Source organism: Ipomoea nil, unplaced genomic scaffold, assembly GCF_001879475.1.
Source record: "Ipomoea nil cultivar Tokyo-kokei standard unplaced genomic scaffold, Asagao_1.1 scaffold2279, whole genome shotgun sequence".
NCBI lineage: Eukaryota > Viridiplantae > Streptophyta > Magnoliopsida > Solanales > Convolvulaceae > Ipomoea > Ipomoea nil.
The window spans coordinates 86,974-208,869 of NW_017618707.1; the positions used below are offsets into that span (position 1 = coordinate 86,974).

A 121,896-nucleotide genomic window follows, 5' to 3' on the forward strand; every position below is an offset into this window, starting at 1 on the left:
ACACGGTTCCATGACATAACGATTGTCATTTCTCAATGCCCATCGTCATGTTGACTTTTGTTCTTTTCTCCCTTGGGCTAGTAAATTATGCGCCTCCCAAAGGCCTAGTCCTAGTCTCTGCAATCATTATATCGTGGACCAGGGTCCTTATATAATATATATAATTTAACTTCATAATGTACAGAATTCATATGCAAATGTACATAATTTATATTCATAATACACACACATAAATATGATATAATGAACATGAATTCTGTGCACATAAAAAAAAAAACATAAATTCTGTACATTATTAAATCAAATTATGTGTATAGACCAAAGTCCACAGTGCATTGTAAATTTTGGTCCTCGATATAAATTGCCTAGTCTCTGTGTATATCTCCATGGTTTAATTTAGACCTTTAGGCTTTAGTCCTTTTCCTATTCCCTGCAAGGTACTCGTATTTTATTCTCATGATTCTCTTGGGCTTCTCATCAGGAGGTCCATCTCCCCAACGAACTCTCCGTCCTGCCTTCGTTCTATGACAAATTATTGGACTCGAATCCACCTTATAATGAAAATTCAGATTAAAAATATACAATTTACATACTGAATGTTCACAATTAAAAATAATTATGAACATTCAGTATGTAAATTGCGTATTTTAAACTAGATCCATTTTGTAAGTAGACTCGAATCCATGGTATAACTGTTGTTGTTCTACCTCACCGAGTTCTTGATATGCGATTCTTGGACTGATCTCTACCTTTGTTTAGATAAGCTAAATGAGCTAGCTTTCTAAAGTCATTACTTTAATGTAATATAATGCTTACAAACATTAAGTTTTATTTTTATGAACATATTTAATAAACATTATAAGCATACTATAAAGTAAATGAAAATATATATAATGTGCTTTTGGTTTAGCGTTTATGGACATATAAAATAAATATTATGAACGTAGTATAAAATAAATGTTATTAAACATGATAGTTGAAGTATAATATATATATATATATATATATATATATATATATATATATATATATATATATATATATATATATGTACAGTAGGCTTTATTTTTATGAACACTAGTATTTTCACCCGTGCGATGCACGAAATGAATTTACTATAATATTTTAAGAATATTTGGAACGATATATTGATGGATTATATGAACCCGGGGGTCCAGATTATACAACCCGAATATATGATCGAATTATGACAAGTATAAGATTATATATATAATTATATAAATTATAGCATCAAATATTATATAGTGTTATTATTATTAACACTTAATTACTTTTAGATATTATTATTACCACTTATATTATTATTATTATTATTAGTTTCTTTTCAAGTATTGTTAGTATATAATGGTCGTGAGGCACAATAATAATATAACCATAATTAAATATTCTTGTATTGTATTCCGGAGTTAATGCCATTTTTGGTCCTAGACTTATTGAGGCATTGACACTTTTCATCCAGCATAATAAAAATTGCCACTTAGTAGACACTGTTATTGGTCGTTGGACAGTTTGATCCTCCGTCAATGAAGTCGTTTGTTGACCGTGAATTAGAAGGGCTTTTCTGTCTTTTTATGTCTTATTCTTCTAATCTTGTTTAGACAAGCGCTGATGTGACTCCTGTGAGGCGAGATGGCGAGACTTGGCGGCTAAGTAGTAACCGTCAGTAGTGAGTAGCAGTGAGGTTCTTCTCCGGCGAGTTGTGGGTACGGCAGCGAGCATACGAGGCAGTAACTCCTTCCCGCGACGGATCAGTAAGGCAGATCTGGCGGTGCAGCAACAGATCCGGCGAGGTTGGGGCCTTCACCGGTGGTTTTTGGTTCCGGCAAAGCAGAGAGGGCAGCAGGTCGGCGAACCCTCCTATGGTAAATAGCAGTTGTAGATGGCGTGATGTAAAATTTGCACTTGTAAGTCCTCCCTTCCATATTGACCACAAATATCCTTCCCATCTCTCTCTCTCTCTCTCTCTCTCTGACCACAACTACTTGGTGCACAACTTCAAAAACTCTGTTATTCTACCTGAAATTCATTGAAGTTTCAAGCTGAAAATGTGGAATCCGCCGCTCCCCAAAAATCGCATTGTTTGAGGTGTTGGAATGGTCGGTGTTGACTTCCTGGCTGCTGTAGCTTCATTCCCCAACCTGGATGATAAAATTCGGAGCACCAGCTTTGAGGTTCAAGGAGGTGGTACCACTGGCAATGCTTTGATAAAACTCGGATGATAAAATTCGTCTTGGTCTTAATCCAAGGATCATATCTAAGGTTGCTGATGACTCGCATGGCGAAAGAATACTTGATGAGCTTGAAAGGGATGGTGTTGATACATCTTTTATGGTGGTGTCCAAAGGAGGAAACTCACCATTCACATATGTCATTGTTGACAACCAAAAAAAAAAAAAAAAAAAAAACTCGTATGTGCATTTTCACTCCAGGATATCCACCCATGATATATGAGGGTTTACATACCCAAATCAAAATTGTCTTCAGCGCTTGGAGTAAATATTGTCTACTTAGATGGAAGGCTGCATGAGACTGCTTTGATTATAGTGCAGGAGGCAAAGAGTAGGGGCATACCTATTATAGTTGATGCAGAAAGGTTAAGGGAGGGGTTGGGTGATATTCCTGACTTTGCTAGTTATGTTGTATGCTCGACAAAATTTCCACAGGCATGGACTAATGCCCTTTCTATTCCAACTGCACTTGTTTCCATTATCTTGAGATTGATGTCAAATGTAAAATTCGTGATTGTTAGTTGGGTGAAGATGGTTTCTTAATGTTAGAAAGGACTGAAGCGGATAACCTCAGTTTGAAGAAATGGATGTAGCAGTGACCAATGGATGGAGAATACAAGGATTAGAACATAAAAAGATAGAAAAGCCCTTCTAATTCACGGTCAACAAACGGCGTCATTGACGGAGGATCAAAACTGTCCAACGATCAATAACAGTGGCTACTAAGTGGCAATTTTTATTATGGAGGATGAAAAGTGTCAATGTCCCAATAAGTCTAGGACCAAAAATGGCATTACTTGTATTCCATGAGTCACAATAATAATATAACAATAATTAAATATTGTTCAATTCTATATTCTTTTAGGATTTCTATTACCATCATTAATTATTCTCAAATTTACCATAATTAAATAATTTGACCAATTATAAAGAAAGATTATTAAATAATGCACGGGACAATTGTTTAATTAAAAATTTTAAAAATTCATTAATAAAACAAAAGGTTCTCATAGTTTTTTCTTAGAAACTCTTTAATAAAGTATTTTTTTTTTAGAAATTGGTGGGCCAAATCGCCTACGGCAGTTTGCGGTTGATAGATCTCGAAAAAATACGCGATTTCAAAAAAACATTTGTCCAAAACGGACAACGGAGTCAAAAGTTATGCCTTGCCAATCTTTGGACACTTTACAACTTAAAAAATAAAATAAAAAATTAAAGGCCGGTTCAGCCGGCGAGGCGGCCGCTGAGGAGGCCGATTCCGGCCTTCTTCGCCGCGGCCAGCGACACGATTTTTGCAACACTGATATATATAGAATAGATATAGATTAGAATAGGAATAGTATTACACAATTTTATAATATTACAATAAAATTTTAACCTAGAATTATTGTAGAAATCAATATATTTTATTTGGAAGAGAGATTTTTTAGGAATTGGGAGGGAAGTTAAAATTTCAGGATTTTATTTTTATATATAGTATAGATTGTATTACACTATTTTATAATATTAGAATAGAATTTTAACGCATAATTATTGTACGAATGGAAAAGTAGAAATCAATATATTTTATTAGGAAGAGAGATTTTTTAGGAATTGGGCGGAAAGTTAAAATTTTAAGATTTTGTTTTTATATATAGTATAGATAGAAGTAAAGATTGTATTACACTATTTTATAATATTAGAATAGAATTTTAACGTAGAATTATTGTACGAATGGGAAAGTAGAAATCAATATATTTTATTAGGGAAAGTAGAAATCAATATATTTTATTAGGAAGAGAGATTTTTTAGGAATTAGGCGGGAAGTTAAAATTTCAGGATTTTGTTTTTATATATAGTATAGATTGTATTACACTATTTTATAATATTAGAATAGAATTTTAACGCAGAATTATTGTACGAATGGGAAAGTAGAAATCAATATATTTTATTAGGAAGAGAGATTTTTTAGGAATTGGGCGGGAAGTTAAAATTTCAAGATTTTGTTTTTATATATAGTATAGATTAAGAACCTACTATATACTGAATTGAAATACATATAATGTACATTAGGTTAAAGTTTATGAAAATTAAGGTTTAAATTTATGGATATATAAAACAAATATTATGAATATAATACATCATGAATGTTACTCCGTATTAAATAGGGGAGCATAATGAACTTGTTGGAAAAATAGCATTAAAATAACATTTTGAGTGATTATTTTGTGGTACAAATATATGTGGGATTCACTTCCGATTTGGGTCGGGTCAATGTGGATTCGGGTTCTTCGTAGTGAGACGAAGAATTTGATATAATGTACGCTCAAAATGGATAATAGGTGAATGAGAAATTGATTCTCAAAAGTGAACCTATTTGAGAGAAGTCAAAAACTTAAGTTTAGATGCTAATTAAAATTAACATTCTAATAACATTCCTTGCACTGCACGAAAGTTGATGCTTAAGTGGATTAAGCTTTGAAAGCTTAATTATAAAGTTTTGGAATTGGGATGCACCGTTCGTGGCTTAATGATGCATGGACGAAAGGTGCATGCACGAAAGTTCCTCTCTTTTGAAAGCTTAATTAAGCTTTGGAATTGGGAATATAGCAATATGCATGGACTTGAAAGCTTAATTTTGTGCCCCTTTCGTGCTCATGTGTGAGCTCCTTTCGTGGCTTTTAGATTCGGTGAGCACGAGTCAGTGTTATATGCACTGATTCGTGTTGCACCGTTTCGGTGCTTACGGATCACTCGGGTGTGGTTTCCGGTCTCAATTCGTTTAACTTTCGCGTTTGTACGGACTTCTCGGTCACTCAGATAATTTTGAAACGGGTCATTATGGTCTGTACGAATTAATCGGATATTAAGTTTGTGACCGTTGATATTATTTCGATAATAAGTACAACTGTTTCAAACGTTATAATTCAATTTTTAAATTGAATTTATGTTGGTTAATGTGTCATGATGATGCTATTTAGTAGTGGTGGCCACGGGCCGGTTCAAGGTCGAACCAACCCTGAATCGACCCGGAAAAGGTGGGCCTGGGCATTACTGGGCCTGGGGCGGACTTAGCTCGAACCTGAACCGAGTTGTTAAGGACCGGTTCAGGTCCCTTAAAAAAAAAATTCGGGACCCGGCACGGAACCGGCCCAGAGCCCAGGCCCAGGCACAGCCCTGGCCCCTAACCGGCCCAGGCCCAGGCCCGGGCCTAGGACCGGGAAAACGGAACCATGGAAGATTGGAAGCAAAGCATGGCAGCTTTGCTGCCAATCTCCCATGGCTAATGCCTAATGCTATATAAAAAAATAAATAAATAAACTACTTTTGGCCAGCAGCTGGCCAAAAATACATTTAGATTAGCTAGCTAGCTGCAACGTGCAACGGCCAAATATTTGGCTGTTGCACGTTGCATCACATCAATATTCAGTAGTCTCGCCAGAGGCTAGGCTAGGCCTGCAGGCCTCCGGCAGACTACTTCCTCAGTGCAACGGCCAAATTTTTGGCCGTTGCACTGGATGAAGTTTTTTTTTTTTTTTTTTTTTTAAATTATTATTATTCAACTAATAAATTCTATAAATACCCTTACTCAATTCATTTCTATCACACCAAAATTCTCAATCCTACACTCTCTTACTTCTACTCACAACAATTCTCCATATATTCTCTTAATCTTTACAAATTTTATTACTCTTAATACTAGTATTTGCGCCCGTGCGATGCACGGAATAGATTTGTTGTAATATATTAAGAATATTTGGATTGATATATAATTATTTAAATTAGAGCATCAAATATTATATAGTGCAATTGAATATGTGATTTGAATCATTTATGTGTTTTGATGTTATCATTGCTTGAATTTGAGCAAATAATTGCTCAAATTAATAGCTAATGTGTAGATGTACGCATGCGGTGCTGCAATTTTGGAAATTATATTTATCATCATTTAATATTTTTTTATAAATTAGGAAAATGTGCTCGTTCTCCAGCAACTAATTTATATGAAAAAATTGCTATCTTAATTCATTTGTATATATGGAAGATATATTTTTTTTGTCTAGATATATAGAAATTTTGTCATTTAAAAAAATATATATAATATCAACTATTGTATTTACACATTATTGAAATCTCTTTGTAGACGAATTGGTAGTAGCAACACAATCTCGTCCATCTTCGTCTAGAGCTAACACCTTTAGTCCATTTGGATGGGTGACTCTTGTGAAAATATATAATGGTAGAATATTAGTCAGTGATCCTTTTATATTTTCAGTCAATTAGTAATATCATATTCATTTTCAATCAATTATTCTTTTTTATTTTCAATCAATTAGTCAATTAGAATATTAGATGAAGTGATATTTTTACCTAATTTTCGTTCCATTTTTAATTGATGATGTATAATATTTTTATTGAAATATTTTCGTTATATTTTTAATTTACCTTTATATTGTTTAAAATATGCATTTACTATTGATGATGTAGAATATTATTATTGAAATATTTTCATCTAATTTTTAATTTTTGTTTCATTTTTAATTAAAATACAATGATATGCCAGTTTCTTTTTTTCATTTTAGTCAATTAGTCAATTACTCAATTAGAAGTATTATTGTTACCAAATAAGCTTTATTAATTTTTTACTAATTAATTAATATTCATATTAATTTGGGCGGGAATGTTGAAAAGGAGGATTTTACTTTTATTAATAGTATAGATAGATTAATTTCATTTTGAAATCATTGGTTCACATATTTGAATTATTTTTTTTTTCTTAATTATTCGCATTGTAAACATAAATGATATTGCAATAATTAATTTATGATATTTATCAAGTTGTATCTTTTTTAAAATATAAAATTTTCACATGTTTATGGGTTTTTTTAATTTTAAAATTATTTTTATTTTTAAAATTTTTTCCAGCAACACAAACACTCCCTTAGTCTCCCATCAAAAACTGATAAAGAAAAATCATTTTATTAAGGAAATTAAAACTAATTAAATTAAATCTAATCATGCTATATTTATTTGTAACTGTATATTAATTTCATTTTAAAATCATTGGTTCACATATTTGAATTATTTATTTTTTCTTTAATTATTCTCATTGTAAACATAAATGATATTGCAATAATTAATTTATGATATTTATCAAATTGTATCTTTTTTTAAAATATTAAATTTTCTCATGTTTAGGGGTTAAATAATATTTTAAAATTATTTTTATTAGTAATTATTTTTATTTTTAAAAGATGTTCCAGCAACCTAAACACTCCCTTAGTCACCCATCAAAAATTGATAAAGAAAAAAATCATTTCATTAAGAAAATTAAATCTAATCATGCTATACCAGGACTATATGGTCTAATGGTACCCGGGTTGTTACTTCCATTTGGAAGGTTGTAAGTTCAAGTACTGAGGCATTATTAGCTCTTTGTGTTTCAGTAGGTTGAGAAAGTATATGAACAGATACTACAATGTAATAGAGCTAGTAGCATTCATGCTATATTTATTTGTAACTGTATATTAATTTCATTTTGAAATCATTGGTTAACATATTTGAATTACTTATTTTTTCTTTAATTAATTATTATAAACAGAAATGATATTGTACTAATTAATTTATGATATTTATCAAATTGTTTCCAAAAAAAAAATTATAAGATCTGCACATGTTATGAGGGGTTAAAAAATATTTTAAAATTATTTTTTATTAGTAAGTATTTTTATTTTTAAAATATTTTCCAGCAACTCACACCGTCTCCCTTCAAAAAGTGATAAAGAAAAGTCATTTCATTAATAAAATTAAAACTAATTAAAGTATATCTAATCATACTATATTTATTTGAAACTATATATTAATTTCATTTTGAAATCATTGGTTCACATATTTAAATTATTTATTTTTTTCTTTAATTATTATAAACAGAAATGATATTGTACTAATTAATTTTTGATATTTATCAAATTGTATTTTTTAAAAATATAGTGTTTTACCCGTGCGTTCTACGAATCGTTTTTGTTATTATGAATTTAAAACAAAAAATATTTAAAAAAAAATGAAAAGATGTTAAAATGTACAATATAATAATATAGTTGGACTATTATATATTTGGTCAAATATCTATTTTCATAACATACAAAATTAAAATTAAAATCTTGTATGTATAATATAATCTCTAATCATTTACATATTTAGATAATATATAGAAAAAATTCACATAATTAAGTTGATTTATTTCTAATTATATTTCATATATTATAATTCTAAAGATATGAATAATAAATTAATAACTAAGAGAATTGTACTTAGACTTCAATAAAAAAAAATGTAAATTCCAAATTTTGAATGAATAAATTTAAACCCTAATTCAACGCATTTCCTTATATGATTGTATAATTTATTGTATATACACACAATATTTATTAATATGTATATATGAAAGTTCTATAATATAATTTCATTAATTATAATTTATAATTAAAAAATTACATTTAAAAGTTTAAAAAGTAACATTTAAATTTTGTATGATTATTATAATGCATAAGTGTATGTATGTATATTTTAAAAATTAGAAATATTCATGTTTTGTTAATTTTATAATTTCATTTCTTTAATTATAATTCATATTTTATTAATTGTAATTTAATGAAATTGCCACAAATATTTGTATGGAAGAAATCTTATATTTCTCAATTTCATTAATTATATTAATTATAATTACCAAATATTGTGGCAATTACCATAATAATTTCATTAATTATATTAATTATAATATTTTTTCTAATCTCTTCCAATATTTAAATACATTACCATAATAATTACACAAAAGAATGAAAGAAAAATTATCAGAATAGTTACCTTTAATAAAAATAAGAAAATTATATTAAAAATTAATTATATATTAAGGTAAGTATAATTTATTTCATGCCAATAATATTATACATTAAGTATAAAAAAATATATATGTATATAAATTACCATAATAATTACATCAAAAAAGGTAACAATACATAATTATTAATATTATACATTAAGTGTGTGTGTGTACTTTTAATTTTATATTGATAACTATAGTCTATGTATATACTTTAAGAAAATATTCATTATTAAAAAAGAATATAATTTTAAAAAATAAATTATTAATTAGATTACCTAATATAATTGTTTTACTAATTGATTCTATGCTACTATGTATAATTCATATATTTGAAAACTTTTTAAAGCTAGATACCTATTAATTGCTTTAATAATTAATATAATTGTTAGTCAAATCAATATCCAATAGTACTAAAAGTATTATTTCAAATTTTTATACATAAGATATAAAATTATTAAACCGAAATAATTAAAAATAATGTGTCCATATTACAAAAGATTTTATAATAGTAATTTTTATTGCCTAATAGAATTTTTCAATTATTAAATATTATTTATGATAATTATTGTATGACATTTAAATTATTAGGTAGAATTTTTATAATTAAGGTATAATATTATTAAATCAAAATTATTAAAAATAATGTATCCACAATATAAAATAAATTATACTTGTCTTAATAATCAATTTTTTAATGCTACTAACTCTATTACATTGCATTAATATAAATTTATAATAATTATTTATTAATATAAATTTACAATTATAAATTTGTATAAGGAAAACATAGAAACTTCTAGGAATAAATAAATAAATAAATAAATAAATAAAATCTCTCCATTTCATTTTTCTCTTTTGTCACTGTCACATTCTCACTCTCTTTAGAAAAAGACAAAGTAGGATGAGAAATGGCATCTATCTACAACGTCCTCACCCCTCAATTCAATTTAGCTGTTGCTTGATTGCTGTTTTGCCCAATGAACCACGTAAACTCTTAACGCTGCTTATTAAAAAAAAATATAGAAACTTGAATGACATGTACAAATTTCAAAGTCAACATACTAACTCTAAGTTTCATAAAATATTACAAAATTATCAAAATCACTGTCATTATCATCCTCGATCGCATCTCTGCGCTCTTCCATAAAAACTAAACCATTAGGGTTCTGTTACCAAGCATCTTCCTCCTCAATTTCCTTTTGCTGAAGCAAAGCCTCCTTAAGTATCTTAAAGTTCATACCAGACGATATAAACTGCAAAACATATTGAAGTACGGGGGAATATAGTTAGAAAAAGGTAGAAAATTAATACGAAAAGAAAGAAATGATGAGATGGAGAACTTTTAATGCTTTGAATTTTATTTTGGTTTTTAGTGTATTATTATCATGCTTCCCTTTGTATCTGTTTACATATACAGAGAATCCGTCCCTCTTCAAATTTTATCCACTTGATGAGCAAGGAACTCTATTACTTCCCGATCAATCTTTATAGATCCGTATCTTCTCCACAAAAACAAACAAACAAACAAACAAAAATATATCAACATTTTGTCTTAGGAACCACTTTTCTTATTTAAAAATCGGAAAATACAAAGAATAAAAAAAACCAAAAAGAAAGAAAGAAAAATGAAACTAAGATAATGAAAACCTCACCAGTGCAAATCACGTATCAACCTCAACTGTGGAAGATCACAGGATAATTAGCAAAAGTCAATAAAATAATTAAGTTTAGTTGGGATTGTAGGTGAAGTTGATGGATTGTATATGATCATGTAAGGTGTATTTATACACAATAAATAAGATCAAAAGAACTTAGTATTGAAATTATAAAATGGTAAGAGATTTGAAGAAAGGTAAAAACTTTTAATTTCACACGGCATTCCATATACATATACTACACAGTAATTAGCACGGCATTCCATATGTACATATACTACACACTAATTAGCTTAATTAACAATAATCACCTTAATTACTACCTATTATATGAGTAACCTATACGTTAAGTACACTGTTCTAACCATCATTTCCCCTAATTATTTAATTAATAATATATTACTAATATAATTATTATTCCTAATGTATTTATTTGGAATTGTGTGTACCCAAGCTCAATACAATAAAATGGGTTAGGAAGATATCAGGTCAAACTTGTAGCTTAAAGAATATAATATAAATTAGGCAAAATAATTTATTTATTTAAGGTAGAAAATACTAATTTGTATTTATAGGTAGAAAATATTAATTCAAAAGGAAAGGATAAAAATTTATTTATTTAAGGTAATAACATTATTATTATTATTATTATTATTATTATTATTATTATTATTATTATATTACAGAAATACCCCTAAGTTTTGGGGGGAAAATTTGGCTAGGAGGATTTTAGTTTTATATATATATAGATTATTATTATTATTATTATTATTATATTACAGAAATACCCCTAAGTTTTGGGGGGAAAATTTGGCTAGGAGGATTTTAGTTTTATATATATATAGATTATTATTATATTACAGAAATATCCCTAAGTTTTGGGGGGAAAATTTGGCTAGGAGGATTTTAGTTTTATATATATATAGATAGATATAGATATAGATTTATTTTTCATTCTTTAATTTCTTCCAACCTCTCAAATTTCAATACTTCAAATTTTCAATTTCAATTTATATATTTTTAATTTCTTATAATATCCTATATTTTTAATTCTTATAATCTTATATTAGTCCTATATTTTTGTGTGTTCAAAATAAAATTTAGTCTTATATTTTTTTGTTCAAAAAAAAAATATTTGTCCTATATTTTTAATTCTTATACTCCTAATATCATATGGTTTATAGTGGCAATCCCGGTAAGATGCCAATTGATTTTTCTAATTAGGAGGAGATTCACAAGAAATTGATCAACATCAATTTGTTTCTACTCAAGGTGACAGCAATCTTCCTCCTATTCCTCCAACGGAAGGGGGGAAGAAACAAACATCATGGGTTTGGCAACACTATGAAAAAACACTCATTGAAGGATCCTCCAATCGATATACAGTAAGTTGTAAAATATGTGCAAATATGAAGAGGACTCAAAAACCATTTTCTTGGCAATCCGGATCAAGTGGCACCGGAACTCTTAGTAGGCACTTGACTTCTTGCCACAATTTGAGAAATGATGAAGGACAACGTGAGAGAGGACAAACACAAATTTCTGGGTATGCTACCCCCGGCGGAGGTATTTTTACTTATTCACGAGAAACAGTGATTGATGAATTTGGTAGATTTATAATTAGTGATGAATTACCTTTTAGTCAATCCGAAAGTACTCATTTTGAAAGATTTGTTAAAAAAACTTTACAACCACAATATAAAAAAGTACCAAGAAATACTTTAAAACGTGCTATCTATAAAAGTTTTCATATGTCAAAAGTTATGTTAATTAATTATTTTGCAAATTTTAATGGTCGTGTTGATTTAACTAGTGATACTTGGACAACTCCTCAAGGTGAACCATATATTTGTGTTACTTGTCATTGGATAGATAATAATTGGATACTCCAAAAAAGAATTATCGGTTTTGAATTAATGGAAGAATCTCATACTGCTTTTAATTTAAAAGAAAGAATAATAAATGTTTTGGATGAGTTTGAATTAAGAAATAAAGTTTTTTCAATTTCTTTAGATAATGCTTCTTCTAATACTAGATCTATAGATTATTTACTTCAAAGCTTATCTTTACCTGTTAGTGGTAAATTATTGCATATTAGATGTTGTGCTCATGTTTTAAATTTATGTGTTCAAGAAGGACTAAATAGCTTGAGTGGTTTAGTTGAAACGATTAGAAAATGTGTTAAATTGCTTAGATACAATAAAAACAAAAAAAAAAAATGAATTTAAAGTATTGTGTGAACAACATGGTTTTAAAAAAAAAGACATTTTAGTTTGGATACACCTACTAGATGGAATTCTACATATAAATTGTTATGTGAAACTGCTCCATATCATGAGGTAATAACTATTTTGTATAATAGTAATCAAAGTAGTGATGCTTGCGTAATTACACCTCAACATTGGGAAGTAGCTAGTAATGTTTGTGCAATTCTTCAATCATTTGATAGTGCTACAAAATCATTTTCTTTAGTTTATGAGCCTAACGTTCATTTAGTTGTAACTGAATGCATTACAATTGTTAGTACTCTTACTTCTTTTATTGTAGATCCTATTTTGTCTGATTTAGTTAAAAATATGATAAATAAATTTGTATCATATTTTAGTGGTATTCCTTATATCTATGGTTTAGCTGCTATTCTTGATCCAAATGTGGGTTTAAATGGATTAAATAGTTTATTAGATTTTTATTATAACTCTTTGAATTTTCCAAACTATGTTGAACGTGTTCAAACGTATATTAATGATTGTTCTTATTTGTTGAAAAATTTATATGAAGAATATTATTCGATTTATGCACCACAATCTGTTGATCCCGTTGTTGTCCGTAAGAGTAAGTGGCATAATCCTATTGTTTCAACAATATTTAAAAAATCAAAGGGTAGTGGTAGTGGTAATTCTTCTGAAATAGATACATATTTGTCTTGTAATTTTGAAATAAATGATGATTTTCATATACAAACATTTTGGAAAGGAAACGAAACAAAATTTTCTATTTTGTCAAAAATTACAAAGGATATTTTTGCATGTCTTGCTTCAACAGTTGCATCCGAGTCTGCTTTTAGTGCCGGCAAGAGAGTATTAGACGATAAAAGATCAAGTTTGGCACCGAATTCCATCAAAATTTGTGTCATGAAGAAGGATTGGGACGCTGCCGAAGAACGCACTCAAGATCAACTTGCACTAATGGAAGAAGATGACATAGATGAATGGTTGGCCATGAATACATCATGTGAAGCCACGCCTAATGCTAGTTCTCGTGCAACCTCCGCCGGTACTTCCGATCAAGAATGAAAATGAGCTAATCAAATGAGGTACGTACCAAGAACTACGAGGGCTTTGATTCCTCTAAATTATTGAGGATACGTAGGCATCTTAATTTTTTACAATATTAAGAGCAAGCCCACTTATTTTTCTAAATGATTATAAAAATAAAGAACTACGTGGGTTTTGATTCCTCTAAATTATTGAGGATACGTAGGCATCTTAATGTTTCTCAATATTAAGAGCAAACCCAATTTAGAGGTCTTTTATTAATTTTTGATATTAAGTCTTATATAAATTGGATACTAGTACAAGACTACAAGTTTAAATGATATTAAAGTCACTTATAAAATTTAATTTAGTAGAAAATTATGTTAATTTTTAATTTTGAGATTAATAAACTTAATTGGAAAGAACTTAAATTAAGAGCAAACTTAATTTAAAAGTCTTTTATAAATTTTAATTTATCAACAAAATTTAGTGAGTAAAAAATCAAATGAAATTTATAAACTATAATACATTTTATAATACTTATAAGTTATCAAATAATATTAAGTCTTATATAAATTGGATACTAGTACAAGACTACAAGTTTAAATGATACTAAAGTCATTTATAAAATTTAATTTAGTAGGAAATTGTGTTAATTTTTAATTTTGAGATTAATAAACTTAATTGGAAAGAACTTAAATTAAGAGCAAACTTAATTTAAAAGTCTTTTATAAATTTTAATTTATCAACAAAATTTAGTGAGTAAAAAATCAAATGAAATTTATAAACTATAATACATTTTATAATGCTTATAAGTTATCAAATAATATTAAGTCTTATATAAATTGGATAGTAGTACAAGACTACAAGTTTAAATGATATTAAAGTCATTTATAAAATTTAATTTAGTAGAAAATTGTGTTAATTTTTAATTTTGAGATTAATAAACTTAATTGGAAAGAACTTAAATTAAGAGCAAACTTAATTTAAAAGTCTTTTATAAATTTTAATTTATCAATCTAACAAAATTTAGTGAGTAAAAAATCAAATGAAAATTATAAACTATAATACATTTTATAATACTTATATGTTATCAAATAATATTAAGTCTTATATAAATTGGATATTAGTACAAGACTACAAGTTTAAATGATACTAAAGTCATTTATAAAATTTAATTTAGTAGGAAATTGTGTTAATTTTTAATTTTGAGATTAATAAACTTAATTGGAAAGAACTTAAATTAAGAGCAAACTTAATTTAAAAGTCTTTTATAAATTTTAATTTATCAACAAAATTTAGTGAGTAAAAAATCAAATGAAATTTATAAACTATAATACATTTTATAATGCTTATAAGTTATCAAATAATATTAAGTCTTATATAAATTGGATAGTAGTACAAGACTACAAGTTTAAATGATATTAAAGTCATTTATAAAATTTAATTTAGTAGAAAATTGTGTTAATTTTTAATTTTGAGATTAATAAACTTAATTGGAAAGAACTTAAATTAAGAGCAAACTTAATTTAAAAGTCTTTTATAAATTTTAATTTATCAATCTAACAAAATTTAGTGAGTAAAAAATCAAATGAAAATTATAAACTATAATACATTTTATAATACTTATATGTTATCAAATAATATTAAGTCTTATATAAATTGGATATTAGTACAAGACTACAAGTTTAAATGATACTAAAGTCATTTATAAAATTTAATTTAGTAGAAAATTGTGTTAATTTTTAATTTTGAGATTAATAAACTTAATTGGAAAGAACTTAAATTAAGAGCAAACTTAATTTAAAAGTCTTTTATAAATTTTAATTTATCAATCTAACAAAATTTAGTGAGTAAAAAATCAAATGAAAATTATAAACTATAATATATTTTATAATATTTATAAGTTATCAAATAATATTAAGTCTTATATAAATTGAATACTAGATTTCTAGTACAAGACTACAAGTTTAAATGATATTAAAGTATTAACAATTATTAATGAATCAAGAGGTTGAATTAGCTTAATTAGAAAAAACTTAATTTGACAACATTAAGGTTGAGGGTTCAAATCTCATTTTAAACAAAAATATTTTGATTTATAAAAATTATATATTTAAAAAAAAAAAAAATCCGGACCTAGCCCGGGATCTGCCCACAAGAGGCCCGGGACCGGCCCTGAACATTATGGGCCAGTCCCGAGCAATGCTAACCAAGGCCCAGGCACGGGACTGGCCCAGGCCCGGGTTTTGGCCACTTACTATTTGGTACCAATCTCCTATATAAATATGTTGTGGGAGCAACCTTTTGATATAGTGATAGAAAGAAAGTGAGAAACAACACAAGAACACACACAAAGAAATTCTCTTTTCCTCTCAAAATTCTGCTCCTACTCCATTCTTGAAGCTGTGTTTTGCCTGTGCTCTTGTTCGCCGGGTTCGTTCGTTTGGGTGCTCAAACGTCGAACCGTTGTACGTTTTATCCTGAAAAACCTAGGCCACAACGCACCTAGCACTTTTGGAATGTGGCAAATAAGGTTTTAAGGAAAGACAGACACTTTGCCTAACTCGTACTTTTCTATCTTCCTCCTCCTTCTTTCTTGTTTTGGATTATGCTCTAACCAAAAATCCGTTCTTTCTTGTTGATTTGGAATTATAATCTAAGGATTATATTTTCCATTTTTTGGTTGATATATATTGGTATATCTTTTTTGTAGATATACATGTATATATAACCGTTGGGTCCGTTTTATATATATTTGTGTGTGTATATATATATATATATATATATATATATATATATATACATATATATATATATATATATATATATATATATATATATTTCGGATATATATCAAATAATATTTTATATATATTTCGTGTGTATATATATAAATATTATTTTACGGATATTAAATCGATTTTGATTCATTTTCACCAACAGTACTAATTGACATTCAATATAAAATAACGTCGTTTTGGACCAAAATGCACGACGGTGAATGTTCACTATATAATTTGCCCCTTCAGATTTACCCATTATATTGGATCTTCATTCTACAACATAAATACGACAACCCAAATAAACAAAGGGTAAAGGTTTAATCTGTACTCCGTATATTAGAATGCATATAAAACAAAACTTTTCACAGTGCACAGTGAATCTTTGTGCATGGTATATTAGAATGCATATAAAATGTGTACATATTTTATGTTGTGAGTTTTTATATCTTGTGTTATGAAATTTTGTATTTTAAAGTATGAATTTTGTATATGAAATAAATTAATAATTGTGTCACCTTATGTTATAATTTCTGCGTCTTGTGTTGGGAAAGTTTGTGCCTATAAATACAAATTATATACCTAAATCATATTTGAAAAATAAGTAAATATATAACATGTATATGTGTCTTGTGTTGTGATTTTTTGTGTCTTTTGTTATGAAATTATATACCTTACGAGTATGAATTTTGTACTTCATTGTTTCGATACAGAGTTCATAATGCTACGTAGACCTTGATCCATGATATAAATTGTCAATATTTTGTTAAAGCATACAACTACATGACAATCATTATTGTGTGGATAATGGTCCACACAAGCTGTGTGAACTACATTTTGTATGTTATAAAATAATGTACATTTAGTATATTAATAATGTACATTGTATTCAAGAAAAATATATTATTTGAGTATTGAAAGTACATTATTTTATATAATATACATTCAATATACAAATAATGAATATTTAGTATATTAAAAATGTATTTTTTATTATGGTCCACCCAGCATTTAGTCCACATAATAATTTGCCACTACACGAAGTATAAAACATGTCTTCTAGCCCAATACAATAATCAATCAAAAAGCTCAAACAAGCCCAAAACAAAATATACTTCAAGGCCCAAAGGAAAGGCAAATTATATCGTACACCAGGGCGCATAATGCACAAAACGACATTATTTTTTGTTTCTGACGTTAACTTTTAAAAAAAATTATTTGTTTTGGATGTACAGAATTATATAGTAGAATACACATAAATTCCTAACATAATATACATAATCCAACATAATACATAATACATATAAACTCTTAACGTAATACACATAAACTCTTAACATAATACGCAGAAACTCTTAACAGAATATACATAAACTCTTAATATAATACACAGAAACTCTTAACAGAATACACATAAACTCTTAACAGGATACACATATACACAAGTGTTAAAAAAAAAAAAAAAAAAAAGTGTTAACGGGATTGAACGGACGGAACGGTGTCCATCGTGTCAACTCACCACACAACTTATAAAAACGACGTCATTTTCGGCCAGGCCGCACAATACATTTTGCGCAGGATGGTGCACGATATAACGATTGCAAAGGAAATCATTTGACAAATTATATCATTAAATTAAACAAGTCCAACTTACATTATAGACCTTAGTTTAAAATAATATTTAGATTATGTATGTATAGTTAACCTATTATGTGCATTGCGTTAACAGATTATGTGTAAATAAATTGAAGACATAATATGTGAATTGCATGTATATAATATGTCGTTAACCTATTATGTGATTTTAATTTATTTACAGACATATAATTTATTAACTGAATAAGTTAACTACAAACACATACTCCCTCAGTCCCTTTTATCTGTCCTACTTACTATTCATTGGTCAGACCAACTCTTTCTTCTTTGCTTATTTTTTTTTTAGTATTTCTTAATTATTTTAAAATTTAATTTTTGTGTTTAATAGTACTTTTAATGTAGTTTCTAAATATATAAATTTTGTATACTAATACTAAACTTAATAGGATAAAAAATTAAACTAAAAACAACATCAATCAAGTCTCGTTAATCGAACCAGATACATAAAATGAGACGGAAGGAGTAATTTGTAGAATACATTGCCCAATATAAGGTGGACTTGAAATCATCTCTGAAATCCTAGCTCATATATATCACTCTATACAGCCACTGGCTGCCACAACCACCATCCCCAATCTTCTTCTCCCTTAGAAAACCAAACTCCCATCCACCACCAAACCTCGTCACCAACCTTCATCATCCTCCCTCAAGTTAACAAACCCATTTCACTCCCCAACTCCTGAAAACCGCTATCCTCTATTCTCCGGCTATTTATATGGTCCATATAGTATTATAAACTCTAAATCGAAACGACGAGTTACAAAATCCATACTCGTAAGTTACAAAATTGTATAACACTAAATATAAAAATTCACAATACAAGACGTACACATACTCAAGTTATATATTTGCTTATTTTTCAAATATGATTTAGGTATGTACATAATTTGTGTTCATAGGCATAAAATTTCACAACACAATAAGACACATACATTCATAACATAAAGACACAATTACTAATTTGTTTCAGGTATAAAATTTATACTCTTAAGGTATAAAATTTAGACACAAAAACTCAGAGCATAAGACACATATACATGCACCAAGGTCCACAGTGCACTGTGTATCTTGGTTCAAAATATAAATTAAGAATTTAAATTACGTGAATGTTTGGTTGGAAGGAAGGAATTAGAGGGAAAGGAATTGATCAAATACTTCATATCTAAACACCATATCAATCTACCTCTACAGCCTTCTCTATAATTGCAAGGATGGTGAAGTGCAAATGTGATCATTTCAAGAATGCAAATAATCTTATACCTTATCTCTACTTAACTAATAACTCCAAATAGAATCAGTTAATTCATAGATGGTTAATGAATCTAATAAAGTATAACATTACAATTAACTGCGTTATATGGTAAAATTTTCAGTGTATTTAGGCACAAGTTTTTAATATAATATTCCCTTCAGTTTTTTTTTTTTTTTTTTTTTTTTTTTAACATCTAAAACCAATAAAACTATAAAAATCACTAGAAATCGCATCTAATAAAAAAAATTAGGGAACTCTCCAGGTGAGAGGTCATAAGATCGAGCATCAGTGGAGGCGTTGTTGACTCTTTGTGCTTCATTAGGTTGAGAAAGTATGTTTGAACAGATACTATAATATAATAGGGTCAGTAACATTCAAAAAAAAAAAAAAAATAGGGATAGAATATAGTCAAATTAATATTGAAGATTAGATTTGGAAATATTATCGTAATCAATGACAACATAAAAGAATTAATTCATTAAAAATAATATTAAAAAATCACCAATGTAGGTGGACCAATAATACTCCCGAAGTTGGAGCCATGAGTTTTTTTTTTTATAAATATTCTTTTATATTATTTTAAGATTCATAATATAATCTTGTTTTAGTTTTCTTAGGGATTACAATTAAAGAATCAAAAGATTATGAAATCTTTAAAAGATCTCAACAACTTTGTATAGAGATTAGCGACTTAGACGATGTGTGTCCATCATTAATTATTGAAGCACATGCATGCAACAGCATGGTAAGTAATTTTGTTGTCACTATAAAAAGAAAACGATTACAATATAAAATACAAAAATAATAAAAATATTCTCAAAAAAATAACTCTTACCACACGTATCTACATCTCAAAACATGATAAGTCTCAATTCAAATTATAGGCTTGATTTATGTTCGCTTTTTTTTTTTTTTTTTTTTTTTTTTTTTGTTAATTTTTTTATACATTATGCTATAAGAGTTATACTATATAATTTTTTGGATAAAAAGATCCTTACCATTATAACTTTAGTTATCTTTTCCCATTATTATTACCATGTAAATGCATACACAATATCTTATATATATATATATATATATATATATATATATATATATATATATATATATATATATATATATATATATTCTTTAATGGTAATAATATGCGTCGATATTATATATTGGAGTAATATAAAAAATAATTTTAGGGCTTGATTTCATTTAACTTTTAATTAAATATTACCATAATTATATTATATTTAGTAATTTATCATTTTTAAAATTTTTTCTTTAATAATATTAATCGTATCGTAATTAATTGTTTTTCAATGATCATATAATATGCTAACTTTATCAACTATGAATTCTATAACTATAAATATTTTAAAAAATTGTATACTCTTACTTAATAAAATATTTTAATATAATTAAGATTTTAATATTGAGTATTAATATTGGACATCTAATATTGAACACCTAATGTAGTCGCTCTTAAGACAATAAAGATTTATGTGTATGACATGACAAAATGTGTGATGTGGTGATGATTTTTTTTTTTTATAGGTGTACCTAGGATTTTCACCGTCGGACACAGTGACTAATCCCCTCGCTGAATTGTAGGCACATCTTTAAGGTGGAATAACTGGCCTGCAGATTTAAGGATATTCCATTCCCAAAGCCAAGGATCAAATCCTTGACCTTTGGTTAAGGATGGATGAGTACGTCCCTTCCATTCAACCATACCCTCCAGGTTTGTGATGTGGTGATGATAAAACAGTGTTGATATGACAAAAAGTATTATATACAAGCTACCTCAACCTCCTTTTTTTTTTTTTTTTTTTTACTTTCCAAGTAGAAAGCTAGAAAATAAAAAATGACAATAAAGGAAAATTTTATTTATTTATTTCTCTTTTTGAACATCTTCCAAACATCAATGTGGATATAAATACTATAAACGTAAAAATAATAATTTGACTAAGAACTTCATAACATTCTCTTTTTTTATTGTTTTTTTAATTATTTTTTTTATGTAATACTGAATTACTGAGTATGTTACAGAGTTAACGCCACACTAAAATTCAAACCCATGACTTCCAATTTGGAAGAGTAACTTCATGCCACTAGACCACAAGATCAATATTACTCGACCACAAGATCATTAACTATCAGAATACATTTAATTCTACTAATTTAGAATTAAACTACTTTTTATATCTCATTTGGAGAGAATTTTTTTTTAACACCTATTAAAGCATTCATAATTCAATAATTTAATAAAAATGAACCATACTTCCGCCACTTGAATCTCATATATAGTTATTACTATTAATATATTCTACCTACTGATAATATTTTTCCCTATTGTTGCCTTGTGTAACACTGCTTCATTCATTTCTAGTTAACTATCAACCATTAAGGAATTCTCTCCTTTTTTTTTTTTTTTTTTTTTTTTTTTTTTTTTTTTTAAGCTTAGCTTAGCTTATCTATGTGCTGAACCATGAAAGAACGGAAAATGGCAAGCGAAAATAAAATCAATTATTTCTCTTTATATTTTGCTTATGCATAAACAGTTAATTTTACTTTTTAATCTTTAATAATAATAATAATAATAATAATAATAATAATAATAATAATAATAATAATAATAATAATAATAATAATAATAATAATAATAATAATAATAATAATTTTAAATTAACTTAAACGACTTTTTTTTTTTTTTTTTTTTTTTATTGAAGCAAGATTTAAACATCTGCTTATTATAGTAATCAGTTATCAAAACAAAACACACTTCCCACTCTCGTAGTTGAGGTTATAGAGATACGAGGTGATGCCATCATATTTGAATAACGCAAAATGGATAGATTTCTATAAATAAAAAAAAAAAATCAAGTCGGACGTATTAATTGTAACACATTTTATAATTTGAAGCAATTACTAAATGAGTTGTTAATAACAATTACTAAATGAGTTGTTAATGCCACAAATTAAACTATGGACTATATATACCCAGACTATGTGGTTTAATAGTACTCGGGTTGGACTTCTATTTGGAAGGTTACGAGTTCGAGCCTCAGTGGAGGCGTTATTGATTTTTTGTGTCTCAGTAGGTTGAGAAAGTATATGAACAGATACTACAATGTAATAGGACCAGTAACATCCAAAACTATGGACTATATATAAATATTTATTTTTAATATACATACACTATTTAAGTACTGAATTAATACTCAAATAATGTACCTTCAAAAAATGAATCTTTAATATATTAAAAATATACCTTTTGATATATATATATATATATATATATATATATATATATATATATATATATATATATATATCAGTGATCCATCTAGTCTATGGTATAATGATTGTAATGGGTCAAGTTCACGTGTGGTCACTCACCATTGGATATGTATAAATACACCACAGAGTGTTAAAAAATGCACCATTAGGTGTATTACATTTTTTGGTGTGCGGTGCATTTGTTCATTTTATTCTGGTGCATATTTACTCGTTTCATTTTGGTACTGCAATGCATTTAATGCATACCTAATGGTGCAATCCGCTATAACCGCACGAGAGTACATTTTTAAACACAGTATAGTATATTTATGCATACCTAATAGTACAATCTGCATTGACTGAGAAGCCCTGTCAGCACATGAGCTGATATTACCATGCCGACCAGACCGGGCATATATTTATATATACAACTCAAAGGCCAAAAATAAAAGAGGCAAATACCAAAGCAATCATCACACTCATAATAAACTTGATTTATTCATAATTAAAACTAGATGAACAGACAACAACCACCATAATAATAACTAGTTTTATTACATCTGCAGTTTTTTGGACATAAAATGCTAAGAAACTAAGAAAGAGTGGTTGAATAGGGCAGTTTATCTAAGCAACGAATGCCAGCAAAAATGGGGGTTTGGTTATAAAAAACAACCCGAACGCTGGTTGTCATGGCAGAAGAAACAGATCTATCTTTCAGCCATGGCCAAAGCTCCCCAGAAACATAGCATCACACCTCACAACTGCCTAAACCAACCACAAGGATGGATCAATCAAGCCCAGACCCAACCAACACATGAAGAACCCTCCCGTTCGACTAACTGCAGACTCAAGACTCGATACTCAACTAACTCCAGACTCGATATTCAACTAACTCCAGACTCAAGACTCGATACTCAACTAACTCTAGACTCGATATTCAACTAACTGCAGACTCAAGACTCGATATTCAACTAACTCCAGACTCAAGACACGGTATTCAACTAAATGCAGACTCGATATAATGGAAAATGAACATATACTTGTTGAGACTAGATTTTTTTTTTTTTTTTTTTTTTTTTTTTTTTTTTTTTGCTTTTAGGTGAAAATAAAGTAATTACTAGACCATAGAAGAGTCTTCTTCGGATCCAATACCCGGGACGGATCTGTATGTTCAGAGTTCAGAAGTACGACCAGGATGAAACCCGCCAAGTTACCGCAGGGCAAAAACTCTTGCAACAGCTAACTTCTTCAGAAGCTGGAAAAAGGAATCGAACCGGCCATTCTCACTGGAAAAGGAGTCCAAAGTGTTGGACCAGGAAGACCCGCTATGGAGCTAAGACCTACTGTACTGCTACGAATATATATATTAACTTTACTGATGGGGTTGGTTTTTCGAAAGCTAGCTATCCTCAAGAAAGAACATCGTACCTCCAAAGCTTCTCTCCAAGCGAATCGACGCCACTAGAACTGATTCCGGGGCAATTCTGGATGTTCAAACCGACAAGGCTACTGCCCAGCTTAAGCAAGAGAGGCAAGGTCTTGTTTGACACCATTGCACATCCCGACAGAGAAAGGACGTGCAAAGAAAGCTGAACTGCCTCGGTGAGTGCCACAATGCCAGAATCGGTGATTCTGGACTTGGAAACATCGAGCTCACACAGCACGGAGCAATGGTCAGCAATTGCCACTAAACTCACATCGGTAACATAGCCACAGCCATCGAGGTTGAGTGTCTCGAGGGTCTCACCATGTTGCTTTGCTATGGCGGAAACTGCAAGATCTCCAACGTTAACACATCCGTTTAGGTTCACCTTGACTAAACCCTCCTCGCAGCTCAGAACAAGATTGAGAACCCCATCGTCTGTTATACAATGAAGCCCGGTAAAGTCCACATGCACCAGTTTGGGGCAAAGTTTACTCAGAACACCCAAGCTAGCATTGCCAAATCCAGGGCAGTTGCGAATCCACAAAGATCTCATAGAATTACAAGGAGACAACAGGGGGCATTCAAACGCTAAGTCCTTGATTCCAATGCAGTTTTCTAAACCGAGAGTCTTCAACTTCCCGCCACAATGCACTAGAATACCAAATAACCCAGCCTGGGTGATCCTGTGGCAGTTCTCCAACTGAAGGCTTTCAAGTGACCCGGCAGCTTTAGCAAAAGCAACCAATCCATTGTCCGATGGAAAAGTGCAACTTCGGAGGCTAAACTGCTTCAGGTTTGGGCAACCTTTACCCATAGCTTCAATCCCCAAGTCGGTAACACCAGAGCAATCTATTATCGAAAGGCACCTCAGCTTCTGTAGACCCTTACCATTTCCCATGACCCATAAACCTCTCTCAGTTAGATTCTTGAGACCTGCGAGAGCTAGGTCAGTCAATGCAACACCGTAGTATCCAATAACAGCAAGACACATATCGCTTATGTTCAATGACTGGAGCTTAACCTTCATGAGAACCTCACCAGCTGTCGAGAAAAGACTTCCGATTCCTTGATCCCCAACAAGAGGGCAGTTCTTCAATGCAACAAATTTCAAGTTAGGACAGCATGCACCAACAGCTTTCAGGCTTTCATTCCCGATTTTTGAGCAAGATTCGATAGTTAGAGAGGTCAAATTGGGACAACTCTTTGCAATTGCCATCAAGGACTTGTCGGTTATTGATGGACAATGGCAAAGATCAAGCTTCTCTAACAGATGGCACTCATTTGCAATCTCGCATAAACCTTCATCTGTAATAGAAGATATGTTCCACAGAGAAAGGGCCTTTAGAGAAGGACAACCTCGAGCAATAGCTTTTAAGCCAGAATCAGTGACACCACGAACGGAGTTGTTTCCTCTAATAGAAAGCTTGCCCAGTCCTCCATGGCTTCCAGTTCCAACAGCAATAGCAGCAAGTCTGACATCTGTAGCTTTCTTTCCATCAAGGCACCTCGAAAGATAACCTTCATCCTTGGCATCTTGATATGCAGCCTTGCTTTCAGCAACAGGAGATTGAACAAGCCCATCCTTATCCGACTTGATGTCAGCTTTCATACCGGAATCAGACATTTCCTTGGGCTCCGAAGGCTGAATGCTTTTGTTGCTAAAGATCTCATCCCTGCGGAGAGAGCTTAAAAGCATGAGCCAACGCTTGGACGTACAAGCACAGGCACTTCTTTCTTTGCCATCATGAACACGTCTGAATACCTCAAAGAGGCATTCATCTGGAAGGACTTCAATTGTAGGCTTCTTCTTCGGCTCAAGTCCTTCACATGCAACAACAGGGGTACCGACTCGAGCCCTCTTGCAAGGAGGAAAATACCCATCCACACGAGGATGAAGGGACAAAAAGGAACCCGAGTCCTTGGAACTGGGGTACATAGGCCCCCCTGGGAAAAACTCATTGTGACCTGAAACCATAAACGAAATGGGCTTTACAGATATCCAAGAATTAAAAGAAAAAACTCCCAAAATAGACAGTACCAGCTTCCCAAGCTCAGATCTTAAACTCAATATGATATACACCCAAATTATTTAGGTTCACCACACTTATTGAGTTACCTAATAGAGCTTAGGAACCAGAAGACTATACAGTAAAGACAGTATAATACATGATTGCTTTGTACCTAGCTGAGGGCCAATCATACAAATTCAGCTAGTAAAAGGACAGAGTCCTTGTATTCATGAGAACATACATGAAGTTTCACAATCAACACAGCTTATCAAGACCTCCAATCAACAAAGCTTTCCATATAATCATAGATTTAAAGCCTTAAAATTAAGCATGGTTGCAAAGATAGCAACTGACTTGTAAAGTAAACAAATAAATACAACCGCAACTTCTACTAAGAAATCATTAGAAACATGTTTAAACAAAGAAAGACACTTGTTACACATAAATATCAAGAATATCACAGAATTTCAGAAATAGAAAAGCATGAACCAAAACAAAACCCATTCAAGATTCGAGGCCATACCACTGAATTCAAAGATTTTAGACATGGGTATTGGTGGAAGATCCGGGGCGGGTTAAATCCGAAAGTTGTGAGCCTAAAAAACCCTCCACAAAGAGCAAAAATTGAAAGAACAAGCAAGAACAGGAGTATGATCAATAGAGGTTCAAGAACAGGATGCATCAGATGATAGAAGGTGTGAGAGATAATCACAAGAAAACCCTATTGAATAGGGCAAAAATAGAGAGGAAAATCAAAGCTGGGAGGAGGGGCGTTGGGGCAATGACAGGCCGAGTGCGTATGAAGATGCATATGTACAATGTACGTGTGAGTTGAGAACACTCAACTCGGGCAGGTGGGGGCGTCTGATGTATTATACTATGTATATCTGATGAAATGTGACGTTAGATTCCTGAAAATTTCTTCTCTTTCTATGCTATTTTTTCTAGAGAGAGAGAGAGAGAGATTATGAACTGTGAAGTAAGAGAGAGAGGTGGGAACGTGCAAAGTGCAATGAACCGATGCTGAAAACATGGGCGGTGTATACAATGTTTCTATGCCTCTGTTCAAACAATTCATAAAATTATATCCTCAAAAGATTTAATTCCAGTTTTAATGTATGATGATGACACTAATTGAAGCATGTGCCCCATCTTAATTAAAAATCTCCTCACGTGTGCGGTGAGTTTTAAGCCCGACCTTTGGTCTGGCTCTGATATCAAATTAAAGCATGTATTTCATTTTAACTAAAAGCTTAAACTCATAGTTAGATTGCATATTAATGGTTATATGCTCAACAACACTGTCCACGTAGACAGTTCAATTGGTCATAGGAGTGAAGTTCGAAAATAATGATCTCATGGTGGCTTAGGCAAAAGTCTAACATCTATGTTTAGTTGAATTGCTATGATTTAAATTCTCTCAAATGTTCTGTCAGGACGTGAGGAGCTTTTGGGAATAATATATAACGACACTTTCACGTTTAATGTTATTTTATTATTATTATTATTTTTAATTTCATAACCCTGTAGTTTTTATTTTTTGAACTAAAAAGAATGGATAATTCAAAGAAAATTCTAGAATAAATTAATCATGAAATTCCTCACCGAATATTAAAGTTTCGGGAAAAAGTTCCGGGAAAGACGCTTAAAAAGTTAAGAACCTCTCTGAAATAGGTCAAAAAGTCTAATAATAATCATATTAATCATCATATTAGCTGTATTGTAGGAACATTAAAATTTCCGAAAATTAAAGGATGCTCAAAATCTCAAAAAGTTACAAATCTCTCTCAAATTAATCAAAAAAGATCAGATTAATAATCATATTAGTCGCTTTATTATGTTTTATATATGGAGACATGCCTCGCTTTGGCTATCCCCCTTTGATCTTTGGTTGGCAAGCTTTAACTAGGTTCTGAACGAGTCCCAAAGCATATTACTACCTTTCAACCAATTAATCGTTCATTAAAATGCCCTACTATATTGATTTTTTTTTTTTTAATTTCTTGTCAAATTTAATCTTAGTTGGGAACTAAATTTAATAAAAAGAAATTAAATTGAATCCATCCTAAAATGGAAACCAAGGACCTAATATGATTACATTAAAAGGGTATGATGAAAAATGTAGAAATCACATTATAATTAAAAGGAATAAGGTTCAAATTGGTCATTGAACGAAACGTGAAAGTACAATTTGACCACTGAAAAAAAAAAGTGCAATTAGATCACTCAACGCTCCAAATGTATGCAATTTCACCTGATAGCAAGTTAACATCACATCTAGCAGGTTGCATGTTAACGTGGACGATGACTTGACATTTTTTTCTAAATTTCCTTTTCATTTCTTCTTTTTATTTTTGATAACTCTTTTCTTACATAAAATCTGCTGCAGTATATATTCACTTTTTTTTTTTGAAAGATATATATTCAGTTTATATAATAATTAAAATGTTAATAAATAGAATGAAACAGGATCTCCTACTACTGCTTCCGAAATTATACTTAAACATTCTAAATTGTCCAACTACTTATTTTTCTTGCCCTTCCAACATCTTAATTATTATTATATAATCTGTTTCATTTTATTTATTAACATCTTAATTATTATATAAACTGAATATATACTGCAGCAGATTTTATGCAAGAAAAAGGTTTTCAAAGATAAAAAGAAGAAATGAAAATGAAATTTAGAAGAAACAAATGCGAAGTCATCGTCCATGTCAACATGCAACCTGCTAGATGGGGTGTTAACCTACTATCAGGTGAAATTGCATACATTTGAAGTGTTGAGTGACCTAATTGCACTTTTTTCGTTCAGTGGTCAAATTGCACTTTCACGTTTCGTTCCGTGACCAATTTGAACCTTATCGCTAATTAAAAACTAACCTTGTAATTAACTATAATAAAACTAGTAAAACTATTATGATGTTAATTAATAAACGGTTTAGAGCTAGAATAGAAGATTAATTTTGTGGAATTATCATATTATCTCAAAATTAAATGTTAATTTAATGATTTTCAAAAAAAAAATGTTAATTTAATGAAATTTGTAATAGAGCGTTAATTGTGGCAATGTAAATAATGTTATCAACTAAATATAATCAAATTAAAAGTCAAAAACTAAATATAGCAATACTATAATAGTCATGAGATTAAAATTAAAATCTTCTCTATTTTTTTTTGAAAATAAAATCTTCCCTATTTAGTTCTATTATATACTCTTTTTATTCAGTACTCAAGAGTCAAGACTATACTATTTTTATTCAAACTTAAAGTTGTTCCTCAAAAACTTGTATGTTCATCTTCAATTAAACTAATGAATATTTCATATATCCATTTTCATTAAATTCTACGTTCATTTTAGACTTTGGCTCTGTTTAGTAAAATAATTAGTCTATCAGTCAATTTTGACTTATTTGAGTATTTGACCACTATAATATTTGATTTATTAGCTTTTCGTAACAACTTATTGCTTCAAAATATTAAAATTCAAAAGGCTGCTCAGAGCAGTTTTTTCGATCAATTTTTTTATAAAGTCATTTTATATGTAACCAGCTAACAACTAACAGGTAATTTATCAAACACTTTTCTACAATAGTGTATGCTATCAACTAGTCAAACTCACTAACAGAATCAGCTAACAATCATTTATCAAACACTCCTTTATGTTAAAATAAACATATATACTTTCAAAGAGTTTGTTAGCTGTCAAATTATAAAAATACCACGTTCATAATTATTTTTAGTATATATATGAACGCAGCAATATCTGTAGATGCTTTAGACACAATAAAATAATGCAATTTGGATTATATATATATATATATATATATATATATATATATATATATATATATATATATATATTGTATAATCATTTAATTTTTATGTATATTAAGAAATGCATGTGGATAAGTGGATGAACATACACAAATCATATAATTAATTCATCAAAAATGTGTAATTTTGATTGTAGGACTTTATTTTTCTGACCTGAAAATTCTCAATCTCAATAATATGGAGTGTTGGTAGGTTGGTACATCCCACTTTCTTCATACACCCAATAAATAAATAAATAAATAATAGATCACCATTTGCTATTTATAGTAGTAGTAGTAGTATTATAGTATTATTGTTAAAAAAATTAATGTATATACCTTTGAATTGACTCTTGAATACCTTAGCTAGCTAGCACTACTAGGTTAGTCTTTTGACCGAGAAAGAATTGAATGATTTTTTTAGTAATAAAAATAATAATTACAATAATAAGAGTTTCTCCTTTTCAAGTTGACAATTTTCTAAATTTGATTTACAATTAAGGTATGCATGGATCATGGATGTTAATTTGACGCACTCGTCTCTAACCTAAAATATGATGATTGATTAATCTAATTACTAAAGTTTCTAGTATATGTTTTCTATGTTTCTTTACTTTTTGATGTGTTATGTTGTTTAATTATTGATTTAAAAATGAATTTCATTTTTTTCCTTCTATTCAATCAATAGAGGTCATATCAAATCATTCTTCCCGAAAAGTTGAATCCCCAAAGGACCCCCACACCTCGACCCGACTAGAGCCGTCAAAAATGGGTTTTACCCGTCGGGTCGATCCGTCCCGTACCGCCGTAGGTAGGGGACGGGTTCTTCAAATTTTGATCCGTCAGGAGGCGGGCTTTTTAGCCCGTCCCGTCTGGGTCACGGATCCAGGCGGGGCGGGTCAGGCTGGTCACGGGTTTAGCCCGCGACCTGCTAATACATATATATTTAGTATTTAATACATGTTATTTTGATTTGTGTAATAGTGTTAGTGTGTTATAACTTATAAGATTATAGATTTATAGGAATACAATACTAGGTAGTGTTACTATGTTAGTGTATTGTACGTCTATACAGTGATTCTTTTTTTTTTTTTTTTTTTTTTAAGGATATTGTACATTGATTTTTTTATTTAATTTTTTAATTAAAAATAACACAGTGAAAAAATTGATTGGCGGGCTAGCCCGCCCCGCCAGCGGGCTTTGGTATGGCGGGGCGGGCCGGCCACATTCCAAGCCCGCTAATAGGCGGGCTTTTAAGCCCGTCCCGCTACGAGAATGGGCTTTGGTGTTTTTTGGCCCGTTCCGCCCCGCGAGACCGTTTCGACGGCTCTAGACCCAACTGAGCATCTGAGAGAATACTTACTACGCACAAGGAACAACCCCCTCACTTAATAGAGATCATTTCAGAATCATTCTTCCCAAAAAGTTGAATCCTCAACTCAAAGGGTCCCCACACCCCGACTCGACAGAGCATCTGAGAGACAAGGAACACCTCCCTCACTTAATAGAGGTCATTTCAGAATCATTCTTCCCAAAAAGTTAATCCCCAACTCAAAGGCCCCCACACTCCGACCCGACAGAGCATCTGAGATAATACTTACTACGCACAAGGAACACCTCCCTCACTTTGAGAGAGGGCCCCCACACCCCGACCCGACAAAGCATCTGAGAGAATACGAATACTTACTACGCACAAAGAACACCTCCCTCACTTTGAGAGAGGGCCCCACACCCCGACCCGACAAAGCATCTGAGAGAATACTTACTACGCACAAGGAACACCTTCTCACTTTGAGAGGTTGCTCCCACACTGTCACTAATGAGACTCGATCTCTGATCATTTTTCTCAAATTTCACATCTATGACCAACTGAGTTACTCATGCGGGCATCATTTCAAAATCATGCTTCACCACTCAATCGATCACTTCTTTCGGGGGCTGGATTTTGCATTCTTTAAATGAAGTAGATTCCTATAGTATGATTATTAAATTTAAAGAATTTATTAAGTATAGAATTAATTTGTACTTGTATAATTTATTAATCTAATCACACAAGAGGTAGAATGGTATGCTGTATGCAGCAGGCAACTTCCAACTAGTTGGATGGGGGATGGTATGTGCAGCATGCAACTTCCAACTAGTCGGATGGTATGTGCAGCATGCAACTTCCAACTAGCTAGTCATTTGACAAATATATTTGGTATATATATTCAACACGCCTTCAAAAAATTTATTCAATATAAAACATGGTCCTTTGATAAAAAGTCAGTAGTACTGATCATAGCCACCTATAAAGATTCATCAATGGTTAAAGGTTTTAGTATAAAAAGAAAATGAAAAAAAAGATGGGATCAATTTTATAAAAATTCTACATCTATCACTCATTTTTTTTAGTCATATAGTATTGAATTCTTTCTAGTCTTAATAAACTATTATGAACTTGTTCTTGTGTGAACTATTAACATTGAGAGTGAAATTAAGATTTCTAAAATTATGAAATTAGAGCTTTGATTCCCCCATGTGAGAAACAATTGATGCAATATTTGAGTGTTCAAGTTTGCATAGTGAAGTTGATGATAATAACGAAAATGTAATCGCATTATTTTTTAAATATTAAATTCATAGACTTATTACATATGTAAGGCTGAGATTGGTTCTTATTGCTCTCCTTTAGTACTGTCCTCACAGGATGATGCTTCCTGTGCGGTTGGACGCACCTTAAGCATTAACATGGCGCACCTTAAGTACACATGTAACCCACGCACCTTAAGCACACAAACAAAACACCTTAAGTAGGTGCGACCGCGGTTCCGATTCCAGTTCAGAACCATCGATTCCGGTTCCGCAAATGGTGAAACCGGAACCTTATATTAAGGTTCCGGTTCAAGTTCTGGTTCTAACCGGAATAAAAAAAAAAAGTAATGTTAAAGTTTTGGCCAATAGCATGGCTATTGGTAGCACGCCAGCGGCCTGCTGGTTTAGACTTTTGAAAAGCCAAATCCTTATGGCTTTGGCTTTTCAAATTTCAACTTAATTTTTTTTTTATTTTATTTTATTTTTTTTTTTTTACGGTTTGGAACCGGAACCGTCCGGTTCCGAACCCGAACCGGCGGTTCCGGTTCCAATATTTTGAAAACCTTAACCGGAACCTTATTGGTTCCGGTTAGGAACCGTATGGACGGTTCCGGTTCAGTTTCGATTAGCACAGTAACGGTTACGGTTCGAATCGAACCGTAGTCACCCCTAACCTTAAGCACATGAATCACTCACCTTAAGTACACAAACCACGCACCTTAAGCACACAACAAAACACCTTAAGAACACAAACCACGCACCTAATGTTTTAAAATGGCTCACCTTAAGTTTCACGCAACTAACGCACCTTAAGCATACAAATCACGCACTTTAAGAAGAAAAAGTCACGCACCTTAAGTTTCAACAACTACTCACATTAAACACAGAATCCACGCACCTTAAGTTTCAACAACTACTCACGTTAAGCACAAAACACACGCACCTTAAGCACAAAACTCACGCACCTTAAGCACAAACCCCACACATCTTAAGCACAAAATCCACGCACCTTAATTTGACCTAGATTCAAAAATTATCAAATTGTCACCACATTTTTTTTTTTTAATTTTGATAATCTTGGACGTTGATTTAAGCAAGATCAATGGCTTAGATGTAACCGCACAACTGCACATGGGCGCACCAACCGCACCAGAACCTAATTATATATATATATATATATATATATATAAGGATGAGTTCTGGTGCGGAAAAACTTGCTCAGGTGCGAAGATGCGGTTAGATTTGAGCCCTTGATCAAATCTAGATCAACAGCTCAAATCAATGAAAATTAAAAAAAAAAAACGCACATATAATTAACAACAGCATATTAGAAACAAATTACAACAGCATGTTACACGTAATGTATATTAGGACATCATATTTGAATTTATACGTAAAACAACGTGCCTTAAGAAGGAAAACCACGTACTTAAAGCTTTAGACCAAGGCATGCACCTTAAGAAGGAAAACTATCAAGAGAATGCCAATTCTGTACTAGTACTCAATTCAATCTATACTCAATTTTGTACTTTTTCTGGTGTTACTTTCTTTCACCCTTCCTTCTTCTGTTACACCCCCCCCCCCCCCCCCCTCCCAAAAAAAATCTACAAAAACAACACACCTTAAGAAGGAAAACCATGCACCTAAAGTCTTAGGCCGACGCACCTTAAGTTTCAACAACTGACGCACCTAAGCATACAAATCACGCACCTTAAGAAGGAAAACCACGCACCTAAAGAAGTAAAACCACACACCTAAAGATTTAGACCGACGCACTTAAGTTTTCAATAACTGACGCACTTTAAGCACACAAACCACGCACCTTAAGAAGTAAAACAACGCACCTAAAACTTTAAATCAACGCACTTTAAGTTTCTTCAAAGACGTACCTTAAGTTCTCAACTAAAGAATTGGCGCACCTTAAGCACAGAACCCACGCACCTTAAGAAGTAAAACAATGCACCTAAAACTTTAAATCAACGCACCTTAAGGTCTTAACTGAAGAATTGACGCATCTTAAGCACAGAACTCACGCACCTTAAGAAGGAAAACCACACACCTAAAACTTTAGACCGACGCACTTAAGTTTCAACAATTAACGCACTTTAAGCACAGAAATCACGCATCTTAAGCATAAAAATCACGCACCTTAAGAAGGAAAATCACGCACCTTAAAATTTGACCTAGATGAAAAAACAAACCAAATTACCACCACGTTTATGAATAATAGGCCCAATTTTTCACATTATGAATAATACGCCCAATCCTTAACAAACTCTTGAATTGCACCGTACTGTGTATCCTTCTTGGGCTTCCTTGATCTAGTTGCCACTTGGGCCGACCCATGTAGCTCAGGCCTAGTATACCATCCATCAAAGTGAATCTTACTTAGCATTATGCAAATTTTGTGTGTGCATGTCCTTATGTTCTATTCCTTAACTCTTTTTGCATGTGATGTTGCATGAGCATTGGATTGAGAGCGAACCACCTAGTATTTCATTATTTATTAATTAGTTAGTTGGATTATTAGTTTCGTTTAATTTCGATTGTTAGTTGTTCTTATATTAGTACCTACCTTGAGATATTATTTTCAATAAATATTTTTGAACCTTAAACTTGGAGTTGTTTTGAGTTTTGGTTTAGCCTTGCATTTGGATATAGGTAGTTATCCGAGCGTGATGGTAGCACTTCTTTTTCCCTTTGATTTTGTATTCACTTCCGCAACTTTATTGGTGAACTTTCAAATGTAGAAAAAAAAACGTCTTTCTAATTTTGGAAATTGTGGTGTTACATATCCACCACCGCATATATAGATATTCTTCAAAGGAGATTGGCAATTGCCAGTTTTATTCCCTGGTGTTGAGCATATAATATATAAACATAATTGGGCACTCCAATTATCAGCTTAGACTTTTAATTGAGATGGAGCACATGCTTCAATTTGGTATCAGAACCAACCACATGCCAAAGGTCATAAGTTCAAATCACTATGTCACCTGATTAAAAAAAATAAAAAAACACTATGGAATCTCCACGTCACCCGATAAAAGACTATGATCCACATGTTTCTTGGAGCCTATCAAAAAGAAACCGGCACACACACTTGGGGGTTGTTGAGCATAGAATATATAAACATAAATGTGCAATGAGCACATACTTCAATTCTAGGAAAATCACTGGAGTTGGGCAGAGTGTCACGCGGCGCAGATAGGACAGTTAACGAACACGTTTATATCTTAAAGAACACGTTCACGGATATGTTCGTTAACAGCAAACTAGTTCGCGAACATGTTCGTTAACATGCGTGAACACGTTTATGAACGCTATAAATAAACACATGCACATGTTCATATTCATGTTCACGAACAATAACCAAACAAACAACATAACAACTACAAAAATAATACAAATAAGTCCAAAAGTAGCATCTAATATCAAAGTGAAAATATCAAGTCCCAAAGAAAATAATATACACACAAATTGTTTGTTCACATTACAAGCCAAAAAAGCATAAAAAAAAACTTAAAACATAAGATATTTGGATTTCACATCCATCATCCCAATAAAATTAATAAAGTAGTATAATTGTATAATCTTAAATATATATATATATATATATATATATATATATATATATATATATATATTAATGTTCATTTAATAATGTTCACATGTTCGTTTAATAATGTTCACAACCATACAAATGTTTAGAGTTTGTTTATTTATTAACCGAGCTCTAAATTTATTCATTTATATTTATTTACCTTAGTAAACGAATGTTTACTGAACACGAACAATAGTAGTTTACTGGAAGCTTTGTTCGCTAATACCCCTACATGTGGAACTCAGTGACCTACTATTACAGGTCACTATTCGTATTTTTGAGCTTGAATGCACCAAACTAACATGTTGATGGACCTAATTGCACATTTTAGAAGTTTGGAGCTTAATTGACTTTTCAAATAAACATGCACTCAACATAAATTACAATGACAATTTTCCATAGATATTTTTTACCAAATCATTTTTTTTTTAAATACTTATGATTCTTTACAGGTAGTGTCTGTTATATATTTTTTCAAACATTTTCAGCATAAAAAATCTAAGCCCTAACACTTCCAACCTTTTATTTTTTTAGTGTGATTGTACATAATTAGTCAATGAATTTTTAAAAAAAAATGCAAGATTTATCACACATCAAATCATTAAGTAAAATATTTTATTTAAAAAATAATTATTTAAACAACATTTTCCTTATTACAAACTCACCATCTAAAACGGACATTTAATACAATTTAATAACATTTTCTTACTTTTTTAATAGCTTTTTTTCTTATTGAAAAAATGTTGTATCAAGAAACTGTATGAAGAGCAGAAGCACATGCATCAATATCTTATTTGGATCCTCCAATGAATTGATTCCCCAAGTTGTCTGCTGGACATTCTCTTTTCAGTCTTTTGTCTCTCTCTCTCTCTCTCTTTTTTTTTTTTTTCTTTTTTCTCAAGTGTTGCCAACTCCTCCATATATAGTAATTTCCATTATAATATAAAATGCAAATTCAGATCATCATGGATTTTTTAGTCTAGATTTCTTAGACATTAATGTGATTATGAGATATTCAAAATCATATGTGATTAGGAAATTTGGATTCTGAGTTTTTTTTTATTTTTTAAAAGGGTGAAACTTCTCTCAAAAGTTGAATCCCTAATTCGAAGGGCCTCCAGGCCACATCCCGGCCCGACAAAATATTTGGGAGAATGTAAATCGACAATTATATTGTGCACTGCGGTGCATAATCGATTATGCACCGCAAATCAAAACGACGTCGTTTTGTTAAATGAAAAGAAACGGCATTCGTTTTTCACCGTTTCGCACCCTTTCGCAAAAAAGTAACTCTGTTATTCAATTTCATTTTGTATACGCTGCAATTTCAGTTTAACACAACTACAGTTTCATTTCGATATAACTACAGTTTCATTCGATATTTATAGACTCAAATATGTGAAAATGTTATTTAATTTTATTTTATATACACTATAATAATTTTATTAAAACACAACTACATGATCATTTTGATATAATTACAGCTCCATTGTATAATATACACTCAAATATGTGAAATGTTATTCAGTTTCATTTCACTACAACTACAGTATCATTTTGATATAACTGCAGTTTCATTTGATAATATAAAAATAACACGTGAAACAATGTCGGTTTAGATATACTGTAGTGTCAATTGGTGTTTAATACACCAAACATGCGGACTCCGTTAACGGTAACGGCGGCCGTTTCTTTACTTAAAGAAATGGCGTCGTTTTTTACCGCGGTGCATGTGCACCGCGGTCTACGATATAACGACCGGTGTAAATCACGGTGTGTTCTCATGGGATCCTAAGCGGTGCAAGCGCAAGCGCGCGCACACACACACACACACATACTAGAGATCAAATGCGAAGGAGCTCTCAAGTAAAAAATTGGGTGAAATCTCAGTCATTGATCTAGCCAAAATCAACAATCGAGAATGAATAATTTACAAAAAAAAAAAAAATGGTGGCATATGGTAATTATGTATAAATTCAATTTTTTTTTTTCATTTGGTGAATTATTTTCCTTTGTTGGGTGCATCAATTGCCAGATTAAGGTGCATGAATTTAACTCTTAAGGTGCACAAATTCTTTTCTTTATGAATAATGACTCTTTGGATTCTAGGTGCATAAGTTTAAAGGTTAAGGTGCATCACTTTCCAGCTTAAGGTGCATGAATTTAACTCTTAAGGTGCACAATTTTTTTTTCCTTATGAATAAAGACTTCCAGACTTGCACAACTTTTTTCCTTCTGAATAACGACTTTTTGGTATTCTAGGTGCATAAGTTTAAAGTTTAAGGTGCATCACTTTCCAGCTTAACGTGCATTAATTTAACTCTTATGGTGCACAATTTTTTTTTCCCTTATGAATAACGACTTCTCGATCCTAGGTGCATATGTTTCAAGCTTAAAGTGCATCACTTTCAAGCTTAATGTGCATGAATTTAGCTCTTAAGGTGCACAAACTCTAGGTGCATAAGTTTAAAGCTTAAGATGCATGAATGTAACTCTTAAGGTGCACAACTATTTTTCTTATGAATAGCGACTTCCAGACTCTAGGTGCATAAGTTTAAAGTTTAAGGTGCATCACTTTCCAGGTTAAGGTGCATGAATTTAACTTTTAAGGAACACAAATAATTCAAAATTTTTTCGTTGGGTGCAGCACTTTCCAGCTTAAGGTGCACAACTTTTCATTGTAAGGTACATAAGTTTGCACTGTAAGGTGCATAATTTTCAACCTTTAGGTTCATAACATCGAACTTAATATGCATAACTTTGAAAACTCCCCATGAAGCACATTTAAAAAAAAAAAAAAAAAAAAAAAGAATTCCTTCATTCTTGGCAGTTGATCTAGATTAGATCAACGGCTCATATCTAACTCCATTTTTCACCTGGGAGTTCATTCGGAATGGTCTAGCAGTACAAGTTCATAGATTCTTACGAGAGGAGGGGCTCTCACTGAAACATCATCCTATATATATAGAGGAGCATGTGCGGTAATAGGTTGTATGTGAAAAATGGGATTTAATCTCAGCCTTTGATCTAGCCAAAATCAACATCCTAGATTGAAGAAAACTTAAAAAAAAAAAAGAAGGTGACATTATTGTAATTTTGCATAAGTTCAAAACTTAAGGTGCGTAAGTTTATAGATGTAGGTGCCTAAGTTTAAAGTTTAAAGTGCTTAAGTCTAAAACTTAAGGTGCGTAGTTTTATAACGTAAGGTACATATGTTTAAAACTTAAGGTGTAACACTTTCTACCTTGTGGTCTAGTAGCATGAAGTGACTCTCCCAAATGGGAGGTCATGGGTTCAAGCCCTAGTGAGGGCGGTGCTTTAATAGGTAGAGAAAGTAGATATGAACAGATACTACATTGTAACAAAGTTAGTATTACTAAAAAAACAAAATATATAGCGATGCGTCACTTTTTTAGTTTAAGGTGCATTAGGTTTGCAGTTTTATATCTTAAGGGGCATCAATTTGAAACAGTTTATCATTTGCATGCATGTTGACAAGAAGTGGGGTTTTTTTTTTTTTTTTTTTTTTTTTTCCTTTTAGTTTGAACCATTGAATCTAGATTAGATCAAAGGCTTATATCTCACCCCATTTTTCACTCGGCGAAGCCATCGCACGTGAAATTAAATTATAAATTTTATATTAAATTTGAAAAATATTTAATAATTATACCCTATTTCATAACCAGGACTATGTGGTCCAATGGTACCCGGGTTGGACTTCCATTTGGAAGATTGTTGAGTTCAAGCCTCAGTGGAGGCGTTATTAGCTCTTTATGTTTCAGTAGGTTGAGAAAGTATATGAACAGATACTACATTGTAATAGAGCTAGTAGCATTCAAAAAAAATACCCTATTTCATAATATTTTCTTTAATATATTTCAATATAATAATTATTTTAAAGAAAAGCAAATACAATAGATGCTCATTTTTGCACAATGTGCATAATGTTGTTAATATTAAGAAAATTATAAATATTGATTAAAATTAAATATTGGGTATACCAAAAATCTTTACAAGGTGAGTATAGAGAGAATATTTATTTCCCACACGCAGGTCCCCTCCCAGTCGTTTTATCGTGGACCGCGGTGCATAATCGCATCAAAACGGCGTCGTTTTTTTAAGTAAAGAAACGGCGCATTGTTAGTGTTAACAGAGTGACCCTACAGTGTATCTAAATCGACACTACCTCACGTATTATTTTTTATATTGTCAAATGAAATTGCAGTTATATCAAAATGATACTGTAGTTGTGGTGAAATGAAACTGCAGTATATATAAAATGAAACTGAGTAACATTTTACATATTTGAGTGTATATTGTACAATGAAGCTGTAATTATATCAAAATGATCATTGTAGTTGTGTTTTAATGAAAATATAGTGTATATAAAATAAAATTAAATAACATTTTCACATATTTGAGTGTATAAATATTGAATGAAACTGTAGTTATATCGAAATGAAACTGTAGTTGTGTTGAACTGAAACTGCAGTGTATACAAAATGAAACTGAAGAACATAGTTATTTTGTGCGAAACGGCGCGAAACAGATTCTGTTTCTTTTCATTAAATAAAACGACATCGTTTTGATACGCGGTACATAATCAATTATGCATTGCGGTTCACGATATAATTTGCCGCCCCCACCCACCCCCATCCCATTGTCATCTCTATTCAAAGACAAACCAAACTTCTTGTAAGGTACTAAGAATAACCATTCCCTTTAGCTAACACTCCATTCGTACTATTTTATCAGTTTGGTTCAATTAACGTTGCTTGACTAAAATTATTTTTAATTTAATTTTTTTATAATATTAGGTTTAGTATTAATATATAAAATATATACATTTAGAAACTACATTAAAAGTATTATTAAATACGTAGTAAAATAAATAAAAATAATTTAAAATTTTAAAATACTAAAAAAAATAAGTAAAGAAGAAAGAAGGAATAAAGTACAAATAAGCCACTAAACTATTTAGGAAACAACAATTAAGTCATCGAACTCAAATAACCCCCAAATAAGCCATTAAAATCAGAAAAAAAGAGCAAATAAACCATTGAACTTGAGAAAAAAAAAAGAGCAATTAATATTTTTAACAGGTTAATTCCAAGTTTTTACTGACTGGATTGCCAAATGTTTATTTTATTTACGTTTATTATTAATAATATTATCCACTTTGATATTATTATATTTTAAAGTAATTATAATCAAAATAATTTTGTCTTGAGATTTGATTTGATTTATTTATTATTATTTTTTCATTGAATTTTTTGGTTAAAAATAATAATAATAAAATAAATTAGATCTAGGCAAGAAAAACTATTTTAATTATAATTACATTAAAATATATTAATATTTTGGTGGATTATAATATATATAAAAAATTAAATAAAATAAATATTTGGCAATCCAGTTAGCAAAAACGTGAAATTAACCTGTTAAAAATATTGATTGCTCTTTTTTTCCGAGTTCAATGGCTTATTTAAGAGTTATTTGAGTTCGATAGCTTAATTGTTGTTTTTCAAATAGTTCAGTCACTTATTTGTACTTTACCCCAAGAAAGAATCAATTTAACCCGTAAATTGTAAACGCGACAAGTAGGGCTGGGCACTTCGGGTTTCGGTTCGGTTTTTTCGGTTTTGGTTTTTCGGTTTTAAAAAAATTAAACCATTTGGTTTAAAAATAGAATGCGGTTCGGTTTTGGTTTCGATTCGGTTCGGTTTTGGTGGAAGTCCACTATTTGAACGTTTCCTTTTTTGCCTGACCGATTGTTCAGTTGGCTCACTTGGAGTGCAACTTGAAGTGTTTTGTTGATGACAAGATGAAGAATCATCCATCTATAGTTAATATTTACAAAATAAGAATTATTAAAATACCAAATGTTGAGACTTACGACTTAGAGTTGAGATCTGAGGACTTGAGGAGTTGAAATTATTAATTATTATAATATTTATATATAATACTAGCATTTTGTACGCGTGATGCGCGAAAATTTATGCCCAACATAAAAAAAATTGATAAATGTAAATAATTACAAATTATAGTTCAAATTATATTTCGCAATTCCTTAAAGTAGTAAATTTTAATCATCGTATTTGAAAACTATAGAGATGAACAAAATTTATATTTTGTTTATTAATAATGTAAACAATTTTGATATAATTTATACTTTGTTTTTACAATAAATAAATAAAGTATCTATAATACTAATCTAGTAACCTGTCACATATATTGGTGCGTGTGCGTGCCTATATATATATATATATATATATATATATATATATATATATATATATATATATATATATATATATATATACACACACATATATGATTTACTATTCATAGAAATTTAATTAAAATATAATCAACAATTAAAGTAATTATATAATGATTTTAATAAAATGATAATTAAAGAATAGGAAAAAGATATCATAGATAATTAGATATAGGTGTATGATAATAATGATAGAATTATGAAAATTTTAGAAATTAAATAGTAACGGTGTTATAACGTGTTATAACGGTATAATGGTACTTTAGTCTAACAAGAATATAGTAGGGACAATTTTGTCCATTACAATTGAAGTGTACAACATTTAATAAAATATGTATACCTTTATTAACATACAAATGTAAACATGGACACAAATATGCCTATAGCTTAATGGGTAAAGCTTTTGATTTCAACCCTTGTGGTCAAGGGTATAAACCTTACTTACATTTAATACATTGTATATATTTATTATATAAAAGTAAATAAAAAATCGATCGGTTCTTCGGTTTAGGACCGAACCGATGGTGTTCCCGAACCGCCCTAGCGACAGCCGACAAGTAATTTGTTGGTAAGTAAATTGGAAGAAAGGGAATATTTAGAAATAATATTTCTAAAAATAAAAAGGCATTGATTAGAGAATAGTTTTGCGTAGATTCACAACTCAACAGTTACACAGAGATACAATAGACTTAGATGACTAGCCTAACTATAGTCAACAGTTACACAGAGATACAATAGACTTAGATGACTAGCCTAACTATCCCTATACATTAGCTAGCAGTTACTGACTAAACCAAAGTCTAACTATACTAATATAATGTTACATTTAACAATACTAAATATAACATGTCTAACACACCCCCTCAAGCACAAGGTGGTGAAGTAACAACATTGAGCTTGTCGCGCAAAGCGGTGAACCGAGCTTCAGGTAGAGGCTTCGTGAAGATGTCTGCTAGCTGGTCTTTGGTTGAAACAAAGTTCACAAGGACGTCCCATGACGTCACTTTGTCCCAGACAAAGTGATAATCAATTTCCACATGTTTAGTCCTGGCGTGAAAAACTGGGTTAGCACACATATAGGTCGCGCCGAGATTGTCACACCATAACGTTGCAGGAGACCCAGAATGGAGCCCTAGTTCCCGGAGAAGTGATACGACCCATGTGACTTTAGCCGCCATATCAGCAAGACCCTTGTACTCAGCTTCGGTAGACGAGCGTGCCACAGTATGCTGTTTGCGAGATACCTAGGAATGGCAATGGGGCGGGGTGGGTGCGGGGGACATATCCCCCGCCCCCGCCCCCTCATTTCCAACCCACTCCCCGCACCCGCACCCGCACCCGCGCGGGTAATGAAAATCCTACCCCATACCCGCCCCGCGGGGATTTTGCGGGTGCGGGTAATACCCAACCCGCAACTCTAATTATTTATATTACACTTAAATCTAATAAAAATCTTATACTACAATTGTAATTATCACATTGATTTTTTTTATAAGTTTGAACATAACTCTAAAATTTAATAAGAGCCAATGAAATTAGTTCTTAATTGGAACTAAAATTGTGTTGATAGTATAAATTGTATTATGTGTTTACTCATTATGTTATTTGTGTTGTTCCTATTCAAATTTCATAAACAAAAAATTAAGAAGTTTAATTCATTATGCATTTTCAATTATAAAATATACATAAACTTATATAATAAATGAATACTAATAACAATATAGGGAAAATTGTAAAAAGTGTCTCTCTATAATATGCCAATTATCAATGTCACCCCTGAATTATGAGTGGTGTAAATGTTGCCCCTCAATTATCAAAACGGTGCACATATAGCCCCTCCCGTAACGGACATGTGGTTCCCCGTTAGTGTAAGACACCTTTAAGTCGGAGTAAATATGTAATTTAGTTGTTTTTTCCCTCCCTCGATTCGAAGTACCATCGATGGACAACGGTGGGGAACCACAGGTCCGTTACGGGAGGGGCTATATGTGCACCATTTTGATAATTGAGGGGCAACATTTACACCACTCATAATTTAGGGGTGACATTGATAATTGGCATATTATAGAGGGACATTTTTTACAATTTTCCCTAACAATATATATAAGTGCGGGTGCGGGTGCGGGTGCGGGGCGGGGATACCTCCCCCCGCACCCGCCCCCATACCCGCGCGGGTATATAAATTTCCCCCCATATCCGCACCCATTCCCATTTTTTTGCGGGTATTTTAAAACCCGTAGGGGCGGGGATGCGGGGAACCCGTTGAGTGCGGGTAGAATTGCCATCCCTAGAGATACCCATGAAACGAGGTTCGGACCAAGATAGACAGCATACCCACTAGTTGATTTCCTGTCGATAGGACACCCAGCCCAGTCAGAATCAGAGTAAGTATGGATGTCCGAATTCGGTGACGCCATAAGCCGGAGCCCATGTGACAGAGTACCTTTGACGTAGCGTAACATCCACTTTAGAAGACCCTAGTGCTCGTTAGTTGGTGCATGCATGAACTGACATAGCCGGTTGACGGCATAGGAGAGATCCGGCTGAGTGATGGTGAGATACTGAAAAGCCCCAGCCAGTCGGCGATATTGAGTGGGGTTTTCGTAAGGTTCAGTCGTAGGAAATGTGGCCTGAGTAAGAGCTGCTGGTGTCGATAGAGGTTTGCAGTCGGACATTCCTGCCCGATGTAAGATATCATCCATATAGCGACGCTGAGACAACAGTAGGCCGCCCTCTAAGGGAACTGTTTCAATACCAATAAAGAAGCTGGGAGTCCCCAAGTCACGAATCTTGAATGTTGTAGAGAGTTGACGCAGGAGAGAGGTAACAAGATCCGAGTCATTCCCGAGCATGATTATATCATCTACATAAACCAGTAAAAACACCCGGGAGTTACCAGCTTTGTAGTGAAACAGAGAAACATCAGTTTTGGATGATATGAACTCAATAGTCAACAGGTAGTCATGCAGCCGCTTGAACCAGGCCCTCGAAGCTTGCTTCAAGCCATACAGAGATCGCTGAAGATGGCACACATAATCAGGATGAGTCAGATCTTCATAGCGAGGCGGCTGGCGCATGTAAACCGTCTCCGCTAAATGCCCATTAAGAAAGGCATTGTGGACATCCAGTTGCCGCAGAGTCCAACCCTGTGAAACTGCAAGAGAAAGAAGCAGACGTACCGTAGTCGGTTTGACTACAGGACTAAAAGTGTCAAAGAAGTCTTCTCCGGCTACCTGGTTGAACCCTTTGGCCACCAAGCGAGTTTTGTACCGCTCAACAGACCCATCTGCCTTGCGTTTAGGCGGTAAACCCACTTGCAGCCAATGATGTTCATTCCGGGCTTAGGTGGAGTGAGCACCAAGTGTTGTTATGCATGAGAGCATTAAATTCGTGGTCCATGGCATCACGCCACTGAGGATGCCCAACCGCCTGAGTGTAGCAAGTTGGGTCCGCAGAGGCTGTTAAAGCATGAAACTGCTCACCGGTCCCGCGTGTCATGTGACGAAGACGCATATCGTGTCCCCTGTCCAACGTCTGTGGCTGGCGGGCCCGCCGTGCCACGGGTTGCACCGTTTGTTGGGTTTGAACAACCAGTTGTGGCGCCTGAATGGCTAAGGGAACCTCGTCGAGCGGCGGTGTAGGAGGTTCATACGGGACTATAGGCGCTAAAGCCCATGGAATGTCCGGTTGCGTGACCGGGGTGGCTACCCGGTCCTGTGAGCCTGTAGAAAAAGGAAAGACAGTCTCGTCAAACCGAACGTGCCGGCAGATAAAGGTCTTCCCAGTATTTGAGTCCATGCACCGGTAACCCCTATAAAAAATGTAGGATATCCTAAGAAAATACAGGGTACAGAGCGATACTCTATCTTGTGGCGATTGTAGGGCTGCAGATAGGGATAACACCTGCACCCGAAGACACGGAAGAAGGTGTATGGTGGGGATGTGTTGTATATTGACTCATAAGGACTGACAAATTGCAACGCTGACGATGGTAGACAGTTAATGAGATAGGTCGTTTCAAACGCGTAATCTCAATATTTAACAAGAACTGAACTTTCGACTAGTAGAGCCAGATTGGTTTCAACAATATGTCTGTTCCGGGGCTCTACGTGCCCGTTTTGCTCATGTGTATAAGCACAAGACTTCCTATGCACAATACCGTGAGAATGAAAAATGGCGTGCAGACGACGATATTCGCCCCCGAGGTCAGACTGAATAGTTTTGATAGAACGCGAAAATTGGCGTTCTACCATCACACGAAAAGAGTCAAAACATTTATAGATGTCTGACTTTAACCGTAATGGGTAAAACCAGCAAAAACGGGAGTGATCATCTACAAATAAAAGAAAATACCGAAAACCCCCGGCAGAAATAACGGGTGTCGGGCCCCAAATGTCGGTGTACACTAAATCGAGTACATTATTACTAGAATCATAAACCCTATCTAATGGGAAACGGGATGACTTCCCAAACTGACACCACGAACACGATTGGGGCGAACTTAATTTTGGTGAGGTGACCGGACAACCCCATAGAACACGCTCTTGCACTCGTGCATGATGATGGCCAAGCCGACGATGCCAAACATCCGCCGACTCCTGAGCAGTAATATACGCAACATGTGACCGAGACAGCTACAACTTGTATAAACCCCCCTTGCTAGGACCTTTAAGGAGCACCATTTTGGTTTTGCAATCCTTCACAACAAAATAATTATGGTGAAATTTAAAAAATACATTGTTTTCCGCAGTGAAACGATTGACATATAATAACGGAAGTGAAAGATTAGGGACATGCAAAATGTTAGATAAACGAAGAGGCCTAGACTCGAAATACAATGATGCATGACCAAAACCATAAATCCCCAAACCTGAACCGTTGCCTACGCGCAACACGTCGCCGCCAACATAGGACTCGGAGTGCGCCATCATCGTCGGGTCCGGCGTGGCATGGGACGACGCCCCGGTGTCCGGGAACCACGCATCAGCCGTGATCGTCGCCTCATCGCCGGTGACAGCCGAATGGACCTGCGGCGGTGGATGGCCGGAATAACGCTGTCGGCAGTACAGGGCCGTGTGACCATGCGCCCTGCATATCTGACAACGAGGACCGCCGCCGCGTCTTCTGCCTTGGCCGCCGCGTCCACGACCACCGTCGCGGCCTCGGCCCTGGGAGAAGTTCGACTGCTGATTGCCACCACCACCCTCATGATTCTGCCTGTAGCTTCTGCCAGCCATCGTCGCCGTATGAGCGCCGGAATGAGTAAACTCGTCCGCCCAAATGAACTCCTATGACTGAAGGAAATCGGCGAGCTGCGGGATGGACACCGGAGCTCCGATCGCCGATAAGGAGGACGCCATACCACGAAATTTCGAGCGTAGACCGCGGAACACATAGAGATTTTGCTCGTCCAATGAGACCGGGCGGCCAGCTAGCGCTAGATCCTCTACCAGAAGCTGTGCTTGCCCAAGATACTCGCCGACGGTGCTGTCACCTTGCCAGAGGGACTGGAATTGAGCCAGCAGATTAAGACACCTTGCCCTGGTCGACGAGCCTAAAGCCGAGATGATGGAAGTGCCTCGGCCGACGACGAAGTACATAACCTCGTCGGACAGGGATGACACGAGCAATGATAAGATCGCTTGATCCTGTTGGATCCATTGGGCATGCACCGGATTGGCGATCGTGGTGGTGGTTGTGCCGCCTGAGTTCGCCTCACTGGTGGCCGGAGCGATGATGACCGGCAGAGGACAAAGCGTGTCGCCATTCACGAAGCCCAGCAACCCTTGCCTGCGGAGGAACGGGACAAGCTGCGTACGCCAAAACAAGAAATTTTTTATAGTCAGCTTCATGGACACGAAGTGGTTTGGGGTGGAGAGGTTATTTGTGGTGGCCAGCAGTGGTGCAACGGCGGTGGTGACCGTCCGCTAGCTGGAGTTGGTGGACATGGCTGAGGGGAGAGAGAGAGAGAAACCTGGACTTACTGATACCAGATTAGAGAATAGTTTTGCGTAAATTCACAACTCAACAGTTATACAGAGATACAATAGACTTAGATGACTAACCTAACTATCCCTATACATTAGGGAGCAGTTACTGACTAAATCAAAGTCTGACTATACTAATATAATGTTACATTTAACAATAGTAAATATAACATGTCTAACAGCATTAACAAAAGATGGAGCAGTGTCTACGTTGGAGAAAGCTATTTTATTCCAAATAAACCAATCATGCTGCAAGAAACAAAGCAGCACTTGCACCCGAGTCCTGAGCACCGGACATGAATATGGGCGATGGGACTCACATTCCACTCATCAACAATCTGATTAAAATTCAATCACAAACAAAAATTCAAAACAGAGTTGTGTTTTACTGTATCTACCTAATTACACAAGATCGTGAACACAATCCAAAATGAAAGATTCTCTTAATCATGTTTGGGAATGCATATAATAGAGTTGGAATCGATTGAATGTAAAGGATGCAATGGCAAACAGAGATCACATCAAATAAACAATCTTCCTTGTCAATAACTATATTTCCTCTTCTTCGAAAGGATCACGTTCTGGATAATCCCCCACCTGAAATAAATAAATTGCACAAGAAATTATGGATCAAGGTCTCGAAAAGAACTTAATAGAATAATGACAATTCGAATGTAGAGTTCGGTACAAAAACAACAAAGTACAGTCAGACCATTCCGAATTTAGTTTATTGGAAATATCTTCAATTTGAAAAGCTCCCCTGCCACGAATTTTTTTCGTTTGTTTCCCTCTCGTTGAAGTTTCTTATGTTTAGTACTCTTTAGGTAAGGTAAGTGAGACTAACCTTTACTTTATCTGGTCGGACCATCCCACCATGAAGGGGAGGACAGCTGAAGTACCGTTTTCCCTTCACCCTGCAAACATTAGCAGAAGAATTAGACCAGACAAATTGCATATTGCTACAGTTCAGAGTAAAATTGCATATTCGAATTACAAAGAAATAAAATCAAGGCAGAAAATACTATTTGATGTCACATTTCACCACATGGTCAACTCAGATCCTAGACATCTATTGACACCCGCACATTATGTTGTTTGTCAAATTCAATTCTATAACATTTCAGTTTTTTGTCAGTTCTCCATACAGGATTTCTAGAAAGAGATAGAGTAACCTAGTTTAGTGCAAAGACTAGAGTGAACAACATTTTATATCAAGACTTTTAAGCTCAAAGGATTTTGTATTATGTAGTGCTTTTCTTGTGCTTTTTTCAGTTTCTTAATTGAACTCGTTTATCTGCATGTAAGTAGATGCAGGATATCACCTGACCTTCATTTTGCCATCTACTTTGTTACAGCCCAGGATATGTTGAAAATTGTACAAAACACAGGCTTAACTTACATGCCGTCGTGTTTTCCAACTGGTTCGTCATACTGAACTCCAACCCAAAAACCAGCAGCAAGTGTTTCTGCTTGACCCACAAATTTCACAACGCCTCGTCTTTCCCCAAGTTCAACTTGGCATCTATCTCCTACCTTCTTGGACATCAACAATTAGTCATGTCAGAGTAGGAAGTAATTGGGCATAACAAGCACGGACAATTTCTTCCAGAACCAGGAAAATAAATTTAAAAAAAAAAAAAAATCACCTAGAGCAAATTAACAATGAATCTCTGCATTACACCAAAAAATGGCCCGACCAAAAAGAGATAGAATACTAGGAAATCAAGTAGAAGGTGCAATGAGCTTGATAATAAATACAATCCCACTCTAACAATTCGGAAGTACAGAGGCTCTGAAACTCAACTGAGTGTAAGATGTGAAACAAGATCCACTTAAACTCTGGCTAAGAGAAGTCTTGAGTTTGCAGCTATTTGGTAGGGTATTTCAGAAGTAACATGCTGCCTCAAAAACTCTCAAGAGTCAACAGAATAACAAATAGGTAACAAAGATGCTGGGTGTAACTAATAAGAAGTGCAAGAACCTTATAGCCTAATGAAAAGGAAAAATATCAAAAGGAATATCACAACTTATACAGAGAAGCAAAATTTATATATTTAAAAACACAGATTACACAGCTTATAATGTTTAGCAGTTCAAAAATTAGTTCCAGAAATAAGCAATGGCACACAAGATTCATTACCCATAAAACATTTTCTATACCATCTTCTTTCCTATAGTTTTCTTGTGGTAAGTGAAGGAGTATTTATATAGAGTACACCATAAAGGGTGCAGATCAGTGAATTCCATATGACATTCACAAATTAGATATCGTGCTTAAACCCCAAGCCCTCTCTCTCTCTCTCTCTTAAAAAAAAAAAAAAACACACACACACACACACAAAAAAAATGATATTTTTTGTAACTAAAGAAAATAAAAAATTGGAAACAGGAATTGAAGTAGACCAGACCAACCTTGATATGTGCACAGAGATCCTCCATGTAGTTGTCGCAAATCTGTAGTAAGGAACACCAAACAAAAAGAAAAACCAATGATCACTAAAGAAGAGTAATTTGACAGTAATATTAAACACGGTTACTACACTATACACTTTACTAGGAGATAAGGGATGCAAAAGTAGAGAGGGTACCTTTGCAAAGTGTAAAAGAAAATATCCCAACAGTTGTGATAAATACACAGACTATTAATGTTACCCTGTAAATGAGGAAATTCTAATTCTAAACATAAAACAAATCAAAGATGAGAATCTTACTTTAGCTTCATTATCAGTAGCATTTTTGCATGCCAATTTTTCCTTGAACTTTCTGAAGGTACCTGAAACACACCATAAAATAAATAAATTGCCGTTTCCATCAAATTACAATGTAAATATCACCAGTTGAAATGTTGACTGTAAAAGGATGATACCAAGTAAAGGATTTTAAAATTTTGAGTGCTACATTTGTCCTAGAAGATCCAGATTCTCCACTTCCTATCCTCCCAAGATTGAGTGGTTGAAGGAAAGCAAAAATCCAATTGTGATAACCAAGTAACCAACAAGTTCATGATCTTTCATGCTTTCAAAGATGAAAGTAGGTAGTAATAATGAATCACTAGCTTTATTTTCTATCAAAATTTACTTAAAACATCAACAAATATCCCATTTTTCTTCCTGTTTTCCCCACTCAAAATCTGTGATGAATTAAAAAGATCGAATTTATCTTCTCTCAAGTAATCATAAACATAATAAGCAGAGAACAGGGACAAATTAACACTGTATCAGACACATACTTTCTCTTTCCCCCACGAAAACCCTAGATTAATAATGCATAAGATAACATGACGAATGTCAAAGAGAGGTGTCAGTATTGTAATGACTGGATGAACTTAGTTATATGCAGATTCACAGTATAAACAGGGGTACCGCATAGGCAAGCGAACATAATAACACTCTTCTAGTACTTGTGATTACCATCCCGTTTATCATAAGCGTCCTCAGAGATTGTGTACTTTTCCACAAGAGAGGTGTCCTCCAGCCAACCACCAGATGTTACTGATGATGGATCAGTGTCAATAACATGCAGCCGATATCTATATGGAAAAAGAGTTTAGATAAAATACGTACATTGAAAATGAAATTGGAACAAGCTATCAAATAGTTGAATCTAAATTCCATCTAAAAGGTGGGTCATCTTCACAGTTGCAGATAATGACATACAAAACATGGATAAAAGCAGGATATACCAAAAGATACAGCTGAAAAGAAAGGGAATAGATAATAGTTGTACAAGTTGTACATATGAAAGTATAAATAATTCTAAAAAATATTTAATGCATGCAAAGTTTCTAAATCCAGAAGTTAACCATTAGGACTGTGGACCAGGTTTCATGTTTTAGGAATCTCATCAAAATTTCAACAAACAAACAAAAAAAAAAAAAAAAAAAAAAAAAAAAAAAAGGCAACTCTGTCCTCTAAAACTAAAAAGAAGAAAAAAAAATTGCAGAGGAAATGTACACATCAAAGCTCCTACGCAATACTTGTACCAAATATGAATCAGTTAATCTAATTCAAATAATAATGACTTTAAAAAAGGGAAAGCTTGAAAGGAAATTCAATGTAATAGAGATAAAACTTACCCATCATGTGGAGAATAAAAGCCAAATGGTCTCGTATTATCACTTAAGTCTGAAATTTTAGCACCAGTATCATCATAAAGCTCAAGGCACATTGAACTAACAGAAGTACCACACTTTTTCCACAGCTTTTCTTTTACAGCTTCTACTGTCATCTGACCACCGACAAAGTTAGCTCGTCAATCCATCATGTATGTAAAGAGAGAAGCAGAGATGTATTAACCACGTTACAATTATCAAATGTGAAGATAAGAGCCTAAAAGCATACTAGTTCAGATTCAGTCTCACTTGAGCACTATTAATCATTTGCTTCTACATAATTAGAAGAACATTAGGACAAATATTTTTATGTGTTCTCAAAATTAGGGTTTGGAAGTTCTGCAGCTGTATATGGATCATGCTGGCTAGTGGCTTATAGGAGGTTATAAGCTGCTGACTTTACTTTCTGATTCAAGAAATATATCCTACAATCTACATTTGCCATGTGACAGAAAAGTCCATGCCAGATTCTTCAAAAATGGTTAATTAATTCATATTATAATACAGGAAAATAAATCCCATAAACTTATGTGCACTGCGAATTAATTTCTTGCATAAGAATATGAATCCATTAACCAAATTGTAGCTGAATCCACAAAGATGACAAGTAGATTGCTCAAGAGTGATAATATGGAGGGATTTTTTCCCTTTGGTGATATGCATTTTAAAATACCCATACTAAGATCACATCCCAACTTGTTAAGTTTAAATTTAAAATAGATGAAAGCAAAGGCATAAGGAAACAGAAAAAGTCAAAAAACGAATCTCTTAACATAGAAGTAGCAACTTCAATGCTCTTAAGGATAAATAAACAACATTTAGAGATTATTAAAATCATTTTAAAAAAAAAAGGTTGAAGCCTTGAAGGTAAGAGTTATTCAAAATAATAATAGTAACAACGACAAAACAACAATAATAAATGAAAAAGAAAAAGAACTGATTAGAGAGATTGAAAGAAGACTGCCTGGAGAGAGAAACGAATATCAGCGGAGAAGCTCTTGATATTGGCATGGGTGACCCTTATGAGAACGGAATCATCTGCTGGTATATTTTGTAATACAGAAGCCATATATTTTGCAACCCAAATGCTCAGCTAAGTGTTTTGACAAACCAGTACACAGCAAATCTCCTCCCAACAAGCAGCTAGTATAGCCTAGAGAAATAAAATCTGAAGAAAGTGATTTCGTTATATTTAGTATAACTTAGAAAAGTAATAATTAAAATTTGACAGAAATATCAATTTGACAAGATCAGACGATCAGTACACAATCAATAAAGTAGAAAACCACCAAAAAAAAAAAAAAGGATAATTGTAGAATTTTGAACATATAACACTCTTGCAGGTAGAGCCGTCAAAACGGTCTCGCGGGGCAGGACGGGCCAAAACACACCAAAGCCCGTCCCCACGGCGGGGCGAGCTAAAAAGCCCACCTCTTAGCGGGCTGGGAATGTGGCTGGCCCGCCCCGCCATGCCAAAGCCCGCTGGCAGGCGGGCCGGCCAGCCCGCCAACCAGTATTTTCCTGTAATTAAAAAAAAAAATCTGTACTGTAGTTACACAATCAACAAGAATATGCATCGACAAAATATGATCACGATAACTCTCAACTTTCGTTCTCTATATCTTAGTTATAAAGACATCCACAGATCCTGTGAAGCATTAAAAATTAGATGACCAGTATGAATGGTTGAGCTGAATAAAATTTCATCCAACATTTAATTTAATAGATAAGCATGAATTTCAATCCGAATTAACCTCACTGCAACCATATAATATAAGCTAGGATGGGCAGAAATCGTATACGAAAAATACAGACAACGGAAAACAACTAAATATCCAAACAACAACTAGTATTGAACTATTGATAGTAACATATTGTACAGACTAAAGATTTTAGGCATTTATTTATAATTTGAACTTTCATATGCGTCATAAATTTATAAAAACAATCATAAACATGATGTGAAGAAGCCTTAGTGCAATAGTGCGGGGTTACTCCAGTCTCCAGAACATACCAGTGACTTTGTGAGGCCTATGGGATCCGACTGCCGACAGGGATTGCGAATTTGCGAGACTGCCAGAGCAAAGGACTGCCGCCGGTGTGATGCGAGATGGCGAGAGCAGAAGGACTACCACCGGGCGCCGGTCAGCCGGTGTGGACTGTGGAGTGTTGGCCTGTGTTTGCGGAGTTCGGAACTTGGCGGAATGGCGGTGCGCCGGCGCGACGATGTCACTCTGTGAAATTCTAAAATCTGCAGCTTCTAAGGTGAATTGGGAATTGGGAAAAGTGAATTAGAATTGAGTTAATTTTCAAAAAAAAAAGAATTAGAATTGAGTTACGGTTAAATTTGATATATAATTATATGAGGAATGCTACAAATATATATTTTTGAATGCTACTCACTCTATTACATTGTAGTATTTGTTTAAACGTACTTTTTCAACCTATTGAAATACAAAGAGTCAACAATATCTCTACTGAACTTCGATCTCATGACCTCCTATATGAGAAATATCACTACATATCATCTAAGCGTGCTTGACCAATTATATTTATTTAATAGTTAGTGGTGAATTAGCCCATTTATTGACACTCAATAAATGAAAGTCGCACACATTTGCTCAAAATTGCATAAGACACAATCGTGTTACTCAACTTCTACTTATCCCAATAGAGTTTTTCGCAATTTTGATCTCACGACTATAGTGGCACTTTCAGCTTTTCTCTACTAGTTTCAAACCTTGCAAAAATGGTCCACGACTAATGTTTTTGTAGTAAAAATAGTTCTTACGGTGTGTTTTCCGTCACATTACCACCGGAGATCAATTTTACCCATTTACAACAGGGGTAAATTTGTATTTTCCATTTCCTCTCCCTTGCGAAATAATACGAAGCTCTCCTCCCCTAAATCAATTTCCCTATCCATTAACCCTAACCTTCCATATCAGAACCCTAAATTGCGAACACTTCCAGTCTTCCAGATCGATCGCCATCTTCATTGGCAACTTCATCGATTCTGGACTGAAATTTGAATGGCTAGGTCGTATGCATCCTCACATTGTGAAAGAGAGAGAATGGATTATGGCGAGGCAATTCCAACGACACGATGCAAATGTGGAAATCAAATGAAGGTAATCACTTCATGGACAAATGAAAATCCTGGGCGAAGGTTTTGGCTATGTCCAAACAATGGAGTAAGTTTCACATCCTGATTTCATTTTGAATTCGTATTTTTTTAAAACAAAATTTTGTAATGTTATTGGAGGTTGGTATTTGAATTGTAGAGTAAAGGATGTGGCTTCATAGATCGGTTCGACCCTCCTATGTATAATAGGTCAAAGAAGATCATTTCCAGATTGCTTAAAAGGTTCTCACAAGATGAAGAGTTGAAGACAATGCAGTTGAGGCTGAGATTGGCCAGGACTGGTGCAAGAACAATGGAGAAATCTTTGTTTAATATCAGAGTATTTAAAGTTGTAGTATTGGTAATTATTGTTGTTGTTAGTGTTAGATTTTAAGGAGTAATGGCATGAATGTAGCATCTAGTTGTAAACATGTTAATCAATTGATGTGAGGATTTGGAAGCAAAAATGTCATGCTTTAGGCATGTTTTTCAATTATGTGCAATAGAATACATTTTGAAATGAATGAAATGGTGTAAGTTCATAATGTTTGGCTGATCTTCTTTCTTCAATTCTGCCTAATGTGCTATGTTTTCAACAAGTATGCCTATACCATAAATCACTGTTGCCTAAAACCATAAACCATAGACCACTGCCACTCTACCTAAACCATAAACCATAAACAATTAAACCATAAAGCACTGACAAGCATTAACCTAAAACCATAAACCATAAACCATAAACCATAAATCATAAACCATTAACAAATAAACCATAAACCATAAACCATAAACCATAAACCATTAATTAATAAATCATAAAGCACTGACAAATAAACCATAAACCATTACCAAATAAACCATTAACCATAACCATTATAGTTTGACAAAAACCATTACATAATAAACCATAATATACTACTATTACCAGTGATGACAATCAGAATAACCATTACATTTATGGCATCATAGTATGACAAAAACAACATGGCTAATACAAAATAGATTCAGCATTACATTCATAGTTTGACAACAAAAAAATCATTACATCCTGGAGTAATATTTCAGTTAATATCAATTAGATCCTTGCTAGTATTTTTGAACTTCATTGTAGTTGAAGATCTGGTAGAGTACTTTCTTTTCACTGGAAGTTTCACTCTGGACTTCATTGCTACTGACTTTTTTTTTTTTCTGGGGTGGAGGTGGTGCAACTTGGACTTGGACTTGGGCCTCAGTTGTGCAACTGGGAGTGTAAGTTCATCAAAGTTGAATGAACTTAAATCTATCTCAATGAGAAATACTTGTGAAATGTAACCTACTCCATTCTGTTGGACTCTTATCAGATAGCCACACATGTGCATCCTCATCCAACTGTCTAAGTTTTCTAAGGGCAGTTTTATATTAGGCCACAGTTGTTGCTCTGGCACACTCCCATAGTGCATCCTTCAAAGCTTTTCCTTGAAATCCTACAACCTTCATATTCCTATGAAGGTGCCTAACACAAAATATGTGTTCAACTCTAGGCAAAACCATTTCAAATGCTGGTATTAAACCCTTCTGTTTATCTGACATGAAGGTAAATTGATGTTCGTTCCCCTCACTGATTTCTGTCTCTTTGTAAGAGTTCTAAAAACCACACCCAAGACTGTTTTGTTTCACCATCAACAATGGCATATGCAATAGGGAATATTGAATCATTAGCATCAATTCCAACTGCAATTAGAAGTAACCCCTTGTTCCAGCCTTTAAATGAGTACCATCTACTCCCAAGATTGGCCTACAATATTTGAAACCCTGCATATATCCATCCCAGCACATGTACATTCTAAGAAACCCCTTTCCCCCCACAAAGTTCAATATTCTCACTGAGCTTCACCACACATGTTGTCATAGGATTAATCCTGTTTATTTCTTGGTAGTAACTCCAATTTTTTTTTTTTTTGAAATTATCCTCTTGATTACCCCTAATATGAATTTTAGCTTTCTTCATTGCTCTATAAGCTTGATGTGTACTTATGTGAAACCTTTCAGCTTTACACACTGTTTGCCTTAACTGTTGCATTTTCCAATCATCATGATTTGCAATCTCCTTAGTCAACCTCTCTGCAACAACATTTGAATTTGCTCTTGAATTTTCAGAAGTCCAACAACATCCATCATATCTATCTGTCAGTCTAAGGATGCTCCAATTTAAAGAATTCTGCTGCTTTTTTAGACCTACTGTCCATGACAGCCACTATGGCTACATTTAACAACAAGTATTTCTTTGTCATTCTTAACAATTTTGAGATCTTTCCCATTGTTAAAGGCATAGTTAGTGATAGCATCCTTAAATTCTTGTTTGCTTGAAAAAGTTAAACCTATGACAAAATGGGGCTCTTGCATATCAGTAGCTGCCCTAAATACTGGCCACTTACCCCCATCACTATATGAGTTAATTAATGATGCATCATTAGATAAACTAGGTTCATCTAAGTTTCTCTCCCAAGTATTCACAACTACTGGTTCATTAGCATTGCCTTCTACCCCACCAAACTCAACTGTTGAATCAACATTTTGATCAAATTCATCATCATCTAAATTTGATATGTTACCATCCATTTCATACTCACTCTCAGTATAGTCATCTGACAGCCCATCACTTTCTACATCACCTTCACTACCATTATCACCTAAATTATAAATACAATAATCAAATTATGCAGAAGAAAACAAAATCAAAGTAGAGGGTGGTCCCCATCAACTAAACAATAATTAACATAGTAATGAATAATAATAATAAAAAAAAAAAAAAAAAAAAAAAACTAGCATTAACACATGGTCCCATTGATTATTTTGGTTTTGCAATTACAAAAGCACATTATAAAAGTAGAATTTACTAGTCCCCACAAAACAGCATCACTACTCCAGGTCTGCATTATAGTTTAAAGTAAACAAAGTGTATAATAAAGTACTATATCAAGGACATGAACACTTTAATATAAAGATTTAGTACAACACTTCTCAACCTGCGAAAAGTTTCAAAAAACAACACACAAAGATACAAACATACCTTCCAGCGAATCATTTATCAACCTACGGGAACTCATTCTTTTATTTCACCTTGGAGAACTTTAGAGCTTCAAACTGATCTTCGAATTTTTGCTAGGATTAAGTTTGGGTTTAGGTGGAGAGTAGGTTAGGGTTCACGGTTAGGGAAATTGATTTAGGGGAGGAGAGCTTCGTTTTTTGTATTATTATTTCGCAGGGGGAGAGGAAATGGAAAATACAAATTTACCCCTATTGTAAATGGGTAAAATTGATCTCCGGTGGTAATGTGACGGAAAACACGTTGGAATGGCCATTTTTACTACAAAAACATTAGTCGTGGACCATTTTTTGCAGAGTTTTTTCCACTTTTGGTCCCTCGACTTCACTTGTGTTTGACAAATGGGATTCACGACTTTTATTCCAGACATAATAGGTGCTCAACTTCAATTTTTTTTCCACATTTGGTCCCATCCGACCAAGAACCCGGCCAACCCACCAGAATTAGACTCAATCCTTATTATGTTAAGGGTATTCTAGTCATTTCTAACCCATGTAAAATGATTAAATATAAGATTTATTCCGTATTTACACCTCATTCTCGTCGATCTCTGTTCGAATCGAAGGTGTGCGAAGAAGGAAGAACAAAAACCCACTCTGTTCGAATCGAAGGTGTGCGAAGTAGTCAATTACACTAGGGTTTTTGTTCTTCCTTCTTCGCACACCTTCGATTCGAACAGAGATAGACGAGAATGAGGTGTAAATACAGAATAAATCTTATATTTAATCATTTTACATTTTACATGGGTTAGAAATGACTAGAATACCCTTAACATAATAAGGGTTGAGTCTAATTCCGGTGGGTTGGCCGGGTTCTTGGTCGGATGGGACCAAATGTGGAAAAAAATTGAAGTTGAGCACCTATTATGTCCGGAATAAAAGTCGTGAATCCCATTTGTCAACACAAGTGAAGTCGAGGGACCAAAAATAGAAAAAACTCTTTTTTGCAAGGTTTGAAGCTAGTGGAGAAAAGCTGAAAGTGCCAATATAGTCGTGGGACCAAAAGTGCGAAAAACTCTATCCCAACTAAGATACTTAAAACTAAGGGTGTGTTTGTTGACAGGTTTAGCTATCAGAAATGAGTATGAAAGTCCTACTATGGGTTTTGATTACCCCTCAATTAAAAAACTCATTCTCTAATAAAATAAGGGTTTCATTTCATTATTCCTCCTCATACATAATCAAACAACAATACCGATAATCATTCACATTCCACCCTACTACCAAACATGCAAAAATACTTTCACCAAAACTCATTACTCTACCCATTTTGATTTTGATTCCCATGTGCGAACCAAACACACCCTAAGATCTTCTAAAAGTTTCGAAGTCTATTATAAAACTTAATGATCGGGTCTAGCTTTTGATTGCTTCATGTCTTAATATCTCATTAAAAACTCCTGATTGTTGTCCTTATTTTGGTTATGTCTTCCTCTTGAGAATTCATACCTATTTATAGTTGGATTTCAAATTTGTCCATGGAGAAAAACAAATTCGAATTGCACACTTAGCAATAAAATAATATGTCTGAATTTTAAAAGTGTAAAAGACATACAATAGTTGCTTGCAACGTGTCTTTAAAATCTGACTTTATGCAACTTTCAAAGCTTCTTTCATAAAAGACAAGTATCCTCATTGGATAATGTGTCAATGCTCCAAAAGTTTGGTCAATATGTCATGCTGCGTATTGAAAGTTTTGCTATTGGTTTTGAAAAAATCTTGTTGTTAACAAGTCTCGCTGTATGTATAAGTTGTGATGCTTGAACTTCTACTGTTCTAAGGGGGTATTTGGTTGGATGTAATTTGGGTGTAATTGAATTGCAATTCTGTGGAAGGTCCAATTACGCCGTTTGGTTGGAGGGAATTGCAATTCCACCAAATTGCAATTTCCTCTAGATGCTGAATTCTAATTCAGACTCGTTGTTTTGATGGGAGAAAAATAGGTAGTGTGAAAACCATTTTACCCTCATATTATTTTGTCTTATTAGCTGTCATCCACATATTCTCATCACTCTCCCGTCTTCGTTTCTTTGTTCATTGAGAAGCCGCAAAATCATAACCAGAGGAGAAGATTCACCAACGATTGTGGGAAGGAGGGGACCAAAGGCGAAGCTTCTTTCTCCTAGTTTTCCAGGTAAAATGCTCTCTCCCTTCTCAATCTCTTGTTTAACTTGATTTTTGTTATGTTCTTGATTTGAATTTTGGATCTAGGGTTTGGTCATTTTTCTTGATTTTTCATTCTATTTTTTTTGTGTATTATATTTTTATATGGAATGGTATTCAATTCCCATGTTCATTCTGGTATATTCCTTGCTAATTGCATATCATCTTCTATATGTTTTGTGTATCCAATGCCACTTTGCTTCTAATGTGTGTAGTCTTAATTGTTTTGAATCTTTTAAACTTAGAAAATGCAAATTAAATCCAAAAATTGATAAAGAAATTTGGTGTTGGTGGAGAGCAGAAGTACGTTAACCTCATAGAACAAGTATGGGAGACAGAGAAGATTAGGACTGCAGCAGATGTAGTTTTGTTAGATGTTTTTTTTTTTTTTTTCCGCAGGTTGTTACTTTCTTACTTGTTAGATAACTAATTGCGTAAAATGCTTGTCGGGAAAAATATTCCAACGCATGATTCTATATAGTTTTTAAGCTTCATATATTCATAGTTAAGATTGTTCCATACTTGCAGTGGTGCTACTCCAATGAAATATTCATATTTAAAGGATTGACAATTTTTTGGGACTAGGGTGTAATCATATGTGGTTGTAAGGGCTTTTTTACTGTTAACATGTGAAATAAATAAATCTTTGAACTACTCACTTCATTTCTATTCACACAATGCTGGATACCATTCTGTCTTGCAGAAATTTACCCTTACTACTCAACCTCTCCAAAAACTATGAATGCTAGGATCAAAATGCTATGTATGCTTTTGTTTTGTGTGTTTTAAAACGAGCATTTTGTTGACTTTATTGTTTATAGATAACAAGAATAGCAATGGATGAAAGAAGAAAACAAATTATATATGGCTGCTTTGACTGTATTCTTGCAGATGTATACTACCGTTAGTACTTTTTTACTTTTGATGGAATCAACGACATCCCAACCAAGAATTAGTAGGCATTATTCTCTTGAGTTTTATGGCAAACGAGATTATGTGAGACAAATTGTATATGACAATGATGAGGCATGCATTTCACTACTTAGGATGAATAGAGAAGTCTTTTTCAAACTATGTGGAATGCTAGAAAGTATTGGAGGACTTAATTAAACCAACAAAAAACATGCTTGTTGATGAACAAGTAGCAATATTTTTGCATATTCTTGCTCACCATGTTAAAAACCGAGTCATTAGACAAAATTTTAGAAGATCGGGTGAGAGCATTAGCCGAAGTTTTCATAAAGTTTTAAATGCACTTATGCATTTACAAGGTCACTTGTTTGCAAAACCCGAGCCTATCCCAAGTAACTCATCGGACAATCGGTGGAAGTGGTTTAAGGTATTTTAAAGCATTTTACAACTTTATGTAACTAAATTTTGTATATATTAGGTGTATTTTTTTAATTAAGTATTTTGTGTTTGGATTATAGAATTGTTTGGGTGCACTAGATGGAACATTTATCAAGGTTTATGTACAAAATGTTGATAAGCCTAGATATCAAACTCGTAAAGGAGATATTGCAACAAATGTCTTAGGTGTGTGCACTCCTGACATGCAATTTGTGTATGTTCTTTCTGGTTGGGAATGATCTGTATCCGATAGTCGAGTTCTTCGTGATGCAATTACTAAGGCACATCCATTGAAAGTACCTCATTGTTTGTCCTGTCTAGAATTAGGATATGAATGAGTTATTATCTAATGATTAAGTCACTTATTAGTCTTTTTTAAATATATGTTGTTATTATCTAGTTGATGCGGGTTATGTAAATTCTGAATGCTTTCTAGCACCTTTTAGGGGTCAACGGTATCACTTGATGAATGACGTCAAGATTATCAACCAACAAGTCCCGAAGAATATTTTAATATGAAACATGCTGATGCCCGTAATGTGATTGAGAGGTGTTTTGGGTTATTAAAAATGAGATGGGCTATTCTTAGGAGTCCATCGTATTATCCTATAAGGACACATAACCGCATTATTATAGTATGTTGTTTACTTCATAACTTTATTAGACAATTTATGACTGTTGATCCATTAGAGAATGATGAATATGTTGGAGTAAATGATGAACATGGTGAAGATGACGACAATATAATACATACAATTGAGCCCTCAGATGCTTGGATGAATTGGTGAATGGAATTAGCAACAGAAATGTTCAATGAATGGCAAGCATCTAGGCAACATTAAGGTTCAAGTTTCTCCATTGTTTTATTATGACTTCTAATATTTGTAGTAAAACATTGTTTGATTTGGTATTGTGAACTCTTTGCTATGATGTAATTCATGATATTATTTGTTACTGTGAACTCATTGTTATGATGTGATGAATGAATTTATTAACTTTCATGTTTGTTATAGATAAACTCTCCTGCTATTTTAATGTCTTTATTAACTTTTTGTTACTGTAAAGAATTATGGCAACTAGTGACACATGCAGTTCAAAAAACAAGTCAAGGAGGTGGACCCATGAAGAAGATGTTGCCTTAGGGGGGTGTATTCAATCATGACTTTCATAGAGTTTTAAATACTTTTATGAATTTTAAAAGTTTAGAGGTATTCAATTCAAACTTTTGAGTCTTTAAAAGTCAGGTGGTATTCAATCAAGATTTTTAAAGAATCTTTAAAAGTCGTGTGGTATTCGATTAAGACTTTTAAAGAGTCTTTTACTTTTTCTTCTCAAATATAAATAGTTGAAATCCAACCATCAACCCCAAAATTTCAAATCCTCTTTCTAACAACTTTGAATGTTTTATCTCTCTATTTAAACTCTATTTTTTCTCCCTATTTAAACTCTATAAACCTATCTAAATTCAATAAATAAAAAAAAAAAAATTCTTCATTATCCTATATTTTCCTCATACCTAAACTCTACCAATTTTTCTCTCACTCCTAAACTTTAGAATCTTCATCTAAAAATTTGAAATAATATTATTTTTACTTCATTATTGCTTGTTTATATTGATTTTTATTTTTTCTATGAATTTTGTATCCCTAACTTTCTCTAATTCTTCCTAAATACATTAACAAAGCAAAATTTTCATCGCCAAATTTTAATATATGTTTCATAATATTCATATAAATACTTATATATTTTGATTTTTATTCTTTTTATGTTTATATTCGTAATATATATTTTTCCTTTTCTTTTAACAACAGTGAATTACTGTTCGCAACAACAATTTGGGGTTGCAAACAGTAGCACCTTGTTGTTGTTTGCAGTCTCAAATTGCTATTGCAAATAATAGTTCTTTGTGTGATGTCTAGCAATATATCAAGTATAATTATATATATATTATTAATATTAGATTTTTATTTTTTTATTTTATGAAACTTGTAATTATATTTTTAAATATATTATTTGATCAAAGTCTTTTATTATAAATTTCATTGTTCAATATTGTTATGAATTTCTAATGACATAGTTTTTTTTTTTTTGTTGATGTTTATTAATAATAATGTTGAGAATGTTGATGTGGGTAAAAAATTATATAATAAGAAGAATTTTATGATATATTATAAATGGAGTTAATTCCAGCAATGGTCCTCCGACTATTGCGATTTTGCAAAATTAGTCATCGACTTTTAATTTGGATGAAAAAGACACTTGAATTTCTAAACCGTTCCACCAAAGGTCAATTTAAGGGGCAAATTTATCTATTCAGTATTTTGGCCGACCACCTTACACAACTTTGTCGTCCTCTTCCACCGTTGTTGCCACCTCCTGCCGCTACACCCGCTGTTGGGCCGGAGATTGAGTAGATCTCAACAACCTGCAGTACGCAGTTTTGCAACACCCCCCCCCCCCCCCCCTGCCTAGCTACATTCTCTGCCATATCCAACGTCTCTCTTCTTTCTCATTAGTTTCTCTATATATAACAAACACTAAAAAGTTGCTTTCAGTTCAGAATTATGATTTATGTTAAAGCCAAATCCCAGAATTCACGTACCCTGCACCAGAAAATGAATGCATAGTATACAGTAACACAGTTTTGCAGTAATTTATAGGAGAAAAGGAGAAAATATAGAATCTTGGAGAGGTTTTGAGAAATGGGTATTTTGGTTTGTGTGGAATCTTGATATTTGGGGTTTTGGTTGGTGGGAAAGGGTACCCAGAGGAGGATCTGGTGAAGGGCTTGCCTGGGCAGCCAAAGGTTGGGTTCAAGCAGTATGCTGGGTATGTTGATGCGGATTTGAAAGCTGGGAGGAGCTTGTTTTACTACTTTGTTGAAGCTGAAGTGAACCCTGGGCTTAAGCCCCTCACTCTTTGGTTAAATGGAGGTTTTGGTTTCTTTTCTTTGAATTTTGTTGTTAATTTATATGCAATGTGAACTGTGGTTTTTTTTCAAGAACTATGGGATCTGAATTTTGTTCTGAATTGTAATTGGTGTACTTTTAGGGTACTTGTTGCTTGGTGTTGGAATTGAAGGAAGGTGGTGAGGGTGGTGACTGGGTTGTGCGGGTGTAGCGGCAGGAGGTGGCAACAACGGTGGTGATAAGCTTGGCAGTGGAAGAGGACGGCAAAGTTGTGTAAGGTGGTCGGCCAACATACTGAATAGACAAATTTGCCCCTTAAATTGACGGCTAACAAACTGATATTGGACGGAATGACCTTTGGTTGAACGGTTTAGAAAGTCAAGTGTCTTTTCCGTCCAAATTAAAAGTCGAGGACCACTTTTGGAAAATCGCAATAGTTAGAGGACCATTGCTCGAATTACTCATTATAAATGTTTTGTAAGAAAATTGTAAATGATAAGAATCAAAATCATTGAAAGTTGGTAAGGATGTATTCAATTTAAATTTTCAATGACTTTTGTAAACTTTTTAAAATAAAAAGTTGATAAAAGTTTATGAATGTTTTTTATATAGACTTAGAGTCTTGTAAAGTTTTAAAAAGTTTTGAACGACTCTATGAAAGTCAATCAAAGTTTATTAAAATCTATCATTTTAAAAGTCTTTAAAACTCTACAAAATTCATGATTGAATACACCCCCCTTAGTATGTTGTATGGTTGACCTCCATAATTTAGGAACAAAGAATGCTGATACTAGATTCAAAGGTGGGTATTTGCATGAGCTGGAGAGGATGCTAAAAGCTAAAATACCGACTTCGGATATAAAAGCTAAACCTCATATTGAGTCAAGGATAAGTACATTGAAAAAAGACTGGAGGGTAGTACATGATCTTTTCACTAGTAATAACAATGGCTTTGGATGGGATGAAGAAAGAAAGATGGTCACAGCTGAAGACTATGTGTGAGATTCTTATATAACTGTAAGTATTTATATTCCATTCTAATTATGTGAACACTTTAATTTACTTTATACTTATATGAAAAATTCATTTATTTAGACTCACAGAGAAGCTGCTCAGTTCAAAAGGAAAAGTTTTTCTTTCTATCATGAATTCAGTTCTATCTATGCAAAAGATCGTGCAACAGGGAGGGATGTACAAACTGGAAAGATATTATTGAAGAAATGACTAATGAGGAAGGCATTGGTGGGATCAATCTAGCTAGTGAAGATGAAGATGTTGGTGATGAAGATATGTCAAATAGTAATATCAGATTTACACAAGCTCACTCTTCATCGGGTAATATCATTATACTTATATGAAAATTTTATTCTAATTGTGTGAAAACTTTAATTTACTCTATAACCAAACTCAATCTTCATCAGGTAATAGGGCACGAAGTGAAGCAAATTCAGAATCATTGTCTAGTGGTGCAAGAAGAAAGAGGAAGAATAGTGATAGAGATAAACCAATTACTTCACAATCCTTTCACAGTGCTGCAATAATGTTGAGTGAAACATTGATGATGGTTGGTGATAAACTAACTAAGAGCATTGGAACTCAATTAATTCTTCAACAAAAAGTTCAACAGTTAGATGAAGAGTTAATTCAGCTTGATGAATTATCAAATGAAGAATATTTGATGGCGTTTGATCAAACTTCCTGACCATCCAAATCAGATGCTTGTGCTTTTTAGCCTTCCACCATATCGAAGATTGGGATGGGTGAGGGCTTTTCTTGCTGCACATTGACTTTGTTGGTTGATGTGGATGTTGTACTATTAATTAGTATCTTATGATGGTTTTTGTATGTAAGCTTTTGATAAGCTTAACATTTTATTATGCGTGTGGTGTAGTAATATTTGTAATATTCTGTAATGTTTTTTGAATGTAAGATTTTAATAAACTTAACATTTTATTAAGTGTATGTTATTGTAATAATATTTTGGATGTAAGCTTTTAATAAGCTTAACATTTTATTAAACTTGTTATATTGTAAAATTAGTATTTGAAGATATTTTGAATTTCACTTTTGAGAAGCTTAACATTGTGTTACGTTTGGTGTTGAATTTGTTTAAGTAGGTTGTGTATTTTATGAAGTACTCCTATGGCAAACTACTACTACTACTACTATTATTATTATTATTATTATTATTATTATTATTATTATTATTATTATTATTATCATTTTTATCATTATTATTATTATTATTATTATTATTATTATTATTATTATTATTATTATTATTATTATTATTATTACATAATGGCATTTTAGTCATTGTATCACTTATTCCCTTTCAATTCCATGTCTTATTCTTGCATACCAAACACTGTAATTTGAATTCTTACTTTATTCTTACCTGCATACCAAACACTGTAATTTGAATTCCTACTTTATTCTCACCTTATTCTTTTCTCACCGAATTACAATTCATTTCCCCCCTAATTCCTTCATTCCAACTAAACACTCTGTAAAAGTCTTATTGCTCCAAAGTATTGTTGATATCATTCATCTATTGCTTAAAACTCCTACTGTTTGATTGAGAGTCTTGTTGTTACAAGTCGTGATACACTAATGTAAGTATTTATGTGATTATGTCATTATGTACCCTTGTCTCCCCTTAAAAGGCATCACTTGGTTTAATAAATTCTCTTGGTCCAGTGACTTGTGTTCCTAATCTTCAAGCAGTTGGGTCGCCATTTCGGCCTTTCAGACCAATATTTATTTCTAATCTATTATTTTGCAGCAATTATACTGTGGATCATGGTTCAAAATGACAGACACTATAATGTATCTAAATTGACATTGTTTCACGTATTATTTTTATTATATTATCAAATGAAACTGTAATTGAATTAAAATGAAACTGTAGTTGTGTTGAAATGAAACTACACTGTATACAAAATGAAACTGAATAACAATTTCACATATTTGAGTGTATATTGTCTAGCAAAACTGTAGTTATATCAAAATAGTACTGTAGTTGTGTTGAAATGAAATTCAGTGTATATTTGATGCCTGGACCACAATGCATTGTGGATCGTAGTCCATAGTATAATTTGCCATTATTTTGTGTTGTAGCTTGTAGTGTTTATTTTTTTTTATTTGGGCCATCGTTTTGGGCCAGTATTTCGGGCTCTACAAAACCATTTTAGGCCTAGCGCATCGAGTAATAATACTATTACTTTCCTACCCCAGTTATGTACTCTTATACGGCTATACCCGATTTATGGTGGACCCGGTCCTGATAAAACCATAAAAAACAATTCAACCAAAAGCCATATCTACTACCTACTCAATATCTCATCTCCCCGGCTTATGATATAGAGCTGATTTTACAATCTTATTTTCTTCTTATTGTTTTAAAACATTTATAAATAATAATTTGATAGATATTCTTTATGATTTTTTCTATGTTATATTGTTTATTATGTCATTTATGATCATTCAAAACATGAATAGAATATTAAAATTGTGAAATTACTTTTTTGAATGCTACTGGCTCTATTACAATATAGTATCTGCTCATATACTTTCTCAACCTACTGAAACACAAAGAACCAATAACGCCTCCACTGAGGCTCAAACTTATACAACCTTCCAAATGGAAGTCCAACCCGGGTACCATTAGACCACATGCATAGTCTTGGTACTAAAAAATTATTTAATTATCTAAAAAATTAAAGCCAATTACTGAAATTACATTAGGGTACCAAATTTTGACAATAATAACAAAATTGTAGATCTAAATATGATTAAATTGAAAGTTAAAGATGGAGGGGTCGTTTACTTCGAATCTATGTTTTTCATTTTTTAGTTTTCCAAATTTCATTCTCCATTTCTCTAATTTTCTGATTTCATTTTTTAAATATAATTTTTAAATAAAAAAATCAATTCACCGGTAAAAACCTTATACTAAATAAATTACAACCGATTAAAAAGCAAAATACATAATAATAACATGTATAAAAATAGAAAAGTGAAGAAATCATGTTTTAAGCAATAAACGTAGATTGTTTAAAATAAATATCATACTTTGAAGAGGCATAAGAAATTCACATTCAAATTTTGTAATTGCATATAAAAATATAAAAGTGAAGAAATCATTTGCACTTCACAATAAAAACTGTAGTAGTAGAAAAAAAGGAAGAAGAAGGGAAAGAAAATAAAAGAAAGGAATTGAAGTAGGAAATAGAAGGAAAAAATAATAATAATAAGAAGGGAAAAAAATGGAAAAAAAAAAAAAAAAAAAAAAAAAAAAAAAGACGGGAAAAGAATAAAGAAAGAAAGGAGGGAAAAGAAGAAAGGTATTGAAGAAGGAAATAGAAGAAGCACCCAACTTGTTAGGATTTCAGCCTAGGAACTCTGGTACTATTCATCCGAAATACTGTTTATTGTGTATTTCTTCCATTTGGAAAAATGGAGAAATTGATTTTGAGTTCTCCTATTTTTCATAAAAATAAAAGAATAGAGATAAAGTTAAGATTGAAAAATTAAATTTAGTAAACAAGTTTTTTATTTTCTAGTTTTTTTCACTTTTTAAAAACATTTTTTCCAATTTTCGACTTTGGTAAACGACCCAGAATGTTTAGGTAACAATGGTCTAAATTCTAAAAATGGAATTTGACCATAAGTTAAAATAAGCCATAAACGTACTAAATGAATTACATGAGATACTAGAAAAACTAAGCGCCTGTAGCTCAGTGGATAGAGCGTCTGTTTCCTAAGCAGAAAGTCATAGGTTCGACCCCTATCTGGCGCGGTCCTAATTTTTCACCTAAAATATTATATTTCTTTTAATTAACCTAATTGTATTTTCCCATAAGGCGCCTGTAGCTCAGTGGATAGAGCGTCTGTTTCCTAAGCAGAAAGTCATAGGTTCGACCCCTATCTGGCGCGATTCTTTCCTTGCGTTTATGAAACAATTAATATTTTTCAGTTTTCGTAACTAAAAAAAATAAAAATGCCTGTAAGTGTATTAATTATATACAACAAAGAACTTTATTACTCCGTATAAGGATTTGGTAAAGATATTGCAAATATTTAGCTAAAAAGTTTTAAAGTAATGGAGTATTTTTAATTAGAGTCTTCAATGTTGAAAAAATATGATATTTTGACTATTTTAATAATTATCTAAAAAAGTGATTGGAAAAGTAGAGTTTTTGCGATTGTTTCAACCTTTGATTAAAGTGCTAGGAAAGTAATTTAAATTCTCAACAACCTGCGAAAAGTGGTATGAAAATTTGACCATTATAGGAAGGTGGTCGAAATTTTTCAAAACCAACATAGAACTATGTTTTGATTACCAAAGTGGTTAAAATTTCTGATCACAATTTTTTTGTGGTCTAAATGTTTTGACGGTAAATTGTAATTTCAATTTGGAATAAGGTTCAAATTGGCCACTTAACGTAAACTGAAAATGCAATTAGGCCACTAAACGAAAAAAAAGTGCAATTAGGTCACTGAACACTCAAAAAATGTGCAATTTCACCTGATAGCAGGTTACCCTCAATTTTAGCAGGTTATCTGCTTACGTGGCAGCTGGGTTGGCATTTTTAATAAATTTTAATTAATTTTTAATAAATTTTAATAATAACTTTTTATTAAAAAAAATTTTTAAAAATAAAAACGACTTTATTTTATTTTTTATTTAATTTTTTCCAATTTTTTATAAAATTTATTATTAAAATTAATTATTAATAATTATTTAAAAATTATTCAAAATGCCAACTAAGCTGCCACGTAAGCAGGTAACCTGCTAAAATTGATGGTAACCTGCTATCCGGTAAAATTGCATACGTTTGGAGAGTTCAGTGGCCTAATTGCACATTTTTTGAGTGTTCAATGGCCTAATTGCACTTTTTTTTCGTTCAGTGGCCTAATTGCATTTTCAGGTTACGTTCAGTGGCCAATTTGAACCTTATTCCTTTCAATTTTTTATTTTGAAAATTTAAACTAATATTAATAAAGTTACCGAAATATACTTATAGAAATGAGTAAACAAGTAGATAGAAACAAGTAGTATTGTTAATAGTTTGAGTGCAAGATTTGAGCGTATCCCGTGGCTTGTCACATAGGCTCAATATTTATACTAGCCAATGACTAATTAATCTAGTCTAATAAGTGCAATTGCTCCATATAAGTACAATGTCTCCCATCAATAAGTGCACTGACTTTGCATTAAGTGCAACTATTCCACCTTCTCTCTACTCAACTCTTGACTATTACTATTTAACTGTTTTAATTACTTTGACTATTTCGAGTTAAACCAAGAGTGTTTCGAATTGTAATCAAGGACTGTATGTTGAACAGCTTTTTGAATTTTAGTATTTTGAAACAATAATTTGTTACAAAAAACTAATTAATCAAACACTTATATTGATTGTTTAACTAAATCAAACAGCTAATAGTGATCAAACAAGCTAAAATTGACTGATAGACTAACTATTTTACAAGACAGGGTCATTGGCTTCTTGAATTCATGATTCACCTTTAAGGACCACACAACAAATATAAAGATTATTAAAGGAAATGAAGAGTTCATAGCTAGCTGCTATCCTTGATTACATACAGTTCCTGGGAACACCATAAATTCAAATTCTGCGAAACGGAAAGGAATTAAAGCTCTCTGGGTCTAATAAGAAATTTACAAAGTTAAAACCACGAAATCTGTCACTGAAAATATTTAGTGCGTAAATATAGCAGTTTCAATCATACAGCCCTTCCTGTTCCCACACATCAACGAGAAAATCTACCATTTCCTGTCCATTTGAAGCATCAGACAGGCCGATCAGTGTCAATCAAAGAGGTGATAAAAATAGTAAACCGTTGGAATGCAGATATGACTCACCGATAGAGGTATTGGCCTAGGGAATCGCTTGTTTGTCGCGAGCAAGTTCTCATAGGTTGCCTCGAAACTGCAATGCACAATGGTTGGGGAGCTATTAAAATGATTGGGCAGGTGCGCTTGAGTAAGAATTATTCTTTAAAAGTTAATACCATTTGAGGTCCTCCGAGTATAGTGGTTTTGCAATGTTTAGTCCTAAACTTTCAAATTGACCATTTGTGGTCCTTCGACTTTCAAATTTAACCATTCGTGGTCCAAATTAACCACCCATGGTCCTTCAAGTTTCGAAAATTTAACCAGTCGTGGTCCTCTTAAAAGGACCATGGTTGGTTAAAATTTAATAGTTGAAGGACCATGGGTGGTTAACTTGGACCACGGATGGTTAAATTTGAAAGTCGAATGACCACGGATGGTCAATTTGAAAGTTTAAGACTAAACGTGGCAAAACCACTATACTCGGAGGACCTCAGATGGTATTAACTCTATTGTTTAAATAAGCAAAATGTATTGTACAATCCACATTCGATAATGCAAACAAATGGCTAAAGTCGATGAGCAGATATCATATGAACATAGTCTGCATAATAGTAGTCAACTCCAAGCTGTTTATAGATTATTAGCTGAAATAAACTAATAAGTACGGTGCATAATCCATGATCTTTGTCAAACATGTAAAAAGTTATATTATTTGATGAAACTGCAAGATCCACTGCCCAACCATTATATTCCTTTGAGAAAGGAAAGAAATTATATATGTGTTCAATGAAGAAAAAAACAAACAAAAAACTACTAACCTTAATTTGGGCCTTTCAACAGGTACACGATTCTGAGATTCCCTACTCCCAATCCACTGCTGCCTTATTTGATTCCAAACAATAAAACCTGATCCAACACAATTATTAGTTCAATCATTAACTTCAAAACCCATCAGAGCAAGAACCAATAGTTATGCTGTGGAACTGTGTTCACCATGCGCATGGTGAACACGAGATAGATCCATAATTTCTAAGTTGTAGATTCATAATTTCTATACTGTAGATTCATAATATCTATACTATAAATTCATAATTTCTGTACTGTAGATTCATAATATCTGTACTGCGAAGACGAAATAATGCGATTGCGAAGAGAGAAACGTCGTTAACAACAAATGAAAATCAAAATTATGAATCTACAACATAGAAATTACGGATCTACCCCTGTGTTCACCATGCGCATAGTGAACACGTTTCCACAGCATAATTTGCGAGCAAGAACCTCTATTACTTGTACTTGGAAAATGGATACTAGTTTAAACAGAATGCTTTTGTGATTGAGCCAAAAAATCACCGCTTCACATTAACTTGCTAAAAAATGTTTTAAAAGAGTTATTCAGCCAATAAGTACTTCCCAATATTTTATATCAAAAGGAAATTGAAGTAAAATTGCACTTGCCATTATTTACAAATTCTGAATGGTTGTTTGTGGTGCCAGCGTTGCAGATAGGATCAAAGGCATGGTTTGAGGTGCTAATTGATGAGGCACTTCTATGGGATGGAAACGCACTATTATCCATCTCACAGGCACTACTGCTCCAAAAGTCTTCTCTCAAACTCTTTTTCCTCACTTGCTGACCTTGAATTTTCAGGCCTTTGGATCGATCTTCCACTGATATTACAGTTGGTGGTTTCGTACAACATCCAAAACAGCCTCTGCTTGGTTGCATATCAAGTTTATAGCCATAGAAATGATTAGTAGAGACAAAAGTTCTCATCATAGCATACAATCATACATAATATATTAAATAAATAAAACACCTTCGTAGATTCCTAGGTTTTCACTCTCCTCACAATCTAGGGGACTTGCACTCCAATTAGATTATTATTCTTGACTTATTATAAAAATAAGTTAGCATACAAATGAAAGATGATCAATTAAAAAAAATCATATTAAACCAAGAAAAATTGCAAAGGCATAATGATAGTACTATAGTAGGATTGGGGTATCCCCGCCCTCTGAACTAGACATGAAGGTCTCCCCTCATCTAGCTCTCTGTGGTAGAATCTCCACTCATTGCTTCTCCTAACATCCAACATTCACCAATCACGGGGGTTTAGAAGAAGGCTCATTCAGAAAGGTTGCTATACCAATATACCATACCTTTTGACATTACTCTAGTAGTCACTATAGTAGACCCTCTGCCTACTTTTGCTTAAATCATTACTCTTGCTATGCAGCTCTAGCAATTAAACTCTGTAAACCACTACCATGTATCAGAGGTTTGCTACACATTTCTGAGGTTTGCTACATCTTTCTAGACTTCTCTAGCACTTGTACATAGCATCCCATAGTTGGTAGAATATTCTAGAAGCATATACATAACACTAGTAGTTGTAGAGATCCATAGAATATTCTAGAACCCTATAGAATACTCTTAGTTGTGTAGAGATTTAGGGAATGTTCTAGAACTAGATTATTAGCCATTAGATCAAGTAAATCTCCACCATCCATTGAGGAGGTGGAATGACTATAAATACTCCTCATGGGCTCATTTGTAAGCAATCCAAGCAAATCCATAAGTTCAAGTAATCCAAGTTCCTTACAAAGCTTTTGAGTTCTTTCTTAAGCTTCTTTGTGGGATTCTTGACTTACTCACTTTCTTAGCCATCCATCATTAAATTAGCATCATCATCCCATCGTTAAATTAGCATCATCTTTGAGGGTCAAGCGAGGCTGACTTAACTATTGAGAGGGAAAGAATAGCTAAGGCCCAGTGACACTGCAACAACCAAAAGCAATCAACCAAAAGCAATGGCTCATTTGAAGCACTTCTCCATAAGAACCTTTATGGCATACAGCCAAAATCACTCCTAGGTGCCCAATAAAAGTATTTATGGAGAATCTGATTTGTCAATGATGAGAACATGTTTAAAGATCAGTTCATTTCATTCTCAGTCAAACAAACAAGAATAATGGTTCCATGTTTTTTTATTAAAAAAAAATGATGCTAAATGTTTACAAATTACAGAGTTATCTTTCAAGTTCTAATCCTCAAATGAAAAATAAAATGAAGGGATAATTTTCACCTAGATCCCTCCCCTGTCCACCACATTTACAATAAAAATTTAAAAAATAAAATAAAATAATGTGAACTTTTGTTTCCATATGGTTTGCTTAAAAGCTTCTTTTTTGACCACTATTCCATCATTTAGATAGTATCCTGTACTTTCTTCTTAATAGATGTAGTGCAATACTCTGGTCTGTCGTCAGTAGTTTTAATTGCTTGAGGCTTCACAACAAAGGTTAGTTAAACGAAAACCCTTGTTAGCTCTTTTGAGCCTAGTAAAAGCACTTATCAAAAAGTTCATAGTTTAAATTATTTTTCTAAACTGGACCTAATTGAGATTGTCAGCCATCTTTATAACCTTGAATGCTCGTTCCTCTCAAAACATACCTCCATCAGAATCATTAAGTAAAACAACTATTGTACATTGCTAGAAGTGAATCTCTGCTAAACCTAAAAGGATCAATTCTTTTAGAATATGGCACTCAGGCAACAAAATCCTCTACATAGCAAAGAAATCATGAAAGAGAAAGCCTAATATAGAAAATGCCATTAGTGTTTCCATTATATGTGACATTATTTCTTGCTTAGCCTAGAAGTAAACTCCAAGATTCCAAGATAGCAGACAAAAAAGCAATAATCCTCATTCCTCAATGAAATTACAGAAAAAAAGAAACCTAAGAAAATGATTCCAAAAATATATTAATTTATTCATTAACACATTGATGTTGCAATCTCTTTTAAAGATTTCATTTTTCATTGCGGGTCAAATATGAATTAGATGGCGATTGAAGAAAAATGTAATCTTTCTTACTCAAAAGAAGCTCAAATGTGTACAAAACAGAGATAGCATCGAAATACTGACCCCATACAAGTAAGTTAAGAAGCAGGAAAACCAAGAGGCCACAGATCTACACCGTTGCATTTATCAACAACGAAAATTGGCATTCATCAAGGCATTGATTTCAATCTCTGCATCTCTACAGCCTGCAAATTGGAATAAAAAGTAAAAAAATTTACAAAATTAAGGAATTTTTTTTTAATTTTGAACTGTTATGAGATCAATGCGATTATAGAATATACACAACGGAAATTTCCTCACTTTTTGACTGAGTTTCTTTTCTTGGCTGGATGAGACTGAGCTTTCGGTTAGCGAAAGAGAGAAAGGTAATTCCTTAGCTTTGGGATTTGCAGAAAGAAAGGCGAAAATGGAGTCGGAGGAGAATCAGTGAAGAAAGAGAAGGGTACTGCTGATGGTGGGGGATTGTCTGCGGCCGTATTGGCCACTGTGCCAGTGCAACTTGTTGACTCAAAGTACTCAGTAACCCTTGGAGGCTCCTTGGGAATTTAGATGAGGGGTCAATTTCTAGGGCTAATTTTGTCCTTTGATGTCTTGTTTTCTTGTTGCCTCTTACATGTCCTTTGTTTTTAGGAAAACTATAATTATCTCGTGCAATGTACGAAGCATTATTAATTTAACAAATTTATCAATTTAGTTCTTCTATCTTAATTTTGTTTAATTTAGTTTCGTATATTTTAAAAAATTAAACAATTAGGACAATAACTAATGTGGCATTGACATCTTATTTGTCACGTCATCATACTTACACGTCAACTCATATATTATTTTATAAATATTTAAAATTACTTATTTTTATCACCAATATATTACATAATATGTCCAAAATAAATACATAAATATCAATTATTGTCCTTAATTGTTCCACGTTTTAAAGTACAGGAACTAAATTGAACAAAATTAAGATAAAAGGATTAAATTGAACAAAACGCTATAGTACATGGATTTTATTGATATACTTTGACTTATTTTTATTTTTATGTTTATAGAGTTTGTAATTTATAACACTTGAGATATTTTAATTAAACCTATGTTGTGATTTATAATTTCCAATGCATTCTCATCAAATCTTCGCGCATTAACGTACCGGCGCTATATATAAAAAGAAAATCAGAACTTGCATGGATTTTATATAATCTTTTAATATGGTAATGGATCACCGGATTCACCGTCCACACAATCGTGTGAACAATGGTCTAAAATGACATCGTGAATTTTATTAGTTAGAATATAGTGAATTTCATTTTGGGCCCTACTGTTATAGGGACTTTTTCAATTTTACTCCACATTAATATTTTTTGCCACTTTACAACCATTGTTATTGAATGTGTTTCACTTTTAGTCCACCGTTAATATTTTCGTCAAGAGGCCGTATAATCCAAGGGTACTTTGGTCTTTTTATGTTTGTCTCTTCTCTTTTAATCAAGGCGCTTCGTCCTCCTTCTCCGATATTCGAAGATGGTTCTTCAAACAACGAGAATGAGAAGCCAAAGCTACATCGTTTCGTTCATTCCAACATGGACCGGCGAGGTTTCTTAGGTTTTAGGTTTAATGTTCTCATTTCTTTAGTCAAACATAGTCTTGGATGAGAAGAAAGGTCAAAATATCCATAGATTACACGGCCTCTTGATAGAAATACTAACGGTGGACTAAAAGTGGAACACATTCATTAATAGTGGTCATAAAGTGGCAAAAAAAAAATAAAATTAAGGTGGACTAAAATTGGAAACGCCCCTATTACAGTAGGACCAAAAATGGAATTCACTCGTTAGAATAATATACTTTATGAGTTAAAATAATATATTTTATGTGCTAGAATAATGTACATTATGCGTTAGAATAATGAAACTTTTGGTGTAAGATAATGTATTTTATGAGTTAGAATAATGTGCATTATGCGTTATAAAAATGTATGTGGTAGTGGGTCGCGTGAAAAAAAATCGCGCAAAACGACGCCGTTTTTGGACCGTGGTCTACACAACTGTGTGGACCACGGTCCACGCAATTACTGTTGCCAAAACGGGGACATAATTTTTTTTTCTTTTCTTTCTTTAATAAAATCATGATGCGTAGTAGAATTCGTAATACTCTTTTAGAATACATTTTGAACATTTCCCTAAACCATCCCTAATGCAATCTTAGTCACATAACCATATTTACACATAAACTACACCCAATTGGGGTAGTGATTTGATGACTATGAGACCTATGAATTATTATTTTTTTTTTTTTTGAGTTGTGAAGTTTATACACTTTGACTTGAAAATTTCTAAATTTGATACTTGAGTCCAGATGGAGTTCAAGATTGTGGAAAGGTTTTCGATCTGCATTTAGTTATTGATGTTTGAGAACTCTTACAATGCAATGAAGGGACTAGCTGAAGAAGTTAATTTTTTTTTTTTTTTTTTTTATGATTATGCATTTTCAAAAAAAAAAATAAATAAATAAATCTCACTATTACGACCAGAATATATAGCTTGGTGCGCCAAATAGGGGTCGAACCTATGACTTTTGCTTAGGAAACAAACGCTCTATCCACTGAGCTACAGGCGCCTTATTGAACCATACAATCAAATTAAATAAAAGAACTATAGAATATTTTAGGTGAAAAAAATAAAAACCGCACCAGATAGGGGTCGAACCTATGACTTTCTGCTTAGGAAACAGACACTCTATCCACTAAGCTACAGGCGCCTTGCTGTTATATGAAGTCATAAATTTAACTTGTTTTTATTGATCTTTTAGATCACTTATGCTTCAAATGCATGGAGAGCCCTTGAGGTTGGATTGTAAGATTGTTAGGATGTTTTAGAATAAATCTAGATTGGTAGGGTTTTTATTGGTCAAACGTTTGAGATTTTGCAGTTGGTGGTTGAGGATTAAGCTGTCACTGTGGAGAAATTTAGGTTAATGAATGAGATAGGGATAAGTTGAGGTGGTGAGATTTATTTTTAGTGGTTTGGTTGAGGACGAAGGGATTTGGGTGGATTTAATTATAGACTTAATTAGGGATTGTGCATTGGTGCCTTTCTTGAGTGGTTAATTGCTTAATTCACTGCTGGAAATCATCATTTTTTCGACCACCAAAAATTGGTTGAAAGTCGTCGAATCAAGTCAAAAACCCCTTTCCAATCATATTGGGGATCCAAAAAAAACCCTCATCGGTATTTCTGACCACTAATTGAAGTGGTTGGAAATAACGTATGTTGTTAAAAAGTAGTCAAAAATTTTGGTCAAGATGAAAAAGTAGGCATTGAGTATATTCCGACTACTGGTGGTTGGAAACGGCCACTCCTATACAGAGGTGAGAATTTCCGACCACCAGTGATAAGAAATTCCCACTTCAATAATTTAAAAAAATAATAATAAAAAAAATAAATTAATAAATTAAATCCTACAAGTTTGTATGAATTAGTAACAAAAGTAAATTAATAAATCAAGTTTTTAGTGTTTTACATTCTCCCCAAATATATGACATAATGAGTATTAAGGTTTCTTATACTTCTATATCCCTTGTGTTTTCTTTTGCTTCTATCATTCCTCAGTCTCAGGCTCTTCTCTTAGGTGCTGATAGTTGCTGCAACTGTTGCAGATGGTGTGTGGACTATTTGAGCATTCACATACTTGTTCGTAAACTGCATCCTCAAGACATAAGGTTTGAGAAACTTTGTAACTCTTTCTGGTCTAATTAACTACTGGGGGAATAACCATTTATGTTTCATTGTGAAACTAGGGGGGACAAAATGTATTAGCGTGATAATATACTCAACTTTACACAACATAATCAGCACACAGAAAATCAATAAATTCAGCTTGTGCAACATAAAAATAATTGAGAACACTTATTCTGGGATAGTAGTTGTATCCAAGAGATAGACTTTATATGAAAAGTGCAGCCATCCATGCCTACTTTTTTTTTTCTCCATTTGTCACGATATGTGCTATGTCTTCAAAATATAAATATTTTTTAAAGATATAAGGTATTTTAATTAGTCCTTTAGAAGAGATTTTCTTAATGAAGTTGGTATATTAAATATATTTCTTAGGTTCATTATGCTATTCATCAAGCATTATCTTATAGCCCTGACTCTTAAGTCTCTTTAACCAGATACCTCTTTTATTTCATAAGGTTTACTGTTAGAACATTTCTTATATGTATTTAACTCTTTTGTTTGACTGGACTCTTTTAACTATTATAGTCTTCTAGTGAATAACTTCTTATGTTACTTTCAAAAAAAAAAACTTCTTATGTTAAATAAGGTATTCTATTGAAGTAATTACTTAAACCCTTGCAGAGGTATGCCATCTTCTGTTTGTCAATATATTTTGCCACTAACCATTTCAAAAGGTACAATTGATTGTAGTTCTTTTTTTTTTTTAACAACTTTTGTTCAACAATCTTTATCTACCTCCAATATGTTGTGTTTACTTTGCATGATTAACCAAACAATATATCACCATCTTTACTTCTCTTCTTAAATTATATTCTTAAATCACTTAAACTCAATGCCTATTTACTTAGTTACTTCCATCCACAGAACACACAAATCTCAAACCTCCAAAAAATGTCTATTATTGTAGATGAAGCGCCAGGCTACATACAAGTATTCTCCGATGGGACCGTGAAACGTTTCTCGCCGGAGATCGCCACCGCGTCCGCCGAATCAACGGATGGTTTCAAATCAAAAGACGTTGTAATCGACCCGTCGAAGCCTATCACCGGAAGAATCTTCGTCCCCGATCTTTGGCCGGAAAAAGAACAGGTTGAGCTACTTCCAGTGCTTCTCTATTTCCATGGCGGCGGATTTTGCGTCGGCTCCACAACTTGGGTCGGCTACCATCTGTTCCTCGGCCGCCTCTCTGTTCAATCCAAATCCGTGGTTGTTTCAGTAGATTACCGGCTGGCGCCGGAAAATAAGCTTCCCATTGCTTATGAAGATTGCTATGCAGCTCTAGAATGGGTCCAGAAGAATCAGAAAGCCGAGCCGTGTCTGGAAAGCGCAGACCTTTCCCGCGTTTTTCTCGCCGGAGACAGCGCCGGTGGGAATATTGTACACCAGGTAGGATGACAATGGGTAGGGGATTACCAAGTGTTCAATTTTATGTGAGCAAATATGTTCATCATCATTATATTCAAGAGTTTTTCACTGTTGGGAATTATGGAATTTTCGACCATCTGAAAGTGATCTGAAACCTTTGTTCCAACCACTTTTGATATTAGAAAAACCATTGTTGCTATTTCCGACCACCTTTTGCTTTTGACTTGATTTAATCATTTCAGTGATCGAAAATTTCATAATTTTCAGTAGTGTTTACACTAGAGTAGTGTTCATCATATCGCATCATCATTCCAATTGCACCTGCAGGTTGCGAAAAAATGTCTACAAGATGGGAATTGTGCAGCGAAGATCAAAGGGATTATGCCAATTCATCCGTATTTCGGTAGCGAGAGGAGGACGGCGGCGGAGGTGGCGGCGGAGGGATCGACCGGGAGCAGCGTGGCGATGAACGACATGTTCTGGAGGCTGAGCTTGCCGGAGGGCTCTAACCGGGACTTCTACGGCTGCAACTTGGAAAACGATAGAGAGTTATCGGTGGGCGAGTGGTTGCGCTTTCCGGCGGCATTGGTGTTCGTCGCCGGAAAGGATTTCTTGAAAGAGAGGGGGGTAATGTACGCGGAGTTTCTGCGGCGGAAAGGGGTGAAGTGGGTGGAGGTGGTGGAGGCGGAGGAGGAAGGGCATGTCTTCCATGTTTTCCATCCGGATTCTGAGGCAACTCGTTTGCTTCAAAAGCAAATGAGTGAGTTTATACATGGTGTTTAATCTTCCATGGTGATTATATTTGGTACCAATTATATATGTTGCACTTTATAATTTTACCAAAATAAAAGTGCATGGAACTGAACCAGTGATATAAATATTTATTTTTAATATATTGAATTTGTAATTTTATTTTTTAAAAATTTATTTTTAATGTATTGCAACTTCATTTTTAGTATACTATATAAAAAATAAATATATAATATAATATATTAAAAATAAACATTTATCAGTGACCTATTTTACAACGTAGATCATGATCAATATATAGTATATTTTCCCATGATAAACCATCCATCCAATATAACCTATATCTATATATCTATATATATATATATATATATATATATATATATATATATATATATATATATATATATATAAGTAAAATCCTCCTAACAAATTTTTCCCCCAAAACTTTTGTAGTAAAACTTATTTGGTAAGTAAATGTCAAATGGAAAATAAATAAATAAATAAATAATAATAATAATAATGTTATTACCTTGAATAAATAAATTATTATACTTTCCTTTTGAATTAGTATTTTCTACCTATAAATACAAGGGCTTCTTCAATCAAAGAATCTCAGACTCGTCTCTCTGCTTTCTTTTTGTATGAATTTTCTACATTTTTCTAACTATATTCTCACGTACTTCAATATGTTTTGCAGTTTATATCGTCTGGTATGAGTTTTAAATATTTCACTGTATTTTATGAGTTTTAATAATAATATTAATAAACTGCAAAACATATTGAAGTACGTGAGAATATAGTTAGAAAATTGTAGAAAATTCATACAAAAAGAAAGCAGAGAGATGAGTGAGATTCTTTGATTGAAGAATCCCTTGTATTTATAGGTAGAAAATACTAATTCAAAAGGAAAGTATAATAATTTATTTATTTAAGGGAAAGTATAATAATTTATTTATTCAAGGTAATAACATTATTATTATTATTATTATTTATTTAATTTATTTATTTATTTATTTTCCATTTGACATTTACTTACCAAATAAGTTTTACTACAAAAGTTTGGGGGGGGGGGAATTTGTTAGGAGGATTTTACTTTTATATATATATATATATATATATATATATATATATATATATATATATATATATATATATATATATATATATATATATATATATATACACAGTTTACGAGGTTGCGTCCATATCCCTACATGTGGTGTACTCTACTTACCGGTCAATGTGCGGTGAATTAAAAAGCCACATCCAGACAACATATATTGGCGGTAGTGGAATTGCAGGGTAGCCCGACGCTGTGCTGAAAAAAAAAGCCAACAGGCTCGGGCCCCCGATCGATGGGCATTTTGCCTTTGCGGTCTGCCCTTAACTGAGGTGGTGACTCCGATATGGTGGTCCTGTCGGGCGCACGTAGTAGAACCTGCATGATAAACCGTACGTGTTAATAAAATTGCACCAGACTGAGATGCATTCACATAACAATTTATCAATCCAGAAAATCACTATCTTCACAAATCAAATCGACAATAAAATCTCAGACCTACAGATCACTAATGATACCTGCGCAGTGGGCGTCACTTCATTTGACGGTCCAGCTGTGGTACCTTTCTCCCGGTGCATTGCTAATTCTGTCGTGGCCCTTGGCCTGGAGCTTGGAACGGACGACGGCTGCAACAAGAAGTCCGTGCAAGCATCAGTAATCGATCTGGACTGCACCAGAACTTGAATACATTCACATAATGCACAGGGGAAAAAAACGCAGTTTACTTGTCATCTTTTTCTAGCATGGTTGTAAAGTGTATATATATAGTGTGTACAGTGGATTTGATTTCCCCAGTAGTTAATTTATTTTTGGTCTCTTGGACATAACCATGACATACTATATGTTTAAGTATATATAGTAATTGAGTTTGTATTTAAACATGGTTAATCTACACCCATTAGTCACAACACAATTCCGTGCACTAGTAACACAGCTACATATATGCATATATACGTAGGTGGTTAGTCGTGCACTTTTAGGTCTCGAATGCACACTTACCTCACCAGATAAAAAATCCCAACAGATACGTATATATGTAGTTGGTTAGTCGTGCTGTCTTAGGACTAGAATGCACACTTCTAGTGCAGAAATGCACACTAATAACAGAGCTACATATATACATATATATGTAGTTGTTTAGTCGTGCACTTTTAGGTCTCGAATGCACACTTACCTCGCCGGAGAAAAAATCCCAACAGATACGTATATATGTAGTTGGTTACTCGTGCTGTCGTATAGCTGGAATGCACACTTCTAGGGCAGAAATGCACACTAGTAACAGAGCTACATATATACATATATATAAGTAGTTGGTTAGTCGTGCACTTTAGGTCTCGAATGCACACTTACCTCACCAGAAAAAAAATCCCCAACAGATACGTATATATGTAGTTGGTCACTCGTGCTATCTTAGGACTGGAATGCACACTTCTAGGGCAGAAATGCACAGCTATCAAACCCCCCAACCCCACACTCATTAGTCACAACACAGTTCCGTGCACTAGTAACACAGCTACATATATACGTATATATGTGGTTGGTTAGTCGTGCAGTTTTCAGTCTGGAATGCACACTTACCTCTAGTTTATGATCATCTAAACTGAGATACTCCTGCACCAATTTCCTATACCTAACCACCATAGATCTGCAGCATAGATGCTTTCATCTAATTTAACTATTTCATTCATTCTTAGTTTATCTAAGACAGCAAATTCTAATAAAGTAGAAGCATCAAGAAATTATTCTTTTGCTGCTAATGAATGGCTGGTGGATTACATCTATAAAACCCACACTTCTATATTTGTAAAATTTGCTAAAACCTAATGAATGATAAAGCCAGCAAGATATTATCATAACCAATTATCCCTTCGCCATTTGAGTTGAAATCCACTACTTAGGGAAAATACCTAAAGTAACACGGTGTTACTTGGTATCACAGCTATCAAACACCCACCATCTTTGAGGTACCATGACAAACCTGGACAGTTGGTGTAATCACACCAGCCGTATCCCCCACCAGCAGTGCTAGTTCTTGCGTCATTCCCAGACTAAAGCTCGGTGCGTCCCACTCCGTCATTGTCGTGGTGGAGCCCCCCCCCCCCCCCCCCCCCCCCCCCCCCGTGCGGTGTCTGCACAAAATAATAGGACCCCCACATTAGCAGCACACCCGTTTAGAAAAAAATAGGTTCTACTGCCACAATACACTTCCCAAACCAATATAGCACCCCCCGAACCTGCATAGTTGGCAATGCTCTAGCCCGCGTGGCTTCCTCTTCTACTCGGTCCAACTGCCTAAAAAACTGTGTACTCTGCCACACCGCATCCTCCAAGGGTGCATGCGTTACTTCCGGCGTATGGTGAGGTGCTCCCTTTGAGTGCTCCGCGATTAGGGGAGCCAGTATACCCGCTACATCGATGATTTGTTGGAAGTCGTGATACTCGTGAGCCTCGCTAGGATTCCTGCGGACCTCCTCTGCAACCCTCACAGCTAGAGAACGAAGGTCTGTTGCCATGTTTGTGAACCCCTGGGCAAGCCCCTGCATGTGACCACAAGTTAAAACACCCCACCCACATGCCACCCCCATTAGTCCAATGATTATGCATACCATCGTTTCACCCGGAGTACGGTCAGAAAGAACGTGGTTACCCCCTAGCCGGCTAGAGGACTGAGGCCGTGAGGTCGATGCACCCAGATCATGTCGTCCGTGTGAGGCATCCCCTGCAGACGTTGGACGTGCGGTAGGCGGAGGTGGTGCACGAGTCTGTGGTCCATCCTGCGCGTGCATTACAATGTTATTAGTGAGGGTGTTATTATAACCCCCTGTGTACGAGGGTGTTTGCCATTGAGCTAATGTGGACTTGTGAACGCACCTGGAGTGAGGCACCGTGTGGTTGACTGGCGAGTGGAGTCCTTCTAGTAGTCTGACGCGGTGGCCGCGGTGGTGATTGATGCAACGGTGCATCCACCAGCCCGTTGCCAAACCCCCCCGCTGCAACCTCGCGTTCCTCCCGTGCTTCTAACCCCTTGGAAGTCCACCCATGCGACACCGGGGTGGTTCGTGGGACATCCCTTGCGCCTACAATGACCCTGTCAACATATAAGAGCTGCACCACAACATTTACACACATTAAAACACATCTAACAAACAACACATTCATCCATGAGTCGTACGAGATACATAACTTACAATCAAGAATAGTAACGGGCCTGGAAATTTCCCCCGAGTGTTCAGAGACCACCTAGCATGGGTTTTTGCCAGCGAGCGAAGCAGATACCCACACCAATCCAGCTCCTTAATCATTTTCACATCATTAAACATGTGAACGGTTCTTTGATTCGCATACCCATTCAAAGTGCTTGCAACGAGGGTGCTTGCTACTATCACGCAGAAATGTCGTTTAAACCAAATCCCACCGTTTGTGTGAGTTAACACCCTCGTAGTCAGAGCTTTCACTGTGATATTTCCCTTCCGCTTCTTAACATTACTTCGCCATGCCTTCAAGTCGGGGCCCACTACGTGGGTATCGCGCTCAGACATCGTAATAGTCCCATTTGGGAGCCCAAGCACACTCGCCACATCTTCGTTCGTGACACTTATCTTCCTCCCGTAACCCAACTCCAAGACCATTTGTCCGGGGTCATAGTTTTTCGCCACCCAATACCCGATCCGTGAGGGTAATACCTTTGCCCGGAGGCCCAGCAGCCCCCCCATGCCCATCGCAATAACATCTTGTTTCTGTCGTGGCGTCAGTGATGTTACCAGGCGCACGAGTTCCCTCGGATCCCCCCGTGTCTTGATCTGGGGTAACGGGCCTGCACCCCCCTCCTGTACCTGTTCATGCGTGGGGGTGCTCATCGGTCCACCGTGTTCTTCCTCTGCTGGTTCTGCGTGCTCTTCCTCTTCTGGTTCACACGGGGAGGTGTGGTACTCCACGTCTGCATCGCTGTTGTCGTCACTCAACATGATCGGTTGTCGGGCGTCACCACCTGCGGCACCACACACAAAAACATGGGTAGTACACATATAACACGGTGACTGTAGCAAATGAGACTTGAACAACCAGAATGCAATTTGGAATTCATTATAGAAATAAAATAAAATAAAAAAACAGAATAAAAAAAAAGCAAAAACGACCTTTTAGCTAAAGATGAACTAAAATTGTACTGTTTAATACAAAAATATATTTAAATTATAAGGGAGCAGGGCACATGGTTAGGTTGTTGCAGACTATCTTTATGGTCTCATAACAACACATGTTGTTTCGTTGACTACTTACATTATTATTTAATCCAGGATGTCAAACACTGTACCCGTCCTCTTCAAGTACAAATTACTCATTAAAACCTCTAAACATATTTAAATATAACATAAGATCCAATTAAGTCCAAGGTTTCTTCTGAACCTAACAGAATATATTATGGCAGTGGCGGACCCAGGATTTTTCTTCAGTGGGGGCAAAGAAGCAAAGGAAAAATAAATTCAAAAATGTTCAAATACAAAGTTCAAATACACATAAGATAATTAAAATACAAAATACATTATAAATAACAATACAAGGTTTATGATGAACTACGGGATAATATTCCTCTACGCTCTTTCAAGTTCATCTATGTTAAATTCAATACGAGGCCTTGCACTTGACACTTCGGGACTACCCTCACTAGATGAACCCTCAAAAGTTGATTTTCTTTTAAAAAAATTTTCCATAACTGAACCAAATTTCCAACAAACGAATAAGATATTAATTCATGATTTTTGCTTTAATAATGCAGCTTGAACATTGCAAATTGCAGTGCAATGCCAACTGAATATCTAGAATGTGTAGCTTGAACATAGGCAATCATAAATTCATAATAGTCACAATTGTTACCAAACATTACAAATTGCAGCGCCACCTGCCAAGTATATTAATTAAACACATTCTAGATGCAAATTGCAGTGTATATTGGGATAGCTTACATTCTAGATGCATCCAACAAACGAATAAGATATTAATTCATGATTTTTGCTTTAATAATGCAGCTTGAACATTGCAAATTGCAGTGCAGTGCCAACTGCCAGCACAGTAGCAATATCTAGAATGTGTAGCTTGAACATAGGCAATCATAAATTCGTAATAGTCACAATTGTTACCAAACATTGCAAATTGCAGTGCCAACTGCCAAGTATATTAATTAAACACATCCTAGATGCAAATTGCAGTGCATATTGAGATAGCTTACATTCTAGATGCAAATTGCAGTGCATATTAATTGCAGTGCATATTAATTAAACACATTCTAGATGCAAATTGCAGTGCCAACTGCCAAACTACAGTGCAAATTGCAGTGCAGCTTACATTCTAGATAATTAAACACATTCTAGATAATTAACCACATTCTAGTTTACATAATCACAAATTCACAATGAGCTTTAATAGTGCAGCTTTAATATTGAGATAGCTAAATCAAAAATTATCAGATTATGCCAAAATTAAATCAAATTAGGATTTAGGGTAAGAGGGGAAACAAAAATCAAATTAGGATTTAGGGTAACTGGGTAAGAATTGAACATGAACATAAATTAAACCAGCAAATTAAAGCAAATTAAACCAACAAAATTGAAGTAATTTGAACATTCGAACCTTACCTGGCCATGGGGGCAGTGAATGCAGATAGACACTTGAACCTAAAGGATTGTAATTATTGTGTATATAGATAGACATGAATGCAGGCCAGATCTGAAGATAAACAGTGAAAAAGAAAAGGCTTCCATTCTTGGTTGGGTGGCCAATTGGGCATGTTGCACGTTCAAGGTTTGCAGGAAGCAACAAAGGGAAAAGGACGTTCCCAAGTTTTTAGCTAATTAGACCACCCTAAACTAACCAAGCCAATCATGCATAACCAGTTACAGCATCGAAGTTCCCGACTTCAAGTATGAAGTGCAATCAAAACATTAGTTAGGACGTTCTAAAAAATAAAGCTTCAAAATGATCATAAACAGATAATAATAACAGTTAAACTAACCATCATTGCAACAACCACAGAATAACCACAGAATTGAGAAAACTAAAAAGGCACAATACACCTTTGACTTTTCCTTCATATCTAGCAATGAAAATTGCCCAAGTGGAAGAAAGATAGACCAAACAGAACTAAAATTCTTATTCTCTCTTCCATGTAACAAGAAATCTCAAGTGCAATCTGCGAATTTTTAACTTTGTTATCCTCAATCTTTGTGATGTGAGGCATTATCTAGGGTAGCAAAGTTCAAAGATGAGCAGTATATAGTCCTGATGTCTGTAATTTCACAATCTTGACTTGAACAGTAAAAAAGATTATGAGCTATGGTATATCTTCGTTGGATGATTGCACTTAATTAAAGTTTGAGATTTAAACTTCTGTAGTTTTACAGGGAATGTTGCATTCAGGATTCTGGAAACTATCAAAAGTGTAAAGTGCAGAGCCTTACAAGATATCCTTAATGTGTAAAACTAACAGGCTGTGGAGAGGATTTGCTGAAGCTTATACGTAATACTGAAGCACAAGCACTTCCAACAATAAAAAAGCAGAAGCACTTGAGGTAATTAAAGTGCAAAAGATTCGGATCATACTCACCTGCCACATCCGAGCGGTACGACCCCTGATGCCTGGCAGCAACCCTAGAAGCTATCCCGAAAGAAGTCCTGCCGACACCCCCCACCGCCGTCGAATTCGACAGACGGAGACTAGGACGCCGTCTATGTGCCCAGGACCCCGACACCACCCTGCGCAACCCATGCGACGGCGGAGTCTCAGGCGCCAATTGCCGCCTCGGCCTACCACTCGATCGAGTCATCAGGCGGTCGGGAACGCAGGCTTCGCCGGAGAGTGGAGGGCACCTTTGCAATTGACTCGTCGAGCTGGAGGGTAATTTCGCTACGCGTGCGGGTTGGGGGATGTGTTTTGCGTTAATGTTGGTGTGTTAGCCGACTTCAAGTGCAACTGCTTGTGTAGTTGGCAGTGCAACGCAGGCTTCGCCGGAGAGTGGAGGGCACCTTTGCAATTGACTCGTCGATCTGGAGGGTAATTTCACTACGCGTGCGGGTTGGGGGATGTGTTTTGCGTTAATGTTGGTGTGTTAGCCGGCTTCAAGTGCAACTGCTTGTGTAGGGCACCTTTGCAATTGACTCGTCGAGCTGGAGGGTAATTTCGCTACGCGTGCGGGTTGGGGGATGTGTTTTGCGTTAATGTTGGTGTGTTAGCCGGCTTCAAGTGCAACTGCTTGTGTAGTTGGCAGTGCAACGCAGGCTTCGCCGGAGAGTGGAGGGCACCTTTGCAATTGACTCGTCGATCTGGAGGGTAATTTCGCTACGCGTGCGGGTTGGGGGATGTGTTTTGCGTTAATGTTGGTGTGTTAGCCGGCTTCAAGTGCAACTGCTTGTGTAGTTGGCAGTGCATTCGGCTACCGTGCACCCCCAAGAATGACCACTGATCAAACAAAATGCACGGCTAGATATGGTGCACAAATGCACATGATAATATGAATGCACATCTGAACAGCTTTCTATATATATATATATATATATATATATATATATATATATATATATATATATATATATATATATATATATATTAATTAAAGATTTTACCTTTCTTGAGATCTCTTACCATTTTATAATTTCATTACTAAACCCTTTTGATCTCATCTATTGTGTATAAATACACCTTATATGACCATACACAACCCCAACTTATAAGGTTAATTATTTAATTGACTTTTGTTAATCATCCTGTGATCTTCCACATTTGAGGTTGATACGTGATTTGCACTGGTGAGATTTTCATTATCTTAGTTTCTTTTATTTTTTCTTCTTTTTGGGTTTTGTTTTGTTTTTATTTTTTTGTATTTTCTGATTTTTAAACAACAAAAGTGGTTCGTAAGAAAAAAATGTTGATATATTCTTTTTTTTTTGGTCTATTTTTGTGGAGAAGATACGGATCTAGAAAGATTGATCGGGAAGAAATAGAGTTCTAATCATCCTGTGATCTTCCACAGTTGAGGTTGATACGTGATTTGCATTGGTGAGGTTTTCATATCTTAGTTTCTTTTATTTTTTCTTCCTTTTGGGTTTTGTTTTGTTTTGTTTTTTTTTTTTGTTTTTTTTTTGTTTTTTTTTGTTTTTTTTTGTATTTTATGATTTTTAAACAACAAAAGTGGTTCGCAACAAAAAATGTTGATATTTTTTTTTTTGTTTGTCTATTTTTGTGGAGAAGATACGGATCTATAAAGATTGATCGGGAAGCAATAGAGTTCCTTGCTCATCAAGATGATAAAGTTTTGTGATCGAGGGACGAATTATGTGTATATGTAAATAGATATAGACTTACAGAGGGAAGCATACTAAGAATACAATAAAAAACAAAATGAAATTAAAAGCATTTTTTAGTTGTCAATATATCAAAGCGTTGGACTTTGTTTCGATTCAATTTCTCCGTTTTTAAAGTGTACATTTTTTCTTTTGTAATAAGAGAATAGTTTGTCTCTCCCTTCAAGACGTTTTTCTTGCCATTTAATTTTTTTTTTTAGGAAAAAAATGATTAAGTACTGTGACTTTTTTTAATAGAGTATTATTTTGATTTTATTCTTCATCTGACATTCCTTGATATAAAATCACTTTACTAATATAAAATAATGTTATTGACTTACCATGTTTGCTTCGATATACTAAGCCATTTAAAATTTAATACGAAGTGAAATTTATAATTGTAATACTTCCGTAATAATATTGAATAAATATTAATCATATGTTTAGATTTAATAATATATTATATTAAAAAATTATATATTAATCTAATATAGTGATGGTTAATATGGGTAAACCATATATAAGCATAATCTAATATAGAAAAATATTCATTATTAACCATATATAATTTAAAAAATAAATAAATTTATTGAAACTTAATTATTTATAACTTCAACTTCATCTAAATATATTATTTTAAATATATAGTTTTAATATTCAGAATTAATAAGGTTTTTCTTAATGTCAATTTATATATTTTTAATAATTTCGATTTAATAATATTATAGATTAATTATAAATATTCTACCTAATAATTTTAGTATTACATGGCATACAATAATTACCATAAATCAATGTGCATCTCATTACTTATTTCAATTTTTACAATAATTACAATATTACGTGAGTCCAAGATCTTCCAAGGAAATGATAGATCAATATGCATCTCATTACTTATTTCAATTTTCCAACCATATAAAATACCTAGAATATCTCGGTATTAAAATTGGTAATTAATTAATGACTATGTGAAATTACTACATAGCTCCAAAACATATTAAACATGCAAACACTAAAAATCACTTCAAATCTGAACCATTAAATTAAAAAAGGGAATGATCAGGATAGAATTTCACGATCTCACCTAATTAAGGTCGTCTAACTGGATCTAAATTATATATATATATAATGTCTCACGATCTCACGATCTCACACACACACATACACACACACACACACACACACACACACATATACATATATGTTTTTATACTTAATGTATAATGTTACTGGCACAAAATAAGTTATACTTACCTTAATATATAGATTAATTTTTAATATAATTTTCTAATTTTTATTAAAGGTAATTATTCTCAAAATTTTTCTTTCCTTCTTTTGTGTTATTATTATAGTAATTTTATGGTAATCTATTTAAATATTGGAAGAGAAATTAATATAATGAATATAATTAATGAAATTATTATGGTAATTGTCACAATATTTGGTAATTATAATTAATATAATTAATAAAATTGAGAAATATAAGATTTCTTCCGTAAAAATATTTGTGACAATTTAATAAGAATTATAATTAATAAAATATGAAATATAATTAAAGAAATGAAATTATAAAATTAACAAACATGAATATTTATATTTTTTTTTAAATATACATACATACACTTTTTAAATTTCTAAATATATATTTTTAAGTATAAATCTATGAATATAAATTATAATTAATGAAATTATATTATAGAATTTTTTTATATAAATATTAATAAATATTATGTGTATATACAATATATTATACAATCATATAATGATATATATGCATCCGATTAGAGTTTATATTTATTCATACAAAATTTAGAGTTTATATTTTTATTGATTTCTAAATACAATTCTCTTAGTTATTATTATTCATATTTGTAGAATTATAATATATATGAAATTCAATTTGAACTAAATCAACTTAACTACATGAAATTTTTATATAAATTTATCTAAATATGTACATAATTAAAGATTATATTAACCATACAAAATTTGAATTTGAATTTTGTAAGTTATGAAAATAGATAGTTGACCTAATATTAAAAGTCCAACTATATTATTATATTATATATTTTAATATCTTTTTATTTTTTAATTTTAATTTTAAATTTATAATAACAAAAAAATTTCCGTGCAATGCACGGGTAAAACATTATATTTTAAAAATAAAATACAAATTGATAAATATTATAAATTAATTAGTACAATATCATTTATGTTTATAATAATATAAGAAAAAAATAAATAATTTAAATATGTGAACCAATGATTTCAAAATGATATTAATATACAATTACAAATAAATATAGTATCATGTGATTTACTTTAATTAGTTTTAATTCCCTTAATGATATGACTTTTCTTTATCAGTTTTTTCTGGAAGACTAAGGTATGTTTGAGTTGTTTTTCAAAAAAAAAAAAAAGAAGGTATGTTTGAGTTGCTGAATTTTTTTTTTTTAAGTACTTACTAAAAAATAATTTTAAAATATTTTTTAACCCCTCATAACATGTGTAAATCTTATATTTTTTTAAAAATACAATTTGATAAATATCATAAATTAATAAATTAATTAGTATAATATCATTTATGTTTATAAATTATAATAATTAAAAAAATTCAAATATGTGAACCAATGATTTCAAAATGAAATTAATATACAGTTACAAATAATTATAGCATGATTAGATTTACTTTAATTAGTTTTAATTTTTTTTTAATGAAATGACTTTTCTTTATCAGTTTTTTATGGGAAGCTAAGAGAGTGTTTGCATTACTGGAAAATATTTTAAAATAAAAATACATACTAATAAAAAATAATTTTAAAATATTTTTTAACCCTTCATAACATGTGTAAATGTTATATTATTTTAAAATACAATTTGATAAATATCATAATTTCTGTTTATAATAGTTAAAGAAAAAAAATAATTCAAAGATGTGAACCAATGATTTCAATTAGATGGCTTTTATTTTTCAGTTTCTTTATTAGAGACTAAGGGAGTGTTTGAGTTGCTGGAAAATGTTTTAAAAATAAAAAGACTTACTAATAAAAATAATTTTAAAATATTTGTTAATCCCTAAACATGAGAAAATTTTATATTTTAAAAAAATAAAATTTGATAAATATCATAAATTAATTATTGCAATATCATTTATGTTTACAATGAGAATAATTAAAGAAAAAATAAATAATTCAAATATGTGAACCAATGATTTCAAAATGAAATTAATATACAGTTACAAATAAATATAGCATGATTAGATTTACTTTGATTAGTTTTAGTTTTCTTAGTGAAATGACTTTAATAAAATTAAAATCCTCCTTTAAAACATTCGAGCCCAAATTAATATGAATATTAATTAATTAGTAAAAAATTAATAAAATTTAATTGGTAATAATTAAACCATTATAATTGTGAGAATAACGAAAACAAATTATGCGTAATGAATGAGAAAATCCATTTAAAATTCTATAAATGAGAAAATCCATTTGAAATTTTATGTAATTTTATAAGGAAAATAATTTATTAATTATTATTTACACCAATCTATATCTATACTATTAATAAAAGTAAAATCTTCAATTAAAATGTCTTTCACCCTTCTGATACAAAATTTCCCTTAAAGTTCTAACGAAACAATTCACGTTAATGCTCACATATGTCATGACTATCAACAAAAGTCAAGGTCAAATACTAACTCACGTTGAGTTTTTACTGAAAAAACCAGTCTTTAATCACGATTTATTATATGTGAGTTTTTTCCAGAGTCACCCAGCCTGATGGTCTGATGGTTTTAACTCTAGACGAGGATGGATAAAATTCCGTTACTACTACCAATGTCGTCTACAAAGAGATTTTTAATAATGTATAATTCAAGCCATTGATATTATATTTTTTTTATATACAAAAATGACAAAATTTATATATATCTACATAGAAAATATATCTTCCGTATAAATAATTTCTATAACTGAGTTGGTAGACAATGAGCTAATTTGCCCAATTAATACAAATTCTAAATACTGATATATAAAATCTCTAAAGTTGCAAAACTTAATGCGTATATCTACACGTTAGCTATTAATTGGGCAATTATTTACTCAAATTCAAGCATTGGTAACATCAGAAAACATAATCGATGCAACTCAATTCTTCAATTATATTATATAATATTCGATGTTATAATTTATACAATTGTATATCGATCTAAATATTTTAAAAATATTATAACAAATTCAATCCGTGCAACGCACGAGCGCAAATACTAGTTCATTAGTAAATTAATAACGCCAAGCTAACTCCACCGAGAGTTTCTAAAACCCATTTTGGGTGGTTGACATTAATGATGGTATGTCACTTTCATATTAAATATAATTTTTTAAGGCGGCATGAATTTAGCTAATTGGTTCAGTAGTCATATTTGGGAGAAAAAAAATAATTTCTAAACCTATTATATATATATATATATATATATATATATATATATATACATATATATATATATATATCATGGAAGGGGGTAACCCAAAAAGAACAACAAGAGTTAGTTTGTGTTACAAATATGACGCCAAGCAGGCAACCCAGCAGTGTCATCTTCTATAATGCTCATCATCGACACAGGGGGGTTATCTAAAACATGGATGCCCTTTGGGTAATTACAGGCAAGCTTAGCTAATCTGTCAGCTGTTTGGTTTTGTTCACGAGCTATAGCAGTGAGTTCCCATGCTTCAAATCTTCGCAGCTCCTTGCAACCTTTGAGGACATTATGTGCAATCGTTGATGGCCTTCTGGAGCTAAGCATGTAATTTACCAGCATGGTCGAATCAAATTCGAGAGCAATCTTCTTGCAACCCATATGAATGGCTACCTGGATTCCTTTTAGGAGTGTCCATGCCTCCGCTTCGAACGGGGTACAAGTGCTTATGTTAAACACAAATCCCTGCTTCCAATCACCTTTGCAATCTCGGATAAAACCTATTTTCTTTGAATGATAGTATAACTCATGTGTTACTTTCTTATTAGTTTTCTAAAAAAGGAATAAAGTTCAAATTGGCCACTAAACGTAACCTAAAAATGCAATTAGGTCACTGAACAAAAAAAAAGTGCAATTAAGCTACTGAGCACTCTAAAAACGTACAGTTAGGCCATTGAACACTCCAAATGTATGCAATTTCATCAAATAGTATGTTACTATCATTTTTTTTAACAGGTTACCTTCTTACGTGACAGCTGAGTTGACTTTTTAATAATTTTTAATAATAGATTTTAAAAAAATTAAATTAAAAAATAAAAATAAAACGACTGGGTGGCCGCCAGCCACCCCATTGTTTTTTTTTAAAAAAATTTATTGTTAAAATTTATTAAAAATGCCAACTCAGCTGCCACGTAAGCAAGTAACCTGCTATCATGTGAAATTGCATACATTTGGAGTGTTCAGTGGCCTAATTGTATTATTTTTTTTGTTCAATGGCATAATTGCATTTTCAGGTTTCGTTCAGTGGCCAATTTGAACCTTATTCCTTAAAAAAACTATTAATACTAATATGAATTTTTATCATATATATCTTATAAATTTACTTGGTAGAATTGCCTTGCTAAATTTACTGCGTGGATGTTTTGGATTGGGGGCATAATAATCTGTGGGATCGTGCTGATAACGTGTTGAATAAAATAATATAAACGCAAGTAAGGAGAAGAATGAAATAAAGAATGGAGAGGGAAGGCCAATCTTTTCATTCATCTCCACACCATGATATAAGGTGTGTTCATTACAAATGATATAAATATACATAATGAGCAATCAAAGCATCCGTTACAAATTATGTCTACTAAATATGTTTATAACAGAGAGTAGTTTACAATCATTTTATTAATTAATAGAACAAATTTATTTATCTGTTCCTATTACAAACTTAAAAGTCAGATAATAAGATAATAATATATTTTGGTATAACACTACAATATTTTGTATCACTATCAATAATGGTTTAAAAAGTAATATTTAAAGATTTTAACATCATCTAAACTAATTTTAATTTAAAATTAATTGAAGATATATTTCAATTAATTTGACAAGAAGAAAATTAAAACATAGTATCAAAATATTATTTGTTTTGTTTTGTTTTGTTTTTTTTTTTGTTTTTTTTTTTTAAAGTTACAGACTATATTACATTATAGTATCTATTCATCTATTGTTTATTTATTGGTCAAATCCCCCGTGCTTGTTTTTATGACATTTCACTTTACAATGTTCCTATGTCTTAGTTGCTCAAAACATCGACTTCGGCCAGCACCCCTCGCCGCTTCCGGACGGTCTCTTTTTGCATCCCCATAGTTTAATTTCTTCACTGCGATAGTCTCACCGCTAGGCATCTCCGCCTTATACACGGTCCCGCTGATCCCATTCTGATCACCTGATCGCTCATGCTCAGGCATTCAATCACATCATCCGCCGTGAAATTCAAGCGCTGAAACGCCGTTAACTTCCAGGGGCTGATGTCTCGGTTTATGAAAAATCTAAGGTTATAACTCGCGTGGAAACACCAGCTACCGACGATGAGTACAAACAAGCAGACACTAGTACAAAATTGAGAATACAAGACATACTTTCCAAGACACCTTTACAAAGAAGGTGTTGTAGAAAGAAAATGATAAAACTTTCCGTATCACCAACCAGGTAAAGGTGCCTCAGATATTATATTATTAAAATAATAATAAGAGTATCCGCGGCACCCGCTATAAAAGGTGCCTCAGATATTATATTATTAAAATAATAATAAGAGAATCCGCGGCACCCGCTATGGAAGGTGCCGCGAATATTTTATTATTAAAATAATAATAATGGTATCCGCGGCACCCTCTCAAGAAGGTGCCGCCGATAACTGGTCAATTTTTCTTTTTCATTTTTCCTTAACTTGTCGCGATCTGATGAAAATCCAAATCGATCTGAAAATCCCCCAAATTCGCTCCAGCTCGTCGCTCCTCCGCCGTCTGTCAGCCACAGCAACCGCCTCTGGTCGTCTCCTCGCCGCCAACCGCGCGCCTCCTCGCCGCCAACAGCAGGAACGCCGTCCGTCAGCAGCAGCGCCGCCGCCGACGCATTTCGCCTCGCCACCGGCGACATTGACGGTAAGTTTGCCTAATTTATTTTATATTTATATATATTTTTTTTATTTTTGAAGTTCATCAGATCTATTTGTGTATACATTTCCTGGGGAAAATAAGAGGCGGAGGCCGGGAACTGGATCACTATTGTACAGGGTATCAAATTCCGAAGGTGAAGATGTACAATCCTTGGACTGGATAACAAGATTAAAAATTGCAATTGGGACTGCAGAAGCTTTGTCATACTTAAACCATGAATGCTATCCTCCCCTTATTCACAGGTATCATAATATTTCTTATGCACTACTATCACTATAACGTTTTCTATACTGAAAAAGGTTAGGCCTTGAATATAAAGGAAGAAATCTGTTGTGCCTACTCCATGTTATTTTGAACTTTTTTTTTCTCATTAATGTTATCTCACTCTCTGATTGCTAGACACTGCTTTATACATGTACAATCTTTTTTCCTGTACACGTCTACTGTAATACACATAATAAACTGGTTAAATGCAGGAACATGGTATGATGAAGAGCAGATGAAGGATATGGATGAAGCACATTTTATCGCATTGCATAATCCGGACTATTTTTCAACAGATATTGGATATGCAACTTCACAGGATTAGACAGTTCATCTGCGTTGCTCAAGTTGTTGAGGCTTCAGGAGGTGGTCACCCGGTGTTGTCTATTTGGTGTACATTCCTTGAAGAAAGTCTTTATCTACTGGCAGCAATGGTTTTGAACATGATATTGTGGAATCTGGTATTCGTTTTTGAGGTTCAGACAGACATGAATAGATATTTTTTTCCAGAATTGGGTTTGTTTATTTCTTGCATATTGCAACATCTATCATATCACCAATTGGCTTGAAATTGGTTATAAGATTGAAGATGCTAGCAGGCTGTTAAAACATATAAGTGAAGGTAACTCCTAATATATTTTTTCAGTGATAATACCTGTAACAAGTATTGGAAAGATGGTTAGCTGACTTATTTTTATGTTTTGAATTTCAGGGTTATAATGTATATACAACAGGGATAGAGAGATGGAGCAATCAAGTGTTATTTAAGGTGATTGTGATGAAAGTGATTGTTAGCTTGTTGGTAGCAGAAATTAAATACGGAGTAGTTAAAAGTGTAGGAAATTGTGGGTTAGAAATGACAGCGGATTCCATCTCTTCTCTTCTGCTAGGTAGGCTGCGTTGCTCTCTGATTTCTCATTAATGTTAATCATTTTCTTCATCTTGGCCTTGTAGGGATATTCAATCTCGCAGTATCCTTCTTAATGATAAATACGAGGTCAGGCTGGGAAGTCTGAGCAAAGTTTGTGTTCAGGGCATCGATAATCATGAGAATATGATCTCAAAATTTCTGCGAATACCACAGTAAGTAGTTCAATGAAAGGATCGCATATTTCTACATTGAATCCAATCTTCTGATTTGTGATTCTGTACTTAGATCGCATTGCTTCTCAAATTTCATTCAAGAGCCTTAATCTTATATGATTGTGAGGTCTCTCTGCTTTTGAAATACACCTCCCTTAGAAATAAGTCTTAAGTGAGGCTTGTTTTTAACTCATGAGAAAATTGGTTAATAGGAAGCTAATGAATATAGTTTTTTTTTTTTTTAATTTTTTTTTTTAAATTTTTTTTTAATTTTTTTATTAACACATTTGGAAGTAAATTTAAGATATTAACCTTTGTTTTTATTTATTGTTTGATGTGATATATATTAACATGAATATATATATATATATATATATATATATATATATATATAGTCTTGAAAATAACCTCTGATTTTATTTTCATGGTTGGCTATATTCACGAAAGATGTTTTCTTTCAATTTTGCTAACAATAGGAAACTGTTGAAGATTTTAACAATGCATTAGGACTTGTTTTTATGAACTTTGAGCATAGAAATTTTTTATATAAAGAACAGTTCTATATTTGGGAAATGACCAGCAATTTTTAAGACATAATTTGCTTGACTTTTCATGAGAGCTTATGTATGTGTCTCTCTTTGTGTACACATTGTACCCCAAAGGGAGATTTAGTTGCTATCTTGCATGAATTCTAACAATCTGAAAAAGTGGGAGTCTTACACAATTTTCATAAACTTTTGATTCAAAACAGATGCAAATGATTGAATTTAACAAAAGGGATGTCTGCCAATTCTAAAAAAAGTGTCAAAAAGATATGAGACCTCCAAATTAAAAATCAGAAGTTAAATCTGACTGGTGCACAGCTTAGAGATTTGTTTCCTATAGTAATCATATCATAATGAAGTCAAAATTTTCAGTAATGATACAATTAGTTTTTTGTCCCAACTATTCTGAGTTTTATTGGGCCGGCTCCTGTAAAGGAAGCCATTGTCTGTCAGAATTGCAAGGGTGAGTTAATAATGTTGGGGTTTTTGATTGTTTTGCCATACACGCGACTAAAAATGTTTGATATTTTGTGATTGCTAGTGCCATTCCTTACAACATCTGCTGCAAATCTTCAACTATGTGATTCATGCTTGATTGTTACAAGATCAGAAGATGAAGTGGGGTAAGCTTGATTTTGAATTTTGAAATGCACTCTTGTATTTTATGTCATCTGTTTTGTAATAATTTAAGACTTGTTGGATTTCTAGTGAGTGAAACAAGGCTTGATTTCAGATAGATGTGTGTTTTTGCTGCAAGTACTAAAAGGTTGCAGTGTTTGAAGTACATAAATGATAAAATTAGTTCCAGATTTTAATTAGTAGATTAATGATTTAATGGACACTAGTAGTCTGTGCTTATGTGATTTTGAAGTGAGTAAACCAATTCTGTTTTTTCAAATAGTAGTTGAAGTAGGGCTAGGAATTTCTACTGGTTTTCCGAATTTAATTACGCTTTGAGAAATGTTGTATTTTTATTTATTGATTTATTTATTTTTTTTTCACAAAGAGTATCCGCGACACCCTCTGTGAAGAGGTGTCGCGGATACACTTAATTAAAAAAATACTTTCCGCAACACCCACTTGTGCGTGGGTGTCGCGGAAAGTATTTAATAATAAATTATTAATTGACTTTCCGAGGCACCTGTCACACAGCAGGTGCCTCGGAAAGTCTGTATTAAAAAAAATAAAAAATGCTTATTTAGCTTTCCGCGACACCTTATACAGGTGCCTCGGAAAGCTAAACACTTTCAGAGGCTCTGGAATCCGAGTCACCTGTATAGGTGACTCGAAAAGTGTTTTATAGGAGACTCAGATAGCTTTTTTTGTACTAGTGAGATTCCAAATGCAGTAGCTACAATCCACACGACCACGCCGGCTGTTTTCTTCGGCTGCTGCTTATTCTCCACCGCTGGCGGTGGCCCGTTAGTCCAACATGGCTTATGAATCGCACTGCCGCAGAGGCCTTCGTTTCCGATAAAGGACGAGGGATGAAAACTCGAAAATATTGAAAAGTAAATTGTATTTTAATATAGAGTAAATACTCAAAATGGTACCTCGACTATAGCTAAATTCACAAATTGGTCCTCGACTTTTAATTTTAATTAATTAAGTCCTTAACTTTGCAATTTTAACACGATTTGGTCCTTCGTCTTTTTGACCGTTTGCTGACTGTGATTTTTGAGGATACATATGTAATTTCATGGTCCATCGTCGGTTTTTTAAGGTTCCAGTTGCATTTCCAGACTGCACTGTTACATTTGAATTCACTGCCGAAAGCAATCTGCCAAATACTGTCGTCTTTCTTCATCCTCCCTTTGAATTCAATGTAGTTGAGTTCGTACCAGAGCGAAGAAGACGGCGTGTTTCCGAACAGGTGCAGCGTCATCCTGGAGGCCTCCACGTGCTCCAACGAGACACGGTTGTTTGTGGCGTTGGACCTGATGAAGATTGCAAATTGGGTTGTAGCGCCGGAAATGATGAATTATGCGGAGGTGTTTGGGCGGTGGATTGTGTCGTGGCAGTAGCTGAAGGCTAGGCGGTGGAGTGTGTCATGGCAGTAGATGAAGGCTAGGCGGTGGAGTGTGTCATGGCAGTAGATGAGGGCGGCTGGCCGGGCAGTGGTTTGTGGCTGGCCGATAGACTGTGTCGCGGCAGCGGATGAGGGCGGACGGCGATGGAATTACATATATATTCTCAGAGATCACGGTCAACAAACGGTCAAATAGGTGGAAGACCAAATCGTGTTAAAATTGTAAAGTTAAGGACTTAATTGGTTAAAATTAAAAGTCGAGGATCAATTTGTGAATTTAGCTATAGTTGAGGGATCATTTTGAGTATTTACTCTTTAATATATTAATGTGATAGTATAATCCATTGAGGTGAAATGTCATTTTTATATAATACATTTCGAATCAAGTGGCTATTGTAATAAATATAATACATTGAGAAGTGAAATGTCATTTTTATCCTATTTTTAACAGCTCAAACATTTATTTAATAGAGAGGGGAAGAAATAATCACTTTAAAAACAATTGAGGGATAAAGTGGTTACATAAATAATACAGGGAGAAAATGTGTTATAAGCAAACAACTCATTAGTATAAATAAGAGAAAAAAATGTCATTTTTCCAATTTAATTTATCACACATGATCTTTATTTTTTGAGTCACACAGATCCTATAAATAACAAACATTTTATTTCTTATTAGTATGACATTTTTATCTTGACTTAACTCATCTCACACACAAAAATTCATGACACGGTCTCACACAAATTTTACCTTTTTTTTTAAGGATTAGCCACGTGATTATATACAATATATTTTTGACACAATCAAAAATCACTTATAGAAATTAGAGTTAATACCCAAAATGGTCCCTCGACTATGCCATAATTACCAATTTGGTCCTCAACTACCATTCTTAACCAATTAAGTCCTCAACTATGTAACTTTTACTCAATTAAGTCCTCAACTATACAATTCTTACCCAATTTAGTCCTCAACTATACAATTCTTACCCAATTTAGTCCTCTGTATTAATTTGACTGTTTGTTGACTGTCAAAACTCGGGATAAAATTATAATTTTACAAGTTTCTCATTCCTCTCCATTTAGCAGCGCCAAACCATGCAGCAATACACTCCGATCAGATTTCGATCGTCAAAAAATCGTTGGAAATCAAATTCATGGGCTATCCGATGCATAACCACTACTTCGACACTGACAGGTTTAGAACCCAACCCGAGCTTATTGCTACATGGTTTGGCGCTGCTAAATGAGGAGGAAGGAGAAAACTTGTAAAATTACAACTTTATTTCCACTTTTGACAGTCAACAAACAGTCAAATTGACAAAGGACTAAATTGGATAAAAATTGTATAGTTGAGGACTTAATTGGGTAAGAATGATAGTCGAGGACCAAATTGGTAATTACGACATAGTTGAGGGACTATTTTGGGTATTAACTCTAGAAATTATTTTAACCTGTGCAAAACTTTAAGAGTATAGCAGTACACGATTCATCTAAAATTTGTTTTCTTCTCCTCCAAAAAAGTTGAATTCTCAATCCCAATGACCTTTCACACTCCAATCTAACAGAACATTTGGGAGGATATAAATCACGGTAATTCAATGATTTAGTAGACATGATTAAATACCGATACGCACAAGAAATCTGCTCATTTTGAACATAATCCCTACACTATAGCCGCGGATCGATAAGCAGCAGGAGATCGAGATGTAGAAGGAAGTCCACCATTCACTTGCATGGAGACGCAGGTACGTGATCATGACGGACCCCTTCTTCATGGACTTGTTCAAAATCTGGAACCATTAATGGAAAATAGAATACGAACACTGAGACGCTTATTCTTTACTCGGTTATGTTAGGCGCCTTTATGTATATAATATATATATATACTTCAACCCCAAAGCTTCTAATCATATATATCTCATCAACAATTCGATCAATTATACTTTATTCCACCATTTCTACTTCCAGATATAAATTACTACAAAAATGACGGTTGCTACTACCGAGCACGGCGGAATTGGAGGCTTCCGGCAGCCGAGGAGTGGCGGCGCCGCCACCAAACCGCGGCGGCGGCTGCGTTTGATTCCGAAGAGGGGCCATGTGGCGAGGAATGCAATGCGGACTCTGTTCTCGTGTTTCCATCCTCATCGTACGGACGACAATAAACGATGCCATTGATGACTCCGATCCGTATTAATGCTACTCAAAATGTGTATATATGTTTCCATAGGATGTGTTATAAGTTGTAACATTATTACAAGTAAAGATGTAAATTCTAGTTGATGTTGACATGTTGTGATGGTCTAATATTATTCTAACATTAATAATACCATGATTTGTATGTTAAATATAAATATATACTAACATGATAAATTTAATAAAACTTAAATACAAGTAACCTAACTTTGTAATCGGAGAAACTTTAAGATTATCTGAATATTCCTCGTCATAACTGATATCATCAAATTGCGTCTGGAATAATAAAGTTAGTTGTTTTTGTTTATTACTTCTTACCTGAATATTAGATGTAGTGTATTATGTTTACAGGAGCTTTGGGATGACGGTTTTGCTTAGTAGCCTAACTGACTAAATTACTTATTGACTTAACCATTTACTTGAACCACAACCATTTAATTAGGTCACTGAACTTAAAAAGTGTGCAATCGAAACATCAAACAAGTAAAATATGTGCAATTGAGACATTTTTCAATTTTTCACTATAAAATCTGATCATATTATTTACATGGTATGTACTAAAAGTTATTTTTCCTCTATCAGACTAGTTGGGAGTAAAGATCAAAATATTTTTAACTCAAATTGCATTAAAAGAAATTATAAAAATGTTTCAATTGCACATATTTTGCTTGTTTGATGATTCGATTACACACTTTAATTTTTAAGTTTAATAATTCAATGGCACAAAAGCAATAAGCACAAGAGTGACTTATTTGATACTTTTTGGAAAGAAAAATACTTACATTGTGTACAATCACTTACTAAATAATCCATTGTTTGCATTAATTTGATCGATATCAAATATATTGTTGATATTTTTTGCTTATTCCCTCCACATTTCTTACTAAATAATCCATTGTTTGCATTAATTTGATCGATATCAAATATATTGTTGATACTTTTTGCTTATTCCCTCCACATTTCTATGGCATACGGTGGGACTCTTGGTCCACTACATATAATTATACTCCTTACGAGGAAGTCTATTTATATGTGCTTTGTGTGTGTATCCATTATGTACGTACGAAATGCATATGCTCTATGTTCTTACTAACCCTTTTTTTTTTTTTTTTTTTTGTGAAAAGGAAAATCATCAATCACTATTAGAGGATGTCTACTTAATAAATTTCACATTGTGACTTTAGGCGATAAATAAGTAAATCAGCATAGATTACTCATAGCTAATTAACTCATCTTACTAACTTATTTGGCTTCGCTTTTCTCAAACCTATTTTGGATTTTATGTTTTTCTATTTTTTTTTTCTTCTCATGGGGTTGAATCTATAAATATATAAGGATCTTTCTATAATATTGGATATGTTATATTTATGATGATTAATAATGATAAGGATAAAGATGTTGAAAAATTAGTATGAAAATGGCATGTGAGAGGCATTTTGAGGTATTGTTTTTAGCATTGGTTATTATTAATTTGGATTGTGTCAAAATAGATTTTGATTTTCCTAAGTGTGAATTATATTTCATATATTTATATACTCAAAATATATAATGAGTGTATAAGAAATTTATTCTTAATAATATATCCATTAGTTAAGAAAATAGTGTTTGGTAATGTTTGGTAATATCTACATCTACAAATCTAATAAGAGCCAATAAAGTTAGGTCTTAGCGGGAACTAAATAATGTTGGTGTAATTGTTTGTTGAAATGAATGGTTAATATTATTTTTTCATAAATACCCTTGCATTACATTAGTGTAAAATTTAGTAACTGAATATTCCGTTAACTATTTATTATTATATTCATTGATTTTCATAAGGAAGGTCTTAAGTTCGATCCCAATCAAAATTGATATAATTGTTAAACATATACTATGAATATATGTTAGAGTGCATTAAAAAAAATATAATATAAAATTTAACATGAACTTCGGTCAATTAATTAGAATCACACATTGAGCATTAACGAAACGATATACCTAATTTGCAATATATATTCAACACAGATGAAAAACTATGCATATTATCATTGTCTTTTTGGGGAAGTAGGATTATATTTTGTTTTTGAAGGTGCACTGCGTCAAGACAATAAAATTGCAGTGAAGCATACTAGGGGACTAGATTAAATCAAGAATTCATTTCTGGCGAAAATGTCAACAAGAGGAAGCACCGATCATGCCAATTAATATGATTTTGTGTTACAAAAATTATGCTTGAATTGGGTACTATCCAGTGAAGGCGTTTCCCTCTAAAATTGTTATTGCACTAGTTAATTTTATGAAAATTATACCACAAGTCATAGTTATGCATTCTTGAAATATTTACTTTTATGAAAAATTTGTTAATCTTGTATTGATATATGCTAGGATACCAAATGATACTTTGATAAATTTTGAAACACTAATTTAAAATACACATTGGACATTGGATTATTCGCACAATGTACGTGTGGTAACTAGTGTGTGTGTGTGTGTATAAACGGAAAATAGAATTTAATTTTTAAAAAATTAATTCCAACTAGAGCTTGGTACGAAATTAAAAATTTATTTATATAAAATAAATAAATAAATAACGAGAATATGTGTTTTATAATTTAGAATATAAACCCAACACAAGAACAAGAAGAATGAGAAATTTGAGTCGTGTGTACTCACACGTTTTTTAAAATTGATTCGCTACCTTCTGAGGGTGCTATGAGCGTTGTAGCGTTAGTCTCTCAGGATAAAACGAATTATTGCTAAAAATTTGAGTACCCAAACTAAAAGCTCGACGAACAATAACAACAAGCGAGCACTTCGTATAATTTTTGGAAGTGTTGGCAGAGTATCTTTCAAGAAAATAAAATTTCGAGAGAGAGGAGACAAAAATCAAAGGATTTTGATGCATCAAAACATCTGGAAACCATCTGCCTTGAGTGAAATGAAGAAATTGATATATTATACGCTTAAAATGGATAATTGGTGAATGAGAAATTGATTCTTAAAGTACACTATTTTGGGTTAGAAAAACGGAGTTGGGAAGACTTGGAAAGAGCCTTTGTTCTACATTGAAATGGGAAGTGTGTTTGTACGAGTATATATACAATTCTCTTTTTTAAAAACAAAAACTTGAATTGTATAACATAAAGGCTCTATTCAACATATATGGGGGTGCAAATGAGCCTATGTTTTGATGTTGATTTGAGAACATTAAAAACTTTGTTTTTCCTCTTCTTTGCTCTAGTAAAACATTTTTCAAGGAATTCTACCTAACACATTCGATAAAATTTCGAATTGCCATGCTCTCCTTGTGTTCTAGTTCTCTAAGTGTCGTATAGCAAAATTCTTGTGTCAATGATGAATTCATGTCTAATAGGTCTAACACTATCAATATAATTTCAAAGAAACATTTTTTCTTTAAGTTTGATTTGTTTTTGTAACAATTATCAGTAAAAATTAAGAAATCATTAGGACACGTTGAATAGTACTTAATTTAACTTATTAAATTTTAATGACCATTTATTTGTTTGCCAAATGAGCATTCTATGACCTTGTAATTGAACACACTATTCTTTGGCGAAATCTCTACCAAAAAAAAAAAAAACTTTGGCGAAACAATACTAATTTTCATTCGTTAATGATAGGGCGGATTACCCGAATCGGTACTCGGTTTAAGGAAATCTATCGGTATTGATTTTTTCTCTTTTTTTTTTTTTTTTTTTTTTTTTTTTTTTTTTTTTTTTGTATAAGAGATATATATATAATGTACTAAATGTCCAATGTGAGGTTTGAACATTTGACCATCATCAAGTTAGAACTTAGAAATAAGAAATTTATCCATTAAGCAATATGCACATTTATATTAATACTTACATTTGTATGCTAATAAAAGTATACATGTGTATGCTAATAAAACTATACATTTTTCATTAAATGTTGTACACTTCAATTATAATGGACAATATATGTGACCGGGTACTAGATTAGTATTATAGATATTTTTATTTATTGTAAAAACAAAGTATAAATTATATCAAAATTATTTACATTATTAATAAACAAAATATAAATTTTGTTCATCTCTATAGTTTTCAAATACGATGGTTTACTACTTTAAGGGGGCGTTTGGTTCACGAAATCTTGGATTACCCAGGTAATAGGATTACCTCCATGAAACTAATGTGAGATTTTGAGAATGTAAGATTACCTCATGTGTTTGGTTTGGATTGTGTAATATAATATTACCTTGTTTGGTTAAAGGTTATATTTTATGTTATAGGGATTAATTTATAATAATGTCCTCAATACTATATATATATATATATATATATATATATATATATATATATATATATATATATATATATTACTCATTATTATTATTATTATTAACAAGGGCAAAATTGGAATAATTCAAGGTAATCTAAGATTACCTAAGAAAACGGGGGTAATCACATTACCTTGAAACATTATCACCACATCAGCTTTCATGTAATATAACATTACTATGTAATCTCATAACTTGAACCAAACAAGGTAATATAACATTACCAGACTCAAATTACTTAGGTAATATAATTTGAACTATAACTTGTAATTATTTGCATTTATCAATTTTTTAATATTGGCATAAATTTTCACGCATCGCACATACAAAATGCTAGTATTATATATAAATATTATAATAATTAATAATTTCAACTCCTCAAGTCCTCAGACCTCAACTCTAAGTTGTAAGTCCCAACATATGGTGTTTTAATAATTCTTATTTTTTAAATAGTAACTATGTAGATGGATGATTCTTCATCTTGTCATCAACAAAACACTTCAAGTGGCACTCCAAGTGAGCCAACTGAACAACCGGTCAGACAAAAAATGAAACATTCAAATAGTGGACTTCCACCAAAATCGAACAAAATACTGAATCGAAACCGAACTTTTTCAAACCAAATCGAACTCTATTGTTAAACAAATGGTTTAATTTTTTTAAAACCGAAAAAAATCGAACCGAAACTCGAAACGCCCACCCCTAATAAATGAGTTGAAAATTTGAAAAGATGTAGAAGCAAGTCCACCATTCACTGCCATGGAGACGCATGTAGGTGATCATGACCCCTTCTTGATGGACTTGTTCAAAATCTGAAACCATTCAAGTTTAATTATTGGGGAGAAAAGAAAAAGAAAAAAAAACAAAAACAGTAGAAGAAAAGTGATCAAACGCAGACGCTTCTTCTTTACTCGGTTTGGCGCGCCTTTTTATACCCCAACCCCAAGCCTTTCAATCATATCTCAACAATTCAGTTATACTTTCATTTCCCCATTTCTACTCCCGATTATAAATTACTGCAAAAATGACGGTTGCCACTACCGAGCGCGGCGGAATTGGAGGCTTCCGGCAGCCTAGGATTGGCGGCGCCGCCACCACCTGCCTCCCGCCTCGGCCGCGGCGATTGATTCCGAAGAGGGGCCAAGTTGTCAGGAAAGCAATGCAGACTCTGTTCTCGTGTTTCCTTCCTCATCGTACGGACAACAAACGGTGTTGTTGTCGATGACACCTTAGTAATATAATGCTATTGAAAACACATTTTTCTTAAGAGAATGTTAACTTAGTGCAGCAGTTTGTATGTTCCGGATCCAAAAATAAAAAGGCGGAGTCTCTTGTGCACAGAGTCAATTACAAAAACTAACTGAAAAATTATTTGGACGATTGCAATTTACATCCTCCAATTACTCTTGGGTCGAAATTCTGTGACTTAGGATTAGTCTAGAGTCAGCTAAGAAAAAGAGTCATACTTACATAGCAAGTTGACCGATTTTTTTTTAAAAAAAAAGTAATTTTAATTTTTGTTTTTGTTTATGACTTTAGCTGACAAAGTATCACAAAGAAGTAAATCTAACTTAAATTGCCATAGCGACTCATCTTACTAATTTATTTGGCTTGGCTTTCCTCAAACCTATTTTGAATGTTATGTTTTTCTAGATTTTTTTTTTTCTTCTCATGGGGTTAAATCTATAAATATCTAAGGATCTTTCTATAATATTGGATATGTTATATTTAATAATAATAAGGATAAAAATGTTGAAAACTTAGTATGAGAATGACATGTGAGAGGTCATTTTGAGGTATTGTTTTGAGCATTTCTATTATTAATTTGGATTGTGTCAAAATAGATTTGGATTCTCTTAATTATGAATTTCATATATTTATATATTCAAAATGTATAAATGTATAATGAGTGTATGTATAAGAAATTAATTCTTAATAATATACCCATTAAGTTAAAAAAAAAAAAAAGTGTTTGGTAGGGTTTCTAGGTTGTGAATAAATCGATTTATCAAAATTATATATATATATATATATATATATATATATATATATATATATATATATATATATATATATATATATATATATATATATATATATATATATATATATATATAAAGGTTTCCGTGCGGTTGTGCGGTTATTAATGTGCGTGAGATTTGTACTTAATGTGTGTGAGTATTGTGTCTAATATGCCTGAGATTTGTACTTAATATGCGTGAATGTGTAAAATGCAGCAGAAAATATGGATACCAGATTCTTCCCCATCCCCAGTAGCCATTGGCCCCTCCCTGATGATGATGATCCATATTTTCGTGCAGTTGAAAGGTTCCCGTCCACCACCACCCAATTTCCCGGCCGAAATCATTGTTTTCTACTCTCCAACCCCACTTTACTTTTCGTCTCAATTCAACCACCAGTCCACCACCATGATAACTGCCCCAAACACAATATAATGGTTTTGTAAGTGCCCTGAATAGTGAATACCACCATGGAAACCCAATCTGGACACCGTCTTTTGAATGGAGCGTTTGGGAGTATTATTTTTGGGAACTACTAACGCACATTAAGCATAAATCTCACGCATATTAAGCACTATACTCAGGCACATCAAGTACAAAACTCACGCATATTAACATGACGCACATTAAGTACAAATCTCAGGCATATTAAGCACAACACTCACGCACATTAAGTATAAACCTCACGCACATTAATCCACCGCACAACCGCACGGGAAGCAACAAATGCACATGATCCCTTCCATATATATATATATATATATATATATATATATATATATATATATATATATATATATATATATATATATATATTGTTGGAAAAATTAGCTTAAAATGGCATAAAATGGCTTATTAAGTGGCTATTTTGTGGTACAATTATCAGTGGGGTCCACTTCCGATTTGAGTCGGGTCAAAGTGGATTCGGATTCTTCGTAGTAAGACGAAGAGATTGATATATTGTACGCTCAAAACGGATAATGGGTGAATGAGATATTGATTCTCAAAATAGACCCATTTAAGTTGGGAAATGAATGGAAAATGTAGGACTTTGTCTCACATTGGTTTGGAAACAAGATTTGCCCCCCTTATATACATGAGCTCTTTTTAAGCTTGTAGAATTGTATAGCATAGAGGCTCTCTCGCGCGCGCGCGGGGGGGGGGGGGGGGGGGTGCAAATCAAAATCCAACTAGAGGACATAAAAAAGGCTTGAAATCAAGCCCGAGCTCGCGTGCGCCGGCACCTGCGGGCACGAATGTCGTCCGGAAATGGGCTGATATAAAGAGAGGTAGAGCAATAGCATTTTACACATAGTGAGAAACAAAGGAATTCCAGTAGCTTTTCATCTCAAAACTCTGCTTCTACTATCTTCTTTTAGCCAACCAGTGTTCTAAGTCTTGCTTTGTTTGTCGGGTTCCTTGTTTAGGTGCTTAAACAAGGAATCGTAGCACGTTTTATCCTGGGAAACCTAGGCTACAACGCTCCTAGCACTTGTGGGAGGTAGCAAATAAGGTTTTAAGGAAAAGAACTTTGTGTTCGAACTCGTGCTAAACCTTTACCCAAACACTCAACCTTTTCCTTCCCAATTCTTTCTGTTTTCCCATATAATATTAATCTTTTCGTAGGATTATTATTTTTGGGAATTTTTAACCATATTACCCAACAATTTTAAAACCTTATATCCGTTTCCCGTTGGTTGTTAATCTCTAATTTCCTAGAAGAAATGGAGAATCCAGTTTTGCCAGCTCTCGGGGAGGAGAATGTTGCTGAGAACAACAGTGGTGGGAATGGCAATAATGTTGCTAATTCCCAAGCTACACCAGTGAACGTTGGTTCACAAGATGGTGGGAGCACCGAGGGATATATTCCCATGACTCGGGTACCTACGGTACCGAGTGGTTCGGCCGAAAGATCGGAGAAATTCACCGGTATTGGATCGAATTTCAAAAGGTGGCAACAAAAGATGTTGTTTTACCTAGCAACTCTCGGCTTGGCGAGATTTTTGACCGAGAAGGTTCTCGAACTAAGGGGACAGGATGCCCAATCCGTGATGGCAGTTGGCTATTGGAAGGATTCGGACTTCCTATGCCGAAACTACATCCTAAATGGATTGTGTGATGCGTTATACGATGTATATCGCAAGATTGGCACAGCGAAAGCGCTGTGGGAAGCTTTAGATCATAAATACCGAAGTGAGGATGCCGGCGCAAAGAAATTTGTGGTTGGCCGATTCCTTGACTTCAAAATGGTTGATTCCAAAACCGTGCTAAGTCAGGTTGAAGATTTACAACTAATCTTTGATAAAATCCGTGACGAAGGCATGACGTTGAGTGAAGCCTTCCTAGTGGGATCTGTTATCCACTTGCTGCCTTCAGGGTGGAAGGACTTCAAGAATTACCTTAAGCATAAGCGAAAGGAAATGAACCTGGAGGACCTGATCCAGCGACTCCGAATTGAGGAGGGGAACAGGACGAATGATGGAAGAAATTCTGTCACTATTGGTGCTAAAGCCAATGTTGTGGAGCATGCTAAAAACTCCAAGAAGAACAAGAAGGACAAGCAAAAGCTAGGTCCGAAAGGAGGCATTACCAAGAAGAAATTTCATGGAAAATGCTTCAATTGTGGCAAGACTGGCCACAAGTCCTCTGAGTGCAAAGTTCCAAAGAAGAAGAACAAGAGTTCTGAAGCCAACATGGTTGAGGAAAGCAATCAGAAGGAGGTCGAGATTAGTCTTTCGGCTATGGTGACCGAGGTGAACCTCGTGGACTCTAACCCACGAGAGTGGTTCATCGACACTGGTGCAACAAGGCACTTGTGTTGCAACCGAGAAATGTTCAACACCTTTGAGACCGTTGAGGGCGAGAAGGTTTGGATGGGAAACTCTGCTCAGTCTGCTGTGGAAGGCGTGGGCAAGGTGGTTCTGAAGATGACTTCCGGGAAGGAACTGACGTTAAACAACGTGCTGTATGTTCCAGAGCTGAGGAAGAATCTGGTGTCTGGCTCACTGTTGAACAAGCATGGCTTTCGCATGGTGTTCGAGTCAGACAAGGTTGTTTTGTCTAAGTTAGGAATGTTTGTAGGCAAAGGTTATGTAACTGATGGGCTTTTTTAAGCTCAATGTAATGCCTATTATCATGAATAAGAGCAAAGTTAATTCCGTTTACTTGCTTGAGTCTTCCAATTTGTGGCATGGTAGACTAGGTCACGTTAATTATAATTCTATACGTAGATTAATTAACATGGACCATATTCCTAATTTTCAAATTAACACAAATAACAACTGTGAAATTTGTGTTGAGGCAAAATTAACAAAAGTACCTTTCAAATCGGTTGAAAGGGAAACTGAACCACTAGAATTAATCCATAGTGATTTGTGCGATTTTAGATCGATACAAACGAGAGGTGGTAATAAATATTTTATCACGTTTATCGACGATAGCACACGTTATTGCTATGTGTATTTGCTTAAAAGCAAAGACGAAGCCTTGGAAAAATTCATTCTTTATAAGAATGAAGTTGAAAACCAACTTAATCGTAAGATTAAGAAAGTTAGAAGCGATCGAGGTGGTGAGTACGAAGCACCTATTGGTGACTTCTGTGCGAGTGTAGGTATAATACACGAGCGTACTGCACCTTACTCACCTCAATCGAACGGTGTTGCCGAACGAAAAAATCGTACATTGAAAGATATGATGAATGCGATGCTTATAAGTTCGGGCCTACCTCAAGACGCGTGGGGTGAAGCTATTTTGACAAGTAATTACCTTTTGAATAAGGTACCCCACAAGAAGCTCGATAAGACTCCTTATGAGCTGTGGAACGGTAGGAAACCTTCCTACCAGTACCTGAAAGTGTGGGGGTGTCTTGCCAAAGTTTTGGTGCCAACACCTAAGAAAGTAAAGATAGGTCCTAAGACAGTGGACTGTATCTTTATTGGCTATGCACATAATAGTAGTGCTTATCGGTTCTTAGTACACGAGTCCCATAATCCGGACGTACACGAGAACACGATAATAGAATCAAGGAATGCATCTTTCTTTGAAAATGTATTTCCTTGTAGGTCCAATGAGGGACCGAGTTCGTCAAAACGAACATTTGACGAAGCTATGGATAATGATAGTGGGGAATCCGAGAGAGAACCCGAGCTCGAGCCAAGACGCAGTAAGCGGGCGAGAGTTGGAAAATCATTTGGTCCTGATTTTCTAACTTACTTGTTGGAGTACGATTCGAGTACTCTTAACTTGTTTATTAGAAAATGAACCCGATTTTCTATCTTGTTTGATAGAAAACGAGCCTCGAACGTACGGAGAAGCCGTGACTTCTATAGAAGGACCAATGTGGAAAGAGGCTATTAAAAGTGAAGTGGATTCTATTTTACAGAATCACACTTGGGAACTTGTTGATCTTCCTCCGGGTAGTAAACCCTTAGGATCCAAGTGGGTCTTTAAAAGGAAGATGAAACCCGATGGTTCCATCGAGAAGTATAAGGCTAGGCTTGTAATCAAGGGTTACAGGCAACGCGAGGGCCTTGATTACTTCGACACGTATTCTCCCGTGACGAGAATAAATTCCATTAGAATGATACTTGCTATAGCCGCGCTGCGGAATTTGGAAGTTCATCAAATGGACGTTAAAACCGCTTTCCTAAATGGCGAACTAGATGAGGAAATCTATATGGAACAACCCGAAGGGTTCGTGGTTCAGGGCCAAGAAAGGAAAGTGTGTAAGTTGGTTAAATCGCTATATGGTTTAAAACAAGCGCCTAAGCAATGGCACGAGAAGTTTGACTATGCGATGTTGACCAATGGATTTAAAATAAACGAAAGTGACAAATGTGTCTACGTTAAGGAAACGATAGACGGCTATGTCATTCTTTGTTTATACGTAGATGACATGCTCATCGTTGGTAGTAACGATCGGATGATCAAGTCTACCAAAAAGATGTTAAATGCAAGATTTGACATGAAGGATATGGGTTTGGCTGATTTAATCCTCGGGATTAGAATCATTAGAAGACCTGATGGTCTGGTGTTAAGCCAATCACATTATATTGATAAAATCCTTAAAAAATTTAACAAGGATAATCATCAAGGGACTAGGACGCCATTAGATCGAAGCGTTCATCTAACCAAGAACCACGGAGAGTGTATTTCTCAAGTAGAATATGCTCGGGTTATTGGTAGTTTGATGTATCTAATGAGCTGTACTAGGCCGGATATTGCCTTTGCGGTTAGTAAACTCAGTAGATATACGAGTAACCCCGGTGCCATGCACTGGACGGCAATAGTGAAGGTTCTGAGATACTTAAGGTATACTCGAGACCTTGGACTGCACTATGGGAGATATCCTGCTGTACTTGAAGGGTATAGCGACGCTAGCTGGATATCCGATATTAAGGACTCCAAGTCCACGAGTGGCTACGTGTTTACACTAGCCGGTGCAGCCGTTGCATGGAAATCTTCTAAACAGACCGTGATAGCTAGATCCACGATGGAATCTGAGCTGATAGCCTTGGACAAATGTTGTGAAGAGGCTGAATGGCTACACTATTTTTTAGAGGATATTCCTAATTGGGAAAGACCTGTACCTCCAATGTGTGTGCATTGCGATAGTCAAGCTGCAATTGGACGAGTACAGAATCATATGTATAATGGTAAGTCTAGACATGTGTGTCGTAGACATAATACCATTAGACAACTTCTCACAACTGGTGTTGTCTCGATTGACTACGTAATGTCAGAAGACAATATAGCGGATCCGCTAATCAAAGGGTTATGTAGAGTAGCTGTGGAGAAGTTGAGACGAGGAATGGGTCTAAAGCCCTTGGTATAAAGTTCTATAGTCGACACCCAACCTAGCTGGCACCTAGGTTCAATGGGACAACAAAATTATGGAACGGAGCGTGTCACTGTGGGGGTCTCGGATTCCCTACCACTCCTCGTTAGAAACAGTGGCTCCTGCACAAGGTTAGCATGTTAAATGCTTTAGTGATTCGAATGTCGGTTGACATATGTGAGTATGCGGGATACTCGAGAAAGAATCACCTATGTGAGAGAGAAGTGAGGGTCGCTTCAAAGGAGAATTGACGGGCACAATTCTTCACAAACTCTTGCAGAACTAGGAATGGTGACCCACAACCAAAATGGGCACAATCATGAGAACAAAGCATGGTTGGGAGGTTCCTGTGTGAGATATGTCATCGTCTACACAAACGGCAGTCGGTTCAAAGACATCGCGTTCTACCGTACAGTCAGTAGAGTAAATGTATCTTCACGAGGGAAGGTTCAAAGGGTGTGACCCTACCTATCCTATGCAGGGATCGACCGTTGAACACAGTTGTTTCCGTTTTAAAACTACCCCGAAAATCAATTTTCATTCATGTGGGGGATTGTTGGAAAAATTAGCTTAAAATGGCATAAAATGGCATATTAAGTGGCTATTTTGTGGTACAATTATCAGTGGGGTCCACTTCCGATTTGAGTCGGGTCAAAGTGGATTCGGATTCTTCGTAGTAAGACGAAGAGATTGATATATTGTACGCTCAAAACGGATAATGGGTGAATGAGATATTGATTCTTAAAGTTGACCCATTTAAGTTGGGAAATGAAGGGAAAATGTAGGACTTTGTCCCACATTGGTTTGGAAACAAGATTTGCCCCCCTTATATACATGAGCTCTTTTTAAGCTTGTAGAATTGTATAGCATAGAGGCTCTCTCGCGCGGGGAGGGGGGGGGGGGGTGCAAATCAAAATCCAACTAGAGGACATAAAAAAGGCTTGAAATCAAGCCCTAGTTCGCGTGTGCAGGCACCTGCGGGCACGAATGTCGTCCGGAAATGGGCTGGCCTTGCGGGCTAAGTTATGCCTAACTTCGGTATCATTTTCCATCTGATATAGTCACTTGGTTCGGCCAAAACCGAACGGAATTAATACTGTTTTAATTCCAATTTTAAATTCTGAGTTTAATCCTACTTAGTGGTGACCGTTACAGGTGTTATACAAATTGGTTTAATACCAATTAAAGGCCATGTTGAATGCTATCCCTTCCAACATCCCTATATAAAGAGAGGTAGAGCAGTAGCATTTTACACATAGTGAGAAACAAAGGAATTCCAATAGCTTTTCATCTCAAAACTCTGCTTCTACTCTCTTCTTTTAGCCAACCAGTGTTCTAAGTCTTGCTTTGTTTGTCGGGTTCCTTGTTTAGTTGCTTAAACAAGGAATCGTAGCACGTTTTATCCTGGGAAACCTAGGCTACAACGCTCCTAGCACTTGTGGGAGGTAGCAAATAAGGTTTTAAGGAAAAGAACTTTGTGTTCGAACTCGTGCTAAACCTTTACCCAAACACTCAACCTTTTCCTTCCCAATTCTTTCTGTTTTCCCATATAATATTAATCTTTTCGTAGGATTATTATTTTTGGGAATTTTCAACCATATTACCCAACATATATATATATATATATATATATATATATATATATATATATATATATATATATATATATATATATATATATATATATATATATATATATATATATATATATATATATAAGTAGGGTTCTAGTGAGAACATGTGTTTAGGTGAGAACGTGAAAACACATCATGTGCATCCATCTAATATTTTTTAATGGTCTAAATTAGATTAAATGTGTGCTGACGCGCATTAAATGTGTGCAAACACACTAAATCACGTTTGCACATATTTAATGCGCGTTCACACACACTTAATCTAATCTAGACCATTAAAAAATATTAGATGGATGCACATGATGTGTTCTCACGTTCTCACATAAGCACGTGTTCTCATATGATCTTTTATATATATATATATATATATATATATATATATATATATATATGTACACACACACACACACATATACTCAAACTAAAAGGTCGGCGAACAAGAACAAGAAGCGAGCACTTCGTATAATTTTTGGAAGTGTTGGCAGATTATCTTTCTAGAAAATAATATTTCGAGAGAGGAGAAAGAAAATCCAAAGGATTTTGATGCTTCAAAACAACAGGAAACTATTTTTGTTGAGTGAAATGAAGAAATTTATATATTGTTCGCTTAAAACGGATAATTGGTGACTGATAAGTTGATTCTTAATTCTCAAAGTAGACTTATTTGAGTTGTAAAAATAGAGTCGGAAAGGCTTGGAAAGAACATTTGTCCTACATTGAAATGAGAAGTGGGTTTGTACTATTATATATACATTCTCTTTTAGAGAAAAAAAAAAAAAAAAAAACTTGAATCGTATAACATAAATGCTCTCTTTAGCATGTAGGGGTGCAAATGAGCCTCGTTGTGATGTAGGTTTGAGAACATAAAATACTTTGTTTTTCCTCTCCTTTGCTCTCGTAAATCATTTTAAAGAAATTTTACAACACTTTCGATAAAAATTTAAAGTGTTTTCTTTGTGTTCTAGTTCTCTGATAGTATAGCAAGATTCTTATGTTAATGAATTTATGTCTCATAGCTCTAACAGTATCAATATAATTTCAAAGGAAACATTTTTAAATTTTGATTTCTTTTTGTAACAATTATCAATAAAAATTAAGAAATCATTAGGACACGTTGAATAGTACTTAATTTAGCTTATTATAAGAAAAATTGCACTTTCTCCCCTGAATTATATACTTATAGTACTTTTTTTCCTTAAATTATTTAAGTGGATATTTTCCCCTTGAAATATTAAATGGACATATTTATCCTTAAAATAAATATTTCATTTATTTTTCTTCTCTAACAAATTATGACTATAATTTGGTTCAATTAATTTATTTTTCTTCTCCAACAAATTATGACTATAATTTGGTCCAAACTGAACATGCACTATAACAAACAAATCGAAATATTCCAATTACAATTTACAATCGAAACATGATATTTAGAGTTTATTAAAATCGCACACCAGAACAGCCGGTTCATGTTCCAAACTGAAACAAATAAAATACATTTATTGTTGAATGTAGACTATTTTAAAAATAAAAAATAAAATTTTAAAATAAAGACAGTTCAAAAATCACGAACCAGATCCGGAACCGCCAGTTCACGGTTCAAGATCTAGTTTTCTCGGTTCATAATTTTAATAAACTGAAATCCAAATATTAGGTTCTGGATCTGAATCATAACCGGAAATTTTCAATTCGATTGCTATAGTGTTCGGTTCGGTTGATCATCCCTACGTATAAACAAGAATTCGTTGGAGAAAAAAAATAAATAAAATGTTTACTTTAATGGTAGAAATGTCAATTTAATATATCAGGAGAAAAATCGTCACTTTTAGAATAATTGAGGGGACTAATGTGCTTACATAAATAATTCAGGAGAAAAATGTACTATAAACATATAATTAAGGGGAAAAAGTGTCATTTTCTCTTGATTGGCCTTGTTTGGCAATCCGCGGTTAGCGGATAGCGGATTAATAGAGCCTTAATGACTTTTTTTTTTTGTTTTATTTTTAAATATGGAGGGCGTTTTGAGAAAAGGACATGCTTTCCTCAAAATGCCAAAAGGGCAAATGCTGCTCTTAGCAGCGTTTGCAAAAATGGCGATTTGGAGCAGCATGCTCCAAACCACCATTTTACTGAACATATAATTTGGTGTTTTGATTTTGATCAAAATGCCATTTTGGCGTTTCTGTCAAAATTTTAGCGAATCCGCCATTTACTAAACAAGTCTATTATTTTTTAATGACCATTTATTTGTTTGACAAATGAGCAATCTAGGTCCTTGTAATTGAATACGCAATATTATTACAATTAATACTAATTTTCATTCAAAATTGTTAGCAGTATACACGGTACGATTCATTCTAAAAATTTTCCTCAACGTTAATGAGTTGAAAAAATGTAGAAGCAAGTCCACCATTCACTGCTATGGAGACGCAGGTAGGTAATCATGACCCCTTCTTGATGGACTTGTTCAAAATCTGAAACCATTCAAGTTTATTGGTTATTGAGAAGAAAAAAACAAAAACAAAAACAAAAACGGAAAGAAGAAAAATGATCGAACGCAGACGCTTCTTCTTTACTCGGTTTGGCGCGCCTTTTAATACCCCAACCCCAAGCCTTTCAATCATATCTCAACAATTCAATTATACTTTCATTTCCCCATTTCTACTCCCAATTATAAATTACTGCAAAAATGACGGTTGCCACTACCGAGCACAGCGGAATTGGAGGCTTCCGGCAGCCTAGGATTGGCGGCGCCGCCACCACCTGCTCCCCACCTCGGCCGCGTTTGATTCCGAAGAGGGGCCAAGTTGTCAGGAATGCAATGCAGACTCTGTTCTCGTGTTTCCTTCCTCATCGTACGGACAACAAACGATGTTGTCGTCGATGACACCTTTGTAATATAATGCTATTGAGAAAAAACATCTTTCTTAAGAGAATGTTAACTTAGAGCTGCAGTTTGTATGTTCCGGACCCAAAAATAAAAGGGCGGAGATGGATCTTTTCATCTTTTGTGCACGAGTGAATTACAGAAACTGACTGAAAAACTGTTTGGACGATTGCGATTTACATTCTCCAATTACTTTTGGGTCGGAATTCTGTGACTTAGGATTAGTCTAGAGTCAGTAGCAAGCTGACAAATTTAAAAAAAAAATAATTCTAGTTTTTGTTTTTGTTTCATTTTCTTTCTTATAATAAAATTTGAACATATAGTGTGAGTTTAGTTTTTAAAAATATATTTATCAATTTTTTTTTAAGGATTGATCATAGGGTGTGTTGTAAGTTGTACCATTACTACTAAAGACGTAAATTTTTCTTCCAAAAAGTTGAATTCTCAATCTTAAAGGCTCGACATCCGAACACGATAGAATATTTGAGATGATGTAATTACGGTGACTTAAATTGACTCAATAGACAAGGTCAAATGTCGATGTGCATAAGGGATCTATCCATTTTG

General features: G+C 33.5%; 5 protein-coding genes, 5 long non-coding RNA genes and 4 other non-coding genes across 15 annotated transcripts; 7 read left to right on the forward strand and 7 right to left on the reverse strand.

Moving 5' to 3' along the window:
- Positions 1 to 23,462: 23,462 nt before the first annotated feature.
- LOC109150566 (EIN3-binding F-box protein 1-like) lies at positions 23,463 to 27,400 on the reverse strand. The gene is made up of 2 exons (XM_019298504.1): positions 26,940 to 27,400; positions 23,463 to 26,372 (listed from the first exon to the last, which is right to left on the reverse strand). The coding sequence occupies exons 1-2, from the start codon at positions 26,962 to 26,964 to the stop codon at positions 24,391 to 24,393; spliced, it is 2,007 nt and encodes a 668-aa protein (XP_019154049.1). The 5' UTR covers positions 26,965 to 27,400; the 3' UTR covers positions 23,463 to 24,390.
- A 21,486-nt stretch (positions 27,401 to 48,886) lies between these two features.
- Positions 48,887 to 55,070, reverse strand: LOC109150651 (tubulin-folding cofactor B). The gene is made up of 9 exons (XM_019298637.1): positions 54,802 to 55,070; positions 53,752 to 53,955; positions 52,752 to 52,903; positions 52,087 to 52,205; positions 51,388 to 51,449; positions 51,089 to 51,130; positions 50,076 to 50,209; positions 49,521 to 49,590; positions 48,887 to 49,273 (listed from the first exon to the last, which is right to left on the reverse strand). The coding sequence occupies exons 2-9, from the start codon at positions 53,854 to 53,856 to the stop codon at positions 49,226 to 49,228; spliced, it is 732 nt and encodes a 243-aa protein (XP_019154182.1). The 5' UTR covers positions 53,857 to 53,955; positions 54,802 to 55,070; the 3' UTR covers positions 48,887 to 49,225.
- On the reverse strand, positions 50,311 to 50,996 carry LOC109150653. Its single transcript, XR_002049192.1, has 2 exons — positions 50,481 to 50,996; positions 50,311 to 50,390 (listed from the first exon to the last, which is right to left on the reverse strand). It is a non-coding gene; the product is annotated as an uncharacterized LOC109150653 (long non-coding RNA).
- A 7,200-nt stretch (positions 55,071 to 62,270) lies between the features above and the next one.
- LOC109150367 lies at positions 62,271 to 66,716 on the forward strand. Its single transcript, XR_002049136.1, has 3 exons — positions 62,271 to 62,390; positions 66,160 to 66,434; positions 66,513 to 66,716. It is a non-coding gene; the product is annotated as an uncharacterized LOC109150367 (long non-coding RNA).
- Positions 62,398 to 63,644, forward strand: LOC109150368. Its single transcript, XR_002049137.1, has 3 exons — positions 62,398 to 62,497; positions 62,589 to 62,814; positions 63,574 to 63,644. It is a non-coding gene; the product is annotated as an uncharacterized LOC109150368 (long non-coding RNA).
- Positions 66,717 to 70,145: 3,429 nt separating the features above from the next.
- Positions 70,146 to 70,218, forward strand: TRNAR-CCU. Its single transcript has one exon. It is a non-coding gene; the product is annotated as a tRNA-Arg (tRNA).
- Positions 70,219 to 70,282: 64 nt separating this feature from the next.
- Positions 70,283 to 70,355, forward strand: TRNAR-CCU. Its single transcript has one exon. It is a non-coding gene; the product is annotated as a tRNA-Arg (tRNA).
- A 1,586-nt stretch (positions 70,356 to 71,941) lies between these two features.
- On the reverse strand, positions 71,942 to 76,661 carry LOC109150330. Its single transcript, XM_019298224.1, has 6 exons — positions 76,449 to 76,661; positions 76,212 to 76,333; positions 73,738 to 73,994; positions 73,098 to 73,185; positions 72,307 to 72,373; positions 71,942 to 72,217 (listed from the first exon to the last, which is right to left on the reverse strand). Exons 2-6 carry the CDS (start codon positions 76,214 to 76,216, stop codon positions 72,164 to 72,166), a joined length of 471 nt encoding a protein of 156 aa, XP_019153769.1. The 5' UTR covers positions 76,217 to 76,333; positions 76,449 to 76,661; the 3' UTR covers positions 71,942 to 72,163.
- A 2,025-nt stretch (positions 76,662 to 78,686) lies between these two features.
- On the reverse strand, positions 78,687 to 78,758 carry TRNAR-CCU. The gene has a single exon. It is a non-coding gene; the product is annotated as a tRNA-Arg (tRNA).
- Positions 78,759 to 78,826: 68 nt separating this feature from the next.
- TRNAR-CCU lies at positions 78,827 to 78,899 on the reverse strand. The gene has a single exon. It is a non-coding gene; the product is annotated as a tRNA-Arg (tRNA).
- A 1,826-nt stretch (positions 78,900 to 80,725) lies between these two features.
- Positions 80,726 to 82,151, forward strand: LOC109150344 (probable carboxylesterase 17). Its single transcript, XM_019298246.1, has 2 exons — positions 80,726 to 81,265; positions 81,572 to 82,151. Exons 1-2 carry the CDS (start codon positions 80,771 to 80,773, stop codon positions 82,025 to 82,027), a joined length of 951 nt encoding a protein of 316 aa, XP_019153791.1. The 5' UTR covers positions 80,726 to 80,770; the 3' UTR covers positions 82,028 to 82,151.
- A 5,484-nt stretch (positions 82,152 to 87,635) lies between these two features.
- LOC109150348 lies at positions 87,636 to 111,505 on the reverse strand. Its single transcript, XR_002049128.1, has 3 exons — positions 111,404 to 111,505; positions 100,930 to 100,933; positions 87,636 to 87,646 (listed from the first exon to the last, which is right to left on the reverse strand). It is a non-coding gene; the product is annotated as an uncharacterized LOC109150348 (long non-coding RNA).
- On the forward strand, positions 98,301 to 99,640 carry LOC109150346. 2 transcript variants are annotated; one of them, XR_002049126.1, is made up of 4 exons: positions 98,410 to 98,516; positions 98,613 to 98,773; positions 99,008 to 99,417; positions 99,508 to 99,640. XR_002049126.1 is itself a non-coding variant. In XM_019298248.1 (3 exons), the coding sequence occupies exons 1-3, from the start codon at positions 98,316 to 98,318 to the stop codon at positions 99,018 to 99,020; spliced, it is 375 nt and encodes a 124-aa protein (XP_019153793.1). In that variant the 5' UTR covers positions 98,301 to 98,315; the 3' UTR covers positions 99,021 to 99,640. The 2 variants fall into 2 exon arrangements, 1 of the variants encoding a protein (XP_019153793.1); XM_019298248.1 differs by having other exon boundaries at positions 98,301 to 98,516; positions 99,008 to 99,640.
- On the forward strand, positions 109,920 to 121,617 carry LOC109150347. Its single transcript, XR_002049127.1, has 3 exons — positions 109,920 to 110,227; positions 118,051 to 118,052; positions 121,375 to 121,617. It is a non-coding gene; the product is annotated as an uncharacterized LOC109150347 (long non-coding RNA).
- Positions 121,618 to 121,896: the final 279 nt, after the last annotated feature.

Excerpts from the sequence above, each read along its gene's own strand:
- LOC109150566 (XM_019298504.1), bottom strand. The coding sequence starts at position 26,964 with ATGTCTAAAATCTTTGAATTCAGTG. Across the intron at positions 26,373-26,939 it reads TAAAATCTTTGAATTCAGTG|GTCACAATGAGTTTTTCCCA; the intron begins GTATGGCCTCGA and ends TTATGGTTTCAG.
- LOC109150651 (XM_019298637.1), bottom strand. The coding sequence starts at position 53,856 with ATGGCTTCTGTATTACAAAATATACCAGCAGATGATTCCGTTCTCATA. Across the intron at positions 52,904-53,751 it reads ATATTCGTTTCTCTCTCCAG|ATGACAGTAGAAGCTGTAAA; the intron begins GCAGTCTTCTTT and ends GTCGGTGGTCAG. Across the intron at positions 49,274-49,520 it reads TCCGACCAGATAAAGTAAAG|GTGGGGGATTATCCAGAACG; the intron begins GTTAGTCTCACT and ends TATTTATTTCAG.
- LOC109150330 (XM_019298224.1), bottom strand. Across the intron at positions 73,186-73,737 it reads TTCAGAATTTGTAAATAATG|GTTTTATTGTTTGGAATCAA; the intron begins GCAAGTGCAATT and ends GTGTTGGATCAG. Across the intron at positions 72,218-72,306 it reads CTAGGCCAATACCTCTATCG|GAAATGGTAGATTTTCTCGT; the intron begins GTGAGTCATATC and ends TCAAATGGACAG.
- LOC109150344 (XM_019298246.1), top strand. The coding sequence starts at position 80,771 with ATGTCTATTATTGTAGATGAAGCGCCAGGCTACATACAAGTATTCTCC. Across the intron at positions 81,266-81,571 it reads GTGGGAATATTGTACACCAG|GTTGCGAAAAAATGTCTACA; the intron begins GTAGGATGACAA and ends TTGCACCTGCAG.
- LOC109150346 (XM_019298248.1), top strand. The coding sequence starts at position 98,316 with ATGAAAATCCAAATCGATCTGAAAATCCCCCAAATTCGCTCCAGCTCG. Across the intron at positions 98,517-98,612 it reads CGCCACCGGCGACATTGACG|AGGCGGAGGCCGGGAACTGG; the intron begins GTAAGTTTGCCT and ends GGGGAAAATAAG.